Raw genomic sequence first — 144,179 nt, 5'->3', positions numbered from 1 at the left:
AAGAACACTGGCTTTTCACTTAATGACAAGTGAAGTTCTCTCCTTACCTCATACCATTCACAAAAATACATTCGGCATAATTTTTTAAAATTATAATTTGAAGAGGACTTCCCTGATGGTTCAGAGGTTAAGACTCTGATGCAGGGGGTATGGGTTTGATCCCTGGTTGGGGAATTAAGATTCTTTATGCTGTGCAGTGCTGCCCAAAATAACTAACTAAACAAACAAACTTAAAAGAAAAAATGCAGGTTAAATTCTAAAAAATTATGATTCATATTAAATAGAAATATGAAAGAGTTTGTTCTTATTTTGTGGGTGAGGGAGGCCTCCAGAAAAAGGCATAGGTCAACATCCCAACTACAAAGGTCAACATCCACAAATCTAACAGCATCCAAATTAAAACCTCTGTGTTATGGGACGTAACGTGTAGACTGGCGGATGGTATTTGCGTGTATGGAATAGGCAGAGATTGTATCTGAAGTATGTGAGTGTGTTAATATGTACAAATCCATTTATATTGTAGAGCTTACCTCATCGATGCATTCCTTCAGTGATCACAGTTTGGCCCTTCATATTTCTCAAAGTCTGAAAGCGGTTATAATTCTATCAAGGCTGGAAATCGACGTTTTCTCAGGTTAACAAAACCTCAGTTTCCTTAAGTGTAGAAAAGTGGGTAAAATATATGTCAGTTCTCAAAAGAGGAAATAAACACAGCTAGTAAGCATCTGTGGAGAAGGAAATGGTAACCCACTCCAGTATTCTTGTCTGGGAAATCCCATGGACAGAGGAAGCTAGGGAGCTATAGTCCATGGAGTCACAAAGAGTCAGACACAAGTTAGCGACTGAACAACAACTGCAGCAAGCATATGAAATATGCTCCAATCATTCCTATCCAGGAAACCTGAGGTCAAAACTAGCATCACACGAACATAATCTGGTGGTGAATTTAAAGAGAAATGAGAATAAACACCACGCAACTTGTATTGGTTGTATCGTCACCTTGGAGGGCGATTTGTTAGTATCTAAAAATTAAAATCTTCCTATGCATCTTTTTCTATAGCACTTTGCTTTTTCTATGACCCCAAATGCATGGATTTAGATGAACAATAGTCTTGGCCTGTGACTCATTTTCAGATTTGGTTCCATGTGCATCCTCATTCATTTATTCACGTTTACCAGGTGCCTTGAACTCCTCAAGCAGTCTAAAACCAGGACCTTGACAAAGGCTTTTACTTCATCATCACCCCCAGGATAGCACATCTCCTTTTTTGGCCCAAGGAAAGAATATCCATACTCCTGTTCCCAATTTTGTTCTCTCCAAGTTTATAGAGTTTCACCTCACCTCTATGGATTGCAAAAAGACAATGTTTTAAAATTTTCATGTTCTAAAACTTTATATAAAAAGGCACAAAATATTTTTAAGAGGATAAAAAGAAAAGAAAGAGCCTTTTCCAGGAAGTATTAACTCACAACCAAGACCAGGTCAAGTCCGAAGAGAATCTGGTTTCATAGCTACATATTTAAAGAATTGTTCTCATTTAAAAATTATTTTCCAAATATTTTAGGAACCCACTGTGGGAGACTTTTAAATTAGTGGAAAAGAATGGAACTCATGCCTCAGTGAAATTTTTATTAATTGAGAATTACTGTTGAGAATTTGGAAGAGCTTGTGTGAGATTTCAAATGGAAGAAAATTTTGAAACATTCACAAGAGTTCCATTAGAAAGTTTGAAAAGGTTTGAAAAGATGTGTTAAAAATAATTCTGAAAAAAAAATTAGGGGAAAGGGAGAGAGAATAATTAGGAGAGAAGGAAGCTTTTTATGTGGCGTGGTGATGAAACAAGCTGGTGATTAACCTGGCAGGTAGAGAGAAGACCCGCAGATGGTAATTGGGGTTGTGAGTGCTCAGGATGGTAATTCTTTCCCTTCTTCCATTCTTCTGAGGAAATAAATGCTTTATTGAAGTGGTTTCCATGAAAATCTTTACAATTTCTTGGAAGAGCTGTTGATTCAAGAGGCTTTTGTGACTACAGACAGTTTTAAAATAATTTCCGGAGGAAAGAAGTTTTTAAAGAATTAATGCCAGTTTGGTTATTTGTGTGGAAATAGGTGTTTAGCATCCCCACAGGGCATTCTGTAGCTTTAATGGCAGTGTCACGTCTTGGCCCATTGGAGGGCTGAGTTGCATCATCACAAAATAGGAACCATCTCCCTTCCAGATTGAACATCACAATGTAATTCTAGTAAGGCTACAAAAGATATAATACTGTGTGTCAGGGCTTAATAGTAAGGGGCGGGGGAAGCAAGGAAAGTCAAGCTCAATGTCCTATACTTAACATCCTAAAGGACTTGTATTTGAAGAGAGACAGACTTATTTTGGGCTTTCCAGGTGGCTCAGACGATAGAGAGTCCACCTGCCAATAGGGAAGACTTGGGTTCGATCCCTGGGTTGGGAAGATCCATTGGAGGAGGGCGTGGCAACCCACTCCACTATTCTTGCCTGGAGAATCCATGGATAGAGGAGTCTGGCAGGCTACAGTCCATGGGTCACATAAAGTCGGACACGACTGAGCAACTAACACTTTAGACTTGTTTTACTAATAGTTCACTGGAAAATGCTTCAAGTCTAACAACTCTGTGCTTCAGCCGCCTACATCAGGAGAGAATCAGCACTCATGTTAATGAAGAACATAAAGTATTTTCCATACAGGACCTTTTAGAGTGAATATACAGTATGTATAGAATAGACCAAACACATCTGGGAAAGAGTAACATAAACCATTAAAGGACTGGATTTATGTGGTTTCATTAGCATTAGATATGTTAATAAATAATTGTAATATCACAAGATCATTGAATTAAGTCGAGTATTTTCACTTAGGAGACAGAAAGTGGATTATCATGAATTTGATTACAAATGCTACCTGAATTATGGGCACTTGGCTTACCTTTTTAGGAGCCTTATCCTAATGTCTTTTTTTTAAAAAATGTGTTTATTTATTTTTGGCTGTGCTGGGTCTTGGTTGCTGTGGACGGGGCCTGCTCTCTACTTGCGGTGTGCTGGCTTCTCACTAAAGGGGCTTCTCTTGTTGCAGAGCATGGGTTCTAGGGCATCCGGCTTCAGTTGTTGCCCCAGGCTCTGGGGCACAGGGCACAGGGGCTTAGTTGTTCTATATCAGGTGGGATCTTCCCGGATCAGAGATCGAATCCGTGTCTTCTTCATTGGCAGGCAAATTCTTTACCACTGAGCCACCAGGGAGCCCCTAATTTCCCTTTATAAAAAAAAGCAACTATGTGGTTATTCAGCTTTTCTTTTAATATTAAGTGCACACTGTCAGATTCTTTTAGGATTAAAAGCCATGGGTAGATGCCTCTCCTTTTCTTCTTTTTTAAACAATTATAGTTGCTGTAGAATGTTATATAATCGATGCCTTTCTTTTTTGTATCAGACTTCCCTCTCTTAATTCTTTAAAGAAAAAGTGAAAGTGAGTCACTCGGTCATGTCCAACTTTTTGCGACCCCATGAACTGTAGCCCAGTAGGCTCCTCTGTCTGTGGAATTTTTCAAGCAAGAATACTGGAGTGGGTTGCCATTTCCTACTCCATAATTCTTTAAGGGGCATAATATTCTTGTGTAATATCATGCCCACTTGGAGAGTGATGAATCGGGTGTCACTTTGAAGCACTCACAATGTATCATGTTAGTAGTTTGCATTAAGTTGCCAGTTAATTAAATAACCTCTGTCTTTTACTGCAAAAATCTTGAGCTTTATTAAGTTAGAAAATTTACAACCAATAGCATAATCAATAAAACATTAACAAACATGTCGCCCTGACAAACCTTTCGTATTGATTTTCACATTCTTATAAAGCCTGCCCGTAGCCTGAAATGAAACCACCACCACTGGAATGGGTGTAACAACATTAGCCAAAGAAACCATTCCACGGGGCAGTCGTGAAGCTTTTCAAATTGCTGTTGGTTCTAATTATTTGCAAGTCCCCACTCATAGATGCTTTGGGACGGCTTCACGACTGAATGAATTTTAACTCCAGGGCTCACCAGTGAAAGAACTCGTAGCAGAGATGACATTCGAATCTTGAAGGTGACTGCAGACCGAAGGAAGAACTCAAGCAATTTTCTTGCCAAGGCGAATGGCAACTTCAGGTTTGCTTTAGTTGTCTGAATTTTTCAGGAACCTATCATTATTCTTAGTCTGAAATATCCAGATGACAGCTTTCTTTCTCTATGTGCGCGTGGGGAGAAGGCTGTTTTATGGGCTAGGTGTCAGGGAGTTGGGTCTGAATAGACACTAGATTTGGGTGATGACTAAGTTGCTTCTCTTGCATGGTCTCCACGCCAGCCAGCAGGAGCCACAAACGTATTCCCAGATCTGAGCAAAGGAAGTCTGTATCATGCTGTGAAAAGGGGACTTGTAACCTGGATTCACAATTCTGAGAGTGGAAGTTGCCTGAGTTGGCTTAGGAAAGGATTCTGTCCTGTGGCTCTCCTGTATGGTATTTCAAGTAAATGGGGTGCCAAGTGGTGGGGAAGGGGGCTTCCCTGGAAGGAGAAGGACCCTCAGGTCGGGGAGGCAGCCAGTGGGTGATTAGGTGCCTCCCATGTATGCATGAGAAGCTATATTGTAAGTTTGTCTCATTAGTGCTGATTCTATAGATGCATTCCACCCTGGCAAGTAGCGGAAATGATGTACCCACCAAGCTATTTAATTTCCCATTAGGAGAAAACCCCCTTGGGAGGAGGGGAAAGAACTCATGTAGAAAAATGTGTGTATTTTGTCAGATGAATTTTACAGTTGAATTCTAAAGTGCAACTCTACTCTCTCAAAGTCACAAACATTTATTCATTCATTTATTCATTCAATAAATCATGTGCTGCACTTCAACCACAGGCCAAACCCAGCCTTACATTTTTTTTTTTTTTAAATTGCCATTTAGGTGTTCGACAATGTTGTGTTAGTTTGTGCGGTACAGTGAAGTGAATCAGATATATATATATATATATATATATGTATTTCTCCTCTTTGTCACCACAGAGTATTGAACAGAGTTCCTTGTGCTATACAGTAGGTTCTCACTGGTTATCTATTTTACACATTTTATACATAGTAGCCAATAGATGTCAATTCCAATCTCCCAATTCATCCCACCCCTCTTCCCTCCTTGGTATCCATATGTTTGTGTTCCTATTTCTGCTTTTCCTGCCTTGCAATAGGTTCATCTGTACCATTTTTCTAGATTCCACAATCCATTTGAACACCTTCAACAGTTACAGGGAAATATTGTTATCTCAGCTTCTTGAAGCCCATGACTATATAGCCCACCACTCCTCCATGGAATTCTCCAGGCAAGAATGTGAGAGTGGGTAGCCACTCCCTTCTCCAGGGGATCTTCCCAACCTGGGGATCGAACCTGGGTCTCCTGCACTGCAGGCAGATTCTTTGCCATCTGAGCCACCATCTGACCTTTTGAAGCCCAGGTCAGGAATCTGGAGGTGATGATTAGCAACCTGCTCAGCTGATCTGGAGAAGCAGTGCTGGAGGCCCACTCCATCCTAACCGCTTGACCGCTAGGGAATTTCCTGGTTGCTTTTTATTAAAACTCCCTCCTGTGGCCCTTGGAGGGTTGGCCTGCGAACATAACTGTCCTACACCCCCAGTCAGTGTCCTTCCCATGTCCTGTGGGCAGTAGTCATTTGTCATAGATGAATGTAAGGAGACTATTGGAAGAAAAAAAACAAAACGGAGCTCTGTGGCGTAAAATGACTCAGTGGGCTCCCTTTTGTGTAAGCGTCAGTCTAGAGGGGATTCCCTTTAGGGCTTCACGCTACTTTCCTCAACCTCTCCCCCCATTTCCAGTGGTAACTGTGGTGAACAGAAATGCTGAGCCCAGGAACAGCAATGGTTTTTGAAATGGATATCTTTAGTAATAGAAATAATTCTTGGTTGGGAAATTAGAAATCAAGAGACTTCGATCCAAACAAGAGCCTTTAGAGAAAATTCTGAAACACAAGTTTCCCAGAGATTAGAAAGGAGACAGAAACTTCAATGTGTCACTTGTTATTCAAAGTTGGATTATATTTTCAGCTTAGCCTTGGGATGAATGGTTCCCACCCCACCTGCCCACCGTGGCAGAGATATCTCTGTGGCCCAGTTTTATTATCTGGAAATGTGACTTTATTTGAAATAAGGGGCTTTGCAGATGTAACTAAATCAAGGATCTGAATGGTATCATCCTAGATTACCCAGGCCTGCCCTAAACCCAACCACGGGTGTCTTTATAAGAGACAGAAGCAGAGAGAAGACCCTGTGAATACGGAGACAGACTGGAAAGATGCAGACACAAGCCAAGGAACACACGGAGCCACCAGAAGCTGTAAGAGGCGAGGATGGAATCTCCTATAGAGACTTCAGAGGGAGCAGGGCTCGCTGATGCTGTGATCTGGGACTTCTGGCCTCCAGAGGTGTGAAAGACTGCATTTCTCTCGTTTTAAACCACCTGTCTGGTAATAGTTTGTTTCATTAGAGCTCAATCATTCAGTCGTGTCCGCCTCTCTGTGGCCCCGTGGACTGTAGCCCGCCAGGCTCCTCTGTCCATGAGATTCTCCAGGCAAGAATACTGGAGTGGGTTGCCATTCCTTTCTCCAGGGAATTTTCCCAACCCAGGGATCAAACTCGTGTCTCTGGCATCTCTTGCATTGGCAGGCAGATTCTTTACCACTAGTGCCACCTGGGAAGCCCCTGTTTCAATAGCCCTGGTACTGAAAAATGGCTACATTTGCTTAGTCACTTAGTCTCTGAACCACCCCAGAATCAGGTACTATTGTTATTATAACCCATCTTATAAATAAGGATCCTGAGGCTCAAGGACACTAAGTCCTTGGCCTTCGACCCGACCGACTAGGTCCACAGTCTACGTATTGATACCTCATCATTGCATCAGGGTCCCCAAACAGACACAGGTTCCTGAGACTTGAGACCAAATGCTGCTTTCTGTAGGCTCCTCTAGTTTCTACTTCAATCCATTTTTTTCAAGTGTTAAATGTGGAAAACTTGGACAACTCAGAAAAAAAGCAAAAAAGCATTGAAAATGTCCACAGTTCTACCTCCCAAAGGGACCCAGTGTTTACATAGAATTCACACACACCCAGACCACACACCCACACATAATATTTCACTTGAAAGCAATGTGTGTTAGCATTCATCATGATTCCCAGATTTCCTAGTAAAATTTCAAAAACAACACATAGGATTACCATACCAACTGTTTATTTTGCTAACTAAGGCCACCGAAACAGCAGCAAAACAAACAAAGCCTACCATCCAAAAATCACCAGCATCATACAAAACAAAGGAAGTTTAACCCCACAAAAGCGAGATTATAATCTCAGAATAAAGAGTATTACTATTAATTAAATATATTTAACTTTGCGAAAAACTCAACATATTGCCCATTTTCCACACAATGCCACGGACCAGAGGAAACTCACTTGCCAACAAAGAGCAGTCTGTCATCCAGACCAGTGCATCTCAAACTTTAAAGTGAATTCTGAACATTTAAGTCTTCTTTGTGGCTCAGACAGTAAAGAATCTGCCTGCAGTGAAGGAGACCTAGGTTGGGAAGATCCCCTGGAGGAGGGCATGGCAACCCACTCCAATATTCTTGCCTGGAGAATCCCCATGGACAGAGGAGCCTGGAGGGCTACAGTCCATCGGCTTGAAAAGAGTCAGACATGACTGAGTGACTAAGCACAGTACACACGGCTTCTTTAAAATGCAGATTTTGATTGAATAGGTCTGAACAGGGCCTGAGATCTGATATTTTTACATGCCCCTAGGAACTTCACTGTAGATCATAAGGTAAAGAAGTAAAGAATCTGCTTGCAATGCTGGAGACCTGGGTTCGATTCCTAGGTCAGGAAGATCCTCTGGAGAAGGGAATGACAACCAACTCCAGTTTTCTTGCCTGGAGAGCCCCCGTGGACAGAGGAGCCTGGTGGGCTACACAGTCCATGGGGTCAAAAAGAGTCGGATACGACTGAGTGACTAAGCACACACACAGGGAATGCTGATACTGCTGATCCAGGGACCATCTCTCTCTCTCTTTTTAAATCCAGTGTTTATTTTTTAATGAATTTTATTTATTTTTTTAAAATATTTATTTATTTATTTTTGGCTGCACTGGGCCTTCGTTGCTGTGTGAGGGCTTTCTCTATGGGGGCTACTCACTGCAGTGTGCAGGCTTCTCAATGCGATGGCTTCTCTTGTTGCAGAGCACAGACTCTAGGCACGTGGGCTTCAATAACTGCAGCTCACAGGCTCTAGAGAGGGGTTCAGTAGTTGGGGTGCATAGGCATATAGTTGGGGTCCCCACAGCATGTGGAATTTTCCCAGAGCAGGGATCAAACCTGTGTTCCCTGCATTGGCAGGTGGATTCTCAACCACTGGACCCCCAGGGAAGTCACAGGGACCATCTTTTGAGCCACCGGTAGCTCAGCTGGTAAAGAATACACCTGCAATGTGGGAGACCTGGGTGTGATCCCTGGGTTGGGAAGATCCCCTGGAGAAAGAAACAGCAGCCCACTCTGGTGTTCTGGCCTGGAGAATTCCGTGGATGATATAGTCCATGGGGTTGCAAGGAGTTGGACACAACTGAGTGACTTTCACTTCACTTGCTCAGAACCTGTTGTGAACATTTTGGCTTATCAAGAAACATTGTTCTACAAAATGACTTTTAATGGTTCCATTTATACCTAGCGACCTGAATGTATTTCAGTATAATCAGCCGATCTCTTATGGATTATCTGTGTTGCTTTTTCATTTTCTTCTCTCTCTCCCTCCTGTCACAAATGGTCTGTGATGGACATTCTTTATCTGCATATCTGTGCACTTGTCTGATTAGTTCTTTAGGAAATGTTCTAGAAATGGAGCTGCTGGTTCAAAGGAAAAGCACATTTGACATGTCTATTTTTTAGGGTGTTTAGCATGTTTTCCTTTCATCCTAACCCAGCTCCCGAAGACCAGAAATTATTCTTCCAGTCTCAATGGCATGTTGCACTCTGTAGGAAGCCCTTCCTGACACCTAAATCAGGGTGTAGGGCCTCCCCTTGCCTGCTCTGCCCCCTGGACCTCTCCCATCCTGGCAACTACCTCGAGGCCCTGGGATCGCCCTGGACAATCCGGGAGTGCTAAGCTTCCTGAGGCTGGTGGCTGAGTCTGTCCTGGCCTCAAAAATGAATGTCAGGACTTCCCTGGTGGTAGAGTGGATAAGAATCTGCCTGCAAGTGTAGGGGACATAGGTTCGATCCCTGGTCTGGGAAGTTTCCGCATGCAACTAAACCCATGGACCACAGCTACTGAGCCTGCTCTCTGGGTTCTGTTCTCCTCAACAAGAGAAGCCACGGCAATAGAAGCCCACGCACCACTCCGAAGAGTAGCCCCGCTCACCACAACGAGAGAAAGCCCACGCACAGCAACGGAGACCAGCCCAACCAAAAAACCAAATTGGTTAATTTAAAAGAATAGCCTAGGATGAAAGCAGGCATTAAATATGTATTTTTACAATGCATGTTGAATGAATGAATAAAAAAGAGTTTCTAATAGCCCTATAGCTAAATGGCTATTGCATGACTAATTAGCATCAATCATCAACTTGAATGACCCAGTTATATATAAAAAAGGCAAAATAAGAGAATTTCTAATAATTTGTTAGGTCTCTTCATATCGAGAACTTTAACACTGGCCTAGAAAAAAAGCCGAGGAAATTATAGTATCTGAAGCAATTAATGGACTTGGGCTGTGAGACCATCAAGTTTAATTCATATGTTCCTTCCTTAAAGCAAGCATTACATATACTAACCTCTAGAAGGTTTGGGAGAAGGATGGAGTATTCTAGTATACATGGTCTTAACCCTCTCTCATATATGGCCCAGCTTTGACCTCTAGAGGAAGTTCCCTAAAATACTGTGGAGAACAGAAAGGCCTGGGGATCACAGGCCCTTCAGCTGGAATTCTGTCAGGGGAGAAACAGACCCTCGTTCTCTCTGGGATGAGACTCTGCCAAAGGTGGCAGAGTGGCCCCCAAAGGTGGCTGGGGGTTCCTTCCACTCTGGTATTCCATGGGCATCAGCGGACGCTCCTGTCATAATAGTCAGAGGACATCTAAGTGAATAGGTCTTTGGAAGAGGAAAGAAAAAACTGAAATTCAGAAGTCAAGGAATTTCAGTATGTCCTGGTCTTTAATAAAAGTGAAACAAGACATTTGGGAGCAGCAAGATGACCCTCTCCTCCTCCCAGGGCATTAAAGGCGGGCGGCCCTTTCGCTTATCGTTGTGTTTTGCGTTGCCCTGTCCCAACTGTAAACACGTCCGTAACTCAATGCTGGGTTGTCCAGATGCACAACGCATGCCAGTTGGTAGCAAGGAAGGGTGAGTGTATTTCTGATGGCTTGTCACCAGGGATGACAAATACATGATATGAACACTGCAGCCTACCCCGCCCCACCCCCCACTGCTGCCCTCCCAGGCCGGCCCAGTCCTTGTGGACATCGCCAACTGGTCACCATGCTTTCTAAACCTACCCCAGATCCTGGCCTTGCACTCCAGGCAGCTGGGGAGTACCACTCCAGGAGGGACCAGGTGTATTGAAATCTGTGGGAATGTCTCCCCATCCCCTCTCCACCCACCCAAACGATAAAACGTAGCCTTGAGCATGGGATGTATTAGGCAAGAACTGTTGACTGAACGTAGGTATAACAACACAGGCACAACCTCTGACTCCTTCTCAACATGGCCCTTCAAACAGTCACTGCATTTTGATTGGATTTGGCATGCGAGACAAACCCATTTGCTATTCCTGCTTTAAGGAAACACGGTAAGAGGCTGCCAACACAGAACATATTTAATCGTCTTTGCACAAGTGTGTGTTGGGTACATGCATAATGTGTATGCAAATACAGTTTGCTTAGAACATGTAATTCTCTCCCCTCCCTCCCTAAATACACAATTCCATGAGAACCGCACCTGCGACTGCTTATTGGAACGGGAAGGGGTCCAACTTATGTTCTCAAATTTGTAACACTTGCCTGTGAGTTTCTAAAACGTGGTTCCTGTAATAAACTATACTGCCTGGCAGAAAGGTACAAAATATTTGTATCTGGGCCCCAAAACGTTTTCGTTGGCTTCCGCAACCTGAGCTGATTAGAGCCGTGTTTCTTTTCTTTCTCCACGTCCCAGGTTACTGTCTTACCTGTCTCTCCCCATGGGCCCCATTTCATTAGACTGAAAAGAATGAGACGCAATCTGTAGTAAAATAGACGTTGGCAAATTTCATGATCTGTTAATATTTCCAGGAAAATCAATGGGAAAAGTAGAACAGGAAAGAAAGGCAGAATTCGTACATTTTGTTTTGTCTTCCAGGGTCTCTCAGTGCTGCTCAGCTTCATGGCAGGTTAGGGGATGCACTATTTACTTACCATGAAACATTTGGAAAAGATGTTGAACTCCTGGTATAAGGACCATTTCAGGGAAATTCCTGGTGGTCCAGCAGTTAAGACTCTGTGCTTCTACTACAGGGGGGCATGGGTTCCAACCCTGGTCGGGGAATTGAGATGCCCTCTACATTTGGTGATATGGCCAAAAAAATTTAAAAAAAAAGATAATTTCACAATGGACCTCCCTCCAATCCCATTCCCCATTTCTTTTTCTAAAAAAAAAAAATAAGCATTAATTTAGAAATGTTCAGTGCCTAATCAATCAAGTGGAAAACTGTTTTGTTGTTGTTTAGTCTCTAAGTTGTTATCTGACCTTTTGTGAGCTCAGGGACTGTAGCCTGCCAGGCGCCTCTGTCCAAGGGATTTCCCAGGCAAGAATACTGGAGCTAGTTGCCATTTCCTCCTCCAGCGGATCTTCCTGACTCAGGGATGGAACCCACGTCTCCTTCACTGGCAGGCGGATTCTTTACCACTGAGCCACCAGGGAAGCCCAAAGTCTCTGACCTTCACTTTATCCTTTCCCTTACACACCCCTCAGAAATCCTGGGCTCAGGGGAAGAGGTCCTAAAATGAATTCATTCCATTATTTTCCGAAGCTTTTATTGAGCTTACAAATCCCTGAATTTGTGGCCTCTTTTGCTCAGGAATGGAAGGCAAACTTCTTTCCTTGGCCAAAAAGGAAACGTAGCAGGCAATATATTTGGGATAGATAAATTACGGTTTGATTCAGTTAGGACTGTGACACTGGAGTATTAAAAGAGCCTTGACTAGGTAAAATTTGGACCCCAAAATTGTGGTGAGGTTAAGACTACCCTATGCAAAATGCAAAACACTCAATTGATTACAGTTTTGGAAAATATCATAGGAAACAAAATTTAAATGTTCTTTAAACACTATTGGAGTTGATAGCATTTCTTCTGGTGAAATTTTCTCAGTTCAACCTTTGGTAGCGTTTGATGATGAGTTCAATTGATCAAAATGGAGAAAAAGCTAATGACCCACTCGGGAACAAAAATAGCTCCTTAATGAAAGAAATGGAGTTAAGAAATTAGAATGTTGGCTGATGTGCCTTTTGGAAATTATAAATTTGCAAAATCCCCTGATATAGTTTTTACATGCATTATGCTCAGTCACGTCTGACTCCTTGCAGTCCCATGGACTGTAGCCTGCCAGGCTCCTCTGTCCATAGAATTTCCTGGGCTGCTGCTGCTAAGTGCTTCAGTCGTGTCTGACTCTGTGCGATCCCATAGACGGCAGCCCACCAGGCTCCCCTGTCCCTGGGATTCTCAAGGCAAGAACACTGGAGTGGGTTGCCATTTTCTTCTCCAATGCATGAAAGTGAAAAGTGAAAGTGAAGTTGCTCAGTCGTGTCCGACTCTGAGCGACCCCATGGACTGCAGCCTACCAGGCTCCTCCATCCATGGGATTTTCTAGGCAGGAGTAGTGGAGTGGGTTGCCATTGCCTTCTCTGATTTCCTGGGCAGGAATACTGGAATGGGTTGCTATGCCTTCCTCCAGGGACTCTTCCTGATCCACGGATCGAATCTGCATCTCCTGCATTGGCAGGTGGATTTTTTTTTTTTTTTTTTTAACCACTGAGCAATCTGGGAAGCCCTGATGTAGTCATTATCTGGAGTAAAATTATCGCTCAATCTGACCCTGGAGACGTGATCAGGAGGCACCAGTAGAAGAGCTGAAATTCTGCTTATTCTTCAAAGGGTAGATTTGGTTGCTGTGAACAGTATGAACTGGTGGCTGGATAGTGTCTGAGTCAACTTTGGGGTGGTCTCCTCACAGTTTGTTGACTGTTGGCTTCCCTTCTCTCCAGTTTTCAGACATGGGGCTCCTGGGAGCAGTCATCCTCAGGTCAGACATTTGGAGAAGGTTCACATCCAAGGAAAACATGAATTTTCTGAGCCAGTTTGATAGATGATCAGTCTGGAAAGAGCTCTTGTGTTACCAATGGGTAGAGATGAAGCTGAGAGGGTCATGGTGCCCAGAGCAGGGAGAGGATTCAAGCTGGGACCAAGAGACTTAGAGACAGGCTGAGTTTGCACAAGCTGAGGACCAGCCAACTGTATTCAAGGTGGGTGATGGGCAACTGAGCACGGTTCTCTCATTTCATCCCTCCAACTACACGGTCACCAGCCAATGAAAGATTTGGGAGTTATGGCGAGTGGCACAACCAGTCTTCAGGGATCAAGGCCTTCTTATCTGGTCTTGCCTAAATCCCCAGTGACCAGAAAGCATAGTAGGTTCCCAATGCTGGATGCTGTTGTTTGCTGGAAAGAGCACAGTTCTGGTGAGCACAGACCCTGCTTCCCTGTTTAAAAGTGGAGAGTCCCTGGGTCCACTACTTAAATTTGCAAAACTTCAATTTTTTTTCCTTCCAAACAATGAAAAGATAAGAACTCCCCTCTAGGAGTTATTCTGAGGACGAAACAACACCAAGTGAATAAAATACCTATCACAGTCTGTCAATAAATGTTCATTACTTTTATTATGCATTAACTGAAGGATTCACAATCATAAAAATGAATCTGTACTATGTCCTAGGCATTGTCCTAAGGAGGTAGATATAATGTGTTATTCTCTCAGTCATGTCCAACTCTTTGAGACCCCATGGGGTTGCCAAGTTCCTCTGTGCACAAAATTCTCCAGGCAAGAACACTGGAGTGGGTTGATATGATGACTCCTCATTTAATAAATAGAGGAATGGAGTCTCAGCGACACAGAGGAATTTAGAGGGGTATAACGGTTGAGAAGAGAAACTGCATATTCTGTAATAGCCCGAGGAGACTGAGAAGACGCTGGCCTTCAACTTTCTTCTTGACGAGACCCAGGTCCTCTTTTCCCCTCGGCTCGCCAGCCAGCATTCACCTAGGGACTGGGTGGAGGATCCAATGAGCTGCCTGAAGCTGGTGCTAACCAAGGATTTATGAAAGATTTTACTGCTATTTCCAACTGAGAACTTTTCTTCAATCATTTATGGAAAACATAAAAGCCAGTGGGAATCAAATAGTATGAAACAAGGTCGGAACCACTCTTGCAGATGCTGCGCACAGCTGTTTTTTGCTTAAGCAGTGGGAGGAAGAAAGAAGGATCTTCGTTTGCTATTTGGGTCAGAAACAGGACCGTAAAATCTCTCCTCCATTATTCATCTTGTCCCAAACAGAAGGTCAAATTTCAGACCCTCAATCTTTCTCGTTAGTCTTCTTCTTTTATTTTATATCTCGTGGGACTAGTCTGGTAAAATACTAAAGATTCTATTCCATAAAGGGAAAAAAAAAATCTCTCTGGGGTAGTGGATATGGAAATTCCAGAAACACAATGGGATGCATGGAGGTCTTCCTTACGTGCCAAAATGCAGACAGTTCTTTCTTCCAACTTTGTTTTGTAGAGCCAGTGAGTCTTAGCCCTGGGAACAAAGAGAAAAGGGGGAATGATCCTGATCTTGATTTTCCTAACTCATGTGCAGGCTGAAAGCTTTCTTAAAAAAAAAAAAAAAATTTGATGGCCCTTTCACCCAAGGGACTTTGGAGGGGGTTGAGACAATTCAGCCAGCCTGCTCGCTCTTCCCTCCTCGTGACCTGTGGATAGAACTCCCCTGGGGACTCAGCGCAGAGAAAGCATCTGTCCATCCACATTGAGTCTCCGAGTGTCCAGGAGAGCCTGACGCCCTCTGCCAGCACCAGAACTTTCTTAGGCTGTCTGCAATCTGCGTGTGAGCGCAGAAAAGACCACATGCAGGGTTGATATCAGATTGGCGCCTGTTTTGGTGTGCTCATGTGCTGGTCCTTACACGAATCCCATCCCTCCTTTGGGGGATACGTGTACCCTGGAGCAGGAGATAGGGAGAGCTGAGGCTGGCTGCCTGAAGCAGGTGTGGGGGCAGTGGGGTGAAGTGGGAAGGCATGGTAGGCATCGCCTGCTGAGAGGAGGCTGTGCTGGCTGATCCCAGGGATCCAGCCTCCTGGAAGCAGAGGGGAAGCCTGGGTTTCTATTCTGATTGGCATCCTGCTGAAGGGTCTGGGAGAGAGGCCCTTGAGACAGAAGAGTGATTGTCTAAAAAGGATGCAAGCATTTGCTTTTAAAGTGAGAGAGAAAGGGAGGAACTTAAAATGCCCTCGGTTCTGCTCATGGGAAAGCATTCTGGGAGGGAGTGATGCTGATCAGAAAGCAAGCTTGCAGGGGAGGACTGTATTAGAGGCTTCCTCTTGGGTTTTTGGGAATGTTTGTGAGTAATCAAAAAAGAGATGCTGGAAAGAAAAAGCAAGAGAGGAAGAGATAGGTAAATGAGTCCTTTGATTAAGTATATATGCTCCGTTGCGTCTGACTCTTTGCGACCCCATGGACTGTAGCCCACCAAGCTCCTCTGTTCATGGAATTTCCCAGGCAAGAACACTGGAGTGGGTTGCCATTTCCTACTCCAGGGGATCTTCGCGACCCAGGGATCAAACCTGTGTCTCTTGCATCTCCTGCACTGGCAGGCGGATTCTTTACCACTGTGTCACCTGGGAAGCCCTTTGATTAGTCTGGCGATTCTCAGACTCCAGCGGCCTTAGAATGGGGGGGATGTGGGGGAAGGCAGGAAGGTCACCATTTAAGTGCATTTTCCCAGGACCTCTAAGACTGCAGTGCCACCAGTCCAGGGGAGGGTTTGAGACATTCACCCTTGTGATCATGATGTGAGTACTCGGCAGATTGCACTCTGAGATCAGAGTGGGGGTAGTTTAGGAGACAGGGGCATGGAATCAAGAATCTCTGGAAAATTCCTCGAAGGCTCCCAGAATGCCTGAGGTGGGGTGGGGCTGAAAGCGCAGCAGCTGCCGAGGAGGCAGCGCCGTGTCTCGCGAGACCAGACCGTGGAGCTTGTGAAGATCTGCACAGCCCAGGGTGGGCCCGAGGACAGTGCACGGAGGGTGGGGAGCGGCATGCGTGAGAAAGCTGCTCTGGTCGCCCCTGTGATGTGCGGATCATTTAACGGTTTGCAAATAATTTAACATCCCTCTCCAGTCAGGGTTCCCAGGGTAACCTGTCTCCGTTCCCACCACGGAGAAGCTGTGCTGTCCAATTGCTCATGGGCCGGGAGCCCACTGCACTTGTATCCTCCGGCCAGAGGTTTGCTGGAAGTGACATCGAAGTAATTACAGCTTAAGAACTAACTGTAATTATTAATTATAATCCTAACAACAATTAAGGCCATGCATAATTCTTTCTGTGGACTGCCTTTTGCCTGTGGAGCTCATTTCTCAAACGTCTCATTAGTCTTACGATAGTCTTTTTTGCTATATATTTTTCTTCCAAAGTCAGTTTTCTGTTAAAATCAAAAAAGAACTGTAGTAAGAAATATACTTCTTTTTAGTCAAGAGGCAGCAATGCTCAAATTTTCTTTCTGGATACTGTGCTTATTTCCCTTTTTCTACTAAGATATTTCAATCTTTTATTGTATTGAATTGAGATTTGACTTTTTTTTTTTTTCAGATAAAATTAGTGGGTTTCCCTGATGGCTCGGATGATAAAGAATCTGCCTGCAATGCAAGAGATGAGGGTTTGATCCCTGGCTCAGAAAGATCCCGTGGAGAAGGAAATCGCAACCTACTCCAGTATTCTTGCCTGGGAAGTCCCATGAGCAGAGGAGTCTCGTGGGCTACATACAGTCCATGGGGTCACAAAAGAGTCGGACATGACTTAACAACTAAACAACCAAAAGTAGTGAAATAAAAACACAGAAACTCATCATATGTTTAAGTGCTAGAATAAAGCATAAGTTAAAATGGAATTCTTTTACCATGGATAGAATTCAGAATACTATCAAAGTTAAAAAGAGGCCCAACATACTACATCCAGGAGAAAATGAATAACAATAGGTTATGCTTATGATTTTATTCAACAGTTTAATCTTTACACACAAACACAAAACTACCTGAGAGGAAGCTGGTTTCTTAAAAGCAAAAGAGGTGAATATTATAATAAGCTCCCTTAACACGTCCCTGCTCATCACACGGAATCTTTCCCCCGTCTCATTTAGCCTCCCCTAACATCAAGCAAGGGGCTTGAAGTCACATTGCAGCTCCCAACCGCTGTGCTTAAATTGCTTCTAGAAACACAGAACCCCTCCGTGGCTGTTGCAGATTTAGCTCTGGGCTGGGGAGAAAGTGGGGAGAAGTCATTTGCATCAAAAAACTCTAGCTGTCTATTCCCATTAGAAGAAACACTTGGTGTTTTAGTGCAAATTATTTTAAAAGGGCAGATAACTTATGGATGCAGAAAGGGCAATCCACAAAGATGTATGCAGTTTTGTTCAGTTGAATGTCCTCAGGGCAAAAATATCAAGGATAACAAGTGTTCTAAATACAAACAGACACAATCATCAAATATGACACCCATGATTAAAATACCCTTTTCAAGGGTCTTCTGCACGTAGGGGAGAAGCTGCCTTGTTAATATCAAGGCCCATCATTTCCTAGACTCAGAGGTAGGTGAAAGTAATGGTATCTCATCTTCCTTGACTGTATTCTGGGAAGGTTGTGAAATTCTGGGGCTTTAATTAGACTAGCCGAGAATCGAGAATCACCGAGCTGGTTAGTGAGGGTTGTGGCTCTGGCTTTGTTTGTAGCAGGGCAGATTGGGTTTTGAATCCAGGTCTGAGGCTTACACACTATCTTCTCTGAAGTCTCAGAGGTTTCATCTGAAAATGAGAAATTAAGTTGTTGAAAGGTTTAAACACAACAAAACAACTAGAAACCCAGAGGTAAAGTGCTTAGTGTAGTACCTGACGCAGAAAGGAAAAAAAGTGTGTTATCATGTTTTCCTTCCCCTAGTGCCTGATTATAGAAAACATTGAAGCTTCCCTGGTAGCAGGAGACACGGGTTTGATTCCTGGGTTGGGAAGATCCCTTGGAGGAGATGGCAACCAGCTTATTATTATTATCCAGTATTATTGCCTGGGAAATCCCATGGACAGAGGAGCCTGGCAGGCTACAGTTCATGGGGTCGCAAAGAATCAAACATGACTGAGCTACTAACACATTCTTAGCAGAGACTGAGAGTGGAAAATACCTTGTATGTGATAGGAAGAGATTTTTATGGTTTCAAAGAAACTGCACCAAAATATGGGTAGCTTTAGATAGTAAGAGGGATGTGGAATCTCAGAACTGTCTGTTTGTGAATGGCACTGATATAATAATTGTTCATTGACAGGGTTTAGGTACACCTCCTTTATCCGAGTATAAGAGTTGACAGCTTTTGAGCACTTACTTGGTGTCAGATGTCATTCTAAGTGTTTTATAGGTATTGTTTCATTTAATTATCATGACATCTTCATAAGTAGGCTTATGAAGATTTCCTGACCCAGATGCCGCAGGTCAGGAAACATAGGAACAGAGAAGTTAAGTAACTTGTCCAAGGTCACACCATTAGCAAATAGTGGACTCAGAATTTTAATTCATGCACGGATTACGGAGTCTACACTCTTGGCCACTATGCTGTGGGTTTTGTTTATTTATTTTTAAAGACCCTGATGCTGGGAACAATTGAGGGCAAGAGGAGAAGGGGGCAACAGAGGATGAGATGGTTGGATGGCATCACCGACTCAATGGATGTGAGTTTGAGCAAACTCCAGGAGGTTGTGAAGGACAGGGAAGCCAGGCGTTCTGCAGTTCACGGGGTTACAGAGAGTCAGACACAACTTAGTGACTGAATAACAACAACAAAATCCCTCAGAGCATCATATCTGGTGCTTTGTATCTAGTGAGCACTGAATATTAAAATAAATATATAGAGAGAAATAATATCTAAATATTTATTTAAAATATGTGGTATTTATATTTAAATATTTAAATAAGATATTTGCTTGTAGAGTGGGGGAGAATGAAAGGATTGACTTGTTTTTATTGACATTTAGAAAAATGAAGTTCAGGAGGCTGCCTAGCTAGAAGGCAGATGGCATCTTACCAAAGACCAACGGGATAACAATATTTATGCAGCCCTATGGGCCGTGAGCAAGTGACTGCATGCAAGGTTTAATTCTTCAATTCAGATCCAGAAAAATACCAGCAGCAAAGCATGCTGATAAAGAATCTCTCTCAAACACTACGTGCAAAATGACCTAGAAAGTTAAGATCAGCGTCATCACTTAAATCTTGTGAAATTATCGCGTTTTAGTGGAAAGACCACAAGGTCTGGGTCTGACTACACCTAAATCAGATACCTAATTCCATCTCTGTTAACAGCTTCATGGCTTTGGCTACATTACATGGTCTCTCTGAGCCTTCTTTTGTCGAATTTGAAAAAGTGGTGAAAACTGCTCAGTCGTGTCCAACTCTTTGCCATCCCACGGACTGTAGCCCACCAGGCTCCTCTGTCCAGGGGGTTCTCCAGGCAAAACTCCTAGAGTGGGTTGCCATTCCCTACTCCAGGGGATCTTCCAAACCCAGGGGTCAAAACCAGGTCTTCTGTATTGCAGGCAGATTCTTTACCATCTGAGGCACCAAGGGACAGACATGAGGAGGTAATAAAAATAATACTTGCTCCAAGCTTTCTCAGATGAGATAAAATAAATGAAAGTGATAGTTTCTCAGTCATGTCTGACTCTTTGCGACTCCATGGACTGTAGCCCACCAGGCTCTTCTATCTATGGAATTCTCCAGGCAAGAATATTGGAGGGAAGCTATTGCTTAATGATGAACACTGGAGAAATGTAGATTATTAAAGTAACATTAGCTATAGACACCCCCCACATACCTAGGATATAATGCAATAAATTTTTTTTTTCAAAATGAGTCTTTCCTACTCCTCAGGTAATTCCACTCTATGTGGAAATTTAGAGACCCAAGCTCCATCCTGTGTCTCCTCCATCTCCGTAAGTTGGCTGTGGACAAGAAAGAGTATGGTGAAACTCCTGCAGGAGATTTCTACGGAGTCTATGACCACAGCCAAATGCAGGGGACACGGAAATGGAGTCTATCGGCGTGTCCAGGGACCAGTGGAAACGGTTCTGGTAATCAGCTAGCAATCCCAGCCCCCATCTTTTCACAAGGGTGTTGTTAAGAGCGAATGAGTGAAAGCATAGGAGAGGGCTTTGTCCATCATAAAACACCACAGAAATCATTCTATAGCCTGATGTCTATGTGATAGATGTCGAAACATAGGAAAATTCCAAATGATGGAAATTTAAAGCCCTCATCTAATTTTTTGTTTTTTTTTTTCTAAATACCTAAATAGTTCACTGAAGCACATGGCATGTGATGATGGTTCCACCAGGTAAGTAACCTCATGGTGATTCAGCATGGGCAGGTAGTGTGGGTAGTAATGGGAAGATAATTGTACTGGAGGCCGTTAATCTTATGAGAAGCTCACACACCTCGGAGAACAACAGCCAGTGACTGCTGTGCAGCAGACTCAGCAGATAGAGTGAGAGAGAAATTTGGGAAGAAAAATAAAGCAAGAGTCAACCAGTGATACAGATAGCTCTTTGCAAAAGAGTTGTTGCCTCAACACTGTCTGAAGGCAAGAGACGTTGCCATTCCTCCGTGGACAAACAGCATAGATTTCTCACTGAGAAAAATTTCATATGTTTTTCATTATAACATGTTTCTTTTTTATTTGTTTAGGATATTTTAAGGTAGCAAGTATGCATTGACCAGTCTAATTTTCCAGGAAAGGATTGGAAAATGACACATATTCATTTTGTTTCCATCTTTAAATATTTTTTTAGCATATTATTCTTGTTTCAAGGAAACCCAGATGCATTCAATGGATGCCAAAGGATGACAGGTTTTTAATATATTCTTTGGTGGAGTCAAATGATATGTATATATTATATAGTTTTCTAGGGTATATTCTTTTAAACTCTTTTTTCTTACCTTTATGTTTGTTTTATGTGCCATTCTTTACTTAGTAAAACATTTTTTTTCAACTATTGTACTCTTTGGAGCTAATAGGTCTAAATTCTGGGAATAAAGCTAATATTAGAATGTATTATCTTAAGGGCCTTCTGTGACTACTTGATCTAACATAGTACACCATCTTCACTCTCCTTTGTTGCTTTATTTTTCTTCTTAGCCTAGTGTATATTTATATGTTTATTGCTAGTCTACACCTGGGCTTCCCTGGTGGCTCAGTGGTAAAGAATCTGCCTGCCAATGCAGAAGGTAAGGGTTCGAGCTCTAGGTTGGGAAGATCCCTTGGAGAAAGAAATAACCCCCTCCAGTATTCTTGCCTGGAAAATTCCATGGGCAGAGGCGACTGGCCGGCTATAGCCCCTGGGGTGGCAAAAGAGTCAGATTCAACTAAACAGTAAGCTTATTCCTATCATACCTATAATATATACATGTAAATGTGAGGGAAGACTTGGATGTCTTGCTCCCTGTATCCTTGGCCCCTGGTCCCTGGAATAGTGTCTGGTACCTCCAAGGTGCTCAATAATATTGGTTAAATAAATGTATGTACATAAGAAAATTAGATCTTGGGCTTTCCAGATCAACGATCTTTTTTTCTCTTAACATAGGCATTTTGTGGTTTAAAAAACCAAGGTATTCCTCAGAAAATCTAGACCAAGATATTGGTAATGTTTGGGAGTGAGAGGAGAATGGGAGCGAATAACTAAGTTTGTGGATGGCATTGATATAATAATTGTTCACACCCAAAGCTTCTGGACCTCCCTTTCATTTGTCTAATTGAGCTAACTGAGTTCACGGCTATTGAGCACTGACAGTGACAGGTGCCATTCCAGTCCTTTATGTGTTGTTTCATTTAATCCTCACGAAATCTTAGTGAGAAAACATCTGAGAAGAATGACTTGGCCCTGCCCAACCGCCTCTGTTTATGTTAGCCCCGCTAAAACACACAATTCAGCTGAGTAAACTGGAAGATCCCACTGGCTTCACGAGGAGATTCACAGTCAGGTGCTGCCTGCCTCCCGCGTGCCTGTGCTTTCTCGCGGTATATCATTTACTTTGCACAACAGTCCTTTGAAGTATTGTTGTTCCCGTCTCTCAGATGAAGAAACTGGGCCTCTAGGGAACTGGCAGGGACTAGAGGAGCTCGGTCTGAAGGCCGCAGAGCAGAACTCTCTCTGGGACCCCCTGCAGCTTTCCCCAGGGGAGTGCCAGGTTGGAATTTTCAAGTATTTTGGAAATATATGAAAGGCCCCCCTCAGCTCAGAGCATTTCTCAGTCTTGTTCCTTGCTTTGTAAGCCCTTGTCACCCTGTTCCCCTGCATGCACACACAGACACACTCAGAGACCCAGACACACACACACACACACACGCAGACTCAGACACACAGAGACACACATAGACCCAGACACACAGAAGCAGAGACACATAGAGACTCGGACACACAGAGACACACAAACACACACACACAGTCACACACACAGACACACAGATACAGATATACATACACAGAAACATGCAAACCCAGAGACAGATAGACAGACACACACACACTGCTCCTCCTCTCCGTCTCTGGCACTAGCCTCCCCAGCCCTTGCTGACTCCCACCTCTGACTTCTTCCTTGGTTTGTCTTCTCCCACTTGAACACCTTTTGCAGTGCATCCGCTGGCCTCCAGTCCCAGAAATGAGCACTCGTCCTTCTAAACATTTTCCAAGCACTTGGCTGTTAGTAATCAGAAGACATGTCACAGAAAGCCCCTGGTTCACAAAGATAGCCTAGAGTAAGGCCAGCACTTCAGAAGACCCTCCTAGCTCAGGAAGTCTCCCAATTTTCCCCTGAGGAGGAAGCTGGTCTCTGATGGGGCTGGACTTTCCAAAGAGGAGCAGGACCTGGAATGCTGTAGGAAACTCTTGCCACTGTTAGCGGGGCTGGAATCTTCTGGGATGGAGTTGGTGTAGCCTCCCCTTTCTTCCGTCTTACAGGACATCACTATTAGGGCCTTTTCAGGCCCCCAGCTGCTCTATGAATGAGGGAGGCAGCTCTGGTCGAGACGCCAGAGAGCAGGGACGCAGCTGCCAGATGAGATAGACAGGAAGTCCACGGCCGTGCCCAGAAGGGACTTCTCAAGAATCAGTTCTATTTATACATAATTTAAATATATATATATACTTCCCTGATAGCTCAGTTGGTAAAGAATCCACATGCAGTGCAGGAGACCCCAGTTCAATTCCTGGGTTGGGAAGATCTGCTGGAGAAGGGAACAGCTACTCACTCCAGTATTCTTGGGCTTCCCTGGTAGCTCAGCTGGTAAAGAATCTGCCTGCAATGCGGAGATCTGGGTTTGATCCCTAGGTTGGGAAGATCCCCTGGAGAAGGGAACAGCTACTGGCTCCAGTATTCTGGCCTGAAGAATTCCATGGACTGTATAGTTCATGGGATCCCGAAGAGTCGGACACAACTGAGTGACTTTTACACTCACACACTATGTATATAAGGATTTTAGATTTTTTTTTATATTGACCATTTAAAAAATCTTTATTGAATTTGCTACAATATTGCTACTGTTTTATGTTTTGGACTTTGGGCCTTGAGGCATGTGAGGTCTTAGCTCCCCAGCCGGGGATCAAACCTGTACCCTCTTCACTGGAAGGCAAAGTCTTAACCACTGGATCACCAGGGAAGCACCCCCGTCCCCATTAATATTTAGCTATAAAGTCTGCTTAGAAAGAACATCCTTATTTAAGCCTGTTTGTCCACGTAGAAAAGCCTTATACACCACCGTTTAACATTTTGACACTGGTATAAACCACACCGGCACTTGCCTCCTCTGTCTCTGGCTCCAGTTTCATGAGACGTGGCCCGTTGTGAGCTGTGGTATAAGAGGAGCTCACAGGCCCTGGGATCAGATAAACATGCTGTAGGTTTCAGCTCTCCAGCTTAAGTCACTTTATCTCCATAAGCCCCAGTTTCCACCTTTGTACAACTAAGGTAAAGGCATCTTCACCAGGTTGTTCAAGATTAAAGAGGGTGACTTGTATAAAAGTACAAAGAATATATATTCCTGACCCCTTGCCACGGTTGTTGTTACAATCACGTGCATGCTAAGTCGCTTCAGTCGTGCCTGACTCTTTGTGACCCTATGGATTATAGCCCCCCAGGCTCCTTTGTCCATGGGATTCTCCAGGCAGGTATACTGGAGTGGGTTGCCATTTCCTTCTCCAGGGGATCTTCCCAATCCAGGGATCAAACCCTTGTCTCTTACGTCTTCTGTTTACTGGCAGGCGGGTTCTTTACCAGTAGCGCCATCTGGAACATGCATTACAAACATACAGGGCAATATTAAAGTAACCAGCAGTTTTCCAGTAATCATGTATGGATGTGACAGTTGGACTATAAAGAAAGCTGAGCGCCGAAGAATTGATGCTTTGGAACTGTGGTGTTGGAGAAGACTCTTGCAAGTCCCTTGGACTGCAAGGAAGTCCAACCAGTCCATACTAAAGGAAATCAGTCCTGAATATTCATTGGAAGGACTGATGCTAAAGCTGAAACTCCAATACTTTGGCCACCTGATGTGAAGAACTGACTCATTTGAAAAAAACCTGATGCAGGGAAAGATTGAAGGTGGGAGGAGAAGGATTGGATGGCATCACCGATGCAATGGACATGAGTCTGAGTAAGCTCTGGGAGTTGGTGATGTACAGGGAGGCCTGGCGTGCTGCAGTCCATGGGGTCACAAAGAGTCAGACATGACTGAGCGACTGAACTGAACTGAGCAGTCACAAGCAGAGAGACGCAGCTAAACAACAATCCTGCAAGTCCGCATGAACGCAGAGTCGCTGATGTTCCTCTTTCCCTTTGCATTTCCACTGAGGACCATTTTCGGCATAGACCAAAAATGGAGGAAGACCACAAATTCTGGTACTTTTTACGGGGCAGACACAAAATTCACTCTAGTCATCCTGATTCCAGTATTCAAACAGGGAGAAGAACTTCTCTCTCTTGAATAGTTGAATCAGAGGCAAGTTCTAAAAGATGAAATAGTGTCCTGGCCAGGCTGGTACAGCAACATAGAGAAGATGACAAAGTCCAGCTGAAGGATGGCTTCTATGTAAAAATTCCTCCTCTTCCAGGCTAGGAATCCAGGGAGTCATGAAGATTAACTGTAGTGAAGATAAGGACAAGCATCGTGTGTGAATCATCCACCTGCAGGCTCATGCCTCCCCCGAAGGCTCCCCTTTCCCAGTGCCTGGGATCTGGGAGGGGCTCCAATGTTCCCTTTGAAATAATGAACACTTTCTCAGGTCAGCCCTTTTGGTTATGGTCACTTCCACTGCTCTCTTGCATTTCATCGTGGGCTTTTCCTGGGGGGTCTGGCTTTGCTATGGGTACACTTCTTGACCTAGACTCCTATCATGACAAACGGAAGCATAAGAGCACTGTCCGTACATGCTAAGTTGCTTCAGTCGTGTCCAACTCTGTAATCCTATGGGCTGAAGCCTACCAGGCTCCTCTGTCCATGGGATTCCCCAGGCAAGAATACTGGGGTGGGTTTCCAAGCCCTCCTCCAGGGGATCTTCCCAACCCAGGGATTGAACCTGCATCTCTTATGTCTCCTGCATTGGCAGGTGGGTTCTTTACCACTGGCACCACCTGGGAAACCCTGTAAGAGCTCTGTAAGCAGCCTCTTTTGTAACTGGGCTGGAAAATGGGTCTCTTCTCCCTGGAGGTACCGTTCTTTATTAAACTCCTCACTCTTGCTGAATTTTTTTAGCTGTCCTTTCTTTTGAGGAAAATACTCGTGACTGATTCAGAGGACAATAAATAGGTCTACTCAATGTCACATCTCATAGAATTCCAGTGCACCAATCTTCAATGTGCGCTCCAGGCTGGAACCTGGAATCCACCCAGGGAATTTCTTGGGAACCAGGCAGCAGCCTTTGCCGCTTTTCACGTGCTTGCTTCCAGGGTCCCTGGCTCAGCCTCCAGTCCCTAGAGTCCCCTTTACCACTCCTCCTGGTGGATCCAATGTTTTCATATGACAAAGACTCCTGGCTTTTGTTTGTGAGACTTGAGCAAAGACATAATTTTAAAGCTGGAAGGAGTCTTGGAAAGACATCATTTAATTGTGCTCCCTTACTATACACAGAACTAGAGAGGTGAAGTAATTTGTTTGAGAGTTCACATCCAGTTAGGGGCAGAGCTAGAATCAATGCTCGGTCTCCTCACATGGAAATCGGAGTTCTTTCCACAGGAGTATTCTCTCATCCCTCAAGTGGGATTCCCCAAATGGTAATTATCACCTCAGGGAGCTGGTAGGGGGTTTGCATAATACCTATGTGGTCAGCAAAAATGTGGGCCAGTCTTCAAGCCACTAAAAATAGATCGGGAAAGAAGTACATCTTTGTCTGCGAAATTGAATTTATAGGAGGAAGTGTAATTTACATCCACGATACAGATCAAGATTAATCTAATAAAAACAAGTAAAGGAGAATTAGCTCTTCCACTGTTATTCTTGAGCATATGCATAGCTGCTCCCTTATTCTTGGTAATGAATGAGATTATTTTTTATTGTGTCTGACAGCCTCAGTATTTCAAAACAAAACGTGCAGTTTCTGGAGGCTGACATTTCTCAACTGATTATTTTCTCCTTAATTCATTAAATACATGCTAAAAATTTGTGTATTAAAAAATTGTACTTATCTTGTATGAAGCTTTTTTTTTTTTTTTTAGACTTGGGATAAGTGGATTAACCCAAGGGATCCTAAGGGAAAGGAAGCCTTGGTGAACCCCACCCAACAGTGAGTTTTTAAGAGCAGGGGCTGTGTTTCGTCATCTATGGAGCATCACTGCCCCTTCTTGTATGAATTGCTATTTTTCATTTTTAACATCATGGAAACCCCAACATTCCCCCGAGGTCGGTGGAGAAGCCATGGGATCCTTTTATTCCAAGGACTCTAAGCCTTTGGTCACGAGGCAAGTGGGGGCTGATGCTTTGTCTGATGGAGCATATGTATGTTTGGCAGGGTGTCCATGCAGGAGCCCAAGGGCAACCAAACTGGGCAGCCCTGTCCCCCATCCTGGACGCCCAGCTTCCTGAGAAGGAGGCTTCCACTGCTATTTCTTAGCTCTACTTGGCTCCATCATGGCATTGTGTTCCTTAAACACCCAACGGGGGATGTAGGCACCAGGCTTAGTCTAAGGGGCATGTGAAGGGAGATGACAGGAAGGTCCTCGTCAGGCATCATGGGGCTCCTCTTGTCCCTCCCAACTCAGCCATTTCTGGGCAGCTGTGGCCTCCTGGATTCTGAGTGCTGGGGCAAGTTCACCAGACAGAAGTCTACTCTCAACCTCAGAGGCCTGGGCGTGCCGACCCCCAGCTCTTCCCTCTCCCCCGGTTGTCTCCAGCACCCACTTATGGGTGCCTCTCTGAAATTAAGATGGCATTAACCAGTGTAGAGCTGATCGCTACTGGCAGCTCCGAGAAAGTCAAAGTGAAAATCTGATATACATTAAAGATCAGGTGCCCCCCTTTCCGAATGAACTCTAAGGCAGTTCTGTGCCATGAAACTGTGGCCGCATCTTGGGATCTGGGGCCAAAGTAGGTTCCGATGCTGGATCTGTCACTCACTGTGTGACCTTGGACAAGTTTCAAAACCTCTCTCAGTCCAGTTTCCTTATCTGGAATATGGGGAAAATAATAATACACACATCACAGGGTTGTTATAAGGGATATCTGATAAAGAAGGCAAAGTGCTTGTCTCAGGAAACATTAATGATGATTATAGTTGAGCTTTGTGATACGGAATATGACTCAACTCAGCCTCCCTCATCTTTCAGATAAACAAACGGGAGCTCAGAGATATGGGTTATGTTCTGATTGCCACACAGCTAGAGATAAGGAGAGTTAAGATGGGCTCTTTGGCCTTGAGAAAACTCAGTTCAGTGCTTTTGTAACATGTTTCCCTCAAACTTTGAAACAAGAAAAAAATCAAGTGAAAAAAATAATCCATGTTTTTTGAAATATTTCTGGCACAATCTTATTTTATTTGTTGCTTAGAGCGGTGGGTGGTCTTCTCTCTGACACCTGATGATGTGAAAGTCTGTGCTTAATACATAATTAAGTTGACTAGCTGGAGGAGGCTAAAGTTGGATGGCTGGGGAAAAGTTAACATGAAACATAATGTACTGTTTCCTCCAGAACAGACAGTTAAGGATAGTAAGTCTCTAAGGCTGATGCTTTTATTTATTTTTACCTGAAATGTGTTGCTGTCCTGAGATAAACAAGGAAAATTAAAAATATATATATATAAAGCCTTTACAGTGAAAGTGAAACTATTTGTGTGGACTGTGAGATTAACCTAAAAGAGCTGCCTGCAGACAGCATCATGGGATTAGGGGTCACAAGGAAGGTGGCCCATGCGCATCAGTTGGGTACCATATTGTTTACCGCTTGGAACAAAATCCCCTCTGCTCCCACTCTTTAAGCACAGCTTCAAACCAATTACTCAGGTCCAAAGTTTACTTCCGATTCCAGCCTGAACAAACCAGGGCTGAGCCCATCAAGTTTTATTGCAGTCAATACGTCTCCCTTCCAGAAGCAACTGGTCACAGCCATTCCCAACACAAAGCTGCTTGGGCCACCCTTTCTTCTTTTTTATGGTCTGTTTCCAGACACTCGGTGACCCATAAAGTTAACTTATAACCAAGTCACAGCCATGACCAGAGCTGTTGTTCTTCTGTCTAGCCCTAAAGTTCCCTGGCTTCCCAGGCAGGGCCTGTTGCTTTTTCCCAGGACGTGCACTCTTGGAGGCAATGAATCAAACTGTATGTCCTGGGTCCTTAGCCCAGACTGTTTGCTTGAAACCTTCCCCAAGCCCTGGGATTTTCTGGTTTGCCTTCATCAATGCCCATGCTGCGTTCAGCGCCTAGCAGGACACTTATTAATGGAGCTGTGGATCCTGCTTGGTGAGCCGAGGTCAAGGCACGCTGTGAGCTCCAACCACCTGCACAAACACAGCAGTCATCCAGTGGATACTTCTAGCTCGATGTCCTGATGGTGTCATTTACAACCCAATTTGTCTTCTTCCCCACCCTCCTCCCCTTCCTCTCCAAATAGGGTGAGTATATGTACCGAGGAGAGTGTGATGGAGCGACCTGGCTTGTAGGCAGGGTGGAATTTGAAACTTACTGAATTTAGAGAAACTTATTAGGGCATGGAGCCCAGAAACGATCATGTGCAACCCTGTGATTACGAGGCCACCGCACTTCTTAACTTTATTGATTTGGAGAGGTAAGTTTCCTTGACTTGATCAAGGCTGGGGAGCTACCCAGGATCGGGTTCGAACATCTATCTTCTCACCCCCAGTGAGAAGCTTTTTTCTCATTACAGGATACTGTATTCCATTAAAATCTAATTTCATTTTGTGACAGAAAGATTGGATTCACAAATAGGAAGACTGTAATGAAATGTATTCTGTGAAGCTTGTGTCTATCTCCTGTATTAATTAATGAAGGAAGAAAACTGGAGTTTTCTTTTCCAATATTGGAACATTTTGATTTATAGAATTTTAGGACTGGAAGGTACTTTAAACATAATCATCTAGTTCAGTGGGTTTCACACTATGCTCAGTGGGGTCACACACAGGTGGCTCAAGGGTCTTCTAAGGATGGGGGAAGAGGTATATAGGATTCTTAGCTTTCTCCCTCAAGGCCACCGGAGCAAGCCTAGTCTTTGTCTGTTTTACATGTTGGGGTTTTAGGTTAGATTTTATCTCAAAAGCAGAATTCACTTCTAAAGAAAGTATGTAAAATTTAAATCGAGTTCAAACCTCTCAAATTGCAGATGAGAAAACCAAGGCCTTGAATCTTGACCCCATGGAGTTGCAAAGCAAGAATGACCCCACTCTCAGGATGAGGGACGTAAGATTCAAAGTTTAAGAGATTTGTAGAAAGGAATGGATTTCATCAAGTGGTAGAACCAGGCTGGAACTAGGTATATGGTATATATTTTTATTCCTAGTCCATGACTTTTCCTATCACGTCACATTGTTTAATAATACTGACATGTGGGTGACCTTATTGATTCATGATTTAAGAGGTCCCCCAAAGAATATGGGGCTGACATAGAGGAGTTTTAGGGAGCAGCAATCAGTCAGCATGGGCCTACTCCTGGACCGTGGAAACAGGCACATCCCTCCTCACTTCTTTTCCTCCTGAGTCTATTTCCTTATGCAAGTTCCCTGCTGCAGTGCCGTATCCCCAGTACCTAAACAAAGGCTTGGCACTTAGTTCGAGCTCCATTAATGTTTGTCAAATCTTCTTGACATCTTCAAAACCCTTTCCTGGTCAAGGACTTGAGAATATGATGGATTAAAAAAATCAAATACTGTATCAAATTTATATACACCTAATCATCAAATATAGTAGGTTTATTTCCACACACAGAAAAGTGCACAAGCCCTGTTCACTGAGTGAATCAACAAACTCAGCTGGCAGCATTATAGAAGAAAATATGACTCAGAGTGGATGTCCTTCTCAGAGCCGCCCAGGAACTGCCCCACAGAGTCTGGGCATCAGGCAAAGTTCCTGGTGGCAGCTGGCCTCACGGGCCTCTGTTCCTGGCAGAGGGAAGTGCACCGTCCTGTCCATAAGCTTCTAGGCAGGTGTTCAACTGCCCTCTGGGGTAGCCTGACCCTGAATGAGCTTAAATAGAAACCAATAAAACCTGGGATCAGAAAGTTCTTATACCTTACCCAAAGTGGTTAGCATTTGTAGTAGGTTATTAAAGAGTGCTCTTTGATATCTTTGCCTAGGTTACTTTAAGAATAGGAATGGCTAGATCCTGCTGGTTTCAAGATATTCTCCTCTCTCTAATACCACCTCACAACAGTATCACAGTCTGTTGTCTTTCTTTCAAAGTGCCTTGAGGCAGGGCAAAGGATTAGATGCCCTTCTGAGGCCATCTACACCCTGGATTCATTTCAGAGAAATAAAACACCAGGTGAACTCCCAAACAACAATAAAGTAAAAGATCTTCCAGGAGAACATTACAAAGCAACAAGAGACACACACACAGAGAAAGAGATGCCCTATTAGAGAAATCAAGCGTGTGCCTGACCATGAAACCAGAAAAGCAAGAATCTGATGGAAACCATGCTTGTCTCTGTTCGTCCTGGGTTCGCCCATGCCCTGGAATAGACCTCTGACATTCTGTGTTGTGGTCTTCTCTGTATGCAGGGGTGGGCTGGTTTATGTCAGCATGGTGGGATTACCATAAAAGTCATTAGATGTACTTCTGGATGTGGCTTTTCCACTTACAGTAATTAAAACCAACTACTAAGTTGACTTTTTGTTTTGACCTAATTCGTGACTTTCCTCTGCTTCTGTCTCTTAAGGGGCTAAGTCTTCGGCTCCGTGAGGGCCTAAGGGCCGTGCCTGTCTTCTCTACCTGATACAAGGTTGCCAGCACGGACAGGCCAAGGCCAGGAACTTCATTATTCTTTTTGTCTTAATCTCCTTCTGTGGATCCAAGTGGCCGTTTCAGCCCCAAGGGTTTGGCAAGGCAACAAGTAGGTGGGGCGGGGAGAGGGAACCCGAACCCAGGCTCGGGGCGGGGCTCCTGCCGCCGGCTTCCCACCCCGCCGCCGCCCACTGCCCCCTCCGGGGTCACTACTTCGGGTCCAGAGAGTGGGAAAGTCCTATTTTAAAGCTCTCTGCTATTTTTCCGTCTTTCGCCCGCCCCTCCGCCGCCAGGGGCTCCCTGCACGAGAGGCGCACCCATTTAGGGAGCCTTTTCGCGTCCCGATCCGGCTCCGGAGCGCAAGGACGCCTCTACTCCCGCCCGGCCCCTGCCGCGGGCGCCGAGCACACGCAGCACCTGACTCGCGCTCCCATTGGCTGCTGCCTGTTGCTAACCCACGTGATCGGCGCCGGCGCGCCCCGCCCTCGGCCCCGCCCCCGCCCCCGCCCCCGCGGGCTCCCGCGGCTCGGCTCCGCGGCGCGTTCCTGCGGGGGTGGCGTGGGCCGCGCCGGGCTCCGAGCTCTCGGCCGCCCGCCCCTGCAGACTGCAAGTCTCCGCGCGGCGCCCGGGCGGGCGGCCGGTGTCCACAAGGTGGCAGTGCCGCGCTGCTGGTGTCCTGACCGGGGGTCCGCACGCGCCGCGCCGGGCGGCCGGAGTCCGCACTTCCCTCCTGCCAAAGTTTTAATGAACCTATAGACACACCCGGACCTGGGTCACCCCCAGGGCTGGCTGGCCGCGCCCCTCAGATCTGGGGGCTCCCCTGGGAGAGATGCATGCCCCGATGGCGTCTTTGTCCCAACTCAGGGAATCAGAACTTGGGGTCTGTCAGTGCAGCAGGTATGTTGATGTTTTCAGCAGTTTTTTTTTTTTTCTTTCTTTCTTTCTTTCTTTCTTTCTTTCCTTTGAGGGCCATTCTGAGAATCCATTCGGAAAGAAACAAACACTTGGACAATTACTGTCTGTCTTCTTGAGAATACCTCCTTTCCCCCTCCTCCCCCGAAGCAATCTGCAGCTTCCTTTTTTTTTTTCTTTTGGTAAAAGGTCTACACCACCACAGTTTCGGAGGATCTCTCCAAGCACCAGCGTCCTGGAATCCTAACCCGCTCAAGTGGAGAACATCCCGGGAACGTCCTGGTCCCGAGGCTTGTCCCGGGCTGCCCTTAATTCCAGACTCAGAGAGAGATAAGCTCCTCCGACCTCGTTTGACCCCGCTGCAGGCGCCGGGTGTCCTCTTTCAGCGTGTGCGGGTTGGAGGGTCGACTTTTCTCCCTGCTCACTGGAATTTTATTTTTCCCCCTCTGTTCACTTTCCTCCTTGGCTTGTGGCTGTGCTCACGCCCCCTACCATAGTCTAACCCCGCCCTCCCCCCCACCTGCACACACACCCACAAACACACACACATACACACGGACATGCTTCCCGCTCTTTTTTTTTTTTTTTTTTATTCTGAGGGCTGTCTGGGAAAGAGAGAGGCCAGAGGAGGTGAAGGCAAGAAAGGGACTGGGTTGCACATTCCCACTTATGGAGAAAGGACGGAGAAACCCCCTTGGCTTCCCATTGTCTACACCACCCAGCCCAGTTCCATGCCCCAGTAGTCAAGCCCTTCCCTTGGGCTCCCTAAGCTGTCCTCCAGGGAATTTCCCACAATGCTCCTAGTCTGCTCCAGCCTAGCAACGGTCCACCTGTGACAGGACTCCAGAGGGGGAACTCCTGTTCACAGATGTTGGGGTTTCTACCCATGCTCAAACACGGAACAACATATGTGCTGACTGAATGCCGCCTGCGGTCTCCAGTGAGGCGCAGGTCATCTCTGCAGGAGTGCTGGACAGACAAGGCCATCTCTCACCTCCAGGCTGTGTGACAGGAGGCTAAGGACTCAGGAAAGGCCAGTAGGGAGCATTTTTTAGAAAAATGCTCACCTGTTATGCTTTCCCACCTCTCTTAAAATAGGGGAGCAGGGCTTCAGAGAACTACCTGGAGAGCTTCGCAGATGTCTCCTGGAGTCGGGGGCGGGGGGCCACAGGGCCCAAGGTGGCTTCAGAGTAGAGAGACTGTTTACAGTGGCGAGAGAAAGAGCTGGCAAGGCACACATACAGGCCAGTCTTCCTGTTGGCAAAGTGGGCCTACCTCCCCAGGCTTGGGAGGGGCACAGTCAACAGTGGGAACAAGGATCTGTGGGGGAAGGGTGGCCCGCCAGCAGAACCCTTGGGAGGGGAACTCCAACCATCAGAAGAACCCATGGAAGGACCCCACCAGGGAAAGAGCCAACATCTGTACGCCTGCCTGAACTCCAGTTATCCCCAAGCCCTCCTTGAAGAACTTTGGCCCCGAGAGACCTGAGCCACCAGCCAGTGATTGGAGGGTCTGAGAGGAAGAGATAAACTCTGATCAAATCGTTTTCCTAAGCATAAATCCCCAGCTTCCAATTGGTAGAAGGAGAAAAAGTGCTGATTTAAATGAAAGAGACAGGTTTTTAATTTTGATTGGGCTAAACTTTTTAATATTGGGGACTGATAATACTGACGTCAGAAAACATTTGCATCACTTTACTGTTTTACGTGTATTCACTCATTTAATCCTCAACAACAGCCTTGAGGGATAGTCTTACTGTCCCTGTTTCATAGAAGAGGAGCCTGAGGTCTGGAGAAGTTAAGGAAATGGTGCAAGGTCCACAGTTAGTAAACGGCAGAACCAGGATTTGAATCTGGACTTCAGAGTCTAGGTGTAGAACCCAAGTGCCTCCCCATCTCTGAATCTTTATTCCTATTCTTGACCAAACCTCACTCGACTTCAAGGCTCAGCTCTGCCTGTTCTGGTCTAAGAACCCTCCTTGGCTGGGCCAGCTGAAGGGGCCTCTCTGCTCTCAGGAGTCTGGTCATGGCTGTGGAGATGCCAGTGCCCTAAGAAAAGATGGGGCATCGTCTGAGGAATCGCCTTCAGAACCCAAGGCACATCTGTTCAGACCTCGATGCTGACAGCTGTTTTTGAAGGTGAATATGATGCTTGGAACCATCCAGAAGTCACCTGGAGTCCAGTGAAAAAGCCAACCATCAAGGTAAGAGAAACCATTTTTGCTAAAGGGAAATAGGATACACTCCGGACTTCAGTGTCTGGATCAGTCTGGTTTGCTTCTGTGACTTGAATACTGGATCTAAACGTAATTCCAGAAGAGAAAATTCTCCAAAGAGGTGAGACCTGGCAGCCTTACTGAAGAGCATATGCTCTGAGGAATATGGGCAGAGTACAACTCATTGGGAAGTACAGGTTGTTTTTCTAAATATATATATATATATATATATTCTAATCATGCTCATCACCTTATCCCCAACTTTTATTATATTCTTTCTGTACAACTGGATTATGAAATGTGAGGACAGAGACTGCATCTTTTACTTCTTTCTGTTTCCTGTCACACCAAGTGTGTAAGGTGCAAAATGAGTATGTTAGGCTCATAAGGAGCCTTGTATGTTGGGGAAATTTTCTTTTTTAAAAAAAGTTTTAATTAATTTCTTTTTGGCTGTGTTGGGTCTTCGTTGCTGCGAGTGGGCTTTTCTCTGGTTGGGCGAGCAGGGGCTGCCCTGTAGTCGTGCTGCGCAGGCTTCTCATCGTGGCGGCTTCTCTTGCTGCAGAGCACAGGCCCCAGGGTGCACAGGCTTCAGTGCTTGTGGCTCCTGGGCTCTCGAGCACAGGCTCAATATTTGTGGTGCACAGGCTTAGTTGCCTCACAGCATTGGGAATCTTCCCAGATCAGGAAGATCAATGCAGGAAATCCATGTTTCCTGCATTGGTGGCGGATTCCTTGTCACCCAACCACCAGGGAGGCCCTGGGAAATTTTCTGTTTGAGTAGAATTAAAAAGGGTGTCCCAGTTGCAGATGAGCTGGTGTGCAAGGTTGCAGGAAATGGACACAATAGAAAAGTTTGAGACTTACTTGGCCTCCTTGAGTAGAGTATCTCTTGGGGGCAGAGTTTATTTAGTAGAACCACAGGAGATATAACTATCTATCTATTTATCTATCTATCTATAGATATACCTGTATCTCTAGATATAACTAGAGAGGAATGTCTAATGGGCAGATAGGTCTTTATCTTTTAGGCCAGTGTTTTTTTTAGTTAGAAAGGGTAGGGGAGCCAGAACTAGGAAACTCCCTGCTCACCACCGCACCTTGTGTTTGACCATGGACTTGCAACCTTATGGTCAGCTGTGACCTGACAGCATATTGTAGCCCGCTGTCCTGTCTCAGGGTGCTTTGAGAAATTGTAAGGAACTAAACAGTTAGTCAAAGCTATGGTTTTTCCAGTGGTCATGTATGGATGTGAGAGTTGGACTATAAAGAAATCTGAGCGCCGAAGAATTGATGCTTTTGAAGTGTGGTGTTGGAGAGGACTCTTGAGATTCCCTTGGACTGCAAGGAGGTCCAACCAGTCCATCCTAAAGGAAGTCAGTCCTGAATATTCATTGGAAGGACTGATGTTGAAGCTGAAACTCCAATACTTTGGCCACCTGATGCGAAGAACTGGCTTATTAGAAAGACCCTGCTGCTAGGAAAGATTGAAGGCAAGAGGAGAAGGGGACGACAGAGGATGAGATGGTTGGATGGCATCACCGATTCAATGGATATGAGTTTGAGTAAGCTCCAGGAGTTGGTGACGGACAGGGAAGTCTGGAGTGCTGCAGTCCATTGGATCGCAAAGGGGATACAACTGAGCGACTGAATTGAACTGAACTGAACTGAACTAAACGAGAAGAAATTCCCTGAGTTGTTGGTATCATTCCCCCTTGCATAAAACTGAGCCACTGTGCAGAAAGCCAGTTTCTTCAGCATGGAGGTCGTTGGCATCTATGACTGTTGGCACGTTGCTATCTTCCTTACTGTCCTGAGCCATTTGTCTGTGAGGAATGGACATCTGAAGTCGCTGAGGAAAGATCAGAAGTTACCTCGTGGTAACCTCTGATTTATTTTAGAGGTTTCCGCTGTAGGTATTACTGTGTGGGTTTTTAATGGAAAAGAATAATCAAGACCAGTCTGCTCAAAGAGCTTATGGAAAATATATGAAATTTAGAGTGTAAAAACCAGATTTAATTGTTAAACCTATTTTTAAAAAGCCAGCAAAGGAAAGCAAGAAAAACGACCCCAATGGCTCATTATGTAACATCCAGATGTTTGGCTTGGAACAGGCCAGATGAGGAGGTGATTTTTTCTCTCTTCATCTGCTTGCTTTGGCCTCACTGGAGAGGCAGTGCGAGACATTGTATAAGAAGCTTGCTTGAGTGGACTTGTCCCCACTCTCCACTTGCCCTTCGAGAGACCCGTGAGCCTTCAGCTGCGTTTTTAAGCTCTGACGTGGCACATTCTTAATGAACACATTCCTTAGACCCAGCGTGGGCTTGAGACGCTTCTGGAAATCATCTCATGATGACTCCAGGTGGACCAGGCAGCGAGTGGAAAATATTTTTCCTTCTCATTCAGGTGTTGTGGACTCAAGGAGACCTGAGGTTTTTTGATCTTAAACATGTGGCTCTAACAAAATATTTAAATGTGCCCGTGGGCTTGGAAAAAGTGACAGCTGCTCTTCAGCATTATAGAGAGATGTCCATGTTTCCGCTGGCTTTGTTTGTCAGCATGGATGTTTGCTTTTGCCAGAAATGCCAGCGAAGGGCAACAAGCACCGTTCTGCTCGAATGAGAAAAGCAGGACCTGATTAGCAGACAGGTTTGTTGAAAAAGCATTTCTGCTGCGCACTAATCTCTACATATCCTGTCGGGAAATCCTCTCAATCCCATACCTGATAAATAAATCTGGCAAGTGAGTAAACACTCTGAAAGTCTCTTACTGATAGATAATTCCACCTGTGATGTGGGTTCTGCCGGCCTCCGAGCCGGGGCAGCGTTGTGTACCTTTCAGGCTGACCTGGAACAAAGCTTGTCCAGGAAAAGATGTCTGTGTGTCCTCCCTGCCCAGCACTGAGCCCTTGGCTTCAGCCTTTCACAGGAACCAAGAGGGTGTTTGGGGCTCACGTTGACGTCCTGGATTACGGATGCTATTATCTGGTGCTTTTGTTGAACTTGAGTGCTCCGCCAGGCGTCGTGTAATTCTCCAGATCAGAAATACCATGCTCTGTGTTCTTCTGGTTTTCCACTCAGGGCCAGGGTAGGGGGTCCTGAAGCTGTTACAGAACTCCTTTTCAGAAGTTTACATTCAGTCTGCACAAACACCCTCCCTTCTTGAAAGCCCGCACGGTCTCCCCACCCTCCTGCAGGGGTCTCGGAATGCTGTTCCACAGCACTGCTCCATGATGACGTGATGTGATTTTCCTGAAGGTTCTTGAGGGCACAGGCCATGTCTTTTCATCAGTGAAGGTCGGTGCCTGGTATGCTCATTATTAATTAGTTATTAGTAATTAATTAATGCTGAATGAGTGAACGGCAGTCCTTGGTTAAGTTTGAGGGCACGTGTGTGTGAGACATTGCCAGAGAATGACACTTAGGTCTTTTAAGTTAGTGGGTGTGTGCTTAGTCACCCAGTTGTGTCTGACTCTTTGGTACCCCATGGACTGCAGCATTCTAGGTGCCCCTGTCCTCTGCAATCTCCTGGAGTTTGCTCCAGTTCATCTCCAGTGAGTCGGTGATGCTATCTAACTATCTCATCCTCTGCTGTCCCCTTCTCCTGCCCTCAATCTTTCCCAGCATCAGGGTCTTTTCCAGTGAGTCAGTTCTTTGTATCAGATGGCCAAAGTATTGGAGCTTCACCTTCAGCAACAGTCCTTTCAGTGAATATTCTGGGTTGATATCCTTTAGGATTAGCTGGTTTGAGCTCTTTGTATTCAGTTCAGTTCAGTTCAATCTCTCAGTTGTATCTGACTCTTTCTGACCCCAAGGACTGCAGCACACCAGGCTTCCCAGTCCATCACCAACTCCCAGAGTTTACTCAAACTCACATCCATTGAGTTGGTGATGCCATCCAACCATCTCATCTTCTGTTGTCCCCTTCTCCTCCTGCCTTCAATCTTTCCCAGCATCAGGGTCTTTTCGAATGAGTCAGCTCTTCCCATAAGGTGGCCAAAGTATTGGAGTTTGAGCTTCAACATCAGTCCTTCCAATGAACACCCAGGACTAATCTCCTTTAGGATGGACTGGTTGGATCTCCTTGCAGTCCAAGGGGCTCTCAAGAGTCTTCTCCAACACCACAGTTCAAAAGCATCAATTCTTTGATGCTCAGCTTTCTTTATAGTCCAACTCTCACATCCATACATGACTACTAGAAAAACCATAGCCTCAACTAGACAGACCTTTGTTGGCAAAGTAATGTCTCTGTTTTTTAATATGCTGTCTAGGTTGATCATAACTTTTCTTCCAAGGAGTAAGCGTCTTTTAATTTCATGGCTGCAGTCACCTTCTGCCCTGATTTTGGAGCCCCCAAAAAATACAGTCTGACACTGTTTCCACTGTTTCCCCATCTATTTGCCATGAAGTGATGGGACCAGATGCCACGATCTTAGTTTTCTGAATGTTGAGCTTTAAGCCAACTTTTTCACTCTCCTCTTTCACTTTCATCAATAGACTCTTTAGCTCTTCACTTTCTGCCATAAGGGTGGTGTTATCTGCATATCTGAGGTTATTGATATTTCTCTTGGCAATCTTGATTCCAGCTTGTGCCCAGTGTTTCTCATGATGTACTCTGCATATAAGTTAAATAAGCAGGGTGACAATATACAGCCTTGACGTAATCCTTTTCCTATTTGGATTCTGTTGTTCCATGTCCAGTTCTAACTGTTGCTTCCTGACCTGCATACCGGTTTCTCAAGAGGCAGGTCAGGTGGTCTGGTATTCCCATCTCTTTCAGAATTTTCCACAGTTTATTGTGATCCACACAGTCAAAAGCTTTAGCATAGTCAATAAAGCAGAAATAGATGTTTTTCTGGAACTCTCTTGCTTTTTCTATGATCCAGCAGATGTTGGCAATTTGATCTGTGGTTCCTCTGCCTTTTCTAAAACCAGCTTAAACATCTGGAAGCTCTTGGTTCACATATTGCTGAAGCCTGGCTTGGAGAATTTTGAGCATTACTAGCGTGTGAGATGAGTGCAATTGTGCGGTAGTTTGAGCATTCTTTGGCATTGCCTTTCTTTGGGCCATCCAAGGGACTCTCAAAAATCTTCTCCAGCACCACAGTTTTAAAGCATCAATTCTTCTGCACTCAGCCCTCTTTATGGACCAACTATCACATCTGTACATGACTACTGGAAAAACATAGCTTTGTCGGCAAAGTGATGTCTCTGCTTTTTAATGCACTCTCTAGGTTTGTCATAGCTTTCCTTCCAAGGAACAACAGTCTTTCAGTTTCATGGCTGCAGTTGCCATCTACGATGATTTTGGTGCCCAAGAAAAAAAAAATCTGTCCACGGAGAACCCCATGGACAGTATTCAGTACATTAGAAAGTCTATAAATCCAGTCAATACTGAAGAGGAAGAGAAGCAGCCTTCACTTCTTGGAGGAGAACTTTCTAAACATATTTTAAATCCATCGCAGAGCTGTTGCTTTAATTCAACAGGTATACTTTGAGCACTAGCTGGCTTTTCCATGTGTGCGTGTGAAATATGTAAATCCTGCTTGCTCTGCACCCTGGAAGAAGTCCTCATCGAGTTGCGCAATGTGAGAAGCAGGTTGTCTGAAAAGCAGGACCTGGGGTTCTGAATGCTTGACCTCGTACCTTCACTTTGAAACCACTTTTGTTTTCTCTGTCTGTAGCATGGTGAGGCTTCTCACAGAAATCCATTTGCAGCCTCTTCAACAAGAATAACAGTAGCACTCACTATGAGCCATGCCAAGAGTTCCACAAATAATGTCTTAACAGATTCTCACAACCACCCTGTGAGCTTGGTGTTCTCATCATCATGGCTGTTTGACTGATGGGGACGCAGAGGGCTGACGTGGTTTGCCTGAAGTCACCTAGTCAGTAAATGGTAACACTGGGATTTGAACCCAGGCAGTCTGGCTCCCGAGTCTGGGCTCTTTCTTTCCTACTCTGTTAGAGGGTCATTTCTTTCCACGCAGTGGGCTTTTCTCTCTACCCAAGACCCCTACAGTTAAGTTTGTATGTATACTATACAGCTTCTATTTTATATGAGACCATTTCAAAAGCATTCTGCCAAGTAGGAAGGGATTATTTATCACCACCATGGTGTTTATCACCACCACAGAGCCCCCATTGAGACCTCCTCACCAGCATACCAGGCGGCTCAGTGATAAAGAATCTACCTGCCAATGCAGGAGATGCAGCAGATGCAGATTCGATCCCTGGGTTGGGAAGATACCCTGGAGTAGGAAATGGCAACCCGCTCCAATATTCTTTCCTGGAAAATTCCAAGGACAGAGGAGGACAAGGACTTTGTTCCAAGGACAAAACCGTCCATGGGATTGCAGAGAGTCGGACACGACTGAGCATGCATGCAGTGCCATACCTCGTTCTTGGTTTGGGAACTCATCCCTTTTTCTTCCTCTTCAGGTCTGGGAGTAATAATAGCTCCTCCACTACGGTAGGCAGAATAATGACCCTCCCTTCTCCCAGAGATGTCTGTCCTAATGCCTGGGACCTGTGAATATGACAGAAGGGGCTTTGCGGATGTAATTAAGGATTTGAAATGGGGAGATTATCCTAGATTATCCAGGTGTGGCCCATATACATGGATCCTTATACATGAGTCAGATCCGATAGAGATTTGAGAAAGCTGTGCTGCTGGCTTGGAAGATGGAGAAAGTGACTGTAAGCAAAGGGAAGGGGGCAGCCTCAAGAGCTGGAAAGGACTGGGAACCAGATTCTCCCCTAGAGATTCCAGGAGCACAGCCCTTCCCGCGCCTTGGTTTTAGCCCAATAAGAACCACTCTGCCTTCCAGAACTCTGTAATAATAATACAATTGTGTTGTTTCAAGCTCCCCACCTCTCCCCCCCAAATTCCACAGAGTTGCTGAAAATCCACCCTGCTGTTTTACATAATACAATAACGGAGAAAGATACTACAAAACTATGTCTTATTAGAGGTTATATAATTGAGCATATGTGCAAGTTCCAGGCTGTGGGATACAAGAAATTCATTGTGAGAACTTAGAACCTCATTGGGAAGCAACGGTGCACACATATACAACGAGCAGCAAGTCTTTATTTAAGGGCAAATATGAGCAGGACCTTCCCTGGTGGCTCAGACGGTGGATCCAGGAGATGCAGGAGATGCAGATTTGATCCCTGGGTCGGGAAGATACCCTGGAGTAGGAAATGGCAACCCGTTCCTGTATTCTTGCCTGGAGAATCCCCACAGACAGAGGAGCCTGGTGGGCTGCAGTCCATGGGGTCACAAAGAGTCAGACACGACTGAGCGACTCAGCACAGGACCAAGAGTGAACCCTGGGAAGGTGTGCAACCAGGTTGGGTCAGGGGCGCTGGTGTAGCTGAGCATGTTCTGGAACTCTGCCGTTATCTTACCATGTCTCAAAGACCACACATGTGCGTGGGCTAAGTCGATTCAATTGTGTCAGACTCTTTGTGACCCTATGAACCTTAGCCCTCCAGGCTCCTCTGTCCATGGAATTCTCCAGGCAAGAATACTGGAGTGAGTTCCCGTGCCCTCCTCCAAGGGATCTTCCTGACCCAGGGCTCTAACCCATGTCTTTTAACATCTCCTGCATTGGCAGGCAGGTTCTTTACCACTAGCACCACTTGGGAAGCCCAGAAGAGCATATAGGAAGCAAGAAAATAATCTTGCTGATACACAGACTCAGACACACAGCTTTCTAGAAGGTGTCAAACAGTTCTCTGTTTTCCCCATTGGAAGTGGAAGTGAAGTGAAAGTCACTCAGTCCTGTCCGACTCTTTGTGACTCCACGGATTATATGGTCCATGGAATTCTCCAGGCCAGAATACTGGAGTGGGTAGCCTTTCCCTTCTCCAGTGGATCTTCCTGCCCCAGGAATTGAACCAGGGTCTCCTGCATTGCAGGTGGATTCTTTACCAACTGAGCTCTCAGAGAAGCCTTTTCCCATTGGTAGCCCTTTAATTGACTTAGAGCAGCCTCTGCTGAGTTCCCACTTTATCTGCTCTCCCCACCTTTCTGTGTTATGCCTGCACCCTCTCCTCAGGGTCTGTGTCATCCTACCAGTCCCTGGAATGGTCCAGAGGTGGAGAGCCTCCAAGATCTATCTGGACAGATGGTGGGGATTCTTACAGACCTTGGTCCCTCACCAAGCATCCTTGCATTCAACGGAAGTTCGCCAGTCTTCAAGACAAACATCCAGAAGATGACCGAGCTCCCTCTCATCCTAATTACAGTTCATCTCCCACAGCCCAGCTCTCACCCACCTGAGTGTGAAGGACGAGGACAATCAAGCAGATTCCAGGGTCTGATGGACTCTGAAGAAGGGCTGGGAATGTGAAGGTGGGGATGGGTATTAAGAGCATTCCAGGCTGGGAGAAAGCATTTCCAGAGGCCAGGAGGGAGGGACAGGCAGCCCTGTGCTAGAGGAAAAACAGCAAAGAGGTGGACTCACCTGGGGTGGAAGAAAATGAAAAAAACTGCCTGGGGCAAGAGGGATGACGTTTTGGTGCTGGGAGAACTGTGGTGAGGAATGTATGTTTGGGGAACCCTTCAAGGGAATGACAGGATTCCTCCTTTTTCAGCCCGGTTTTGGACATCATTTACTTCTGCCTGCAATAATGAGGTTTTTTAGTCACTTGGTTGTGTCTGACTCTTCTGCGACCCATGGACTGTAGCCCACCAGTCTCCCCTTTCCATCAATTTCCCAGGCAAGAATACTAGAGTGGGTTGCCATTTCCTTCTCCAGGTGATCGAACCTACGTCTCCTGCATTGGCAGGCGGGTTCTTTACCCCTGAGTCACCAGGGAAGCTGAAGCTCCACTACTCTGGCCACCTGGTTTGAAGAACTGACTCATTGAAAAAGAGCCTGCTGCTGGGAAAGATTGAAGGCAAAAGGAGAAGGGGACGACAGAGGATGAGATGGTTGGATGGCATCACCCACTCAGTGGGCATGAATCTGAGCAAACTCTGGGAGATGGTGAAGGACAGGGAAGCCTGACGTGCTGCAGTCCATGGAGTCGCAAAGAGTTGGACACAACTGAGCGACTTCACTTTCCTTTAGCAACTGAAAACAACAACAACAAGCCGTGAGGGGTGGCTGCTGGAGGGAAAATTCCCTCTGCTCCCATTCTGCTTCCTGCAGAGCTCAGAGCACTGACCTGGACACTGTGCTACAGAAACCCCAAGAGTGATTGGCCAGGCCTTGGAAATAATTAATACGCTTACTAGTCAGAGTCACGTCCTCTTACCAGGTATGTCCCAGGGTGGGCGGCCCGGCTATTTGTCACATTTTCCGGGAGGTTGGCTGGAGCCTCCACCTGCTGGGAAGCTCGAGACTGATCATGCACGTGTCTGACCGAGTTAGCATTGATCCCCAGCCCGGCTGTTGCATTGCACTCCGCGCAAGCAACGCGTTTCTGTTTCTCTAGTATATTAGAGCTGAGTCCTGTGTTCCCTGCTCTGTGCATATCACACAGAAATGATTTCAAGCCTGTTCTTTGCATGTGTAGAGACTGCCTTTTTGCAGGCGAGTATTTCATGAGGTCTTTTCCGACATGCTGTTTCCGCGCTGTTACTCTCCGATATATCACGGCATTTCTGTGGTTCCCGGCACCGAGGGGGAGAAGATGTTGTCTTGGTGGCGATATCTCATCCAGAATTCCTATCACTTTTGTAAGTGGGAAGGGGGATAATCACACCTACTATAAATATTCTAGGTCCTTACTAAAATATTTTTTCATTGAGAGTGGTATTTGATATACGACGTTTCCTTCTTGGATTCCTGCCAGTGAGTTTTAGGGGATTACCCAAAGGATTTTGTTATGAGCTGAGCCACTTACAGACTGCTCCTATGGATAGGGGCTCAAGGGATGGAATGTGGCTGCGGGGAAACCCAGAAATGAGCAAAGAACTTTGGGAAATTGTCCTGGTCGGTATTGCAATGAGAGGAGAGAGCCTGCCAGGTACGATTGGCTTTATTAGGGAAAACGGTTTACTGCTTAAATGGTGAATTTCTGCTCTTTTGCTTTCTGTTCTGCCACATGGTTTGCATAGCGAGGCGACGCTAGTTTCCATCTACAAGCTTGGGTCCTGGGGTCAGATGGCTGGGATTCGAAACCCAAGCACCAAGTTATTTAAATCCCAAAGCCTTCGCTTTATAATCTGGAAATGATAATAATAATAACAGCAACAGCAGCAATTGTATCTAACTCAGAGGACTATTTTAAAAATTAAATAATAACGAGTCACGTGACACATTTAGTGTCTGGCTTATAGCATAACAAGGAGGTCAGAATGCCATTGTCTTCCGTTGTCAGTAACAGTATTATTTTTATATTGTTTTAATGAACTGGAAGGTTCAGAGTACATAAAAGATAATACTGATGATGGGAAAATTTTAGAAAAAAAGTACGAGTTTTGGATAATAATCAGGAATGAAGTATTTACATAGACCCTTACAGGCATCATCACTGTGTTTCTCTCTGTAGAGATTTGCTGCCAGCTCACAGAAGAAGCCCTTCCACATTCTTTGGGCTTGCACACATGTGGGAGTGTGTGTGTGTGCATGTGCGTGTCTGTACATATGTATATTGCTTCATGGAATACTCCTTTGCAAAATGTAGAGGGAAGCATTGTGGGCTGTGAAGGAGACCGTCACAGAAAAAAAGAGATTTCTCTTGTGTCCTTTCAAATGGACCACTGCCCGCTGAAGCACCTTTTTCTTCTCTCTGAAGCCAAGTAAAGGCATCGGGGCCTATCGTCTTTCAACAGCACTCTTTCTTCTTCTTCTGTTTGGATTTCTCTAAGCACGCTTCCCCAGGCGTCTGGAAAATTAAATGAAAGAAATAAAATAATTCATCTTTTTTTCCCCCTTGGAGTGAGGACCTGCAGAAATAAAGGAAGCCAAGATACTTACAATAGGATCCATGTAGGTTTCAGGGAACAAAGAGAGACAACAATCACATGGATGGCTTAAAAGAGCTACACCTCAGGGTAGACCCGTTATGCAAGAGAAATGAAGCTGGTGGTAACTCCAGCCACTTAAAGAAGGAGTCCATCGTCTTACAAAGGAAGATGCGCGTGTGCTCTTGTGTGTGTGCTCAGTTGTGTCTGAGTCTTTTCGCCCCCATGGACTGTAGCCAGCCCGCCAGGCTCCTCTGCCCATGGAATTTTCCAGGCACAAATACTGGAGTGGGTTGCCATTTCCTATTCGAGGGTATTTTCCTGACCCAGGGATTGAAACTTGGCGTCTCTTGCATCTTCTTCACTGGCAGGTGGATCCTTTACCACTGAGCTGCCTGGGAAGCTCCTGCAAAGGGAGATACTCACTGTCATAAAAAGGTTTGCCTTCTGGTTAGGGATCTCTCACTTGGGTGATATAGACAGTACTAGACAGCACCCTGGGGGAAATGAATTGGGAAGGGACAGTAAAGAAACAAAGAGGAAACAAATTGGGAAACAAAGAGTATTCCTGATGTTAATTGGGGCTAGCACCTCTGACTCAGGAGGTGGTTTGTAGGGGCCCCGGTCAGGCCTCTTCAGAGCGGGCATGGCGGTGAGCTGCAGGCAGGGTTTTGAGAAAATCTGAGCAATGGTGGAGAGGGCTTCCCCGACCCTGTTCTCTGCTTTGCTGTCAATCCTGAGAGGTGATAAGCACGTGGGCTGCTGGGCGCGTGATGCTTAGAAACACCCTTCCTCAGGGGAGCCCCAGCTATTCAGGCGGCGTCTCTTATGCTTTGGAAAATCAAAACAAGTGAAGAATCAGGAATGTTCTGGGAAGAAGAAACAGCGATTGCATAGTCTGTAACCTAGGAAAGATTTTTATGTGTTTGGGGAACTGAAAGACCAGTAGGGAGAGAGAAGAGAGAGCAAAGGAGGGGGAGCGGCTGGTCGTGGGGGAGAGAGCTGGGCTGCGGGCTGGTGGATGCGGGTCGTGGGAGGGAGCTTAGATTTTTATTGTCAGTGTGTAGGTAACCCAGGGCCTTTAAGCTGGGGAAGTGCAAAGGATGTGATATGTACTCACTCAACCTTTAGGAAGATGGCTAAGAAACTTCCGGACACTCTCTGAAATGATAAGCTATTGAAAGTCCTTATCGAAGTTTAGCCCAGGATCTGCGGGGTAGGCTGGGGTACAAGAGACCCGTCCATCTGCTTGTAGTATCCCGTCCGCTGGCCGCACAGCATCCCAGATGTCTCTCTTCAGCACCTTCTGGTGTCTACAGGTCTTTATTCAAAATTGAGCTTCTCACTGTTTTCAAGAGGACGAGGCAATAGTCTATATTCCTGGCCCCTGGATATTGAAGAGGAAGGTCACAAAATGAAATTTCACCTTGGAGATTTTCCTAAATTAGAAAGCTCTCCCAAATGTAACTAAACTGGAGAGACTGGAGTGATCTCTTTAAGAAATCTTCAAAATGCCAGTAAAGTTTTCTCCAGGTTGTGTTTCTCCAAATCAAGCTGTAACAATTTGTAGGACTTCTGGTGGCTCAGGGGTGAAGAATCCACCTGCAATGCAGGAGATGTGGGTTCGATCCCTGGGTTGGGAAGATCCGCTGCAGAAGGAAGAAACGGCAACCCACTCCAGTATTCTTGCCTGGGAAATCCCCTGGACAGAGGTGCCTGGTGGGCTACAGTCCATGGGTTTGCAAGAGTCAGACACGACTTAGCAACTAAACCACGACCACCAATGATGTGTAAGAAAATGACAGACCCTACTCTAAGGCTTCAGCTATTTGAAATGGGTAAAATACAGGTATATATATCAGTCAGCTGAAGTTTAGTTATGCTGCAGGAACAAAGAACCCCAACTCTATGTTCACAAAGACAAGGTCCTTTCCTCCCTAAGTTACAGTTTGCAGGCCACCTGGACTCTGTTCTGTGCCGTTTTTATCCCAGAACCTCGGCTGAAGGAGCAGGCCTGCCTGGAACACAACAGCTTCACTGTGGAGGGAAGAGCGGTGGCGAGACGACCCATCAGCTCTGAAGGCTCCTGGCCGAGATGGCACAGGCTGTGCCATCTCTCACATTTCATTGCCCAAAGGGAATCAAATGGTCAAGCCCAATGTTAGCAGGAACGGAAGAATAATTGTTCTGTAGAAACTGGTCTGCAGAGAAGGGCAGTGAATATTATGAACAAATAACACGGCATGTAACAATGCAATATTTTGCTCTCTCCATTTCTTTGAACCAAATTTCAAGGGGAAAATTCAGTGACAGTCTTTTATTAATAGAACTGAAAACTTTCAGATACTGCAATTCAGAATGTGATCCAGTCCCTGAAAATTAGCATCACACGCATTCCTTTTGAAGGATAACTTGTGAAAGTCTGAAACGTGCAGTTTGGAAGTGATTAGCCCAATTTTACTAGAAGAAAAGAGCATTTAATAAAGCAGAGTTCTCAGTTTCTAATCTCATCTTGTACCAATTCCTCAAACATTTGAGACCAACTGCTAGGAGCACTTTTATACAGAGAAAAGAAAAAAGGAATCTTGTATTTCTTTCTTCAAGTTAGGGTGAATGGGATGAAAAGACTATATTGTTCACATAATTTTGGTCAGTGTTATGTCCACTTAAGAAAATCTGTATTGTGTGGTTAGGAGTAGGAAACTATATTCATCAAGGAGGAAGAGAAATGCCAGCCTAGGTAAGTCAAGGAGAAAACTGAAAGTAGCTCAGTCGTGTCTGACTCGTTGCGACCCCATGGACTGTAGCCCTCCAGGCTCCTCTGTCCCTGGGATTCTCCAGGCAAGAATCCTGGAGTGGGTTGCCATTTCCTTCTCTAGGGGATCTTCCTGATCCAGGGATCGAACCCAGGTCTCCTGCATTGCTGGGGGATTCTTTACTGTCTGAGCCACCAGGGCTGTAAGGACAGTATAAGCCAAACATCAAATATGTCAGTTCTAATAGAGGATTCACCCGTTCTTGCCTGGACTATTGCAGTGGCCCCAACTGGCCTCTTTGTTTCTGCCCTGGCCACACTGACGTCTGTTTATTCTCCACACAGCTGTCAGAGTGGGTCTTCTGGAACTTAGAGTATATCATGTTATGCTCAGAATCTGCACAGAACCTTTGAAGGAGGCTTCCAGCTCGCTCTGAACCATATCCAGAGTTCTCTCCATGGTTGGTGGGACCCTGAGTAATATGCCGTCCGGACAAGCTTTCTGACCTCATCTCCCAGCACTCGCCCCTCCCCGACTCTGCTGCAGTCACACTGACCTCCTCCACCTTCCTCTCACCTGACAAAGCTCTGTGTCTCAGGACCTTTGCACTGACTGTTCTATTAGTTAGGACACTCTTGACTTCAAAAACCCACATTCCCAATACGTTTGCTTTATCAGGGGGCCTTCCCTGACCATGCTACCTAATACAGCACCCAGACCTTCTCTGCCTACTTCTGCTTTAGTTTTCCTCCTTTGCATGTGTCACTCCCTGACGTCGTATCCACGGTCATTCTCCACCTCCTTTTACTAGATTATAATCTCCAAGAGATGGGGTTCTTCATTTCACTCACTGTTATATCCCTGATGTTAAGAACAGTGATTGGCACATAGTAGGTGTGTAATAAAATTTGTTGGATGAATGAAATAAACCATTGTTATTATTCCTGATTTCATGAGATGCATGTAAATACTAACATGCTGTTAATACAGAGACTAGTATTAACAGAAATGTGTTTCTGTACATAAATTCATTCCATAAAACTCTGATGAAAAACCCTACACATTAAATGTTTCACAAGAGAATTGGTCTCTTTTAAAACATCCCATAATTTTCTCTGCTTCTGTTAATTTTCTTTCTTTCTTTTATTTTTTGGCTGCATGGTGTGACATGTGGGATCTTAGTTCCCTGACCAGGGATCAGACCTGTACCCACGGTGTTGGAAGCACAGACCACAGTGGTCTAACCATTGGCCAACCAGGGAAGTCCCTAGAAATTCTCAGTGTTTACAGTACTGTGAAGCATAGCAGGTGATCACAGAACCCTTAGTAACAGGCCAGCTGAAAAACTCATCAGATATGTTCGCACATGAAGGATGAACTGTCCTTTGTAAGCTGGACATAGTGGATTATAGTTATAGCAGCAATGATGAGAGTGAGAAGAATAGCAAGAGTAGGGGTGATGAGAAAACAGAAGTAAGCCTGGAGCCTAATCAGGCTGAGGAGACAACTGTCAAGATGACTAAATGGAAGTAATAAACAGACCGCCAGGCTCAGAGCCGTCTGGTTACGAGTCAGCCCACACGCTAGTGATCAGGACTTCCATAATCTTGGAAGATTGCCTTCCGAATTCTCCTGTTCTTCTGTCTCCATGAAGACAGCTGCAACCAAAATGATGACACATGGTGAGTCCTTACTGTGTCCTCACTGAAAGAAGGCGTAATGGAAAGAGTGAGCTGGATTTCCTCTGGAGGTTGGATGGACCCTCCACAATGATGATGAGTGATTAAGACACTTTAATGGTTCGGAGTGGGGATGGCTGATTATGACCCCAGAGCTTGAAGCTTATTGAAATACCACCCCCAAAAGGAGAGCCTCACCCAGCGAGATGAGTGTTGTTGTTATTTTTATTCAGTTGCTAAGTCGTGTCTGACTCTTTGCAACCCCATAGACTGTCGCATGCCAGGCTCTTGTGTCCTCTCCTGTCACCTAGGGTTTTTTGCTCAGATTCATGTCTATTGAATCTGTGATACTATCTAACCATCTCATCTTCTGTCATTCCCTTCTCTTCCTGCCTTCAGTCTTTCCCAGCATCAGGGTCTTTTCCAGTGAGTTGGCTCTTCGCATCAGGTGGCCAAAGTATTGGAGCTTCAGCATCAACTCTTCCAATGAATATTCAGGGTTGATTTCCTTTAGGATTGACTGGTTTTATCTCCTTGTTGTTTAGGGGACTCTCAAGAGTCTTCTCCAACACCGCAGTTGGAAAGCATCAATTCTTTGGCACTCAGCCTTCTTTATGGTCCAACTCTCACATCCATACATGAATACTGGAAAAACTATAGCTTTGACTATATGCACCTTTGTCAGCAAAGTGATGTCTCTGCTTTTTCATATACTGTCTAGGTCGTCATAGCTTTCCTTCCCAGGAACACAGGTTCTTTAATTTTATGGCTGTGTCACCATTTGCAGTGACTTTGGATCCCAAGAAAATAAAATCTGTCACTGCTTCCATAATTTGGCCTCGAAGAAGGGGGTCCAGCAGGCATTTGTGGCCTTTTCTCCTAAGTTAGAGCGCAGGCTTTATCTTTGGCTGGAGATGGTTGCCCAAGCCTGTATCATATCCATGCTTCTTCCCCAGCTGTGAGCTGACAAAGCCATGTCTACACAGGCCAGCTAGGCTGCCGGGTTGGGTAGCTCGGGGCTGCTGGACCCTGGCCATAGGGGGCAAGTCCATCACCGCCCTCATCCTTCTTAGAAAGCGTGGCAGCAAGGTGCTTGTTGTAAAAGTCAGAGGAAGGGAATTCACGCCTGTAGAATTTGTAATCTAACTCCAGGCGCATAGCGGGTGCCCCATAGACATCATACCTACTGTTGCCTAGAAACAAACTTTCTCGCTTAGTATCAGCATCCTTGTTTTAGAGGCAAAGGAGTCACCTCTCAGACAAAGTAAGTAGCTGCCCCACCACTCAGGACCTGGGCAGGAAACTCACGACCCACTCAAAAAGCTTAACCAGAAGAGGATTTCAGGAGGGCTGCTATTTACTGAGGTGTGGGCAGGGGGCAAGAGATGGCGCCTCTGGGGCTGAGTGGGAAGCGGTGACTGGCCCCAAGCCTGCAGGGGGCCGGGTGTCATCAGAGGCTGTGAGTGTGGGGCGGAGGGCAGTGGATGGGAGCTGGTCCTGTCCAGGGATGCAGCGTGGCCCCATCAAACCGTGTCCTCAGCGTCGAAGCAGGGAGAAGCGAGGGGAATGAATACTTCTGCTTCTCTGTGTTCCTGTCCTGTCACCGCCCTTCACCCCCTCCCTCCCTTCTGCTCTCTGGTGCTCCTTTCTCCATCCCTCCTCCCCGCCTTCTCCTCTCTCTCCCCCCTTCTGTTTCTCTTTCCCCTTCTCCTTTCCCTCCACCCTACTTTCCTTCTATCCTTCCCTCCTTCCCTTCCTCTGCTGGAACCCACCAGGCCTTGAGACATCACTGAATAAGATCCAACTCCCTCTGCACGGTATTCACTGCAGCATCAGGCCATTAGGGAGCTTGTTCCATTAAGGACACTCTGTGTTTTCAAGCCCCAAGCGCAATTTACTTTAGAATTTTATTTTTCAAAAGGGGCTCCCATCTGCGAACGCCTTAAAGATCCCTCAGGCAGGAAGGCAACCCGAGTTTGCAGCTCCTTCTCTGAGGGCCACGTGTATCCACAGCTGCCCCTACTCAGCTGCCTGAGCCCCAGGCCTTTGCTGCTGTTGTTCCTTTATTTAGTTTTAAATATGTTTTCCACCGTGCCTCTGACCCAACAGGACCTGTGTCTTTCTGCTCTCTCATTTTGGAGATCTCCAACACCCATGAGTTTTCTTGGGGAAAGTGGGGTGTGTGGGACCAAGCCCAGTGACCAGGTGCCCCCTGTCTGGGCCAGGAAAGACCTCCCCAGGTGGGATCTGGGGAGGGCTCAGGCTTTCCTGCTATGGACCAGGGCAAAGCGCTGGTGCCTTTCTCTGCACCCCCGTTTATAAAACGGAGATAATGACCCCTTTTCCTTTTAACCGGAGTGCGGGGAGGCTTTGGTGCATTTCTAAAGGACTTGGGGCCCCCCATTTGGCAAGTGGAGAGTGCTGGGCATGCCGTGGTTCTCAGCATTCACAGAGAAACGCCTTCACTTAAGTTTGCTCTGCGCCCTCGCCATCTCCCCGGTGTTATTGACTAAAGTACTCTCCAAGAAGAATTTCTCCGAGACTCCCATGTTGACATCCTTCCTACTAGTGTTTCGAGAGCCAGGCTTGCTAGCTGTTTGTTCCTTTGGATGAAAGCCTGCGATCACTCTGTTAAGCACTTTCCCTTCAGTGGGAAGAAAGAAGAGAGGGTAGGGAGTGGGGGAAGGGAGCAGGAATCCAATAACTGCTCCCCAAAGTAGACAGTAGGCCTTTGCTTCTCAGGGTTCCCCCTGCTTCAGCCCTCGTGTGCTTTGAGAAATTAAATCTGGAGCAGGTATACCTACTGCAACGGGGACTGGGCTTTTCCATAGGATGGGTTGGTGTGAGAAGCCTTCCGGTGCTGGGGAGGCATGATAGTACATTGGCCGGGGTGGATTCGAGTTGCAGTGACTCAGTCTCTCTCTGTCTGTGTCTCTACCTCTGTCCTCTTTCCAGCAAAAGCATCTGGCCCTCAGACTTTCCTTCTGTAATCCTCTGACCCTGTTTCCCCACATCAATTGCCTTGTTGCCGGAGAAACCAGCAAACGAAGGAAATTTGAGGACCACGAACACATCTTATATGCTCTATAGGGAGGAGGAACCAGTGGCAGGGGAGCCTAGACTTCTGGGCACATCAGACAAAGCAACAGCACCTTCTTCTGGCATCTCTGGGGCATCCTTGGCAGGCAGCCTGGGGAGGTGGAGCGAGTACCACCCTCTGATTCAAGAATCAGAACTCACAGGTTCTTTCATCCGGGCCTCATCTTGAGCAGCCTTGTGACTTTGGACTAGTCCCTAAACATCTCTAGCCTCAAATACCAATATGTCACAGGATTTTTGTAAACATCATTCATTGATTTAGCAAGTATATGTTGAGTGCTTGTGTGCCAGGCACTGAGCAAATGTTAGGGCTGTCAGTCTTTGCTTCCAATATGTTTCTGGTCTACAGGAGAAAGTGAAAGTGAAAGTTGGTCAGTCGTGTCCAACTCTTTGTGACCCCATGGACCGTAGCCTGCCAGTCTCCTCTGTCCATTGGATTCTCCAGGCCAGAATACTGGAGTGGGTAGCCATTCCCTTCTCCAGGGGATCCTCCCAACTCAGGGATCAAACCCAGGTGTCCTGCATTGCAGGCAGATTCTTTACCATCTGAGCCACCAGGGAAGCCCAAGAATACTGGAGTGGGTAGCCTATCCCTTGTCCAGTGGATCTTCCTAAGCCAGGAATTGAACCAGGGTCTCCTGCATTTCAGGTGGATTCTTTACCAGCTGAGGTTTATGGGAAAAGTGGATGTGAAATAGATCAAGACAATCGTGTCTGATGAGCAAGCACAGTGGGCTACCATAGGGAAGAGAGACGAGTCAGGGGAGGGGCACCCCGCCCCGTCTTGGATGGTGATGGAAGGCTGCCTGGAGGAGGCCACAACCGAAGTGAGAACTGATTGGTGGAATAAGTTGGCAAGGAAGGGGGTGCAAAGACCCAAGAGGGCATTGCCCATCATTTTGGAATGGCTGCAGTGGAGAGAGAGAGGAAGAGCAGCCAGGTTAAGGGGAACCATCGGCAGTGGGGGTGTTGATGGGTGACTGCCCAGAGACTTTGGCAGCAATAATGCAGGGATGGTGTTAAGAGGTTCAAGCATCATCTGGGGCAGTAAAGAGCCATTGAAGACCTTTAAGTGAAGGGATGGCATAATCAGATCTGTACTATAGGAAAGGTGCTTTCACTGCAGTGTGGAGCTGAAACAGAGAGGGTGTGTGGGATATTCTCCATTTGTTGCTCCAAACCTGCCTGCTGCCTCTCTCCATCCTTCTCTGTGTTCCAGTAGGCTGACAGTTTTGGGACTGCAACAGAGGGCTTCTCTGCCCGCTGATTTGCAGATGAGTCCAGACCACAGAGGGCAGGAGCAGGGGACGGGAAGGGGGACGGAGTTGGAAACTGGGGCGTCTGTTCCCCAGCTCCCTCCCTGCTGTGGCCTCATATGGGCTGAGGCTCTGCTCCCTCCTGCAGTCTCTGCTCCCCTCCTGCAGCCCCAGTCCTGCCTGGCTGCCCTTTCCCCTCTTCGTGTTCTCTCTCTCTGGCTTATACATAGTGACAGCTCCCTTCAGGTCCAGGTGCCTAAGGCTCCCCTTGTTGCTAGCCCCAGGGGACATCACCATCCCTTGTGGGTTTCCATCAACCCTGCCAAGACCCTTTGTAAATAGGGATTCTTCAAGGACCCGTGGCAGGATGCCATCTGCTGGGCTCTGGCCCTGGCACAAGGGATTGTGGCTGGAACAGTGCAACGTGAAGCTGTTAACATCTGCCCAGGCAAAAATGAGAGTGGGGAAGAGTCAGGAGGGAGTCAGTGGAGTCCAAGGTTAATTTTGAGATAAAAGCAACAGGACTTAGATGTAGGAATGAGGGTGGGAAGCTGTGATTGACCTCTAGGTCCTGGCTTTTAACTGGGAGGATGGTGGTGATGTTCACTGAAATGCCAGGAGAGTTGGAGTAGATTGGTTTGGGGTAGAAAGAGATACTGAGAGTCCTTAAAATGGAAATTCTCCATAGGCACTTGGTTGTAAAAATCTATGTTTCAGAAGAGGAATCTGGGCTGGAGATTCATTAGCATAGACACAGTAGATGCCATAAAAGAAAGTCTAATGACCCAGGCAGAATGCAGAGAGTGGGAAGAGAAGGAAAACCAGGCAGCTGCCCTGAGGAAGGGACACTCGGAAGGCTGACGCACTGGAGGCTGAGAATCCACCGTCTGGGGCAACAGGAGTGGAATTAGAAAGCTATAGAGACGAGCAACCTTCATCAGTCATTCTTCCATGTGTATGAAAGATGATGTGATTGACAGCCTCCTCATCCAATCAAAGCTTTCCTCTCTGGTTAGAAACCTTTTCCTTTATTGAGCCCCTTGATGAGAAAGGGGAGTTCAAGATAGTCTTGTGTGTGAAGTGTGAAAGTCTCAGTCATGTCTGACTCTTTGCAACCCCATGGACTATACAGTCCATGGAATTCTCTAGGCCAGAATACTGGAGTGGGTAGCCTTTCCCTTCCCCATGGGATCTTCCCAACCCAGGGATTGAACCCAGGTCTCCCACATTGCAGGCACAGCTGAGCCACAAGGAAAGCCCAAGAATACTGGAGTGGGTAGCCTATCCCTTCTCCAGAAGATCTTCCCAACCCAGGAATTGAACCGGGATCTCCTGCATTGTAGGTGGATTCTTTACCAACTGAGGTATTATGGAAGCACCCAAGGTAGCCTTTCAACTCCATAAACATCGATTGACTGTTTACTATATGTGAATCTCAGAAACTCCTCTAAAACCAAGTGACCCCTGGGAACACCTGATGCTCAGGGCTCATGTCTCCTATTAAAGATGTGGTAGGGACTTCCCTGGCTATCCAGTCGATAAGAATCTGCCTTGCAATGCAGGGGATGTGGGTTCAATCCCTGGTCAGGGAGCTGGGATCCCAGATGCCACGGAGCAACTAAGCCTGAACACCATAGCTACTGAGCCCATGTGCTCCAGAGTCCAAGTGCCACAATGAGAGAGCCCTGAGCTGCAACTACTGAGACCAGGCACCACAGCTAGAGTCTGAGCATAGCAACGGAACATCTGTATGACATAACGAAGATTCCACAGCTAAGTGGAAGTGCCACAGCTAAGAGCCAACACAGAGGGAAATAAAGTTGTGGCAAAATGAACATAATATAAAATTATATAAATATAAAATTTGCCACCTTTATCATGTTTAAGATTCAGTAGTGTTAAGTATCCAAAATCACTGCAGATGGTGACTGCAGCCATGCAATTAAAAGAAGCTTACTCCTTGGAAGGAAAGTTACCACCAACCTAGACAGCATATTAAAAAGCAGAGACATTATTTTGTCAACAAAGGTCTGTCTAGTCAAGGCTATGGTTTTTCCACTAGTCATGTATGGATGTGAGAGGTGGATTATAAAGAAAGCTGAGTGCTGAAGAATTGATGCTTTTGAACTGTGGTGTTGGAGAAGACTCTTGAGAGTCCCTTGGACTGCAAGGAGATCCAACCAGTCCATCCTAAAGGAGATCAGTCCTGGGTGTTCATTGGTAGGACTGATGTTGAAGCTGAAACTCCAGTACTTTGGCCACCTGATGGAAAGAGCTGACTCATTTGAAAAGACCCTGATGCTGGGTAAGATTGAAGGCAGGAGGAGAAGGGGATGACAGCGGATGAGATGGTTGGATGGCATCACCGACTCAATGGACATGGGTTTGGGTGGACTCCAGGAGTTAGTGATGGACAGGGAGGCCCGGCGTGCTGCGGTTTATGGGGTTGCAAAGCCTCGGACACGACTGAGTGACTGAACTGAACTGAGTGTTAAGTATTGAACTTCCTGGTAGCTCAGCTGATAAAGAATCTGCCTGCAGTGCAGAAGACCCCAGTTCGATTCCTGGGTCGTGAAGATACCTTGGAGAAGGGATAGGCTATGCACTCCAGTATTCTTGGGCTTCCCTGGTGGCTCAGTCAGTAAAGAATCTGCATACAATGCAGGAGACCTGGGTTCGATCCCTGGGCTGGGAAGATCCCCTGGAGGAAGGCATGGCAACCAACTCCAGTATTCTTGCCTAGAGAATCCCCATGGACAGAGCCTTGCGGATGAGGTACTGTCCATAGGGTTGCAAAGAGACAGACATGACTAAGCAACTCAGAACAGCACAGTGTGAAGTATTAATATGTTCACATTGTTGTATAATGGAGAAGGCAATGGCAACCCACTCCAGTACTCTCGCCTGGAAAATCCCATGGACAGGGGAGCCTGGTAGGCTGCAGTCTATGGGGTCTCTAACAGTCGGACACAACTGAGCAACTTCACTTTCAACTTTCACTTTCATGCATTGGAGAAGGAAATGGCAACCCATTCTAGTGTTCTTGCCTGGAGAATCCCTGGGTCGGGGAGCCTGGTGGGCTGCTGTCTATGGGGTTGCACAGAGTTGGATACGACTGAAGTGACTTAGCAGCAGCAGCAGCATTGTTGTTTAATCAATCTCCAGAACCCCTTTAACCTGCAAAGCAGAAACTCTACCCATTAAACAATAGCTTCCTCCCCCGCAGCCCCTGGAAAGTACCATTCTACCTTCTGTCTCTATGAATTTGACTGCAGGCAGACTGCAGAGATATTGTGGGTTTGGTTACAGACCTCTGTGATAAAGCAAGTCACATGAATGTTTTGCTTTCCCAATGCATATAAAAGCTATGTTTATGTTGTACTGTAGTCTATTAAGTGTGCAATAGCATTATATCTAAAAAAAAAACTATGTATACAATTTACTTTAAAAATACTTTATTGCTAGTCCCTTCACTGTTCACCTGAAACCATCACAACATTGTTAATTGGCTATACACCAATACAAAATTAAAAGTTTAAAGTTTGAGATAACAAAGAAAAATACTTCATTGCTAAAAAAAAAGTGTTAACTACCATCTGAGCCTTCAGTGAGTGATAATGTTAATATCACAGATCACTGATGACTGATCATAGAACAAATATAATAATAATGAAAAAGTTTGAAATAGTAGGAGAATTACCAGAATGTGACGCAGAGACAGGAACTAAGCAAATGCTGTTGGAAAAATGGAACCAGTAGACTTGCTGGATGCAGGGTGGCCACAAACCTTCAGTTTGCAAAAAAAAAAAAGAGAGAGAGAAATGCAATAAAGAGCAATAAAACAAGGTATGCCTATATTCTAGATTCCTCCTAGAGTACAGTATTTGTACAGTAAGGGGTTTCCTACTTACGAACATTCAAGTTGAGAAGTTTCAAAGATGTGACCATGGGTTTGCAAGTCCAGTCAGGTAAGTTATTAATCATTCATGTGTCTGGCATACACTGTCAAATTCGGGCATGCTCTACGAGTGGCTGTGCTTTGCGGCACTTACTGCACAGCGCTGTATAGAGTACAGTAGTGCAGTGCCTTTATTTCAAGCCCAGGATATCCAGAAGCAAGGGAAAAAGCAGCAGTGTATAGCCGACTGTGCTAGGCTAACTTTGTTTAACTTACGAACAAATTGATGAGCTCTCAGAACAGAACTCGTTTGTATGCACTGTAAGTTGTGGCTTATTTCACATAGTATAATGTTCTTAAGAGCTTCCCAGGTGGCTCAGTGGGTAAAGAATCCACCTGCAATGCAGGGAGGGGGAATCCCCTGGAGGAGGGCTTGGCAACCCACTCCAGTATTCTTGCCTGGAGAATCCCACGGATAGAGGAACCTAGTGGGCTATAGTCCATAGGGTCTAAAAGAGTCAGACACGACTGAGTGACTAACACGCACGCACAGTGTCCTCAGAGTTCATCCCTGATGTAGTCTATGTCAAAATGTCCTCTTTTTTTTTAAGCTGAATAATATCCCTTCGTATGGACAGACAACATTTTGGCTTTTCATTCATCTGTCAGTGGACACTGGGTTTGCTTCCATATTTCTGTTGTTGTGAGCAATGCTTTATGAACATGAGTGTAAATATCTGTTAGAGTTCCTGTTTTCAGTTCTTTGGGGTTTATCCCTGGAAGTGAAATGCCTTAGGATTTTTTTTTTTTTTGCATTTAACAAAATACTAATTTGTCTTAATGAACGTTTAAATCTCAGTGATTGAAGAATAGTGAAGAATGGAGGGTTTTAGTCTATTTTTGACTTATGCAACGTGCATTACTTTTCCATCCTGTGTTACTTGGCATCTCTGAAACCTCCCAGAGGCTTCCAGGAGAGATTTCTGGAGCACTGGGATATTCCTCTGGAACACTCGTCTCCTCCTCCAGGCTTGTACTTCCTTATTCATTGCCTGAGTCGGTGGCCCCAGGGAGCTACTACTTGTGTGACTGTCGTGTTTCCTTAGCATAGTGTCAGGGTTTGTGCCCGCTGTGGTGTGCATCAGGATTTCCTTGCTTTTTAAGATGGTATGTCCATCTCCTCTGTTACATCGTGGGGCGTTTCTCAGTTCACTAAGGCCTTTTATACCCAGCAGGGGAGGGGGTAGTTATTATTCCTGGATTGCAGCTGAGGAAACAAGCCCCGTGGCTTCGGGACCACACAGAGACCAGCACACAGGCTCTCGGTGTCTGGTCCATGGTGCTTTCCCTGGAGCACAGCTGTCATGGGCAGAGCCCGCTGGGCGTGCACTTGGCAAAGTGGACGCTGGAGGTGGAGAGGGGACAGGAGGCCCCCAGATAGAGAGAACAGGTCCAGGGACAAGTCGGTGACAAGACAGGAGTGGAGAAAAGGCCGGGGGTGGCGGAGGGCCTGGCAGCAGGCCTCCTGTCTGTGGGGCAGGGGCTCATTTTGCTCTGGGACACAGGAAAGGGGGTGAGCCAGGTGGCCCTGGGAGCAGGGGGACTGGTCAGCCCTAAGGTGACTCCCCAAAGTTAACATCAGTGATGAGAGCAGCCAGGCAGGAGACAGGGTGATGAGGGCAGGTGTGACCATGCAGTGCCTACTGTGGGCACATCGCCTCGAGGTGCCATCACTGTTTAGTCGCTCAGTCGTATCCAACTCTTGTGACCCCATGAACCACAGCCTGCCAGGCTCCTCTGTCCATGGGATTCTCCAGGCAAGAATACTGGAATTCCTTCTCCAGGGGATCTTCCTGACCCAGGGATCGAACCTACGTCTCTTGCATCTCCTGCATTGGCAGGAGGATTCTTTATCACTGATGTTACTGCTAAGTCACTTCAGTCGTGTCCGACTCTGTGTGACCCCATAGACGGCAGCCCATCAGGCTCCCCCGTCCCTGGGATTCTCCAGGCAAAAACACTGGAGTGGGTTGCCATTTCCTTCTCCAATGCATGAAAGTGAAAAGTGAAAGTGAAGTTGCTCAGTCGTGTCCGACTCTGTGCGAGCCCATGGACTGCCGCCTACCAGGCTCCTCTGTCCATGGGATTTTCCAGGCAAGAGTACTGGAGTGGGGTGCCATTGTCTTCTCAGTATCACTGGTGTTAGAAGCTCCCTAAATAAACTGAGTGAACTGCGGCCTTCTGGGAGAGTTCTCCTTGGAGCATCTTGCAGCTTGGGGGGAGAGTAATCGCCTCTCCCTTAGGGTTCACGTCCAGACCATCAGACAGTCCTGTGTAAGAACAGACCTTTTGTGCTTGGAGAACACACACGTCGTGAACATTGGCCGCCTTTTTGGATGCCCCTGGCCATCAAGCCTACGAGCAGTAGCTCTTCTGTCCCCGAAACAGCTGAATAAACCCTGTGGCCGACACTAAATCATAACCTCCGGGACCTGGGCTTGGCCAGTGGAGGAAATGAGCAGAGGGTTGCTGCCTCTGGGTTCCCAGTAGGAAACGGCTTCATATACTTTGCTGCTCAGTTTCCCGTTCGGAGACTGTTCCAGAATGTTTGCTATTTGTCATGGCGTGCAGGTGGGTTATCCTGGTTAATCATATCTTCTGGTTAAAGGTGACCTATTAGTTCTCATTCGTGGAGCATGACTTTTCAAGAGCATTAGTATGCAACAAAATACTCTGAACTGTAAATTACAAGGAACATAATCCAATCTATTTTATAAGCTACTGACGCCACTTGTATTTCCTTAGGAACCTGATTATGAACCTCGTGCACCAAAGATTTGGTAAAACAGGCAAAAGAATGCTGGATAAACAGCTTCTAATGAACTTCCCAAGTCTTGATTCTGTCATATGTTAATTTCCATAAAAGGAACGGAGCTTGTTGGAAGGTGATTAAGATTCAATTAGCTCATAGAAGAGAGTGACCTTAGAGGCAACTTAAGCCAGCTCTGCATCCAGCATGGAATGCCCCTCTCCAAACTTTCTGACGGTTATTTTTTTCCTGCCTTTTCTCAGAAAAACCTTGCTACCGAGGGGTTCACAATGCCATTCCATTTGTGAGTGTACTACTGGAAAATCCCTGTTGATTCTCCCCTCTGAAGCCATAGAGAATCAGTCCCATCTCTCTGTTTGACAGTTCTTCCTTTGCCCATGACTGGGACATTTGCATGCCCCTTTCCCAGTTTCCTTTTAGCTAAGCCTGTCACCCCCATTTCCTGCAGTCTTCCTCAGTATTTGCAGAGCATCCTCTGAATACTCGTTTGTCTTGGAGGCTCCGGAGAAAGCTATGAGAGTAGACGTGCCAAATGCCGTGGGACCGTCCCCTCCCTCCTCCTGCGTTGTGTGCTTCTGTGACCATGCCCAGGAGCTCTGCCGCTCTCCAAGGTCACTCTCTCTGGGCTCAAATCCTGGGTCTGCTACTTTCTACTTTGTGACCCTGGGCAAGCAGATAATCTCTGTAATGCTATCGAAGGGGAGAAATTGTAGTATCAACCTCACAACCTCACAGATCTATGGCAGTTGAGAATCACATGTACAGAATAAATACCTCGACCTGCAACTTGTTGTTTGGTCGCCAAGTCGTGTCTCACTCTTTGTGACTTCATGGATTGCAGCACGCCAAGCTCCTCTGTCCTCGACTATCTCCTGGAGTTTGCTCAAATTCATGTCCATTGAGTCCACGTGCAACTTATTTACTGAGACTTAGTAAATACTCAATAACTATATCTGCTTGGAAGACACTGATCTGGATGGCTGGACTCACATCCCAGTTCAGATTCAAATTCTGACACTATCACCTCTGAAACAAAGAGCCTTCAGTAAGTGGCTAAAACTCTCTGTCCCTCAATTTCCTTACCTGCCAAAGGGAAGTAGAAGACTTTTATGAATGTTAACTGAGCTGTTATATGTAAGATGCTTGGAACAGAGCCTGGAAAGTACGAAGGGCCATATAAGTGAGATACCAGACCACCTTACCTGCCTCCTGAGAAATCTGTATGCAGATCAAGACGCAACAGTTAGAACCGGACATGGAACAACAGACTGGTTCCAAATTGGGGAAGGAGTATCTCAAGGCTATTTATTGTCACGCTGCTTATTTAACTTATATGCAGAGTACATCATGAGAAACGCTGGACTGGATGAAGCACAAGCTGGAATCAAGATTGCCGGGAGAAATATCAATAACCTCAGATATGCAGATGACACCACCCTTATGGCAGAAAGTGAAGAGGAACTAAAGAGCCTCTTGATGAAAGTGAAAGAGGAGAGTGAAAAAGCTGGCTTTAAACTCAGCATTCAAAAAACAAAGATCATGGCATCTGGTTCCATCCCTTCATGGCAAATAGATGGGGAAACAATGGAAACAATGACAGGCTTTATTTTGGGGGGCTCCAGAAATCACTGCAGATGGTGACTGCAGCCATGAAATAAAAGACACTTACTCCTTGGAAGAAAAGCTATTACCAAACTAGACAGCATATTAAAAAGCAGAGATGGGACTTCCCTGGTAGTCCAGTGGTTGAAGGGGCATGGGTTCGAACCCTGGTTGGAGAACTAAGATCTCACATGCTGCATGTCCAATAAATAAATAAAATAAAACAAACAAACACAAAAAGCAGAGTTAAGTTTGCTGATAAAGGTCCATCTAGTCAAAGCTGTGGTTTTTCCAGTAGTCATGTATGGATGTGAGAGTTGGACTATAAAGAAAGCTGAGTGCCAAAGAATTGATGCCTTTGAACTGTGGTGTTGGAGAAGACTCTTGAGAGTCCCTTGGACTGCAAGGAGATCCAACCAGTCAGTCCTAAAGGAAATCAGTCCTGAATACTCATTGGAAGGACTGATGCTGAAGCTGAAACTCCAGTACTTTGGCCACTTGATTAGAAGCACTGACTCACTGGAAAAGACCCTGATGCTGGGAAAGATTGAAGGCAGGAGGAGAAGGGGACAACAGAGGGTGAGATGGTTGGATGGCATCACCAACTCAATGGACATGAGTTTGAGCAAGCTCCAGGAGTTGGTGATGGACAGGGAGGCCTGGCGTGCCACGGTTCATGGGGTCACAGGGAGTCGGACACAACTGAGCAACTGAACTGAACTGAACTGAGTATTATTACTATAGATTGAAAAGGCATCTTATCTTTTAAAAGAGTCACATCAGAAGCTGGCCCATGTTGGAGCCCTGGGTACCGACATGCCAGGTCCCACAGTTCTCACCGTCTGATGGTCTGTGTATCCACAGTGATCACTACTTATACTTTTGTATCTCGGAGTACTCCTTTAGCAGATCATCCTGAGGATGACAAGTGCTTCAAAAATCCCTGGTGACACTTTTGTATCTCAGAGTACTCCTTTAGCAGATCATCCTGAGGATGACAAGTGCTTCAAAAATCCCTGGTGTTTGCAATCACGTCTGTCTTTCCTCTGAATATCTGGAATCTGCTTTCTTAGTTTCCAGATCACTTAACTACATACTCTGTCTCTAAACACTGCTTGAGGATTGCCTCTTCTGAAAACTCCTTGGATCCTTCTAGGTGGAATCCCATCCCCTCCCAGCACGCTACACCTCCAGCATTCCGCAGGCAGCGCACTGCCCATGTGTGTTCAATAACCTTATTCCCTGTGAGACCATAAGGCCTTCAAGACTGGGCTGTACTAATTGATTTTTCTGTATTTATTGGGTTCAGGCACATTTAGAGTAAAGCCTGATTTCTTCATGCTTTTGTCCTACTGCCAGTTGGCAAGAAATTCTTCCCTTTTTAGAGGCACTTAGCATAGGGTAGGGGCTTAAAAAATGTTTCTGGAGTAAATGCTATGCTTAACCTGGCCCAGAAGCCCCATCTGTGAGAAAAGGGATAACGTGGAGAAACTTGTTTAAACTGCAAAGAATTTCCAAATGGTTATTACCCTTACTTCTAAAGCAGCAAAATTACTTTTCCAAGAGCTTTTTTTCCCCCTATATCCCAACTGACCTTTCTCTGAAGAAAAATCAGAATAAAGTCTGGAAGGGAAAGCATCCTTCTTTATTTTTCATTCTTATTACAGTTTAGAGACTCAATTGTTTATTAAATAAAATACAAACTTCTACTTTGTTTTTAATAAAATGAGGCTTACCCCAGATGTCCAGATGGTTGAGAGATTTCCACCGCTTCTGTGTATTGCCTTTAGGCCAGTTTTATCACTGAGGGAAAGCAGTAGATTATTTCTTCCCACTGTTGCCCTTCTGCTGGTTCCCAACTCCAGCTTCTCCACATGATGATTTTAGCCTGATTTTACCTGTAATGGAAATATTAGGCAAAGGCACCACAAACAAAATAAAAAACAAACAATTGGGGGAGATACCTGCAGGATATATTACATATAAAATGTCAGTGTCATTTTGTTAGTAAGAGAAAAACAAAATCCCAATCTAGAAATGGGCAAAAAATAGGAACAGGCAATCTACAGAATTGGGCTTCCCTTGTGGCTCAGCTGGTAAAGAATCCGCCTGCAATGCAGGAGACCTGGGTTCGATCCCTGGGTTAGGAAGATCCCCTGGAGAAGGGAAAGGCCACCCACTCCAGTATTCTGGCCTGGAGAAGTCCATGGGGTCACAAAGAGTCGGACACGACTGAGTGACTTTCACTTTCAATCTACAGAAGAAATATGAATGTTTCATACATATTTAAAGACTGCTTTACTTCACTAGTGATCAAAGAAGTTAAAATGTAAACTGTAATATATTTTTCACCAATTAGATGGACAAGATTGAAAAGAATGAAAATAACCAGTATTAGCACGGAGTCGTGGGAACAGAATCCTCAAGAAGTATTAAAGGGAAGCTTTATGAAGCAACTTAGCAGTATTCATTGAGAACTTTAAAATATTCATACTGATAATGATAATCACTTTCAAAATGTATTCCTAAGGAATAAAACCAACCATTGTACAGAGATATATATGAAAGGACAGCCATTGTAGTATTTTATAATAGCAAAAATATTTGAAACAACATAAATTTCCATCAAGTAAAGACCAGATAAATGAATGGTGAAACACATCGGTACAATATAGTAGTGCACATCCGGTTCAAAGGATGAGGTGGAGGTTCACAATACTCATTTAAGGGGAAGTGAGGAACTTTCCTGAGGGCCCAGTGGTTAAGACTCCATGCTTCCAATGCAGGGGACATGGGTTTGATCCCTGGCCAGGGAACTAACAGCCTGTATGCCATTGCAGCCAGTCAAAAAACAAAACAAAGAACTTTAAAGAAAATGATATAGTACAGTATAGCATCCTTATTTTATAAGAAACAAAAAGAAAGCTGAAAATACAGTTATTTTCTATTTTATACACTTCTGTACTTGGATATTTTAACATACGTGAATTTAACAAAAAGCACTTGTACCTGAATCCTTGATGTATATTGGGAGTGATTTGGAGGTTGGTGGATAGGCATTAATATCCCCAAATACTTCAAGCTTGAGAGCTTTAGGGGAAGCCTAAGCTCACTACTTCACTGGTGCCTCAGACAGTAAAGAATCTGCCTGCAGTGCGGGAGATCTGGGTTCAATCCCTGGGTTGGGAAGATCCCTGGGAGAAGGGAGTGGAAATGCACTCCAGTATTCTGGCCTGAAGAATCCCGTGGACGGGGAACAGGTTATGGTCTACAGGGGCACAAAGAGTTGGACTTGACTGATGCTTTCACTCTTTCAGGCCCACTACAGATGGTCCTAGCCCTTTACCGTTATGGGCACATGTGTCAATGGGCTAAATCTTAATACAGAGCAGTGTCTGGGCATTCATGAAACAAGTGTTGTCGAATATAGTAAGGGGATTTTTATTTCCTCAAATCTGCCTTGACCAATCAATCTTCTCTGCCTCCCCTTCCCAGCAATCAGTCCTGTATCTTTAATTCCTTCCGACCATCTCGGGCATCCCACAAAACACAGCGTGGCAACAGCTTATCAGGCTCCTCTCCAAACAAAGGATCCTTTCCTACTCATTTCTTCTTAGATCCTTCCAATCCCTTTGGATTTTTCTGGGGGTCCCCGCCATGTGTGGCCACAGAACACTTGCAGTGTGGCTGATCTGTGATGTGGTCTGCTAACACATGCTGAATTTGAAAAGACTTAGTCTGAAAAAAACCCAGAAGGTAAAATATTAACGATATTGGGACATAGTGGGTTAAATTTTAAAATTATCAAAATAGTAACATTATATATCTGTTTATTTTTTACTTTCTTAATGTGGCTCCTATATATAGAATGCATTGCATTTTAATTGTATGAAAGTACTTTAGACTTTGCTTTCAAATTATGATGCTGGAAAGGACTCTTACAAGTCCCTTGGGCTGCATGGAGATCAAACCAGTCAGTCCTAAAGGAAATCAACTCCGAGTATTCATTGGAAGGACTGTTGCTGAATCTGAAGCTCCAATAGTTTGGCCACCTGGTGCGAAGAGCCAACTCATTGGAAGAGACCTGATGCTGGGAAAGATTGAGAGGGTAGGAGGAGAAGGGGGCAACAGAGGATGAGATGGTTAGATAGCATCACCGACTCAATGGACATGAATTTGAGCAAACTCCAGGAGCTAGCGTGTTGCAGTCCTTGGAGTTGCAGAGTCAAACACGACATAGTGATTGAACAACAACAACTCTAGAATTTGCAATCCTGGAGTTATTCTTTGTGTTTTGCTCTGTGGTTCCATACCAAATCTGTCAACAAGCCCTGGTACCCAGTCTCTTGTCCTTTCATCCTTCCCCTTCCTTTCCTGAGTCCTAAATCCAGATGAGCCCTCTCCCTGTAACAGCACCCCTGCATCCGCTTGCTTCCAGAGACTGTACCCCAGGCCCCACTCAGCCACCGGCAAACAAACTAGATAACCTGAATAACTGGGAGTTAACCTTGTTAACATCCCCCACCCCGGGATTTAAAAGAAAACAAATAACAGAATAAACTCTGTGAATAACTGCTTTGTATAAGAAGAACTCTAATGTACTAGAAATGAAATAACCAGCCACTCACTTAATTTTATACGTTGCCATCAACATAAACCAGCGTTCGCAGCCACACAAATGAAAGGCTCCTTGAGAGCGTAGCAGGGAGCCCTTTTCAAGCTCCAGAGGAAGGAAATGAAGTCCCTGACCTTCTAAACCACAAAAAGATACACAAATTCTCTTCTCAGTTTGGTTTTAGCTCAGTCTTTGAGACACGGCCTTCAAGGGCCAGGCTTTCTTTCAAGAAGGCGTTATGTGTAACGCACACATTTCTGATCTAGGACTCTGCGCTTTGGAGATCATGAATTGAAGAAACACAATTTCAGGGAAAATCTAATAACCCCTTCTCCACCCAGGGAAAGAATCAGCAGTGAGAAGGTAAGAGTGGAAATGGCCATTAGATAAGTTAGATCCTGGCAGTGCCTCGGAATGACTGAGGCGAGGACTGCTGTTGTTTTAATCACTAAGTCGTGTCTGCCTCTTGTGACCGCATGGACTATTCCCACCAGGCTCCTCTGTCCATGGGATTCTCCAGGCAAGAATACTGGAGTTGGGGTTGCTATTCCCTTCTCCAGGGGATCTTCCCAACCCAGGGATTGAATCCTCATCTCTTGCATCTCCTGCGTTGGCAGGCAAATTCCTTACCACTGAGCCACCAGGGAAGCCCGAGACTTTTACTCTCTTCATCCATTTCCTGCCTTTCCAGGGCAATCACCAGCACACGTGAGGGGCGCCGACAAGAAGTGAACGCATCTGGGTTTGGGCAGAGCCTGGAGACCCCAGCCCGGGTCAGAGCGCCTGCCCTCCCACCAGCCATGCTCCTCTTCTGAGCAGCTGTCCACTTCTGAGCCCCTGGGCCTGCCCCTCAGGCAAGGCCAAAGGCCACTCAGGACCTGTGCAAAGAGCATTCTACCCAGGTCCCAAAGCTCCTGGCTAAACCCCCCAGTCTACGGCCACTTCAGAAAGAAAGGCAAGCCTCCCAGCTGCCGGGCACGGTTCTCTGTGGGATTCCCAACAGACGACACAGAGGAACTAGATGGATTCCACAGGTTATGAACCCAAACTGATCTCTTCCCCATTTTCAAGCTCACACCTCATCAAAGTGTCCCTCTGACTGGTCCAGCTGACTGGGCTTGGAGAGCAAGGCTGTTGTCAGGACCTTAGCTCTTCTTTCCAACAGTGAACACCAAGGGCAGCAAGGACCTCGTGGAACTCTGGAGGAGAAAGCACAGGGGTTCCCTTTGCTGCATCACAAACGTGGATATCCCCCCCGCCACCCCCCACACACATGCACACAGACATATACAGACACACAATACAAACACACACACACAACACACACAGATGCACACACGCATACAGACACACAACACACACATATACACACAACACACACACACACACACACACACGCTCAACGTTGACAGGGACCCGTGAGACTTGCACCGGTGGGAAGTTACACAGAAGCTGAGGCACAGTGAGCCCGATGGGCGTGTGGTGATGAGGGATGTCCAATGCCAGCCTTGGTGCTGCTAGCTGATTTCTGGAAGCCTTGTATTTTCCTTCTTTTTCTCTTAGGCACCAACTGGTGGAGCCAATTCCTCTGTCTCAGGGACTGGCTCTGTGAGTCACTGCCCATCTGCCAGCAGCAAGAAGAAGGAAGGGAGCCTCTCCCAGAACCCGGGGTACCTGCCCTGATTTGCTGTGAGGATGCAGGAGTTTTCAGTGGCCCCCGGGAGGACAAGGCATCCCAGGCCTGCCCTACACTTGTCCCCTCCTGCTGCCCTGATAAAGGACAGTGTATTCTCTGTGACTGGTCCCTATTGAGACCGGCTCGAGCTCCTTAGGCTGAGGCAAATGCATTTCAGATGCCATTGCATTGGCACTGATTCTATCATACTGACTGTGGTACTTGGGAGGTTTTTACACTGTACTAAAATCAATCCGGGGCTTCCCTGGTGGCTCAGTGGTAAAGAACCTGCCTGCCAATGCAGGAGATGCAGGAGATGTGGGTTCGATCCCTAGGTCGGGAAGGTCCCCTGGAGAAGTAAATGGCACTCCACTCCAGTATTCCTGCCTGGAGAATCGCGTGGACAGAGGAGCCTGGCGGGCTATAGTCCATGGTGTTGCAAAGAGTCACTCAAAACTTAGCCACTAAACAACAACAACAAGAATCAACCAGACCTGGAGCTCTCGCTGCTGAAGAACAAAGAAAGGCTTCTTCTAACAGAACAGTCTTAGCTCCATTTCACAGATGAGCAAACGGAGGCTCAGAGAGAATGTTAGCCAGAAGAAGCCAAGTTATGCTTTCATAACCACCTCACAATCGCGGTGGTTCGAGACACCAGCATGCAGGCCCGGGTGGTTCTCCAGGGCGCTTGTCCTCCACGTGGTGACTCAGAGACCCAGCTGCTTGGATCTCTGGACTATTGGATCTGTCTCATCGTGAGGCTCCTAAATGCACCCCAGCAGGGCAGTGAGAGCCTGGGGCGACTCAGAGAGGAATTTCGCTGCCTCAGGCCACATGTTACTGCAAGTCTGATGGCCCTGCGAAAGTGCTGGGGAGGGCAACTTCTTGTTGTCAGCGGAGGAGAGGCATTGGTGGGCAAGCACTGATGCCCATCAGAGGGAGGTCTAGGAGCCCTCCCCATCCCTGTTCATCTAGTGTCTGTACCCCGCTTCTGCCTGCCTGTGTCATTCTTGTCTCTCTTGTACACTGGCTCCTTTGAATTTTGTAATCTGGGTATTGAAAATGAGGAGACCAGCAGTACTCAATGTTGGTGTGTGGATCCAACCAATGAAGCATCCGATCTCTCTCTCTCCCTCTAATCTCCCAAATTCCCAGGGAGAGAATGGCCCACTTTGGGTTACCTGTCCTCTCTAGATACCTGTACCTGGTGCCGAGGGCTATATGATAGGAATTTGATAGTTGCTGCTGCAACTTTGTAGATGGAACGTGGGTAAGGGGTCATTAGAGATTGTTGGGATGAGGGTTCTGACCCAAGTCTGTCTGCCTTCGGAGCCCTTTTACATGTATTTACACACACAGCCTCCTGGATATGTGAAGTCAAATAATCGGGAGAACGAGTCCCTGTATGTACAAAACCATGGATACTGCCGAAAACTGTATCTCCAGATGTCCTGTGGTACGCATGCGCTAGCCTAAAACTAAAGCACACAGTAATGGATTTAACAGATTCCCCAGGGTGCCAGGTGTGGTGTAGCCATCCCAGTGCAATGTGATAAAAGCACATTTCTTTTCTTCTCAGGGTCTAGGCATCTGAATCTGCTCTCCAATGCAGTAGCCACTGGTCATGTGTGTTTATTTGACTTTATTATTTTTAAAATTATCTATGTGTTTGTTTGGCTGCATCAGGTCTTAGCCACAGCCCTCAGGATCCTTCCTGGCAGCTCGGGGGCTTCTCTCTAGTTGTGGCACAGACTCCAGAGTGTGCGGGCTCAGGAGTTGTAGTGCATGGGCTTAGTTGCCGCAAGGCACGTAGGATCTTAGTTCCTCTACCAGGGATCGAGCCCACATCCCCTGCACTGGAAGGCAGAGTCTTAACCAGTGGACCACCTGGGAAGTCCCCACTTATCTGACTTTAAATTCTTTAAAATTAACATTTCAGCCCCTCAGTCACACGAGCCACATTTCAGGCACTCAGTCGCCTCGTGTGGCCGGCCAGTGGGGACCACAGGAACGCTCAGATGTAGAGCATCTCCATTGCCCAGTACATCCTATGGGACAGCAGTGACCTAGACCTCAAACTCAAGAGTCTCTATGCAGAAGAAGGATATTCTGAGATATGGGGGGGAAAATTAAAACATATTAGAATGAATTAAGAAGTTTCACACTAAAAGAAAATGAGTTGGCTTAATAATGAAAACTAAACCAAACTAGGATACCAAATGAAGAGATGGCAGGAGAGGCGAAAGAAGAGGATGTCATTGCCCACGAGAGGAATGTTTTGAACATAACAAAGTGGGGGTTGAACCACATTAATTCTGCTCCTAAAAAACCACATTAATAATGCTCCACATTAATTCTGGCCTCGCATGGGTAGAGTCCCACCGCATCCCTCAGGAGTGAACCACACAGGTGGGCTGCACTCTCCCACAAAGGCAGCTTACCCTCTCCGTAGCTCTCGCATGTCTTCACCCTCTTCTCCTCTCTCCTTTCTCTGCCAGCGCTTTCACCCTGTCTGTACTTTGGGCTGCAAAACCTTTACCCTCCTTCCGCCCTCAACTTCCTTCAATGTTTAAGCCAAGTCGGAGAGCTAACTGTGATCCTTTTCCAAAGGGGGCATTGCCATCCAAATAGCTGTGAAGGCAAGGCCAGATCGAAGGGTCTTGATTATCTACTGTGGAGTGTTGCTCTAAAAGATGCTTTTTTCCCTTTCATAGGATGCAGAGCTGAGTGTTTATAGGGTGCCAATGAACACAGAAAGTAGAGGGACAGTGTCAAAGTGTGGAATGAGAGTTAAAAGGTGTTAGTCAACCAAACCAAAGCAGTATGTCTATGGTCAAAAAGAGTGAAAACCATAGTAAGTTAAAGAATATATCAAAGAGCTTTTGATACACAAATGTATCTTGTGAATTTCCAGGAGGATGTAAGAATGTCACACTTGTAAACTTATTTCCTCCAACTCCCTTCAGTTTGGCAGGGTTTTCTCACTAGATGCAACATTCAGGCCAAAAGTACAAAGGTTGGTTTTCATGAGTGACTTGACCCTGAGCGTAGTTTCAAAGGAATGCTTGTTCCAGAAGAGTTTGAGATTTGAGAATATCACTGTAATAAGACCATCCCCACGTTGACCATGAAGAGAAAGTCTTGGTTGAGCATCTGTTCTTTTGTAGTCGGAGACAAAAGTTGCTTTCTAGACACTTGGTATGTTTGGCTGACAGAACCGTTTAGAAGTAAAGAAAACAAGGAAAAGGAAAAGAGAGATATAAAGTATGAAACCACAGAGGGGGGAAAAAAACCTAACTCTTAATTTGGCCTAGGCTTGGCTTCAAGCATTTAAATTGTCATGTCTAATGATATGATGGATAACTCCTTTAGAGACTGGGTGGCAGTTGTTAAGGAAATAGTATAAGCAGTGTGTAGCAATCCTTGGGGATGAGGTAGTTATTTTTCCTAGCCACATCTAGGCTGGCAGGGTCATAGCCTGTCTTTTTCCCCAAACTGCTCCCTAATGCACGTAGTTTGGTCAGGTTGATCCACAGATGACATGGTATTTGGCTGCTGGACGGCACATCTCAGTGCTTCATTTTCTTTCCAATCTGTCTTGACTGCATGGTTTTTGATACAAAGGGAAGACATGCAATATTTCTGCATTTCTTTTTCAGATTGTGAATTGATGAACAAGCCAAGTTCTGAGGCTTTTGACTACATTTGTCTCAAGAAATGTAGTAGGTGGAAAAAAAAAACTCTGTAATGACTATTTCTAATAGTTAAATATGTAATTCTAGTATGATTTGGCTCAAAATTAAAAACATTCCTACAATGAACAGTATTTGAGTGAAAACAGAAGCTACCACACAAAAGTACAGCTGTCAGGAAATACCAGATTTCAGTCACGTATGAATCCGGCTTCATGCTGTGTTGGCGTCAGCAAAATTGCCTAGGAGACCACACATATCAGAAAATAAGGAGATAAACAGCAAATAGCTGAAAGAAATAATTGGAGCTCAGTTTTAAATAAAAATACAAATAGGTAATGAGATGGGAAAAAAAAGCATTTGACAAAATTCAACAACCATTTATAGATTAAAAATTCTCAGTAAAAAAACAAAAACAAAAAGCCTCTTAAATCTGAAAAAGGGCAGAGATAAAAATCCTTCTGCTAACTTAATACTTAATGAAGAACTATTGAACACATTCTATTTAAGATAAGAAATAGGACAAAAGCATCTGCTTTCATCTCCTATATTCAACAGGTACTGAAGGTCCTAGCCACGGTAATAAGGCAAGAAAAAGAAAAGACATAAAGATTGGAAAAGAAGAAGTGACTGGTTCTTAGATACAAATGATTGTACACATGGAAAATCCTAAGGGATCTACAAAATAATGCTAGAAATAGCAAATAATTATCAAATTTGCAAGGTACAAGTCAATGTATAAAAATTGATTTTATTTTTATATACTAATAGCAAATAAATTAAAATGAAATAAAAATAATTCACAGTAGTACCAACACATAAAATACTTGGCAATAGATTAAACAAAATTATAAAAGATATATGCTAAGAGATATTTAAGAAGACAGATTATTAAGAGGTACATCATATTCAAGGACTTTCTTTCTTGAATCAAGAATTAAATGTTGTTAAGATGTCAGCTGTCTATACATAGATTCAGTGCATTCCCAATCAAAATCTCAGGCTTTTTTTTTTTTTTAATAAAAAGTGACAAACTGGTCCTCAAATTTTTGTGTCACTGCAAGTGACCTAGAATATAAAAAGAAACTTTAAAAAAAGAGCAAAGTTGGAGGACTAAAATCATCTGATTTCACAATATATTGTAAAGTTACAGTAATTAATATATTGGCATTATAGTAGACAAATAGATCAATGGAAAATAGAATAGAGTACAGAAACTGACCCACACATATACAGCAAATAAATCTGTGGTGTTAGAAATTACAATGGTGATTGCTCGCAAGGTAGGAAAATGGAAATTTCTTGTGTGATAGAAATATTCTTATCTTCACTGGGTGGTAATTATGCAGGTGTATAGGTTTGCCAAAACTCACTGATGCACACTTATGATCTATACCTTTTACTGTGTATAAAATGTACCTTTAAAAAATTAGCTATTGACTCTGAACACCTGCTTTCTAACCCTTGCTTAAAAATATTGGATTTTCGTTGGTGGTGCTGCTCATGATCTTGTGGCTTGAAAAGGAAACTATGAAGAATAAACATCAGGTTGTGTGTAAAACTGAACTTCCCATTATGCAGAGGAGTCCCTTGTGCAAATGAGTCTTGGTTCATTGTAGACATATCACATTATGCGTAGAGAGAGGAAAGTGACTTGATAATTACTCTGCCATTGGAGCCAGTCAAGAGCTAAGACTTTGGGTTCAGGCAGATTGGGGTTTGAACCCACGCTCCAGTGTCCCCTGGCCATTTGACTTTAAATTACTGAAATTGGGTAAGTTACTGAAAAAACCATATTAAAAAGCAGAGACATCACTTTGCCAGCAAAGGTCCGTATAGCCAAAGCCATGGTTTTTCCAGTAGTCATGTCCGGATGTGAGAGTTGAAATATAAAGAAGAGTGAGCACTGAAGAACTTATGCTTTCAAATCATGGTGCTGGAGAAGATTCTTGAGAGTCCCTTGGATAGCAAGGAGATCAAACCAGTAAGTCCTAAAGGAAATCAACTCTGAATATTCATTGGAAGAACTGATGCTGAAGCTCCAGTACTTTGGCCACCTGATATGAAGAGCTGACTTGTTGGAAAAGACCCTGATACTGGAAAAGATTGAAGGCAAAAAGAGAAGGGGGCAGCAGAGGAAGAGATGGTTAGACAGCATCTCTGATTCAACAGACATGAATTTGAGCAAACTTCAGGAGGTAGTGGAGGACAGGAGCCTGGTGTGCTGCAGTCCCTAAGGTCACAAAGAGTCAGGCACGACTTAGTGACTGAACAGCAACAACAAATTACTGGACTTCTTATCCCTTAGTTCTTCACCTCATTAAGCAAGGAGCATAATGCTTACCTCATAGAGTTATTAAGAGACTGGATAGGAAAATACATGCATGTTATTAGCACACGTACTGTACACTCTTAACTATATTAAGAATAAAATGAGAGTTGCTTTTATTAGACATTAATACATTAGACAATAATGTGTTAGATCATACTCCAGAGAATTTTGGAATTTTACTTAGAAATGTGTGTGAAAGCTCCCAGAAACATTTCCTTGGATGTTTTTCCCACTAAATAAAAACGTTAGCTTATGATGAAGAAAAAGAAATGGGTCCCCTGGACTCACATCTCTCACCCTTCCAAAAGATTATTTTCACTTCCCACTCCCATCTTTGTCTCCCATTCTCACCTCATTCTTACCTCCCAAAGAGAGGAGAGGTTCTCAGATTCCAATTTCACACAATCAAGATGCAGCACTCTATCTTACGTATCATTGACATCTGGTTACTTCACGATGGCTTCAGGCCTTACATGGGAAAGCTGGGAACCTTAGTACCCGTTCACAGAGCAGGTGAAACGTGCCCGTCTCAGGTGGTTTTGGGTGTCAGGGCCAGTGCCAATCTGATGACACTCAAGGTGCATGAACACAGCCAATCAAAGAAGTTCCTACGAAGGAGGTACGCTTCCAGGATTCGAGCTGTGTCCTGAGCTATCCTGTGTCCTCCTCTGACCCTCTCCCCAAGACAGGAGTTGGACAGCAGCTTGTTTAATTACCACCTTTCATAGCTCAGGGATCTGTGTGACGCTGCAGAGATTGCTTACTTTTCCAGATTGCAGTCAGACGGACCTGGGAGTGGAGCTGCCCAGCGCTCACAGCTCTCCCACATGACCGAGACCAGCCCAGCTGCCAGACTGGCCTTTTTACTTGGGTCCCAATTCAGGCCAGGTTTGGTGCACTGCTGACATAGCAGGCATTGCCCTGTGGTCTTCTTTGTCTTCTCCTAATGACCCCAGCACGTCCTGTCTGGGCTACTCACTGACGCATGCACAGAACAGACCTCAGTGCTTGAGCTCTCTGAGGTCAAGCAGACCTGAGTTCAAGTCCTGCCTTTCTGACCACATGACCTTGGGCCAGTGCAGACCTCTCGGTCTCTGTTTCAATGGAATCAGTCTAATAACAGCGCTTGTCTTTGTCTTCCTAAAGTTTTGATGAGATAATGTATGTCAAATGCTTACCAAAGGCCTAGGACTTATTGCGTATCAACCACTGTTCTTACTGTATTCACTAATTACAAGAATTCTTTGTATTGTTCTCCAGTTGTTCCCTATAGGTAAAACCTTGAGTCCCCGTTTATGTGAGGGTGAAGCAGTTTGCATGTTCTTTTTATTGGTATATACCCTGCTGTACCTTGGGTGGTTTGGGAGTTAGGAGCACCATCAGTAACAGCTGAATCAGTGACTATCGGTGATTTGATCCACCTCCTGACAGGATATGCCTTCTGGGCTTTTCCACATATAATTTGTGTATATACAATGAGCAGGTGATCTGACCTCATTGCCCTTATACTGCAGTGCTCTTCCCCAAAAACTTTTTTGGAGACATGTTCTCTACAAGCAGGTGAAATATTGAGATGTGTGGCTGGTTCATATTACACTTGTATTTTTAAAAAGTTATGGTACATGGAACTCTGCTCAATGTTATGTGGTAGCCTGGGTGAGAGAGGAGCTTGAGAGAGTACAGACACATGTATATGTATGGCCAAGTCCCTTCACCGTTTGCCTGAAACTATCACAACATTATTAATTGACTATATCCCAATACAAAATAAGAAGTAAGAAAAATAAATAAAAATAAAAATACGGCTTTTCAGTAAGCCCAGCTAAAACCTGGTGGGGTATCAGTTGCTGTCTTCCTTTTTGAAAGAGGACAAGGGCTCAAGGCGTTACTTAGCAGATTGCAAAGACTTGTTTTTTAATCCTTGTAACTAGTTCAGTTACAGTGTATTCATCACAGTGAAAACGATGCTCAGCGCCCCTGGAGGGAACACAGGGAATTGGTGACAGGAAGGTGCAGGCCAGCTGGATCCATGCAAGAAGCGTCCTCAGGTGACCCAGGCTTTTTCATGAGGAAACAAGAGTGTCATCAGTGCTGAAAACCCCGGAAGGTGACACGATTCTTGCCAGGTTATGAAATGACTGGAGTGGAGGCCTCAGGGAGAGTTCCCAGGGCTGCTGGTGAATAGTAATGCTTGTCCTGTCCAAGACCCGCCGTGAACCTGCTCCTGCACACAGAGAAGGGCTCCCGTGAGCAGGGTCAAGGCAAGCCAGTGTGCCCGAGCAGAGCTTCCTGTTTCACTGCTGTCAAATGAGAACAAAGCCGTGACCCCACAGCCTGCCAGCCCTGCCAGTGCTGCTTGTAACCCTGCGGAGACGTGCTTGGGGCCATTTCTGCAGGCTTTTCACATCGTTTTGTAAGGGGCTGGCGTGAGGGTGAAGGGACAGAGTGTACAGCCACTTCTCTGCCATCTCTTCCACATCACGGGCCCCCGGGGACATGCCAGAGACCAAGACAGAGAACCCCAAGTGACAAACAGAATGCCAGGCGATTCCCAGAACCTGTTTTCTTCTGTCCAACCTTCACCCGGGTCTTGAAGACAGAACGGTTCCTGAGCACCCTTGTCTATTCGAATTCTCTAGGATTTCAGTTGTCACTTTTCACTAGAGCCTCTTGTATTACGTATGAGGCTAAATTAAAAAGTGAGATAGGCAAGAGTGTATAGTGTTTTAATGTCTTTTTTTGCATTCAGTAACAATTTCATTTCTATTCTGAGCCCCCATTCAGCCAAGTGGTAAAAACCTACCCTTGGTCCAGTCAGGGTCCTCCACCTCAAGGCTGCATCTGTTCTCTGGGAGGCATGCGGTGCTGAAATGGGGGGTCTGGGAGCAGGAGGGCTGGCTTAGCCTGGGTCTTATCTCTCGCCTCTGCTGAGAGGCCCTTCTTCCTCCTGTGGTCTCTTTTGGGACTCCTTTGCTTCTGATACCGAAACCTCTTAGGGTTCTCTCTCTGTCTCTCTCCCCTTCCTTTCCCCTCCCTCCTTCCCCTCCTGCTCCCTCCCTCCCTTTCTCCTCCCTTCCCCTCTCCCCTTCCTTTCTCCTCTCCCCTTCCTTTCTCCTCCCCTTCCCCTCCCCTTCCCCTCCCCCCTTCTTCCCTCTCCCCCACCCCACCCCATTTCTGCCCTCTCCACCACTCTTAGGAGCACTGAAAACATATCACCTGTGTGATCCACACTCAAGGAGGACTTCTGAGCTGCCTCAGGCCCACCCACGAAGACACACTTCACAGACACTTTTTCCACTCCTCACCCTGCCGGGCCTGGTGGAATCGGGCGGAAGAGGAGGTGGGAGCTGCAGGTCGTGGGGCTTGGCCCAGGGGCACCGTCATCTCAGGAACTCAGGGGTTTCTGTCACTCCTTACTCTTCCTTTCTGACTTGGCTGGGTGAAACTCAACAGCATCTCAGCTTTCTTTCCTTCCCTTTCAGCTTTTTTCTTCCTCATTCTTCCAGCCCAGAGAATCTTTGTTTCGCCCCAGGGTGGAGAACATTTGCTTCTATATCAAGTATTTTTAGTGCCCCCGCGTCCAAGCTTGTACTGACTTTCCCTCCCTCTGTGGTCTGGTGCAGTACTGTTATTAACTCGGACAAATGGGACCCCTGCCCAGGCCCTGTGCCTCAAGGAACCCCATGCTTTGCAGTGTCTTCTCTGAACTTTTCTAAATCTTCCTCTGGCCCCTGAAAGGCACATAGGCCCATCTCCGTTTCTCTCCTTTGGACCACTGTCTGACCCTTTCCTCCAGATGCCAGATGTCTACCAGATGCCCAAGGGGCCCTAGACCTTGTACCTATAAGATCAGCCAAGGGCCCCAGGGTTTGGCTCTTTATAGAAGAGTAGGTTGGTGATGAGATCACTTCCACTGGATGGAGCAGTGATTCTTTGTCAGAATTGTATGAGGTTGGACCCTTATTCCAGTGCTGCTGCTGCTGCTGCTGCTAAGTCGCTTCAGTCGTGTCCGACTCTGTGTGACCCCATAGACAGCAGCCCACCAGGCTCCCCCGTCCCTGGGATTCTCCAGGCAAGAACATTGGAGTGGGGTGCCATTTCCTTCTCCAATGCATGAAAGTGAAAAGTGAAAGTGAAGTCGCTCAGTCTCGTCCAACGCTTAGCGACCCCATGGACTGCAGCCCACCAGGCTCCTCCGTCCATGGGACTTTCCAGGCAAGAGTACTGGAGTGGGGTGCCATTGCCTTCTCCGATTCCAGTGCTACTGACAGGATAATTTAGGGTAGCTCCAACTGTTTTTACAGACAGTTCCCTATCCCCTGCAAAAATATCTGCCTGGCACCCTTCATACCATAGGGGAACTTTGTTCTTATATCTCTTTCCTTCACTCAGGCTGTAAGCATAAAATATCAGGCTAATTCTAGAATAAAGGGAATAGTCACAGGGTAACAGAAAACATAGGGAAGAATTACCTCAGCAAATCTACTCTAATATTATGCTGCCATTCTCATGAAAAGTAGCATGCTAATAGTAGATACTTTTTTGAGATTCAGAAGTTGAGTTCTATATTTAGTTCTAGTCCTGACTCTGCTACTAACTACCTATGTGATCTTGGGCAAGGCACTTCAGTTCTCTAGGCCTGTTTCTGTCATTGAAATGAAGTGAATGGATGAGTGGATGGATGGGTGAGTGGGTGGATGGGTGGATGGATAGATGGATGAGTACATGAATGGATGAATGGGTGTGTGGGACCAAGGATGGGTGGATGGATAGACAGTTGAGTACCTGGATGCATGAATGGATGAATGGGTGGGTGGGTAAGTGGGTGGGAAGATGGATAGATGGATTGAGAACCTGAATGAATGGATGAATGAATGGGTGGGTCCAAAGATGGGTGGATGCATGAACAGATGGATGGGTCTGTGAGAATACCTGCCAGACAGACTGAGAAGAGGAAGGAGGAGAGCCGGTGGCTGTCCAGACACTCGGTCTCTATCCAACTCCTGCAGATTTACCGTTTTCCTGGCCATCGTCCTTGCTCCTGCTTTGTTTCAAGAGCAGTTTGAGGTAGTTGAAAAGATTTCACCAAGAGTCAGAAAACCTGAATTTTTCTTCTACACACTTGTGGTGCACTCGGTGACCCTTGGGCAATTCAGAAAGTCTGCACCAATTTCCTAATCAGTAATACAAAGTTAATGCCGCCTCTCCTGTCTGTCCTCTATAGTTTTCTGGGGATCAGATATGATAATGGCTGTGGAAGATGCTCTGCCGTCAGGAAGCCCTCATACAGGGTCATATTCTGTGAGATGTTTACTGAGATTGCTCTCCTCTCCTTACTCCCCTTTACAGCCGCCCAAGGCTGGGCTTCAGTAACCCATACACGGCTTACTGAAAACAGGGTTCCAGGGGATTTCACAGCCCCGGAAAGAAACAGAGTAAGAGAAATCACAAGCTGAGGCTGTGTTACCCTGTGTCCGGGAAAAGGACTTTTTTTTGTCCTTTTATTTTTGTTAAAAATGCTGCAGCCAGAAGGTGTACAGTTATTCCAGGGAGAGTAAAAACCAGGGGTTTATCTTTTTGTGTATGTGCGCGTATCCACCTCAACTAAATGAGGCAGTGGAAAATTTCCAGTGATAGGCTGGACCGGCATCTAAGCATTTGTGGGATGAATCAGCTTATCTATGGAGACACGACAGTGCTGAAAGGTGAAGGGTGAAGTTGTCCTCTTGTTAAACGTGCATATTAAGTTTGTAAGAGAACTGTCACACCTCATCCCTTTACCCAGAGCCAGGCACTCTTGGTGACTTCTTAAATAATCCTTATTTTGTAACATCATAAAATCTTAGCCTCCAGAGAGAGTTAAGTGATCTAGCCTTCTCCTTAGTTTAATGGTTTCGAAGCATGTCCTTGGACCAGCTGCCTCAGAGCATCATCTGGGAGCTCATTAGACATGCAGTTTCTCGGGACTTGCCTGGTGGCCCAGTGCTCCCAGTGCTCCCAGTGCTCCCAGTGCAGGGGACTGGAGTTCAACCCCTGGTCAGGGGACTAGATCCCACATGCCGCGACTGAGTTCCAATTTGATGTTGTTGTTGTTATTTAGTCACTAAGTCATGTTTGACTCTTTGCTACCCCGTGGACTACTGGAAAAACCATAGCTTTAACTATATGAACATTGGTCGGCAAAGTGTTGTCTCTGCTTTTTAATGTGTTATCTAGGTTTGTCATAGCTTTCCTTCCAAGGGGCAAGTGTCTTTTAAAGCTTTCCTTCCAAGGGGCAAGTGTCTTTTAATTTCACCCTATGACTAAAGATCCCAAGTGCCACATCTAAGACCTGGCACAGCCAAATAAATATTAAATAAATATTAAAAAAAGAAGAAGAATGCAATTTCTTGGACTCCTCCTCAGACTTAGTGAATTAGCAACTATTGCTGGGAAGGATCCTAGAGATCTGTGAACAAACCTTCCAAGTGATTCCGATGGACCTGAAATCTGAGACCCAAGGTCCTAATTCATTACCTCCCTAAATGGCATACCTGAAGGATAACAGTGAGAGACTATTTTTTTGGGCTCCAAAATCACTGCAGATGGTGACTGCAGCCAGGAAATTAAAAGATGCTTGCTCCTTGGATGAAAAGGAGACCAACTTAGACAGCATATTAAAAAGCAAGACATTACTTTGCCAACAAAAGTCCATCTAGTCAAGGCTATGGTTTTTCCAGTAGTCATGTACAGATATGACAGTTGGACTATAAAGAAAGCTGAGTGCTGAAGAATTGATGCTTTTGAACTGTGGTATTGAAGAAGACTCTTGAGAGTCCCTTGGACTGCAAGGAGATCAAACCAGTCAATCCTAAAGGAAACCAGTCCTGAATATTCATTGGAAGGACTGATGCTGAAGCTGAAACTCCAATCCTTTGGCCACCTGATGCAAAGAACTGACTCATTTGAAAAGACCCTGATGCTGGGAAAGATTGAAGGCGGGAGGAGAAGGGGACGACAGAGGATGAGATGGTTGGATGGCATCACCGACTAGATGGACATGAGTTTGAGTTAGCTCTGGGAGTTGGTGACGGACAGGGAATCCTGGCGTATTGCAGTCCATGGGGTTGCAAAGAATCGGAAACGACTGAGCGACTGAACTGAACTGAACTGAAGGATAATCTCTGTGGCCTCTACCTGTATATTTCTGGCTATAGAGAGCTCACTGGTTCGCGAAGCATTTGGTGAGAAGCCCTGACAATTAGATATTTCCTCAGTTGTAGTGAGATATTTCTGACTATTTGACTCTTCCACCTGCTGGCATTGTCTCTATGCCCTGAATGCAATTCAGAGTTAGAGCTGACGAGTTCACTGGTAACCGGGCTGATTATTCGCATGGTAGGAGTCGGGGAAGGTGAATACAAGAGGATCAACTGGGAGGGGGGCCAGTGGTTTCCATTTTCCTTTCAACCAAATAAAACAGCAAGATTAAGGGCTGTCCCAGCATTTGTGAGATTATGATAAATATCAGTATTAATAACAATAGTGACAGTAATAATTACCCACGGCTGGATTTGGATGCAGGTCAAGAAACCATCCAAATCAAATTACATTTAAGAAAAATGTGCGTGTTTGGTGCTGGGAACGTTTTCAAAGAGGAAGAAAAATTGATGCTATGAAAAAACATTTCACCTTCTAGTGGGGATAACTGCTCCTTCCCATTCTGAGGAAGTTGTAAAAGAAAGGAATGTCCCAGCAGGATAGAAATATTTAATGGTGAGTTCCCAACCCCCTCTGACTACAGAGAGAGGTGTGTACAGTCATTGAGGCTGGAGGGGGAAATGAACCTTTGCTTGCTTGCTCTTCCATCTCGAATGCTTTGAGTTTTTTGTTTTTGCCTGGTTGCCCATCAATCTCAAATGCTTTGAGTTGGATACCCTTGTTTGGCCAGATTTTGTGAGAGATTTTTTTCTGTTTGTTTCTGATGGGCGCTTGGCACCCAGAGAGGCCAGAGAGAAAGAAAAGAAAGAAAGTGAAGTTACTCAGTCGTGTCAGACTCTTTTCAACCCCATGGACTAGAGCCGACCAGGCTCCTCCATCCTGGAATTTTCCAGGCAAGAATACTGGGGTGGGTTGCCATTTCCTTTTCCAGGGGATCTTCCCAACCCAGGGATCAAACCTAGGTCTCCAGCATTGCAGGCAGATGCTTTACCATCTGAGCCACCAGGGAGGCCCCAGGGCCAGAAAGAGTATGATAGTTTTGGAATCCTCTGGGAGGCAGGGAGGCTGGTAGGGTGGAGGCTCTTTGCCTGAGGGTGAGGCCATGCCCAACAGCTGGGCCTTCCTCCATCTATTGTTGGTCTCTTCTCACTCCAGCGTCTCCCCTCTTAGGACAGACAACAGCGCAGCTTTAAGCCCTGCCAGGACGCTCTCACAAATGATTTTTCCTCCCCCCAATTTGAGCCTGGAGAGTGTTTACTTCCTGTCAACCCCCAGGGACCTGCTGATTTTTCCCATTACTGCAAATTGCTGCTCTCGGGTGCTTTGCATTTGTTATTAAGATGCAATCAGGGTTTTCTAACTGATTAACAGCCTCACCCCGCGGGCCCCCCTGACCCTCACACCTGACTTGGAGGCAATGACAGTGGAAAACAGAGTCCCTGGGCTGCTGGGTTGTCTGTTCTGTCTGGGGCTAATGGGTTGGGGGCAGGCAGCTGGTGGGCGCTCACGGAGGGCAGCGGGGAGGAGAGAAGAGGCGCCTCCGTGGATGCTGTGCTTGCTCGGAAGGGGCCTGGTGCCTTTCAAGTGCCCGGGAATTGCGGCGGGTGTTGGGCTGTGTGACAGGCCTCTGGAATGATGACGGCTGATGGCTGCGACGGCCTGCCCAATGAGGCAGAGGCCGGCCTGAGCCGGGCCTTCCGGACGGGTAAACACAGAGCATCTCTTAAGGCTGAGTGGCAGGATGATGAGCACATGGGTGACGGCCTGCCGGGAATCGTATGTCAGTCAGCAGCTCCGAGACTGCACCCACGGCTGCCACCCAGACACCCCAGCCTCCGTCGCCCCACCTGAGGACCCCCTCTCCTTCCCCACCCACGGCCTCAAAGCTGCCCCGCCCCTTCCTTGGTCCTGTCCGTGCTCAGAGCCAATGAAATGCACATAAGACACGTATCCACACACATGCAGTGGCTTCTGAGCGCACACACAAAGCCACATCCTGGTGCAAAGCTCGCTCTCATGACCCTTTCTCTACCTGCCTGCCTGGTGCTTTTTTTTTTTAAGTGTCTTCCTGGTGGCTCAGACGGTAAAGAATCCACCTGCAATGCAGCAGACCTGGGTTCCATCCCTGGGTTGGGGAGATCCCCTGGAGGAGGGCCTGGCAACCCACTACTCCGATATTCTTGTCTGGAGAATCCCCATGGACAGAGGAGCCAGGCGGGCTACAGTCCGTGCGGTCGCAGAGTTGGACACGACTGAGCAACTAAGCATAGCACAGCCTTTTCATTAAACAGGTGTCTTCGCCCTTGCCCTCACTGAAGGTTCATTGTCGCCTAAGGAAAAAAAAAAGCCTCGAAGATTGTGGACGCAGAAATCTTACTGAAGTCTTACTGAATTGCTGAGAAGTGAAAGGGTGAGAGGCCTGGGGGAGAAGCCCAGCGGGTGTCATGGGGCCAAGCAAAACCTTCCCAACTTGATTACAGGTGAGCAGAGCTGAAGGTCCTTACATGCTGCTCCACACGGGGCAGAGCCGAGCGGGGAGTCTTGTAGCCAGTGGGGTCCTGGTCCTACGTCACCTGGTTTTTCATTAGATCTATTGATTGCGTTGCAGAGAGCAAGAGGGTGTAGGGGGCTAAAGGAGAATGAGAGGGAGGCTGGATCTTCATATCACTGCACGTGCCCAGGCTTCCTAGGTGGTGCAGTGATGAAGAATCCGCCGCCAAGGCAGGAGATGCGGGAGACGATCCCTGGGTCAGGAAGATCCTCTGGAGGAGGAAATGGACACCTACTCCAGTATTCTTGCCTAAATAATCCCACGGGCAGAGAAGCCTGGAGGGCTACAGTCCATGGGGTTGCAGAGTTGGATGCCTGCACACACGTGCCCAGACTCGAAAACAGATGGACAAGACCAAGTTCCATCCCTTGTTATATAAGCTCTAAAGTGACAATAATAAATCTTCATCAGGTTGTTCTGAGGCGAACACAAGGGGTTATATACCAAGTCCACTTTTTTCTTTCTTTTTCTTTTGTTTGGGGAAGTGGGTAGTTAAGGCAACATTTAAAAACATAAAATTATTATTTGTTGTTGTTCAGTCACTCAGTCGTGTCCGACTCTTTGCAGCCCCGTGGACTGCAGCATGCCAGGCTTCCTTGTCCTTCACCATCTCCCGAAGCTTGCTCAAACTCATGTCCATTGAACCGGTGATGACATCCAACCATAAAGACTAAGATGAAACCTTTTTAAAGACCAGGAGGGATTATGGCTGTCTTATCCTCCCGTGGATAAAAGGTTCTGGTATTAAATTCCAGAGTTACATTATCTCATCCTCCTGACTAATTATATTAGTTTTTCCTGCACTCTGCATAGACAGCCAAAAGCTGATAGAAAGGCACAGATGTGGGGGCTTTCCCGGTGGCCCAGTGGTTAAGAATCTGCCTGCCAATGCAGGGCACATGAGTTCAGTCCCTGGTCTGTGAAGATTCCACATGCTGTGGGGCATCTAAGTCCATGTGCCATATCTACCAATCCCCTGCTCTAGAGCCGAAGCTCTGCAATGTGAGAAGCCACCACAGTCAGAAGCCTGTGCACCACAATGAGAGAAGCCCATAGCAGCAACGAAGACCCAAAGCAGCCAAAAATAAATTTTAAAAAAGTCAAAGACTTGATCCAAGATCCTCCCTGAGTGTTCAGGAAACCCTCCTGGATATAGCTTTCAAAGCAGGTTGTAGGAGCAAGGAAAGAGTGATCGGAACGGGCACTGCATCCGGGACTAGGAGGCAGCTCAGAATACGTTTAAGGAGAAGGACAGAGGGTGAGAATTGGGTGATGCAGAGAGAAACTCTATAAGGAAGAGCTCTCTAAGGAGGGTACATGGTTAAATAGTCTACAAATAGGCCACAGACACTGTTCACTTAGGGCAGCTGCATCTCTCAAGTCTTTTCCAGGCTGTGGAGCAGAGGGAAAAGCCCTAGCATGCATGGAAGTAGAGTCCCAATTTATAATTAGAATCCCACAAGAAGATGATGAAACTGAAGCAAAATTTGATGAGATGACAGCTAAGAATTTTCCTAAACTGAAAAAGAGACCAGCCATAGATTCTAGAAGCATATAAACCCCAATGGGATAAATACAAGATATAGATATATTATCTAGATATATTATGATCTGAAACGTGACTGTGAAAACTAAAGGTAGAAATCGTAAAAGTAGCCAGATTTTTAAAAAAAAATTTATTATTTTAAAACATGCAACACTAACCCCAGACTTCTCAACAGCAGGAATGGAAAAAAGGGACATCATTACATATTCTCCTTACATTAAAGGAAAATCAATGATATGATGAATTTTTTTATTCCAATACATTTGATAGATTATAAAAACACATCTTATCAAAATAAATGCAGAGAGAAATAGGAATTCCAGTATCTATTAAAATTGAATCCATTATTAAAAACCTTGCCCTCAGGACAACTCCAGGTCCAGTTTGGAAAATTTTTCTAAACTTTAATAAATAAATGATCTTGGATGACTCTTCCAGAGAATAAGAAAACAAAAGACATTTTAAAACTTGTTTTATAAAGTCAGATGTAAGGAAATGGCTACCCACTCCATTACTCTTGCCTGCAGAATTCCATGGACAGAGGAACCTTGCAGGCTACATCCATGGAGTCTCAAAGAGTCAGACGCAACTGAGCTACTAACGCTTTCACTATAATTTGAAATAATACAAGGACATCACAAGTCAGAAAAATTAAAGATGAATCTCTTTCATGACTGTAGATTTAAAATTCTTAATTAAAATATTTGCAAGTCAAATCCAGTGATGTATAAAAAGTACAAATCAGAACCAATTTGGGTTAATTCCAGAGATATAGGAATGGTTTAATAATCGAAAGACTGCAATTATAATTGAACACATTAATAGTATAAAGGAGAATGATAAATTAGACCTAGGATAATATAGGCAATTTAGAATAATAAAAACAGAATAAAGGAGATGTGGCCATCTCTGTAAATGTAGAAGCATTGGATACAATTCAGTATGCATTCTGAATAAAATTCTTCCTTCTCAAAATAAATACAGAAGTCATTCTCTTAATCTGATAAAGGGCATCTTCAAAAAAATCTACTGCAAACATCATACTTAAAGGTAAAATAATGAAAGCCATCCCTTGAGATTAGGAATGAGAAAAGATACCAGAGTCACCTTCTTTAGTGTTTTATTTGAATTACTAGCAAGAAAAAAGAGATAAAAGCAATGAGGTTTCAAAAGGAAGATACAATATTATTGCTATTGTAGATGACATGATGGTGCATTTAGAAAAATACAAAAGAATTTATAGAAAAATAATTAGAATTATTAAGTAAGTTCAGCCACGCCACTAAATACAATACCAATATACAATAATCAGTTTATTCCTACATACAGTATTTCCTCTTTATCTGCAGCAGATATGTTCCAAGACTTCCAGTGGATGTCAGAACCTTAGACAGTACCAAGCCCTATATGGACTATATTTTTTTCTGATACAGGCAGCATATACGGCATGGATACACTAGAAAAAATGATGATTCTAGGTCCTCAGCAGGATGGATAGGAACAGTGAAAGATTCCATCATGCTACTCAGAATAGTACACAATTTAAAACTTAGGAATTATTTCTAGAATTTACCATTTAATATTTTCAGAATATGGTTGACTGCAGGTTACTGAAACTACAGAAGTTAAACTTTGGGTATGATGGTACAGCAACAATTGTAAAGGAAATAACATCCATACTATTTATAATAGCATCCCCAAATCATCAAGTTCTAAAATAAATACAATGAAAAATGTGCAAGAAAACATTATGAGAGAAATCAAATAAGATCTAAATAAAAGAAGAATAGGCTACATTCATAGATTAGAAGATTCAGTGTTATAAAGACACCAACAGATCAAGATACTCAAGAAATTAAATATCTAGGATATTTAAGATGTATGTTTTGCTTTTTCTCTTTTTTGGGAAAGCAACAGGTTGATTGTAAAATTTGTATGAAAATTCAAAGGATAATAGTCAACTACTCTTTTAATACAAAAATAAAAGTGGAGAGTTTATTATATAAAGAAGTATTGTAAAGCTGCAGACAGTTAAGGGAGCTTACTGTTCATACAAAATAGAAATATCAAGTAGTATATCAGAAGAAAATATTAAAAGTGTACTCATTTATATAAAGTCATACTTGATGACAAAGTTAACACAGTAGTGCATTGGTTAAAAGATTTTTTTTTTCATAATGGTCTGAGTCAATTAGATAGCCATATGTCAAAAGTCTTGATTCTTCTCTTACATGGTATAAAAGATATCAGTTCCAGGAAAATTACAGATCTAAAGGTGAAAGCTAAAGTAATTCGACTTCTAAAAGTGCAAACAGATGACTTCAGGCAATTTGCAACACTAGTTCATCAGACACCCAGATTCTAGCTCCTGCTTTGGGCCTATGTGGATCCCTGGTACATGATGAGTCACTTAGAAATGCTTTGGGCTGCAGGTAATAGAAATCCAAAATGGTACCTTAGGCCCATAGGTATTTGCTTTTTCACTTAAGACATCTGGCGGGAGCTGGAGGCTGGTGTTGGTTCAACCACTCAACTGAATCTTTGGGGAGCCACGTGTTTCCTCTGTTCACTCTGACGTCCTGAGGCGTTGAGTTTTGTCCCTTGTCCTTGCCATCCTGAAGCTGTAAGATGACTTTTGCAGCTCATAGCATCAAAACCACGTACAGGGCAGAAACAACGGGAAGAGATAGCTTGCTTGCTTACTAAGTTGCTTCTGTCGTGTCTGACTCTGTGCGACCCTATGGGCTGTAGCCCACCAGACTCCTGTGTCCATGGGGGTCTCCAGCAAGAATACTGGAATGGGTTGTCATGCCCTCCTCCAGGGGATCATCCCAACCCAGGGATCGAACCCACATCTCTTATGTCTCTGGCTTGGCAGGTGAATTCTTTACCACTGGCGCCACCTGGGAAGCCCATAAGACAGCTTACCTGTCTCATGCAAGCCTTCCCATAACCCAGCTTCGTTCTCATCCTCAGCAAACTTCCTTGGCCAAGACAAGTCACACTGACACCCTTAGATACAAAGGACACTGGAAAGTAAGTAGTAGTTGGTAGTTCAGGATAGCGCTTGCATAGCCAGCCAACAACGGCAGGAGGCAATCGCTCAGAGTAAGAAACAATACCAAAGCTGTTGTATGACCCACCTACAAGTCTGCATAACCAAGAGTGGGTTTACCTGTTCAACTTGTCTATCTTTGGGGACAGATGTGTACTTGACTAATCTTTCTTATGCAGCCTTTGAAACTGCTTGATTTTCCTGTGTTTGCTGTGAAAATTAGGTTTTTCCTTTGGTAAATATAATGATTTCCTAATAAAAGTGCTAAATTATTTCATTGAGTGGTGACTCCAGACACTCCTCCCTGCTACTCGTTTGAACATCAGAGTCAATTCCCCCAGTGTCATCCTAGACAGTTTGACGGAGGAAAGGAATGAGAAACCTCTGTTCAATCAAGTATCTGATTAATACAGGTGCGGTATGCAAATTGCTGACTTTCTAAAGATTCTAGTAAGATAAAAAACATGCTTACAACCATTCTTACAGTGTCATTCTCTTTTTTCTGAATCTCTTAACATCTTCTCTGAACACTACCTGTTTTGCGTGTTAGGATGATATATTTTCAAGACTGTTTTTATTTTTTCCTTCTTTTTCCCCTACCCTAATTGCTTCCCCCCCTGTCTTCTGTGCTTCTCTGGCACTCTTTGCTGACTGTCTAATGTGGGTGAAGCACAAATCCAGCTGAGAAAATGACAGGTTGGGAAATGTTTACATGAGTGTTAAATCTAATCACAATATATGCCCTGATCTGGACATGGCACCTCCCCGTGAACAATAGATATTTATATACAAGATGTTTTTACGACCTAGTTCTTCTATCATTGCTGGTTGAATATTTCCAATCCTCTTGCAGCAAATGCAGTGTCAGGGATTCCAGATTACCCTTCCCAATGTAGTGAGAGGAGATACACTGACAAGCTGTTTCTGTCTTTGTGTCTACCTGTATTTTGTGTGTGCATATATACAGCGTGTATTGTAAATTATTGCTATTTTAATGATTCCTTCAGTCAAAACAGTCCATGACCCTGCTTGCAGCTCTCAGCAAGTTAAAGGTGTGATGTAGTGAAATGCTAAAGGTTTAAGGGAAAACCAAGGATAGAAGAGATGGTTTAAAAAAGTGTAGGATGTGCTAAGTAAGGGAGGAAAGGCAAAGAGCCTGCATACAGGGTTTTAGGGCACAGCTAAGAGAGAAAATTACAGAGAAGGCAATGGCAACCCACTCCAGTACTCTTGCCTGGAAAATCCCATGGACAGAGGAGCCTGGTAGGCTGCAGTCCATGGGGTCACTAGGAGTCAGATGCGACTGACCAACTTCACTTTCACTGTTCACTTTCATGCATTGGAGAAGGAAATGACAACCCACTGCAGTGTTCTTGCCTGGAGAATCCCAGGGATGGGGGAGCCTGGTGGGCTGCCGTCTATGGGGTCGCACAGAGTCGGACACGACTGAAGCGACTTAGCAGCAGCAGCAAGAGAGAAAATTAGACTTTTAAGGTCAGGGTCTGAGAGGTGGGCAGCCTGACTGATGAATCAGGTGGCTGAGGAATCAGAACTCCCCAAACCAAGGGGTTCTGCCTGCAGCCAAGCACCATCTCCTGCATGAAACACCCACCTGAAGCTGAGCTCAAATCTCAGTGGTGACATACAAGAAACAGCCAAGAATGGGGAGCAGGGAGGCAGTTAAAGACAGTGCAAGGCTGCTGGCAAGAAACTCTGCTAGTACACACAGCATCTTTTAAAAAAGTTTTCACAGACACAGTTTAATTGGAGCTTTAGGTTTTTTGCTTTTGTTTTTTGCAAAATGTGTCTTTTTACTTGTTTGCATTTTTAACAATGGCTTTATTGAGATACAGTTCCTATATCATATAATTTATCTGTTTGAAGTGTACAAATCAATGATTTTTGGTGTATTACATTATTAATCTTTTCAAATCATGATGAAATGTATCATGGGCCTACATTCAAACTTGACTCTGCTTTGCTCAAGACCGGTTCACCCAACAAACATCTTCTGCAGGTCAGTTCTTGGCAGGACACTGTTTGTCTCCGCACAGAGCAGGAAGCGGCCTGCCTTTCCAGCCTGTTGTTTTCCTTTCCCTGCCCCTGCGGTGGGTGTGGCCGAGTGGATAGGCACCTGGGTTTTTTCCCCAGACCGCAGGCTTCGGAAGATTCCACTCTTCCACTCCGGCGGATGGTGACTCCACTGTCTTTGGAGCTTGTCACCACTTGTGGCTTTTCCTCCTGCCCCTCGGGGGCGGCAAGCCGCCTTTGATCAAAAGCAGCTCCTCGTGTGGGGAGAGCTGCAGGCAGGGGCGGTGTGTGCGGACGGACGCACCCACGCACCCACGTCGGCGAGCTGGGTGCTGGGCCCTTTGGAGCTCAGGTTCTCGGTGTGTTCTGTCTGCCCTCTACTCGGCTGGCAGCGGCTGTCTGCGGATCTGGCTCAGCCTGCCTGCTGGGCTCTTGCGCAGAAGAAGGGGGAGGCAGTCATCCCCTCGGGGCCCCCTGCCCCTCTGCTCTCCTTGCCCAGCAAATGTGGAGCAAGGTCTTTTAGGACACCTTATGGACAATCCTGCCAACCACCCATTCCTGAGACCAGAGTATAGCGTTAGATCACAGTGGGCTTCCCAGCTGGCACCAGTGATGGAGAATCCACTTGCCAATGTGCCACGGGGCTTCCCAGGTGGCACTGATGATAACCTGCCTGCCAGTGCAGGAGACGTAAGAGATGCGGGTTTGATTCCTAAATAGGGAAGATCCCCTGGAGGAGGAAATGGCAACCCGCTCCAGTATTCTTGCCTGGAAAATTCCATGGACAGAGGAGCCTGGCCGCATCCATGGGGCTGCAAAAGAGTCAGGCACGGTTGAGCCTCACTTACTAGGTCACAGTGTGATAACACAATGATTAGGATAAGGAAGATCCTAGAGCAGGAGTCGGGCTAGGAAACAGATTCTACAGGGGATCTGTGGACCTTTTAAACTTTTGGATTCAACAGCTACTGAACTGGTTGAAGAGCCTCACTCCTTCCTGTTGGCATAATGAGGTGTTTAAAGACCAATGCCTCAGCCCCTTTATCACAAGGGATATTGGATAATACAGCAGGTCCTCTACATGTGAATGAGTTCCATTATGAGAGAGTGTCCATACATCCAATTTGTTCCCAAGTTAGCCTAGGTGCCCAGCTAACACAGTCGGCTACACAATACTGTACTGTAACAGGTTTACAATACTTTTCACACAAATAATACATTTAAAAAACATTGAAAAAATACAGAAAACATTTTTAAAAATTAAAAAATAACATTTTAATCTTACAATACAGTACCTTGAAAAGTACAGCAGTCAGTACAACAGCTGGCCTACAGGGACACGTTGACATCTTTGAAAGCTCGAAACTTGAAGGTTCGTACGTAGGGGACTTACCGTAGGTCAAATTTTCTAATTATTCCGTGCCGCCTCAATTGTGAAGTTCAAGCAAAGCTAGAAACTGGCAGTGAACTGGATTTCTAGTTCTTACACATTTTTTTTTTCACCTCCTTAGTAGGTTGGAAGTGTGAAAGTGTTAGTCAGTCAGTCGTGTCTCACTCTTTGCGACCCTATGGACTGCAGCCTGCCAAGCTCCTCTGTCCATGGAATTCTCCAGGCAAGAATACTGGAGTGGGTTACCGTTCCTTTCTTCAGGGGATCTTCCCAACCCAGGGATCCAACCCAGGTCTCCTGCACTGGAGGCAGATTCTTCACCATCTGAGCCATCAGGGAAGCCTAGTAGGTTGGAAGGATCATTCAAAATCTTTGATAGGATCATCCCATTTAGCCAATTTGTGATAAAGAGGGCAAAAGTTGGAGACAGGGAAATTATTGCCACCAGTAAGATTTGGGTGCTACATGCCTGACCTTGCTCATCTGGACGCAGTGGGGACCACACTTCCTTCTCAGGGAGGTGACATCAGGTGCAAGCACAGCCCATAGGACTCTAACCTCCTGGAGGATGGGACTCCCTTGCGCTGGCCGCAGATCCTTCTAGACGGCCCACCTTCCTCCCTTCCATTCCTCCCTCAAACCACAGGTGGGGCCCTTATCTCCTGGATCAGGACCTGGAGTTTGCTGGGATCCTTCTAATCTCTTCCACATTTCCCCCACTTGGTGGAAGTAGCCGGTTCCAAGAATAAATGACTTCCACACAAAGCCACACCCGGGTGAGGAACCAAAATGAAAGGGGCAAGAAAATGAAAAGATGCAAAGGGTGGGAGGGGAGAGTGAGGGGGTTGCAGGAACAGGATGGACACCCGCCCTCGAAGGGATTAGTGCTCAAGCAGCCCGACTCCTGCGTGCCAAATACCTCTTGCTGTGCCTCTGAGTGGAAAATGCGAAGAACACTATGCTGCAACTCACAGGGCCTTTGAGAAGCTATGCATGACACTCAGAATAGGCCAAGTTTTGCTTTCCGACCAGAGGAGCCTTTTCTGGCCCACAGGGCCATGATAGCCGGCAGAGACGGCAAACCCTCCATGGCCGTGACCTCTAGCTCTGCCCCTCTGTCCCTGTCGAGTGCATTCTGTGTGCTTAAAAAGGCCACGCCTGTTTCTACAAGGAAGGTGAATACAAGGTGTGCGGATAATGAATTATCTATCAATAGGATCTTACATCCGACAGCCTGTTAGCAAAAACGTACCTTTAGGTCTCCATCAAACCACTCAGCTGGATGACTGAGATGTTCTGACTTGACATTGACGGAGTCAGGCTGAGACTTGAATGAAGCATCCGGTGCACTCCCATCTGTTCTTAACTCATTTCTAATTTGGGTTAATCATGCCGTCCTCCAGTCTCGAGCCAGAGAAACCTGGAAGAATCCATAGCTCTCTTCTCTTTCTCACCCCCACCTCCACCCAGGTGGCCACCCCGGCCCACCTCCCTTCCTCCATTCAGGTCCCATCTGTCCACCTTCTTCACTGCTCTCCTCACCTTGATGAAGGAAGCCACATTTCCTGGCTTCTAATCTTTCCTTGCTTTGGTTTAACCTCAAATAGGAAAAGGAGTACATCAAGGCTGTATATTGACACCCTGGTTATTTAACTTATATGCAAAGTACATCATGAGAAACACTGGGCTGGAAGAAGCACAAGCTGGAATCAAGATTGCCGGGAGAAATATCAATAACCAGACCACCTGATCTGCCTCTTGAGAAATTTGTATGCAGGTCAGGAAGCAACAGTTAGAACTGGACATGGAACAACAGACTGGCTCCAAATAGGAAAAGGAGTACGTCAAGGCTGTATATTGTCACCCTGCTTATTTAACTTATATGCAGAGTACATCATGAGAAACGCTGGACTGGAAGAAGCACAAGCTGGAATCAAGATTGCCGGGAGAAATATCAATCACCTCAGATATGCAGATGACACCACCCTTATGGCAGAAAGTGAAGAGGAACTAAAAAGCCTCTTGATGAAAGTGAAAGAGGAGAGTGAAAAAGTTGGCTTAAAGCTCAACATTCAGAAAACGAAGATCATGGCATGCTGTCCCATCACTTCATGGCAAATAGACGGGGAAACAGTGGAAACAGTGTCAGACTTTATTTTGGGGGGCTCCAAAATCACTGCAGATGATGACTGCAGCCATGAAATTAAAAGACACTTATTCCTTGGAAGGAAAGTTATGACCAACCTAGATAGCATGTTCAAAAGCAGAGACATTACTTTGCCAACAAAGGTCCATCTAGTCAAGGCTATGGTTTTTCCTGTGGTCGTGTATGGATGTGAGATTTGGACTGTGAAGAAGGCTGAGCGCCAAAGAATTGATGCTTCTGAACTGTGGTGTTGGAGAAGACTCTTGAGAGTCCCTTGGACTGCAAGGAGATCCAACCAGTCCATTCTGAAGGAGATCAGCCCTGGGATTTCTTTGGGAGGAATGATGCTGAAGATGAAACTCCAGTACTTTGGCCACCTCATGCGAAGAGTTGATTCATTGGAAAAGATTCTGATGCTGGGAGGGATTGGGGGCAGGAGGAGAAGGGGACGACAGAGGATGAGATGGCTGGATGGCATCACTGACTCGATGGATGTGAGTCTGAGTGAACTCCGGGAGTTGGTGATGGACAGGGAGGCCTGGCGTGCTGCGATTCATGGGGTTGCAAAGAGTCGGACACGACTGAGCGACTGAACTGACTGACTGACTCCTTGGAAGGAAAGTTATGACCAACCTAGACAGCATATTAAAAAGCAGAGACATTACTTTGCCAACAACGGTCCATCTAGTCAAGGCTATGGTTTTTCCAGTGGTCATGTATGGATGTGAGAGTTGGACTGTGAGGAAAGCTGAGCAACAAAGAACTGATGCTTTTGAACTGTGGTGTTGGAGAAGACTCTTGAGAGTCCCTTGGACTGCAAGGAGATCCAACCAGTCCATCCTAAAGGAGATCAGTCCTGGGTGTTCATTGGAAGGACTGATGCTAAAGCTGAAACTCCAATCCTTTGGCCACCTCATGCGAAGAGTTGACTCATTGGAAAAGACCCTGATGCTGGGAGGGATTAGGGGCAGGAGGAGAAGGGGATGACAGAGGATGAGATGGCTGGATGGCATCACTGACTCAATGGACATGAGTTTGAGTAAACTCCGGGAGCTGGTGATGGACAGGGAGGCCTGGCATGCTGCAGTTCTTGGGGTCGCAAAGAGTCAGACAAGACTGAGTAACTGAACTGAACTGATCTTGGATTCTGCCAAATCTGGCTTCCTTTCCCCAGATCCAATCACATCGCTCCCATCTCCCCACCTCTACTGGATCCTCCTTGACACCAGAGAAAACTGCCAAGATGGAGGTGAGGGGGTGGGAGGTGGGGGGGTTGTGGTGGGTGTTAGCCTGTCCTGGGGGTGCCCTGGGGCCTGAATGGGCTGTTGCTTTGAGCCTTGATGAGTCCCTTTATTCAACCAAGCGGCAACTTTGATTAAGCTCGTATTATGCTCAGGCAGCGTTCCAGGCCCTTTAGATAACCTTGCTGGACGCAAAGCTCACCCTGGCCCTCCTGGACTTAGTTCACTGTGGACCCGCTTCCATGACTGTCAAGCACGTGGGCAGAGGGATTGGGGCCAGGGTCCTCCTGGGAAAGGCCGCAAAGAGCTGAGCAGGCCCTCGTGGTGTCAGCGATGGGGTGAAGAAGTACAGCTGAGCACGTCTTACACGTGTCGACCCAGTGCTCACTGAACAGAACGCAAGCTTTCAGTATCTAAGGAGTTACTGTAATTAACAAGCAATAGAGAAAATGATATTCTTTATCCCTGACCCTGTGTTCATTTATCCTGTGTCATAGTCCTTCTTCCACTCCTGATTCAGTGCACAGTTTTGCCTTTGGAAGAGCTGGGGCAGAAGTACTAAGTCACAGGCTTTCTCTTCAGATTTAGAAACAACAGAAGACGTGTCAGTTAGCTGTATTACTTATAAAATAATTCTTGTTCACCTTTTATGCTCACAACATTTAAAAGATGCAGAGATATCCCATTAACACATACAGGTTAGCCATCCTATATCCCCTACCCTTAAATGTCTTCAGAATGTAAAAAGCATACTTCCCTCCCATCTTCCCACCCCTCATGCTAAACAGTTTTGATTTCAAACCTAAACCTTGAGACATAAAGTCCTCAAATTATGAGCAACATGAGTTTCTGTAATTGATTTCTTCTCTCAGGTTATTCAATGCATCCACTAGAAATACGATTAATTAGATCTGCATGCATAATGACACATACCCATTTGACAAAATCTAATACTGTGTTAAGCTGCTTGGACCTTTGGTTCGGTTTTGAAAAGAAGTTATCATTTCCCACTGCTCAGCCCATCGTGTTTCCCACAGTAGAAGCTGAAAATGGATGTACCGATTAATTGTTGGGTCACTGTTTATGTGTAGGTGAGAGAGATTCCAGCCCATCAGTCAGTGAGTTTGCTTTCACCTCTTATGTAAGAATCATGGCTCTAGGCTCTCTGAGTCAGCTCAGGCTGCTATAATAAATTACCATAGACCCGATGGTTTAAACAACAGACATTTCTTTCTTGCAGTTATGGAGGCTGGGAAGTCTTATATCAGGGTGCCAGCCGATTTGGTTCCTGGTGAGAATCTTCTTCTTGGTTATGGTCCCAAATGACCTTTCCTTGGTGAGAGTGTAGGTACAGAGAGAGGGTGAGACCTCTTGTCTCATCCTCTTTTTAATAAGCCACTAAACCCCATCACGGGGGACCCATCCTCATGACCTCATCTAAGCCTAGTGATCTCCCAAAGACCTCACCTCCAGATACTGTCACATTGTGGGTTAGAGCTTCAACATATGAATTTTGCAGGGTTGACACAGGCCAAAGGTAAATGAAGCAGTGAGATCCTCTGGGACTCATGGTTCATAGATAAACATACAAGCAAATGCAGCATTTAGGAAACAAAAAGAACCGTAAGCAAAGTGCCCTGGAGAATTGGAAGGGAATAACGGCTCTTTATGAGCAGAGGAGCTAGAAGGATCTGTCACGTTCAGAGAAGGGCTCCAGCTGATGATGACAATGGTGGCTTGTCTCCTCTGACCACCTTCTCCAAGGCTGTTGGACAGCTGCTGCTCCCATTTTTGCTGTCACACCTGGCTTCACTGACCACTCCTCTTGGGATGTGGTTCTGCCCAGTGAATCCAGCCTCTGCAAGCTACATTTTTCCTGTTGCCTTCTTTGAGAAGCCAAAACCAGCTTCCCAGAGACAGTAAAGGAAGCTCCACTGAGGTACCCGACCTAATATGGCAGCCAAGTTTGCTCTTCCTGGCTGTATTCCAACTGGTGTCTATGGGAGGGGCTCTCTCTGGCCCCCTTCAGGTTGCTGGGCAGTCCTCTGGGTGTGCCAGAGATGTGCTGGGGTACAGGGGGAGCAGCAGGGTATGGCCAGGTCTCGGGTAGAAGCGGGACCCCTACCTCTGCTGGGTGGAAGCCACAGCTCAGCACAGAGAAGCCCTAGGGATGGTGGCTCTCCTGCAGCCCAAGTTCTAGGCGCACACCAGGGGCCAATCTAAAGGGCTAAGCAAGTAAATGAACATGGGAGTCTGTGGGAGCCAGAATGCTCCATTTCAGATCCTCAAATGGAAACCATGTCTCTATGTGAAATGCAAAAAGTGAACAACAGAAACACCACTCTGAAAATCCATCTTGCTGAAAACTCAAGTTCACGGAATAGAGCAAGGATGATTACCCACACGTCTCTCCTTTTTATCCTTGGCAATGGCAGGGCCTGCTTATCCATCTTCTTGCCCCCGTTTCTTCACAAAGCCTTGGAATCCTTCATTGAACAGGACACCTGCTGGCACCTCCTGGTGTCCCAGGGTTCCCTGGGGCTCACACGTAAGTTAGGTCCTCACCATCATCATCCCTTTGCTGTGAGACAACCTTGTTTCCTTCTGCTGAGTTTTGGTGCACACCAACCCCAAGTGCTAAGTACCTTCACCATTCTAATTGACGTGAGGACCGTCAGTGCTTCCAGAAGTTTCCTGCCACCTTCACTTAAAGGACTTTTGTCAATAACTATGGCTCTTTGAGCAAATCACTTAGTCCCAGAATTCACATCTTGGGATGAAGGGGTAGAATTAGATAATTTCTAAACATCTCACCAAGTGAAGAGAAGAATACAAGCACCAACTTGGACTCCTCCTATACACATCGAATCTGGTGGAAAGTAAATTGAAAGGAAATGGGAAAAAGAGACAGCACGTATTGGATTTCTCATTAGCCCCACTGCCTGGTTCTCATTAGTGAGCCTTCTGGGTTATGGGCACAAGGGCCAGGACTTATTTTCATGGCTGAGTAGCACATGTGAAATGTAGGCTATTTCTAATCCATATTATATGAGCTCCACACTTTGCTATCTCCTAAAGTAATGGGCAGTGCTCAAGAAAAACCCCACCAGAATGACGGGCTAATCCTTGAGGGGGAAAATATTGCTGTTCTGCATAAGCTTTTGCTCTCTGCTTAATTAATCCCTAAAACTTTCAGGCCTTAATGAGAATAATTAGACTTGACAGTACTGAGCTTAATGCCCAACTACAGACAACAAAAAGCGTGTTCAGTCTGTAAGCTTCCCAGAGCTCACTGAAAGACAGGTTAATGTTATTTACAGCAGCCCCAGTGAGAGGCCGGATGAGGGTTCAGACTTGAAATGTGGCTGGAGCTCCCTGGGGACCATTTCTCTGAGGAGCAGGGTACTGGAGCCCCCTCCTTTGTGGTTTTCACTCCCTAACAAAACCGTGGTCTAGACACGACCTGGCTAGAAATTCCCATATTACCACCCCGGCCAGACCACATTTATCATCACCTTGAGTGTGATGCTAGTGCAAGCCTCCAGGCCTCTCCTGTTCAAATAATGAATCGAGGGAGCCAGACCACTGCACTCCAGTGTCTGCCAGCTTCTGGAAATACCTCATCTTCCAGAAAAGTATTCATTTGTCAGCAGAGGGATAATGTTAAAACCTTAAAGACAAATCAGACGGAAGGCAGGGATGGGAGAAGCAGGCAGGGGATGGCCTGGGAGAGACAGCTGCTTCAGTTCAGAGCAGCTTCTCTGATTTCTTAGCCTCACGCCAGCCTCTCTGGCTTCTCCAAGTTTAAAAGGTTTAGGTCTCTGTTTGAAAGAGTTTGGGTTCGCCCTTCCCAGAGGGAGCGTCTAGAAGCATTCCTCGGGCATCACAGGATTGACCAGGTTTATTTGTCTGTGTCTGTGGGGGGCTCCCCAGAGACGGATGGAACGACCAGGCAGGTTCTCGGGTTTTTCGGTGGTGATGCTGTCGGAACTGAGTGCACAGACTCAGAGAAGGGATGGCGGGCCCTTCCCACCTAGTGGGGGTGACATCTGGGTCCCCAGGAGTGGGGGTGGATTTCTGCACGTTCAGTTGGCGGTAATTCCTGCAGGAGGCAGGAGGGTGGTGAGCAAAGCTTCCTAAGCCATTCTCTAGGTTTACACCAAGAGTTATAACGTCCATTTGGAGAAAGATCGTTCTCGGAATCAAAAAACAACAGCTAAGCAAAACGCCTGGTGCTTCTCAGTTTCAAAATAATAGGAACTTCAGGGTTCTTGTAGATCTAAAGAGATGAAAGCAAAGAGATGCAGCATGTTATTAGAAAACCAACATGTGACCCTTTTAACAACAGGCATTAACACAATACACACACACACACACACCCCCCAACATGAGGACAGGAACTTTGACCCTGTAAGTGGCACTGGGCTAGTGACTTTGTTTTTAATTTTCAATCAAGGATCTAAAACAGACTTCAAAGGGCATTTAAGCTGACAGTTTTATTTTCTCCTTGAGGAAGAGGAAAGATGAATAAGCGTAAAGCCAGATCATTCTCAAAATAATTGCAGCCCTGACATATCTAAATGAGTTTGTAAAAGAAAATACAGTGGCAATTGATCTTATTAATTAGAGATGTACCAGGATCGTAATACCCACTTATCCACAGACTGCCTGCAGCTACAAAAATAAAATAAAATTAACCACTTTCTCCTGGGGAACACAATTTCTTTCCCTCCCTGTCATAGAAAGTCAGTTGGAAAAACCCCCTTGTTCCTGCCTTTCTCCCTCCGCAGTGGGGAACAGCCGTGAACAGTTGGGATTGGTTTCTTCTCTGTCTGCAGAGCCTGGGGTTTACATTGGATTCGCGATGCCTTGCATAGCCCAGTGGCTTGTCACAATTGATTGAATGTGTAATCTGACACACAAACAAACAAAATGTGCTACAAGAAAATGAGAGAGTTGTTTTTTTCTCAGATTGTACATGTCATTTACCTGTGAGAGATGGCAGCAGGAGCCCAGGGCAGGCGGGTCCACCTCTATCAATTGCTCATTCTGTCTCTGCAACAGCCCCCGCCCCTCGTGGCCCTATGTCTACTATCAATCGCTTAACATATGGAATAGACTCAATGGAACAGCGCAAGGATAAACTGTTGAGTGACAGTTACCTCCGAGAGTGGCCCAGCCCTGAAATACAGGAGACGAATCTTCAGGTTGACTGCATGGAACGCTTATATAAACGAAATATTCACTGGATTGTTGCAGAAGAGAGAGAGGAAGGAGAAAGGTAGATGAGCAATGAATTCCCCGGGAGGAGCACCTGATGCTCCCCTGGGGATTTCAGTGTGTGTGTGTGTGTGTGTGTGTGTGTGTGTGTGTGTGTACTTGCGTGTGTGTGTCTGGAGCAGACATGGATACAACTAGGAAGGCAGGCACTCAGTTCCTACAGTTGTAAGATGGGTGGGAGCTAAGACCTAGCCTTCAAGGAGATGGGCACCCTGGTGGGACTCAAGCCTGTCCTTTCTTGAACTTATGCTAAGACACAGCAGGGGGCCAGAGGTGGTCCTGTAGGGAGAAGTGTGGTGTCCTTTGAAAACAAAGCACAGTGAGAGTTTTGATACTGAGAGTGGCTACATCATCCTTTATCTTCCTACCCCTCTAGAATTGACAAATGCATGGCCCACAGGCTCTGTGCCCATATTGGCATCACCTCCGCAAAGCCAAACAAATACACAAACAAAAAGGTAAAAATCTTTCAAAAGCAAAATACACTCTTAATGTCACGACAGCTGTGATTCGACTTTATAGGACTAATAGGATTAAATTGGTTATGAAATTCTGAATGATTTAAAGGAAGGCCTGGCAGCATCTACTGGACCTAGGGATGTCAAGACTATTTATTTTTACCTTTGCCTTATGTCCTGGAAACTGGGTTCTGATTTAGGTGTGACAAAAACATGAGACCACATGTCCCCTGGGTAGGGACTCACCAATGCTGACTTCCAGATTGACCGGGGTGAATGCCGATTTGAGAGATGCTGTCTGGATGCCTGGGAAGTCCGTGGAAAAATACAGACCCTGAGAGCAAGGCTCCAGTTCTGCCTGGAGGAGTCGACAGGTCCCACTCAGGGAAAGAAAAAGAATGCTCCCAACAGATCAAAGCCCTCCGTCTCTTAAAATGGAAATGAACATTTTAAAAAGGCCTCTCTCAAGGGAGAAATATCCAGTAAATCAGAGCTTTTGAAAGACAACTGGGGCCTGTGCTGGTTTTTGAATAACTTGCCATTTAATAAATGTTCTATTTTTGACCCTTTAGGGAAATACACAACCCCATCTGAAACTCACAGGCCAAAATAATTTAACTTTTTTTTTTTTTAAAAAAAAACCTCATTTTTATAAATTTTCGTGATGGAGACAAATGATCTGAAAGCTTTCTTTTTATGGTTCCATGATGAGGCGAGGTCATTTAACAAGAGGGAAGTGCTTTCTTGTGCATACCAAGTCCGACTTGGGGAGTTTTTGGCAAGTTAAGTCCAGCGCCCTGGGTCTCAGGATCCCTGAAGAGAAGCCAGGGCGTGGAGCATTGAGGATCTGTTTTTGGGTTTCCTTTGCAAGATCCTAATGATCATGTAAAGTACCAATAGACCCATTATATTTTGTCTCTTCGAAGACGTGTGTGTACAAACACAGAGAATTTGAAACTCAAGGCTATATTTCATGCATCTCCAGTCCTGGTGAAAACGAAGTACTCCGTGTGTGTTTGGAGTGCTGCTGGGTGTTTTTCTCTTCTTTCCTGATCCCTACAGCACCGGATACACAGTGCACGCAATATGCTCTTGCTGTCTCGTCAACTCTTACCTGTCCTTGCCCATCTTTGGATTGGGGCATAGAGGACCCGGGAAAGTAGCATCTTACTTACTACAGCCTTAATTTGTTAAAAATCACAGAGGCAGGCTCACTTCACCTTTGTTTCAGGCATAGAGTCTCATTTTCATGAGTGGGTGCAGCTAACATATTTATTCACATCCCTTCACCGCCATCCTTCTCTGCTGACTCTTGAGAGCAACCGTCCCCACGGCATCCAGCTGGCATTCCCACTAATCCAACTCAGATTCAGGGGTTGAGAGAATTCAGGATCTCAGGAATGACTCAAAGACCACATGCAGTTCGGTTTTGCATGTTTTGTTTGAGTACCGGCCAGCAAAGACCGTGGCCTCACATCATTTTTCTGCCGGGTGTGGAAGAGTGCCATAGAAAGATGATTCATGAGAAGAAATTGTCGAGTTTCTGCCTGGAACGGAGTGGAAAAAACTTGGTTGAAAAAAATCCCAGACATGCACACAAAAGACACATAGAACCAAATTTATGTCTTGAGCTTTGGGAATCTACATTCATTATTTTCTCACTTGATTTGAAAAAGGGTGAAAATTGGGCCACAAAGCTCTTGTTGGGTTATAAATAAGATTTTTGATTATACATTAGAGTCTGGGCCACAATAGTAGCCAATATTTGCTTTGTGTTCCTCAGTTCATAAAGTGCTTTTCCAATATAGTTAACTCTCACGTTAGCCCTGAATATGACCATTGTTGTTTTACCAACATTACCTGATGAGAAAAATGGAATCTTTAAAAGAAGTTACGTGAACAGTAACAATATGAGCATTTTAACCCAAGCCTTCTGCATCCTGGGACCTTTTGTTTTAGCCTCAGGGTGACATACTGGAATCTGATGCCAATTCTGCAACACCAGCTGGGTGTCCACAGTTTAGTTCAGTCGCTCAGTCACGTCCAACTCTTTGTGACCCCATATCCTGCAGCACGCCAGTCTTTCCTGTCCATCACCAACTCCTGGAGCTTATTCAAACTCATGTCCATCGAGTTGATGATGCCATCCAACCATCTCATCCTCTGTTGTCCTCTTCTCCTTCTTCTTCAATCTTTACCAGCATCAGGGTCTTTTCCAAGGAGTCAGTTCTTCACATCAGGTGACCAAAGTTTTGAAGTTTCAGCTTCAGCATCAGTCCTTCCAATGAATATTCAGGACTGATTTCCTTTAGGACTGAGGCTGGATCTCCTTGCAGTCGAAGGGACTCTCAAGAGTCTTCTCTAACACCACAGTTCAAAAGCATCAATTCTTCAGCACTCAGCTTTCTTTATAGTCCAACTCTCACATCCATAAATGACTACTGGAAAAATCATAGCCCTCAACTAGACAGACCTTTGTTGGCAAAGTAATGTCTCTGCTTTTTAATATGCTGTCTAGGTTGGTCATAGCTTTTCTTCCAGTGAGCAAGCATCTTTTAATTTCATGGCTGCAGTCACCATCTGCAGTGATTTTGGAGCCCAAGAAAATAAAGTCTGTCACTGTTTCCATTGTTTCCCCATCTATTTGCCATGAAGTGATGGGACCAGATGCCATGATCTTAGTTTGCTGGATGTTGAGTTTTAAGTCAGCTTTTTCACTCTCCTCTTTCACTTTCATCAAGAGGGTCTTTAGTTTTTCACTTTCTTCCATAAAGGTGGTATCATCTGCGTATCTGAGGTTATTGATATTTCACCCTGCTCAGCTGGGTGTCCACAATTTAGTTCAACTCTGATGTTAACTAACCAGAGTTTGCATCAGATCCCATAAGTGAAAGGGCAAGATCTCTAACAAGACCACCCTTATACACACACCAGCCACAAGTGAGGTCCCCAGGCTACCCACATTTCTACCATCTTGGGTATAAATTCAGTGGTTTCTATGATTCCTTCTGATTCAGCAGTTCAGTAGAATGACTCACCAAACTCAGGGAAGCACTATACTTACAATTACCGTTTTATTACAAAACAGGCAAATGAACATCCAAGATGAACACACACATAGGCCCAAGGCCTGGGGAGTGAGAGGGTGTGACTCAGCTCCTATGCCTTCTCCTCCTGGAATCCAGGTGTGTTCGCCAACCAGGAAGCTCTCATGGCCTCCTTGCTTCATTTGTTAGTATTATTATTATTATTTGTAATCAAGGTTTCATCATGTGGACATGGTTGATTCAATCACTGACCAGTGACTGAACTCAATCCCCAGTCCCTCTCCCATTCCCAGAGGTCAGAGGAGGGGGCTGAAATCCCAACCTTGTAATCTTGTGGTTGGTTTTTCTGACCTTAGTCTGGATGCTGAAATTGTCACCCGGCCCTACCCTGAGTCATCTCGTTAGCATAAACTCAGGTGTGGCTTCCTAGGTGGGGCTAGTGGTAAGAATCCACCTGCCAGTGCAGGAGATGAAAGAGATGAGGGTTCGATCCCTGGGTCAGGAAGATCCCCTGGAGAAGGGAATGGCAACCCACTCCAGTATTCTTGCCTGAAAAATTCCATGGACGGAGGAGCCTGGTGGGATAGTCCATGGGATTGGGGTTGCAAAGAGTGAGACACAACTGAGTACACAAACACATACACACACAGGTGTGGTTAAAAAAAAAAAGGTCTCATTATGAATTTAAAGGGATACGCCTAAAGTTTATACTTTAAAAGGATAACTCAGGATAGCCCAAGATCTTCTGAAGCTCTGTGCCAGACCAGAGACAAAGACCACCTACGTTCTTTATTATATCACAGCGGTCTGGAGTAGGAAGGTTCCAACTAGGACCACCGATGATACCTACCTCCCACCCCTGGAGCTGCAGGTGGCCCCCAACCATCAGAGATGGGTCTGGTTCTGGGAATGGGAGAGGAAGTGGAGATTGAGTTCAGTCACTGGTCAGTACTTCAAAGTGAGCAGTCTTCTTTTGTATGTAGAGTCTGAGCTGTTTGGTTTCTGTGTATCTGTAACTTGATTAATTTATTTTTGACCCTTCTGCATCTTCACTCTGTGAGGGCGGCAAGTGGGAGCTCCTCTCTAGTCGCGGTGGGTGGGCTTCTCACTGCGGTGACTTCTCTTGTGGACTGCGGCTCTAGAGGACAGGCTCAGTAGTTGTGGTGCTCGGGCTTAGTTGCTCCTTGGTTCGTGGGATCTTCCCGGATCAGGGATTGAACCTGTGTCTCCTGCCCTGGTAGGTGGATTCCTTACCACTGAGCCACCAGGGAAGCCCTGAGCTATTTCTTTAAAAAGCCCATTACACTATTTTTAGTCCTATCTGATATCCTCCCCTTTGCAGTCCCCCTCTTTTCTCCCGAGAGCCAGACTAACAGGGGCTACATCTCAACAGCAGCAGGTCCCAAGGAGATGAGGAATGATCGCCAGACAGCAACTCCCATTCTGCCCACTACTTCCTTCAGCATGACTTCTGGAATAAGTATGCAGAGCCATTTCCTTATTCTCCTGACTTCTAACAGCCCTTTCTCAACCTCGTATTTTCGCCAGTGTTAACTTGTGAGGGAAAGCTTGCACCTCATTTTGTGTGACTTACGAATTGCCACACGTCAAATGGACATGTTTGATTCAGTAGCATACATTTCAATGTTTAAAATATGAGGCGTGTTCGAGAGATGCCATTTCACTTAGCAGTCAGTGCTAACATCATTTTTTGAAATGCTCCCCATTTCCGTGATGTAGCCAAAGCTTTATTTATCATCAGATTTGCATTTTGTGATGTATTCTTGAGCCAGCCAAACTCATCTAAAAGCGAGCTCATTTAATGCAAAGTAGATTTAAATGTGACTGCTTTAAAACGGACCACCCTGTTTAAATGCTCCTCCGGATGTAATTAGAAGAAACTTGAGTTCCATAGGCAGAAAAAAAAAAAAAAAAGGCAAGCTAAATGAGCTCCTTCTCCCTGGGTAATTTCTGACCACGCACCAATAAAACTGCTTATCAAGAAATGATTTATTTTAAATGTAACTTTCCCACAAACAGTGTAATAGGAGGTAGTTTAGGAATGACAACTGTGTTCGAATAGACATCCAAAATGAAAAAAATCCCGATTTTTCCCACTTTCAGTATCCCTTGTCTCTTCAGACAGAGAGAAAAGGAGAGAAGGGGAAAGGAGGAAAGAGGGAAAGAGAGAAAAAATAAACACATGATGCAAAAAAAAGAGAAAAAAGGAGAAGAAAAAATAGTAGGGTTATGAGACAGTCTAAACTCCAAATATTCAGGAACATCTTATTATCTCATGAGTGAACTAAGATTGTGTTTCTTAACTCCACTTACATCCCAGCCGCAATGACTGATGGAAATATTATTTGGGAGCTCTTCACATAATACATCACCATCCAAGTAGGATCTGGTAGTATGAGCATGCTTGTCAAATCTCCCATCCCATACACTGAACCTCAGAACAGTACTGCCGTCTCCTGAGTCCTGGTGGATCCAAGCTGGGTGCCAGCCATTAAAAATAAAAGCCCGTTAAACTTTCAGGACATACTTGCACATTTTTGGGAGCCGCCAAGCTTTCAAGAGTTGAGCCAGTTCAGTGGTGATATCACCAGACCAGCGTCGCCTAGGCAATGAAAGTAGTTGCCATGGAAACCCCAGTGCTGCGCCCATCAACAGCTTTACAATTTTGACAGTTCAGAAAGTGACTATTTAGGAATTTCAATTAGAGCAGAAATATACACATTTAAGTGAACAAAATGCTTTAAAAGTCTATAGAAAATAATTTAGATTTATTTTTTTCAAATCAGAAAGCAGACCCTGAAATACATTCTGTGTGTGGAAGTGAATTTCGGGAATAATGTAAAAGGCACTCTGTAAAGAAGAAAAGATGTTAAAGTTCTTTTATCCCCCTTCCTTCCTTGGAAAGGAAATAGGCACCAAGAATAAATAAGTTGTGAAAAATGATCAGCGGATTTTTTTTTTAACAGGGTAGCCACAATATGCCGTGCTTGTTAAGTCAGAACTCGTGCATACTATTAAGAAATATTTTAGAATTTTATATCTGCCAGTTCCTTATATTTGTTCAGTTCTGGCAGGGTATTCTTTTTCACAACTCTGCTGTGAGAGTTAGAACTCTTCTTTCCCTTTTATGTTAAGGGAAATTGAGGCTCGCCAGGGTGGGAGATGGTTTGCAAGCAGGGGAGTGCTTGAGATTCCAAATCAGGATGAAGCTCCAAGTGCTTTGGGCTCTGGTTGCTCTTTAATTCATGGGCAATGAAAACTGCCCAAATGTAAACAGTGATGTCGACACATCCTTCAAACAGGAAGCCATTTAAGAATAACACTCAAACCATAACGAAAGAAACAGGTCCTGTAATGAATAATAGCATTCATAGTTAATAGTTAACTATTAATAGTATTAATTTGCACTGGTTAATACTAATATACCAGGATCATTGCTAAGGACAGCTATGCTAATTATTCTTGGTTTGCCCCCTCCATTAGATGGGGGCCCCAGAGGCTGACCCCATGGGCAGCATCACCTGGTCCTGTCTGTCCTCCGCTTCTGATTGGTTCAGGTGATGGAGACACAGGCAGGAGATCAGAGGTGGAAGGAGAGAAAGGTTGGTGTGTCTCCTCCCATTCCTGTGTCTTTGACAACTCCCGCCTTGGACCCTCGCTCTCCGTAGTCATGTTGCCATCCCTCATTGACTCCTGAAACCACCACCTCTGTAAATAGTACCGACATTCAGTAACTCTAGTTAAACGTTTTTACCATCTGCGTCCTGCCCAGATCTGACTTTTAAAATAGCAAACATTTATATAAACGCTTACTCTGTCTTTACCACTATTCTAAATGCTTTGTGTGCGTTAACTCTAATCTTTGCAATAACCCTGTAAGGTAGGTGCTATTACTATGCCCCTTTTACAGATGAAAGGTTAAGGTGGGAGCTATTGCAGTGCTTTTCAAATGTATTATTTCCTTGGTCCTCATGTGTCACTTGTTGGGTGGGAGTTTGAAGTTAGAAGGGGAACTCGAGGGCACTCCTGCCTCCTTGCCCAGTGGATTTTCTTTCTTCTCCCCATTGTGTCGTGTATCTCTGGTTTTTTCCAAAGGGAGGCGTGGGATTCCATGATATTATTTTAATCCTCAGCTCTGGCTTTCTGCCAGATGCCCTCACTTGGTGAACAGGGCTTCAGATAGAAGAGAGAGGAAGAGCCTCGTGGCCTCCTTTGGTTCCTAGGTGCTTGCTCAGGGTTGTAGTTGGAGTAGAATATGTGAATACAGGTTTGCTTAGCCCTGGTAAACTGATTGTCAGGTCCCCTGTGATGTTTTTAATCAGACAACCAGAACTACTTTAGGGTGAGGAGAATAGGGAAGAGGGAGGGGGAGGTTCCACATGAAAACTTATTCAAAGGTTTTAAAAAGTTCCCCTACTGAGGACTTACCCAGGGAGCCCACCAATAACATCGTCTCCTCGCCCCACCCCCACCCCACGTTCTCTCCATCTCCACCACAGGCTGCAGGTTACCCTTCTGGGACATTTCTTTCTGTTTCTTTCCCAAGGGTTTCTTGTTGTTCCTTTAAATTAGATGTTACCTTTTGGAAGAAGCCAGGGGGCAGAGCTGTCCTTCTGTAGGTTGTGATTTGTCCTGGGTCCATTGCTCCATGTGGGTGGCCCTGGCCACTTTTGTCAGTAATGAGAGGGACGCTCTGCACAGCTCCTCAGGGTCAGTTACCATCCTGGACGTTGAAACAAACAATCAAAATTCCTGGCCTTAGAAGATCTTGACGGACAGGAGGCATCTCACGCACTGCGGTTCTTCCAGAATGTAGCCAGATACACCTGTCATATAGACGTGCTTAACAGATACTTGATGTATTAATGAGTGAAAAAGTGGATCAATCTTCTATTTATAAATACATGCTTGTGGACAGAAATGAGCCACAACGTACTGAAGAGGAAGACGTTGAGACAGGGGTCAGTTGCCTACTTCAGAGCAGGGCTTCCTGACTGCGGAGGAAGGGCTGGACTGGGCAAGGGCTTCCTTCTGCCTCTGCAGGACATCCAGGGACTTGGAGGTGGGGGCTTGCAGGTCAAGCTGGGAGGTGAAGGTGGGAAAAGCTCATTCACAGCCCTCTGCTTTTCTTTCCAAATGGCTTGGAGCTGCCAGCCTGGATCAGGATTCCAGAATCAATGATATAGGATTGAAACGGGGAGACGTGCTCAGTCTCTCAGTCATGTTCAACTCTTTGTGACCCCATGGACTGCATCCCACCAGACTCTTCTGTCCATGGAATTTCCCAAGCAAGAATATTGGAGTGGGTTGCCATTTCCTTCTCCAGGGGTTCTTCCTGACCCAGGGATTGAACCCGTGTCTCCTGCGTCTCCCACATAGGCCAACAGGTTCTTTACCACCGCGTGCATGCTCAGTTGCTTCAGTCACGTCTGACTCTTTGTGATCCCAAGGACTGTAGCCTGCCAGGCTCCTCTGTCCAGGCAAGAATACTGGAGTGGGTTGCCATGCCCTGCTCCAGGGGATCTTCCAGATCCAAGGATCAAGCCCCTGTCTCCTGTGTCTCCTGCACTGCAGGCAGATTCTTTACTGCTGAGCCACCGGGAAGCCTGAAAGAAGGATAGGCCACTTCTAAGACAGAGGGGTACCGCCTGAGGCATGTGGCAGCTTCGGGTTACAATCGTTGAGATGTGTCCAAGGTCAAGCCACAAGTTACAGCTCTGAGATCAGCCCTCCACTTCTTTTCACACTCTCATTTCTCCAGTGAAGAAGTCACATTAGGTGACCTTACTTCGTGACCAGCGTCACCCCAGACCTGTCTCATTCATTTTGATGATGGTAACAGGAAGCTAGAGGCTCAGTCTCTCTGAGGCTTGTTATGCACGGTGATGACTTCACAGAATGCGATAGGCCCCCTCCAGCCTCAGCCATGGCTGGTTAATGACCAGGACGTCTTAGAGTGGGGATGGACCAGGCTCATGGCTTCAAAGCTCAGCCCCATCTGAAGGGCTGGAGGATCTCTTCCCATCATGGAGAGAGGTTATGTTGACCCTAAGGAATCCTGGTGAGGGAGTAGAATAGGGGGTCAACCCTGCTTTATTTTTTCTTCCTTCAGCAAAAGCTTTCCCTTAGAATCAGAAATTTGGAGAAAAAAAAAAATATATATATACACATCAAGAAAAGGAGAGAATAAATACAGCATTACTTTGGTATTCATGATGGTCATACAGAGCTCAGCACTGCCTGTATCTCTGCCATCAGACTCCAGACAATCTTCATGTTCTTCTCCAGTGCGTCTTTCCAATATAGACTCTATCCTTTCTGTTTTCAACTGAGATGAGAATAAATTATCAGTTAATCTTTACTTTTAAGCAGTTTTGAGGCTTTGGGACTTAAACAGCTTTAGGACTTTTGGTTTAAAATAAGACCTTAGGACATTTTCTGCTTTTAAACAACTTGCTTCTTGGGTGGCTCAGACTGTAAAGAATATGCCTGCAATGTGAGAGACCCTGGTTTGATCCCTGGGTCAGGAAGATCCCCTAGAGAAGGGAATGGCTACCTACTCCAGTATTCTTGCCTGGAAAATTCCAAGCACACAGGCACGTGGTGGGCTACAGCCTAGGGGGTCACAAAGAGGCTGGAAAGACTGAGTGATTAATACTTTCACTTTACGTTATTTAAAGCATCTTCACCTTCTTATGTTTATCGTCTTAAATGTTTACAATTCTGTAATGCATTTAAATGTTCCTTTATTCCCAAAGCACCTTCCGATTCTGGTTCAAGCTCACACCAGAGTCCCTGGGATGTGAGTCAGCTGAGGTACCAATCTCATCACTGTGATGCAGAGACCAAACCACAGACCCGGTGCCACCAGCCTCCCTAGTGGTGGAGCAGGATTTGAACATCAGTATAGAGAAGGAAATGGAAACCCATTCCAGTACTCTTGCCTGGAAAATTCCATGGACTGAGGAGCCTGGTAGGCTACAGTCCATGGGGCCACAAGCAGTTGGACATGACTGAGTGACTTCACTTGCTTGTTATGTGTGACTCCAAAGTGTGTGCTCTTTAATTCACCGTGCTGCGCTGAAAATTTAAATCTCCTTTTGGAGCATCTGGTAGACCGTATTTGTTAGTGTCACTGCAACCCTAGTCAACCAGCATTCCTTCTGTCATTACCAGGGAACGGGCTCTATGTTAGGTCAGGGAACATGGAACTGGGTAACTGAAGTCTACTCAAGGAAACAGACACTCCAAGGAGTAGTTAGCAATAAGTCGTCTTCATTCTTCACCTAATTTAATTGTGCTAAGAGCTTTCAGAGCCCATATTAGAAATATCCATGGGATCTAGACTATCTATCGCCCAGTGGGAGGTCAAGGAAATGTTTATGAAACAGAAGCAAAGAATTTCCTTGGCCTTGGCTCATTTCATCAAGGTTTATAGCCCACCTTCAGATAGGATGTGACAGTGATTACAGATCTCTCTGGAGGAGCAGTGACATTAGTAAAATCATTGTGGGATTTTTCTTCTCTTGTGGGTGGCTTTGGGGACTTCTGCCAGATGAGTTTCCAGAACCTTCCACCCTTCTTTCTGCAACCTCTTTGTTCTAGAGTAAGACCTGCCTCAGAGCTGAATTTCTTTTTAATTTTTATATTGGAAAAGTTTTTAATATACTTGTAAATAAACAAAGAGAATAATGTTACCCTATGTCCTCGTCCTCCATTCCCCAGTTTCAATCTGGTACCGATGTGGTACCACTCTTGTTTCGTTTCTCTCTCCCCCTCCACTTCAGTGCTTTTGTTCACTTAACATGATCTCATTTTGCTCCTAAATACTTAGAGGAGGTTAACATTTCAGGCAGTAGTTAGACTCCAGACAGAGCCCTTACCCTGCCTGCACAAGGTTCTTGAGTCCGCAGTCTCATTCTGCCTGAGCTTGAAGGAACTTTGTTTCTAGGGAACTTTCATTATGGTCCCAACTGTTTAGTTAAATGACGTCTATTAACAAGTGTTGATTTTCACAATTCTTTCTCAATAGTTCTTACTATTTTTGCTTTGAGTATCTAGTGTTTTACACCTCCGCTTAAGGACAAGCCTGAATAGTTTCATTTGCTTTGAGATAAAAGCAAAAGGAACCAGTCAACATCATGAATGAGTGGAAGGAAAAAACAGTCAGAAATGCGTAACTGAAAGTCATTGAGTAAAGATGGGCACAATTTAAAAAACAGAGGGAACTTTCCCAAACATTGAGATAAACAGATACTGTTCACTGAACAGTGTGTACAGAGTTGCCTGCCAACCATTGTTAGTGTTGAATCACCAGTTTTTAGTACCAAAAATAACTTTGAGAGACTGAACTAACACTCTTACCATTTCATGGATCCAGAGATATTGAGTCATTTTCTTAAGGTCACACAGCTTGCTTTCTGAAGCTAACAACCTGAGCACCTAACCACTGTCCCACACCACCTCCAAATTCTGATGATAATGTCATGGGATGAAGACCTTTAGAGAACTTGGCAAGAGGGGAGCCTGACCCTAACACCTTTTCTGCTGATGCTTTCTTCAAGGAAAACAGTTGCTTTCTTTGTAACCAATGCATCCCAGGTCAGCACTACATCATAGCACAGAACCACCTGTGGTATAAGGAAGTCATCATTTTCAAGGAAAAAGACCTCTCCGTGGCATGGTTAGCTCAGATGTGAGAGTGGGGCTGTGATGATGTTGAAAAGCTCTCTCTACCTCAAGAAGGCAGGGCTTGTTGTTCAGTGGCTCCGTCATGTCCAACTCTTTGTGACCCCGTGGACTACAGCATATCAGATTTCCTGTCCTTCACTATCTCCTGGAGTTTGCTCAAACTTGTGTCCATTGAGTCAGCTGATAAACTGCGACTCCTCTTCCACTGGTGGTAGAAAAATAATACCAGGCATGTGTCTACCTGATGGTAGGTAAGGTGTAGCATCCAGAAAGGTAAAAGAAAAAAAGACTCACTTAGCGTAAAAAAATCCAAGGATACGAGTGTGTGAACACCCTCAGCTATAAGAAATCATCTTTGCGAGCTCTGCAGCCCTGACTCATTTCTTATGCTTTCATGTTTGAACAGCGCTCATGTTGATGACAGGAACGAGTGGTTATTGTCAAGAAGTAACTTTCATTTATCCGTATAGGTATAGGGGGCCCTGGATAGTCCCTGAAGCAGATACAAGAGAGGGAACCACTCTCTGCTCTTCCACGCGTGGGGTACTAGATGCCACAATTGGAGAAGAGAGGAAAATCGCTCCCTATAATATGGGTTGTTGAACATTATGGGCTACCTCAGAATGAGTTAAGTTCTCTTCTGTGACTGACCATAATTCACTCCTGCAACTCCTCTCCAAGGTCTCTATTTTTGAAATGACTAGAAGTGCAGAGATGGGCCCTCCTGGAACCTGTCACGGAGCCCCTCCCTGAGTGAACTCACGTCCCCAAGGGCCAAAGGTGCTGCCTGTGACCTGTTCCAGGCAACACGCTTTATCCTAGAATAAAAAAAGGAAGGCCTCGAATATTCTTGGCTTGCCATCTCCTGGGTAATTAAAGGGAGAGAGTAAATCACACGCTGGAAACCAGCCCTGAGTGCTTAAGTGCATGTCAGTCACCAAGACTGGCGTGTGCACAGTGGAGGGGACCTGGGGTTTGCATTACACACAACACCCCGTGAGATCATTAGGACTCCTTCAAGTCCATGGCTTTCTGGGCAGCCACAGCCCCTCCCGGCTGCCCAAGTAAAATGCAATCAGATTCGACTGGGAGCAAATTAGGGAGGCAAAATAAAGCACGTTACTGAAAACCAGCAAGGAACTCTACTGTCTGCTATTAGAAAAATTAGAGACCATTTAACAACACGAGACCATTTTGTGTTGGAAATAAAAGAGGCCCTGAATGGAGGGGCCAGGCCAGAGCTGAGGGCCGGCGTCCAGGTGAGATCAAACAGGGATCAAGCGGCTGGCTCCGGACTGAGCTGGGTTCACGTAAGTCCTTATTAGCTGATGAGCAGAGACTGCCCGGCAAACCAGATGTGTCAAAGTTGGCCAGGCACCAACTTTCCAAATCCATGACATGTTTTCTCAGTAGACTTCCTTGTATAATTTCCCATGTAAGAGGAAAAATAGCCCTGGCAGCAGGTTCCAAAAGACTGGCACTACATCAATTTCAGTCCTTTAAAACTTGGGCTTCTAACAGGGCATCCAGAACTGAAGTCCTGGCCAGCCTTTTTTCTTTTTTTTTCATATGTTTTTCTTCCCCACTTCCCTTTAGACCTCATAGTCACACCTCATATATTAAGATGCTAATTTGTTTAACATCTAGGTGCTGAGCATGAAGGCAGCAGTGAACACTGAGGGATTGGGGAGCTACTGGGGAGCGCTAAGTGCGGGTGGGGCCCCCCTGCAAAGAGAGAAAAGTACACAGATGATTCTCATTTCCTAATAGGCATTCTGCCTGAGAACCTGTACAAAGACCTGAAATATGTATTGCTCTAAAGACTGCGAATGTTTAAAATGTCATCTTAAATTAGTAAGTGTCTTTAAATCTTCACTCTTTTGTCACGTTTTAGTAATGTTTATTACACACCATAAATCTTATTCATATCCACATAAATCGAGCCCCCCAGCCACAAGGGAGACACGTGCTTCTACTGGCTGATTCTGAAATCCTACAGCGGTGGATGACATCAAATATTATGACTGAAAGAAAGGAGTTCTCCAGAGCAAACTGGCTTGGGGAGAAGGAATAACTACCTTCTGCCTCCACTGGGGAGAAAAACTGTCATATCTCTAAAAGTCTGTTTAGTGATTTTAGAAGTTTGAATAAATGGTCACATTGCTAACTCGAGTTTAAGTTGTTTTAAATAAGCCTGCATTCAGGTTGATTTCAGGAAGGACAATATAGTGAATTAAGTTGAACAGGGAAAAAAAAAACAAAACCAACTTGATAAGATAGTAACCCCCTCCCTCCGAAAGAGCAGATTTAAAAGGTTGAATGTTGTCTGCCGTGTAACTTGAGTGTGTGTAAGGGTGGTGCTAGTGGTCAAGAACCCACCTGGCAATGCAGGAAACTGGAAGAGATGCAGTTTCGATTCCTGGGTCAGGAAGATCCACTGGAAGAGGGCATGGCAACCGACCCCAGGATTTTTGCCTGGAGAATCTTGTGGCCAGAGGAGCCTGGTGGGCTATAGCCCATAGGGTTGCAAAGAGTCGGACACGACTCAGTGAAATACTAAACCCTGAAGGAGAAAGGGAAGCCCTTCATCACCAGGGAGGAGATGAAGGACAGGGAATCCTGGCGAGCTGCAGTCGATGGGGTCATCAGGAGTCGGACACAATTTAGTGACTGAACAACGGCAAGGGGAAAGGGTGGAGGAGGGAAAGGCTTCTGTTTAGAAGACATAGATTTGTGGGTTTCAGAGACCAGTAAAACCTTTGTAAATTCCAGGGACTGACATAAGATTGACAACTTTTTTTTTTTCCATATAAGAAAATTTAAAATATTACTATTATGTTGTATACTGTAGATAGTAGGGATCCTTTTTTTTACTAAGAGTTTTTAAAATTGAGTAAGTTTAGCTTTAGTTTTATTTTCTCATTTTATCATGAATTAGCAGTGAAATGCGAACAATTGTTCTGGAATTGCTGCCGGTTCCAGGGAGACCTGTTTTCCATCCCAGTGAGATCTCAGTCTTGGAGGAAGACGCTGCCCACCCTGCACCTTGGTCTCCTGAGCCTGCTGACTGCTCGGTCCCCCAGTCAGAGGAATGTGCAGCTTGAAGGCCTGGGTGCAGGATGCATGCATGCTCAGTCACTAAGTCGTGTCCGACTCTTTGCGCGACCCTGTGGACTGTAGCCTACCAGGCTCCTCTGTCCATGGGATTTCCCAGGCAAGGACACTGGAATGGGTTGCCATTTCCTCCTCCAGAGGATCTTCCCCACCAACCCAGGGATTGAACCCACATCTCTTGCATCTCCTGAATTGGCAGTCAGATTCTTTACCGCTGATGGGTGTAGGGTACACTGACCTACAGCTTTTGTTTCACCAGGGAGGTCAGAAGTGGCCTGGTGGGAAATAATGGTCAGCTGAGGCACTCTGGACTAATCCAAGTCCCCCGTGTGTGGGCACGTGTGCTAAGTCGCTTTGGTCGTGCCAGCTCTTTATCATCCTACGAGCTGTAGCCTGCCAGACGCCTCTGTCCAAGGGATTCTCCAGGCAAGAATAGTGGAGTGGGTTGCCATGCCCTCCTCCAGTGATCATCCCGACCCAGGGATTGAACCCACGTCTCTTACATCTCCTGTGTGGGCAGGGTGCTTTACCACTAGTGCCACCCGGGAAGCCCTCTTCTAGAAATGCGGTATCTTAAATCTTACCCCCCTGACCAGGAAGTGAATCAGCAATCCCTGCTTTGGAAGACGAAGTCTTAACCACTGAACCACCAGGGAGGTCTTGGGAACCTGTAGTTTTTAAAAATAAGACTCCCTGCATGCTTCTGAAGCCCAGTTTGCAGACCATAGGTGGAGGGCTGACTCCGTCCTGGGCTGTCTCCCATCCCAGACAGACTTGGTATCTTGTCCCTTATAACACAGAGCAAGTACGAGATGGCATTTCTCCCCTAATAACTGTCCCTTCCAACCCCCATGTCCACCCTGGCACCAGCACCAACACACACACACGTACACACGAACACACATGCACACATATGCCATTCCCTCCCACCCCATTATGAATGCTTCGGGCAGGGAAGTGACTTACTTCTGTTAGCTTCCACAACATCTAATGTCATGCCAGGCACATAACAGGGGCTAGCTACATAAATATTTATGTGATGTCTATCAGTCAATAAGCCTTTCCAACTCTAAAATTCTGCATTTCTCTCTTTCCCACTGATAAGCAGTCAGATAAGGTAACAGAAAGTTTAGACGCACAGAGAATGATAAATGGGGAGGTAGGAGGCCTGGTGTCACGGAAGGATCTGAGTGTGTGTACAGCCTGTACCACTGCAGTGACGGGACCACGAGCCACACGCTTAATTCCTGAGCCTCGGAAGGCTCGGTTGTCAAGCGTTCTGTCAAGGCCACGTGCTTTCTGTGATCCCTTTTCAGCCCTAGAATTCAATGATAAATAGATGAACGTACTTTTCTTTTGAAAATGAGAAACTGGCTTACATGTTACTTAATACTTTTAAGTATGAAAGATAACTCTTAAGTATCTTAAGTATTAAAATACATCTCAATATGGAAATTCTACAACGTTAGGGAATGCACCATTCTAGCCCAAAGAGCTGGCCCCAAATTTAACTCTTTATGATTATTGTGAGTCTGCGTGCTTAGTCACTCAGTCGTGTTCGACTCTCTGCAACCCCGTGGGCTGTAGCCCACCAGGCTCCTCTGTCCATGGAATTCTCCAGGCCAGAATACTGGCGTATGTTGCCATTTCCTACTCCAGGTGATCATCCTGACCCAGGGATCGAACTCAGGTCTCCCCCATTGCAGGCGAGTTCTTTACTGTCTGAGCCGCCAGGAAAGCCCCTATTTTAAAGGTTTAGGGGTTTTCTTCCCCTCTCTTTCCACTAGCACAGTCCGGTCCCCCACTGATGAGGTAGTTAACAGAGAAATCCTACCTAAGACTTTACCTGAGTTCTTATTAAAAGTCTTTTTAAAAAAAAATAGATTTTGTCACCCATATTGCCAGCTGTCACTAAGTCAGCTGACAACCTAAAAAAAAGACAAAGGAAATAGTAAAAACACAAGTCAAAAAATTAAAAGCCTAAACACCCATCATTTTAAAATAAGAAATTTTAAGTCTCCCTAGCATGCAACATCTACCCACACATTGCCTTCACTTAGTGGGATATTTTCAGCATAAACTGAAGTTAACGTAGATTGGTGTCAACTACTACCTGTCAGAAGATGCTGGAAAGCCATGTCACCATGAGAAATGGACCAGGAGAAATAAATGACCTCCAAAATGATCATCTACAAATATTGACACACATCGCCAGGGTTCTATTAATACATAAACACAGCACAGATCTAAACCTCAGGGCCCGCACATTTATGTATCCTGGTTGATCTGCTTTTCATAAATCTGCTTAGCACTAATGACTAGGATGCATTTTTAATAAATTAATTTTGAATAGATGGTGCTCTAGAGGGAAGCTGGGACGTGCCTGCATGTCATTAATAGTTAAAAATGGAAGCATCCATTTAGGAGGAGATCTGCAGCTGTTGAAGTAAGAGTCCAACCACACTGACCTCCTGACAGATGACCCTGATCACACTGTGAGCTCTGGAGCCCTTCAGACCGTGCGGTGTGTGTTCACGGATGTGGCCATTTTGGACAAATGACCTGCTGTGTTTAGAGTATATGTTTTAAGCTGTTGCTCCTGTAGTCGCGCCAACCACAACGGTCTTATCCAGGCACCTTGTTCGTGTGTGTTTCCTGTTGCCAGCGTGCAAAGCAGCCAGTGGAGTGTGAGAACGTGATAGGAAGCTTTAACGGGCAGAAAGAGGATCGGGTCCACGTGCCTGCTTTATCCGACTGACCTAGAAAGAACCACGTCTGCGTCAGGGCCCATGGGTTAATCCCTACAATCCCAAATGCTCAAATATAACGATTACATGAAAGTCGGCCTTTTTCTAGGTCACCAGTGGCTAAAACTGGGTGATCCAAGAGCCAGAAGTAGTTAAAAGACTTGGTGGGTGCCTGCGATGGCTCTGTGACAGGGTGTCCTGAGTGCAAGACCTCACAGGGTCTCATTGTGACCAAAGGAAGATAAACTCCCAGGAACTTCCCTGGCTGTTCCATGGTGAGAACTCCACACTTCCACTGCAGGGGGCACGGGTTCAATCCCTGGTCCAGGGAACTAAGATCCCGCAGGGCACCTGATCATCACTGGGCCAGGACTGAGCACCCCTTTACTCACATACTGTCCTCTAAGTACAACCCTGAGTGAGGACCCAGGAGCCCAAAGAGGTCACGAAGCCCTTCTTCTCTCTGCCCCCAGAAGCCTGTTCTCCAAGTGAGGGCATCTGGCAGAAGGCCAGAGCTGAGGATCAAAATAATATCGTGGATCCCAGATAAACTGCCAGTAGGCAGAGCAGTTTCTACTTTCTGGGCTTCTGAACACGCAGTGCCAATCGGAGTGACTGGCACTTAACAGGTATATACTGGATACAGTTGTGTTCAAGAAGTGATCGAAGGCATGGATTCTAGGGTTTCTGCAATGAGCAGATTATCTTCCTTCTCTGCATTTTCTTTATCACCCAGCGTCTTACTGTCTGTCCCCTTCTTTGCAGTGATCTATCTATCTTCTTAGATAAGGGGCTTCCCCAGTGGGAACCCACCTACAATATAGGAGCCTCAGGAGATACAGTGTTGACCACTGGGTTGGGAAGATTCCCCTGGAGGAGGGCACGGCAATCCACTCCAGTATTCTTGCCTGGAGAATCCCATGGACAGAAGAGCCTGGCGGGTTCCAGTTCATAGGGTCACAAAGAGTCAGGCACGACTGAAGTGACTTAGCACACATGCACGCATCTTCTTGGATAACTTGAGCTGGTGAGATGATTCCCATCTCCCTTCCATAAATCAGAGAGTATTGTTTCCCCTACATTCACCAAACTCTAAGGGATATCCAGGGAACATTTTCTGCATAAAGATGCAGGCCTTGTAGTATCACCATCCTCCCTGTATTGAAAATTAATGACTATTTCATAAAATATTGAGACCTAAGACCGGCACTTAAAACACGACCATCCATTTCCCTTCCCGTAAAACCGCTCCCACTTAAGATAACTGCCAGACTTCGGTAATATTGTGAAATAAACCTGCAAACACTCTGCGATCAGAGTGACACTGCGTGAGCGGCTTTCACGTGGCGTGCTGGTGGCTGGGTGGTTACAGTGCCATTAGCATGAGTTAATGACTAAGGCTTCCCTTCACTGTCACATTCCTCTCCTGTTATTAGCCGAAACCTGAACTTTAGCTTAATTGCAGAGACCAACCCGCCCCTGGCAGAGGAGGGCACACTCTCCAATGTTGTGATTGCGTTCAAAGTGCTAATTGAGGGGGACCCTGACAGATAACATGCCCGGCAAAGGCATGGCAGAGAGCAGTAGGTGAGGCTCTGGGAATACGGATTCCAAGATGAAAAACCGTATCTTCAAAAGCCCCGAGGATTTGCTTTTCCTCTCCTCGGCTCAGCCCAGCACACGGAACCAGATTTGCCAAGTACAAGAGGATCTGACACATCTGGCTTCTCGAATTTAACTTTAGTTTCTCACCAACTTTTCTGATTTTGGAATTGATCATTTCACTGACTCTGGGTAACCCCCCTTCCCTGTAAATTCCAAACAGCTCTCCTGAAGCCTCTGTTTCTCTCTCCAGAGATTTTACTTTCTTTAGCACTGAAATGATTGGAGAATCAGAAATATGTGAAAAGAGAAAGACACAGGTTTTTGTATCTGTGATTTTAAACTTCTGATTTTTGAATTTTGTTAAAATCCTTTCGTACTTGCAAAAGGTCCTTTGGCTCTGGAATATTTAGGATCTGTTTACCCTTCTGTATTTAATTTATACAACTTCATTACTGACTGGGAATTATTTCCTTATACGCCCATTTCTTCATTTTCGAAATGTTTCTAATCCTACCCAATGTCCATCTGCTGCCTGTATCAATTAGGATTACTTTGGCTGCAAGTGATAGTCAACAGCCCAACTGGATTAAGCTGAAAAGGGATTCTTGACTCGCATAATTGAAAAGTCCAGGGAAAGGGCTGGTTTCAGACAAACAATGATTCAGGAGCTTAAATGTGACGGGCACTTGTTTCTCTCCTACTCTTGGTTATTAGCTTCATTTTTACTCAGCATTCCTCATGGGGTCAGCAAATTGAGGCTGTAACCCCCAGCGCAGTTCTCTATTCCTCTTACCCGAGGGAGAAAAGAAATTGGGCTTCCTACGCTTGACTCTTATTGACCTGCACTGGCCAGACGTGGGTCATGTGCTCCCAACCCGGAACCAATCACTGTGGACAGAGTGTGGGCAGAATACGCTGATTGGATGGTCCTAGGTCATCACGTGCTTCGCTCTTGGAGCGGGAGGTAGAGCCTTCTTTACAAAAGCAGTATGAACTAAGAGTCTTGGGGAACCGGAGTACTCTAAGCAAACTCTGGGTGATGTTGCCTCAAGATGGGAACAGTATTCGATAAATACTGGGTGGCATAAACAAACATTCACTGAACTGTCACCAGAAAAGGACCACTAGTTGAAATTAGCAAAGCACTTCAGATCTCTTGAATTCAAAAAGCAGTACGAATTCACAAGCTGCAGCCAATTTTCTGTTTTATATCCTGACACGGGGAGATAGAATTAGCGCGCTGTATGAACTGTTATTTGGCATTTATCTGAGTGAGAGCATCTTGATTCAGTTGATACAATGTGACCTAAACTAAGTTCAAAACTGAGACCATGCTCCTGCCAGATTGAGGTCCCCCTTTGCAATCTCATATTAACAGCATGGGCTATTGTAAGAAACGAGTTTGCGGTAATGAATTGATCCACATTGCCTAGTCTTCTGTTTTTTCTTGCCTACTATGGACTTTGGGAAGGAGTCAATTAGAGAAGTCCTTTAGCCAGTATTGTAATGAGTAATGGGGGCATTTACGTGATTGCTAATGGCGGAGTTTACATGAAGCCTCAAAGCATGAGTGGTGGTGTCTGGCAGCCGCACATTATGGCTGTGATTATCACTATAAATTAAGTTTATGTTGATATAATTAGCAGTTAAAAGCTAAAGTAATATTTATACTGATACAAGTTCTATCGAAGCCATACTAGTGCAAACAGACTGGGAATGTTGATACGGCGGGACTACGTTGATCTTGGAAGGCAGGGTGTTTTTGCAAGTGAGGTATCCTGTTGGTTTATAGTTGACCAAACCGCTTTGCAGTTTTAGAGGCCATAACTCTCTCGGCCAAATGATCCCAGTTGAGGGGAAACACAGCTCACCTTGGTAGCTCTGGCCTTGAACCACCCAAGCCAGAAAGAGAGAGAGAGGAAGCCCGCTGAGAGGGGAGGTGATATCCAGGCATGAGGTCAGTAATGACGACAGGGTCTCGCCAGTATCCTTGGGATCAGATGTTCCAAGGGCCACCAGCGAGAAGGAGGAGGGGTTGTTTCATCATAAGAATATGGTCTTCCTTGAGAAAGTCTGGTTGGGGCCAAGGGCTGTGGTCACGTCGACTCCCTGTTCTGCCTTGGCGGATCCGAGGAGTGCAGTATCTCAAGGTCACCAGCATCAGGATAAGGCCAGGTGCTCCTGACTCCAGGTCCTCAGGTGCACTACCTAAGGGCTCCAGACCACTCTGGTTTCTTCTCCGCACATATTTGGCATGTACTGTCCCTAATCCATCAGACTCTCCCCAATATCGATGGGGTTGTCTCTACTTTAGAAGTAAGGCTACAGAGTGAAGAGTCAGTGACTTTCAAATGCTCACTGCTAGTAAGTGGTGAGCGGAGAAGGCAATGGCACCCCACTCCAGTACTCTTGCCTGGAAAATCCCATGGACTGAGGAGCCTGGTAGGCTGCGGTCCATGGGATTGCTAAGAGTTGGACACGCCTGAGCGACTTCACTTTCACTTTTCACTTTCATGCATTGGAGAAGGAAATGGCAACCTGCTCCAGTGTTCTTGCCTGGAGAATCCCAGGGACTGGGAATCCTGGTGGGCTGCTGTCTACGGGGTTTCACAGAGTCGGACACGACTGAAGCGACTTAGCAGCAGCAGTAAGACGGAAAGCAATCTGAGGCCGGCTACCTTTGAAGCCCCTGAAGTATTCATCTGCTCAGCAACTATTTGTTCATTTAACACATATTTTTGAGGACTTTCATCTGCTGGGCACTTTTCTGGGAGCTGTATATACATCAGTGACCTGACCAGGTAAAGCCCTCTGACCCATGGAAGCCTGTCTTTCAGATCTCCCTTGGGAAGTGCGTGGTCTATGAGGAGTCCTGGAAAATCCAGCACCAGCTTGCTCAGAGCCTTCACCCATCAGTCTGCTGGGGTGGCATACCCTCTCAAGGTGGTCATGGTGGTCTCCTGTCTCTCTTTGCCTGAAAACGCTAGATGGAGGTGTTGGTTACTCAGCACTTTGAGTCCTAAAAGGGAGGCAGGCAGTTGGTGGCTCTTGCAAATTGAGGAAAGCAAGAAACGGTGGTGGCAACTAGTTTCGATCTCCTCTCCAGGCAATAACAGTTGTTGTGCCTCTGGTGGGGGAGAGAGAGAGGTGCCAGGTGGCCTCACACCTGAATGCAGTCTTGTCCCCTCTGTCTGCTTAGGTGACCCCTAGAACCAGCATCCCGTGACAACCTCCCGGGTGCGAGGTGACTTTTATACAGCATCTTATTTGATCCTCACAGCAGCCCCTGTGTGGACATTATGTTTCTAGTTTTCTCAGCGAGGGAGCTGAGGGGCAGCTGTGAACCTGTCCATGCAGGTTCTAGTTGCTGGGCTGGGATCCAGACCCCGGCCTGTCTCACACGCAGGCAGGCTGCCTTCTGACCCTCCTTGCTCTCGCGGGCACCCAGGGGAAGAGGGGAGGGCAGCTGCCTGGCCTCCTCCTCCTCTGAGCACCCTCCCCACGGAGCTCCCTCCCCACGGAGCTCCCTCCCCACCGAGCTCCCTCCCCACTGAGCTCCCTCCCCACTGAGCTCCCCCCATGGAGCTCCCTCTCCACCAAGCTCCCTCCCTACAGAGCCCCCTCCCTACAGAGCTCCCTCCCCACCAAGCTCCCTCCCCACCAAGCTCCCTCCCCATGGAGCACCCTCCCCACCGAGCTCCCTCCCCACGGAGCACCATCCCGATGGAACACACTCCCCACTGAGCTCCCTCCCCATGGAGCTCCCTCCCCACGGAGCACCCTCCCCACAGAGCTTCCTCTCCACCGAGCTCCCTCTCTACAGAGCTCCCTCCCCACCGAGCTCCCTCCACCACGGAGCACCCTCCCCACCGAGCACCCTCCCCACCGAGCACCTTCCCCACAGAGCTCCCTCCCCACAGAGCTTCCTCCCCACAGAGCACCCTCCACTATGGAGCACCCTCCCCACTGAGCACCCTCCCCACAGAGCTCCCTCCCCACTGAGCTCCCTCCCACTGAGCACCCTCCCCACGGAGCATCCTCCCCACAGAGCTCCCTCTCCACTGAGCTCCCTCCCCACTGAGCTCCCTCCCCACTGAGCTCCCTCCCCATGGAGCACCCTCCCCATGGAGCACCCTCCCCATGGAGCTCCCTCTCTACCAAGCTTCCTCCCTACAGAGCTCCCTCCCTTCAGAGCTCCCTCCCTACCGAGCTCCCTCCACCACGGAGCACCCTCCCCACCGAGCACCTTCCCCACGGAGCTCCCTCCCCATGGAGCACCCTCCACCACGGAGCACCCTCCCCACTGAGCACCTTCCCCACGGGGCTCCCTCCCCACTGAGCTCCCTCCCCACTGAGCTCCCTCCCCATGGAGCACCCTCCCCATGGAGCACCCTCCCCACGGGGCTCCCTCTCTACTGAGCTCCCTCCCTACAGAGCTCCCTCCCCACAGAGCTCCCTCCCCACAGAGCTCCCTCTCCACCGAGCTCCCTCCCCACTGAGCTCCCTCCCCTCCAAGCTCCCTCCCTACTGAGTTCCCTTGGGATACAAGAGGGAACTCCTGCCATTGAGGCAGCTTCTCTCAAAGGGACACGGGTGGCAGACTTTCCACAGGAAGCAGAGATTGGAGAGATGAAACCTGCAAGAAGGTTTCCCTTTTTTGCTTTTAAAAAGCTGTGTGGAGACTTGTTTTTGTTGTTTAGTCACTACATCATGCCCAACTCTTTGGGACCCCATGGACTATAGCCTGTCAGGCTCCTCTGTCCATGGGATTCTCCAGGCAAGAATACTGGAGTGGGTTGCCATGCCCTCCTGCAGGGGATCTTCCTGACCCAGGGATCGAACCCACATCTCCTGCATTGTAGGTAGATTCTTTACCACTGAGCCACCAGGGAAGTCCTATAGGGGAACTGGTGGTCTCTAAAATTATATGGAAAAGGTCCACCCACCAAGACAGAGGGAGTTAAAAAGAGCCATCTCGGGTGTTCAAGAATAACTAAGAAAATTAACTGGGGGGAGGTGTTTACTTTTCATGTTTTGAGGTTTGGCCAAACCAGCGATGTCTGCAGGAGGGCTTCGATGTTGGAGGTTTTGGTGTTGAGACCGAGAAACTTCTCTGCTCCCTCTCCAGGGCGATCCCTGGGGCTGGAGTGGGAGGGTCTGTTCATTCATGGCCTCCATGAATCTGGGAAGAAGGAGGTCTTCCAGGCCCCACTGGAACACTGCCCAGGCAATATTTGTTGATGTCATTTTCTCCTAATTAGACTTCTTTTAAAAACAAGACTGTTTGTAAGTGAATAACAAGGACCTCTCTAGGAGAGTGGGTGGTCGTCCTGGGGAATGATGGTGAGGGGAGGGGGGCTCAAGTCCAGTGAGGCATGCCACCCGCTTTGTGTCCCTCCATCTGCCAAGAGTAACACCTGCGTTTCCTACAGGAGGATTAGAAACTCCTGGAAGACTGTGGATACCCCAACTCCCGAGACTGTCAGCTACTGCTAATTCCCTCCTGGGCTGGTCTCGTCTGGTCCTCCTGAACACGTTGACAACCTCTGTCTCTTTGATCAAAGAGAGATGTGCTCCTGTGTGGTCGGAAGAGCTTGGGTTGAAAGGGGCCACCGGGTCCCAGGCCCTGCTGTGCCACCATTGGGGTGGTGGGGTGGGCTGTGGACAGGCCACCTCGTGCTTCTGGAAACCAGCTGAGTTCTCTCCAAAGTCCTTTCTCTGCAGTTCTAACAGCCACAATGTTTTGTTTGTTGGCTGTTGGTTGGTTTGGGTTGGTTTTGTTTTGCTGACGACTGTCGTGCTGGGTCTTCGTTGTGGCATGAGGGCTTAGTTGCTCTGCTGCACCTGGGATCTTAGTTCCTCAACCAGGGATCAAACCGGTGTCCCCTGTGTTGGAAGCTGGATTCTTAACCACTGGACCACCAGGGACGTCTCAGCTGCAATGTTAAGTACCAGGTGCAAGCAGGCACACGGGTCTGCCCTGTGCCATCACACTCACACACACCAACATGCACACGCTTCTTTTTAGTGCCCAAGTCAGTGACAGTTTTCTTTTCAAGGTAAAAAGCAAAAGGTCAGCCTATCCTTCCCTTGAGATCTGCTCGGGCCACCCTTAGCCGTCTCTGGGGCAGTGAAAGGGGCGGAGGCTGGGGCTTGCTGGCCTGGAGTGTGGTGTCGGGGCCACCCCTGCTGTTTGTGTTTGGGGCCCAGCCGCTCCACCTCTCGGGGCTTCGGGCTCCTTCTCAGTGAAAGTAGGGCTGGCCGTGCTTCCTGGCTCATGGGCTTCGGTTGGGAGTCACCGCGTTACTATAGATGAAGCCCCTAGAGCGGGGCTTGGCATCTGCCCCTAGAAAGAAAGCACTGTTAGCCCCTCACCAAGCTGTCTTCAGGTAAACCTCTGGCTTCACTTCTGCTGGGATTTCTTTCCTTCTTGTCTCAGCTCTTGGTCCTGCCAACTTAGGCTTAGAAATGTACTGACAACCATCTCTGGAAGTTCCTAGCCAAAGTTCCTTCCCAGAAGTCATATTTTTCAGTTTCAGATCAGATCAGATCAGATCAGTCGCTCAGTTGTGTCCGACTGTTTGCAACCCCATGAATTGCAGCATGCCAGGCCTCCCTGTCCATCACCAACTCCCGGAGTTCACTCAGACTCACGTCCATCAAGTCAGTGATGCCATCCAGCCATCTCATCCTCTGTCGTCCCCTTCTCCTCCTGCCCCCGATCCCTCCCAGCATCAGGGTCTTTTCCAATGAATCAACTCTTCGCATAAGGTGGCCAAAGTACTGGAGTTTCAGCTTTAGCATCATTCCTTCCAAAGAAATCCCAGGGCTGATCTCCTTCAGAATGGACTGGTTGGATCTCCTTTTCAGTTTCGACCACAGACAAAAACAGGTCAGTCCAAACCTCACCCCACTGAAAACACGGGGAAAACACAGACATCCGAAGCACATCCTCTGGTGTTGGGGTGATTTATCATTGTGATCTGGGCCCTCCTCCCTCCAATAATAATACAGAAGGAAAGGGATGATGGCTGGCTGGAGTGTCAGAGGAAGAAGTTTCTACTAACGGTGGCCTTGAGATGAGAGTGCTACCCTGTTAGCAAAGCTGGGGGACACTAGCCCACCTCCAGAAATCTCCCAGAGGAAGTGCTGGGACAGGCCCTATCTGCCTGCAGCTTTGTCCTTTAGCTCATCACTGGTCAGTTCATTAGGGCTGAGCCGCAGAGAGAGCTCGGCTTTAATATCCTGAAAGAGGAAGGGTGCCTAGCAGTTTCTTTCCAGGTTAGATTTGTGCTCCTTGACTGTCGTTTGCAGTTGTTTCAGTCTGGTGGGCTGCAGTCCATGGGGTCGCTGAGGGTCGGACACGACTGAGTGACATCACTTTCACTTTTCACTTTCATGCATTGGAGAAGGAAATGGCAGCCCACTCCAGTGTTCTTGCCTGGAGAATCCCAGGGATGGGGGAGCCTGGTGGGCTGCCATCTATGGGGTCACGCAGAGTCAGACACGACTGAAGCGACTTAGCAGCAACAGCAGCAGCTAGGGGGAAAAATTATACTAATCGTGAAATATTTGACAGAATTTTCTGTTAGCTTACAAACAAATTGGAATAAATTTGAACCTCTTTTTATATTTTATACACACTCCAAAATAAAATCCCTCCCACAAATTGCTTATATGCTGAGGTCCTGGATTCCAGTAAGGCTTAATTTATTTTAACGCACAAATAGTAAATCCTTCCAAAGGGGGGTGTTGGAAATGGAAATACTAATGGGTCCTTTCACAGTGATGCACTGCCAGGCGCCAATCCCTGGGGGAGCCGGTGCCCCGTGTGAGTATGACGGGGTGGGAAGGGGTTGCTGAGCTCAGATGCAGTGCTTGGGCCCAGGGGTGTCACGTGAGTGCAGGAATCAGCAGCATGAAGCTGGGCATCCCGGGCTCATCGCAAACAATGTGTTGTGAAAATGTGGACGGACGTTGTCATGGTGTTTATGGCATGTGCTCACACTGCGTGCCTCCCAGGGGGGTTCTTACTCTCTGCTTAGTCCGTGGAGCACTGTTAATATCACTTAGAGTCATAGGAGGTTAGATGTGGGTCAGATATGAAAGACCATCTCATTTCTAAAAGCTTGGCCACAGTGGGGCCTGGGGGTCCAAGGGGACAGCACAGCATCTCTGAGCTCTCTGGCTCTCACACCTGCTCACACTCACTCTTGCTCGCACTCACGAAAGGGCATGTAGTCTCACCCCTGTCACATCCGAAGGCCCCGTCTGTCAGCTGCTCCCCAACCAGGAACTGCCGTTTTCTTCCTCTCTGGGGACCCCCATTGGTGACGGTCTCTGCCCGGAGGGCTCCACCCCACTGCCATTGCCAAGCCTCCCAGGCAATGCCCCCATCGCCCAATGCCCCCAGGGGGGTGGGAGCTGAGCTGCTGCAGGGGGGGCCTCACAACCCTCCCCCTCCTGTCATCTAGGAACGTGTGTGCAGGGCCTGTACCCGCTGCCACTTCTGCAGGGCGGCCCCTTCTGCTTAATTCCCGCTGCACTGGCATCGCAACCACACCCCTAATGCCTCTCCAGCCCATGGGCACCTGCTAACCTCCTTCCTCCTCCTTAGCTCCAAACAAAATCTAAGCAAGTCAGATTCTGCAAATCAGATCATTTTGTAGTTAGACTTGTTAAACTCTTCATTCAGGTTAAAAAAGGCCTTCCTGGGAATATCAGTAAGGAGTCCAATGTTCAGAGAGATTGAATTGTGATCTTAAGAGATCTTTGGTATCAGGAACATTAGCATTTTTTGGATTTGTTTCTGGCTGGATCTCCCTACCCCTTTCCCCAAGGGCGTGCGGTGCAGTGGATGGGAATTCAGAACCTATGGCTCCTCCAGGGTCTGCTCTCTCCTCCGGATCTCAGGTTGACTGACACGTGGCTTGGAGAGTGGAATCTCTCAACCCCCTGTGGTGATGCCTCTCCATGTACCCACGCACACCTCCTATATCCCCTGACTGCTCCATTCCTCCCTGCATGCGAAGGAAGGGGCATCTGAAATGCCTGCTCTCTGAGTATCTATGACTGGATTCTCACCAGGTTCCGATCAACCCACGGATAGGAAAACATGTCACAAGTGATGATGAAGAAGAGAGATTGTCCTGAAGGACAGTTGCTGGCCTAACAGAAGTCTGATGCTGGGTGGACCCTACACACGGGTTGAACTGAACCCGAGGATGGAGGTGGGGAGGATGACAGATACAGCTTCACATTGCAGCATCGCGGCTCAGGCAGGTCACTTCTCTGAGCATCAGTTTTACCATCTGTAAAGTGGGGCCTCTGCTCCAGCATCATCACAGGCATCAGAAGATAGAGGGCCCATACCGGCACATCCACGTTCACAGCAGCATATTTGCAATAGTCAAAAGGTAAAGGCAACCCAAATATCCATCAGTGGGTGAATGGATAACAAAACGTGGTGTGTCCATACAATGGAATAGCATTCAGCCTTAGTAGAGAAGGCCATTCTTACCCACGGTACAGCATGCAGGAAACTTGAGGACATTATGCCGAGTGCAGCAAGCTAGTTGCCAAAGAACACATGCTGTGTGATTCCAGTTACATGAAGCCCTTAGAGTAGTCAGATTATAGAGACAGAAAGTGAAATGGTGCTTGCCAGGGCTGAGTAGGGGAGAAAGGGGACTTATTATTCAATGAGTATGAAGTTTCAGTTTTGCAAGATGAAAAGAGTTCTGGAGATGGATGGTGAGGGATGCACAGTGGGAATATAGTAAGTGCCACAGAAAAATGTACATACAATGAAAATTTGGGGGCATCTATATTTGACCACAATTAAAAAAAAAAAAAGACATGTAGCGCTCTTAGCATGTTGCTTGGCACACGGGCTGATGCTCAGCAGATGGCCATCATCTTCAGGGGAGTGGACGCTTACATCTGGCTCCACCGGGAACCAGCTGGGATAATTTATGTTCCTTCTTTGTGTGGCATTTGCTCCATTTGTAAAAGATCGCTTCCATGTCTCCCTTCTTTTCCTCTGTGAGACCCAAAGGAAATTTAGGGGATATTCAGGAAATATTTAGTGTAATAGAAACAAGAATGGAAATGGGGCTAAAATACATTAAGCACTTTCTCAATTTGCTTTCTGGAAAGAGTGCTGTGTGTGCCCCCCGCCTTACCCCCAGCCAGAGATCTTCTCTTTACCCAGAAACCAAAAACGACAGGTAACATCTGGACCACCTGTTCATTCTTGGCTCGGAATCTGCAGACACCCCTCTGCCCACAGAGGCCACTTTCCCCCAGAACGTCCACTGAAAGCAAGAAAACATTTTCTTCTGCCTGAAAAAACGTAGCCCTGGCCTGATCCTCCTTCCAAACGGTCACTAAGAAAGCAGAATACGTGGATCACTAACAGAGCCTCAATTCATCACTCCCAGAGCCTGAAGCGTTTTATGCTCACTCTGCGGGCATAATCAGGGGAGTGATTCTGAACCTTGTTAATCAGAAAGGGCCCTTTAAAAATGTCATGCTGTCAATATAAAACTTGGCTAAATTGCATTATAAATGCCAGATTCAGTCAACTAACACGTTTAACACCATTTCTTAAGTACAGTTTAGATTTTATCCGTGCCAGGGAGAATGAGAAAAATACCTCAGGAGAGCCAACGCCCGTGGATTCCTTGGGCTAAGCTCAGTGCCCCCAGAGAGGGATTATAAATATTTCATTCCAAATCTGAGCTGCCCTTCTCCTGCGCTATTGTCAATAAGGTGTCCCCCGCCCCCTGAAAGTTGCTGGTTTTACAATTGAATGATTCTCACAGCTAAGAAGGTTACCAGGGGTGAGAGCCTTAGAACCGTTTTTTCCATCAGAGGAGAATTCCCATAGAGAATTCCCATAGCTGTTGTTTTATGCAGAGGAAGGGTTTCTTGTGAGTCTAAGAATTGTATGCACACCTCCATGGGAAGAAAGTGAAAGTCACTCAGTCGTGTCTGACTCTTTGTGACCCCGTGGACTATACAGTCCATGGAATTCTCCAGGCCAGAATACTGGAGTGGGTAGCCTTTCCCTTCTCCAGGGAATCTTCCCAACCCAGGGATCGAACCCAGGTCTCTCGCATTGCAGGCGGATTCTTTACCAGCTGAGCCACCAAGGAAGCATGGGAGGAAGAGTCTTCCTTATTGATATCTGTGGAGTCCAAGATAGCTCTCCAAGCAGAAACTAGCTTGTTTGGGGGAAGAGCCATCATCACATAGAAATGAGATCTAACCCCTGCTCTCCCCCCAGCCTCCTACCAAATATAGCTGAGTTGGGAGGCAGACTCTGTGAGGGCTTCAGTTGACCCCAGAAAGGGCTTGGAGGTGGAGGGACCCTTCAGCCTTGTCCCAGGTTGTGGCAAGGCGTGTGTGTGTGTACGCCTGCATCAGCTGATCCTTGGATGACGGCTGCCCTGAGCTCTAGCGAGGGCTTCTGGCCGGGGCTGTCAGGGACAGTACTCCCGGTGCTGGGGGTAAGTCCTTCAGTCCTGGGGGGGGTCTGGGCGGCACGCTACAGTGTCCACTACGGAAAGAAAGATGGCCAGAGAGAGCATGATTGACGACCTCTGCCTGATCCCATGGCATAAAGTATGCCTCAGAGTTTGTGTCAACTCAAGATCAGAGAGCTGGGCTTCCATATTTCCTCCTCTGTCCATCTTTGGCTGAAGGCTCCCCCGGGAAGGGGAGGTTTGGATTTAAACTCTTGGACCCTTCAGGCTCTCTGCATGTGTATGAGCCTGGGCTCATGGAAAGCAGTTCCAGTAGCCCCCCGGAGGACTCAGAAGAGAGTCACAGGTGCAGGACATTAAAAGAAAATGGACCCGGAGCCAGGAGATGGGCCCCAAGGGACCTTGAAGGGTCCCTGTGGTCTGGCCGAGACACCCACTCTGTCCGCTGCAGCTTCTGTAGGTCTGAAGGGATTTCTCAGGCTGGATAAAGGCAGGAAGTCAGAAGAGAGATGGGGTCACGAGGTAGAGGCCCTGCATCTGCCAGGAGAGTCCTGAGGCTCAGGGGCCTGAAGGTTGGGAGATGGAATCTGTTTCACCATCTGGGGAGCCTGGTGGGGAAGGCAGCCTCTGAAGTAGAGACGGCTGAGTATGGAGATCTAGGTGGGGTCTGCACCCTCTGGAGTGGCAGCAAAGAACCTCATGGACCTGGGAGAGGCAGGGAGGTGGCTGGAGTTTCCTCGAGTTTTCAGCATCCCTGCGTGAGTAGGAGTGAAATAGCCAGTGAATGAGAGAAGACAGAAAAATGGAGTAACGTGGAGGCTGTGGCCAAATGTGTGGATGGGTATCTGGGGACCAGGCCGGCACTGGGCATCTCAGTTGATGCCAGTGTGAAGACAGGGCAACAGGGAACCCATGCCCTGCCTGGTATCCTGGTAGAACATTGTCACTCTAGAGTTAACATGGGGAAAGGGAAACCCTGAACTGATCGAGACTATGTCCCAAGTATATTTAGAGATTTAGACATTTAGAGATTTGCAATAGAAATAGATTTAAAGAAAATGAAAAAAAAATTAAATATCTACATGCCTAGTTTGTTGCTGCCACATGTAACGATGAACAAGATCTCTTAGAAGCCTCTAAATGATATAGTGTGCGGATGCTTCAGACGACAGGTGTGTGTAACGCCCGTTTTAGCTCAACGTAATTACTGTTTTGTTGACGGGTTTCTCTCCTTACATGAAGAAGGAATTATGCTGTCAGTGAGGACTGAATCAACTGACCGAGGGACAGAAGATGACGCAAGTGAAACCCAGGGCCCCAAGGGAGAGAGCACAACTTTGTGGACAATGCTGTATTTGTCTGCAGTTTTGATATCATAACCCATGTGCCCAACGCAGCACTGCGTGGTCATGCACACATGCACACGCTTCTTCTGAGCCTGTTATTTCTTTCTCTTTCTTCCTTCTTCATGCTACAGTGAGTTGGAAGAACAAAAAAGCTGAAGGATACATGTTAGCTTAGAGCTGCGCACGTGTGTGTGTGTGCGCGCGCGCGCTCCTTTTTTCACCAGGGGTCTCAGAGCTGGTTTCCTGCTTGGAGCTTTTCTTGTCTGTTTCAAAGCCCCCTTCACAAGCTTAACGCTGACAAGGCGAACAATAGAAAGTGAGCCGGAGCTTGGAAATGAACAGAAAGAAAGGACTGACTTTGGGCTACTCTGGTGGGGTAAATGGACTATAAAATGCAATTTTAAATTAAATAGGTGCTTTATGGGCAACACAATATTGATTTTGCTTCCACAGGCAGAGGCTGAAGAATTGCGTGCAATCTGTATGTGTGTGCGACAATTTAGGAAGTATGTAAGTAGGCGTTTTAATTTAACTTAACTGCCCAGGAAGGACTTAATGATTAATATCTTTGGTTTTCAACTCTTGTTGGCGTGGAGGTAATGACTCTTCCCCCTTTTGACCTGTATGCTTGTAGAACCTTTGTCAACTCTTTAAAAAAAAAGTCCCTCCCCTCTCCCCACGCTGGTGAGGGTAACTTCACCCACCGTTTAGAACCAGGAAGATATTGGTATCCTTCTATCATCTTGCCACCAGCATCCCTTCCATGTTTCCAGAAAACAAAAATAAAAGGTACAGGATAACATAGAGGGGACCCTAGGGGTCTTCTTCCAAAATGCTGTTTGAAAAGTATCTTCAGTAACAATATAAAAAGAGAGTTTGGACTCTGACGTACTGAGCAGAGCTGAGAGAGGAGGGGTGTTTGACTTCACTGCCCTGGGTGTTACTGCCTGTCTATACCTTTTGAGAGCTCCTTTCAAATCAGTCAGTCCTAAAGGAAGTCAACCCTGAATATTAATTGGGAAGACTGATGCTAAAGCTGCAGTTCCAATACTTTGGCCACCTGATGAAGAGCCAACTCATTGGGAAAGACCCTGATGGTGGGAAAGATTGAAGGCAGAATAAGGGGGAAGCAGAAGATGAGATGGTTAGATAGCATCCCTGACTCAGTGGACATGAATTTGAGCAAACTCTGGGAGACAGTGGAGGACAGAGGAGCCTGGCGTGCTGCAGTCCGTGGGTTCACAAAGAGTCAGACACGACTTAATGATTCAACTATTATAGCAGCGTACCTTTTAAACCCTTTTAGCAAGTCTTACATAGCTCCAAACTTAGGGTCTAATATTTCCTAGAATGTTCTGTGAAGCAGAAGAATGAATGAACTCATTTTCACCAAGAATTCAATACATTTGAAGTTAAAAGAAAAGAAAAATCCTTGGAAGATATCTTTTAATCACTGGCAGGGCGGGAGAAGGAAGAAGCGACGTCCTCGTTTTACGCTGCCTGTAAGGAAGAATTTTGTGTATTAAAGTCTTAATCTCTACACCCCTTGCTGTAGCCATTCCTTTTCTAGAACTTTATCTTAATGAACAAATTGGGGAAAAGCACAAAAAAAGGTATGCATTTGGATTCACTGCAGTGTAATTTATAATGGCCACAAACTGAAAGTAAGTTTTGAAAAAATAGAGTGCTTGTGGCACTGAGATTCTACTGAGGCAAGAGGCAGAAGCCAAGACCAGCCAGCCTAAGCAAAGGAGGAAGTTTGATGATATAAAGATAAAAGTGTCCCATGGAAGTGAGTTTAGGAACACATCTGGGCAGCCCTGCCTTTGACATCTGTAGCTGAGGGCAAGAGGACAAACGAGGTCCCCGTTCCAGTTCTCTCAGCATTTAAACGGTATAACCAAGCTGTGCATATAATGTTTACACTGTTAAATAGAATGTTCTGTTTTCCTACTTTGACAAATATACCTTCACAACAGTCTGGGGAACCAGACTTCTCAACCAGACTTCTCAGAGTTTTATGCCAGAAAATTCAGCACATGGAGAGCCAAACTCTCATCCCAGGCCCCCTTACCCCTGGCCCTGACCTCTGTTCACCTCCTGGTCTGCAGGATCCTGCTGACCATCACACGTGCGGACTCACCAGCCCACCCATTCAGGTCCACCCTCCTCCCCACAAAGAACTCCCCTAGCCTTGTCTTTTGATCTAGGAGTATGTGTGCCAGCAAGGTGAAATGGCTTTAAAGGATGGACCCAGGGTGGGGTCCACAGTCAGTGAATCAGTTCAGACACTCAGTCGTGTCTGACTCTTTGCAATCCCATAGACTTCAGCGTGCCAGGCCTCCCTGTCCATCACCAACTCCCAGAGTTTATTAAACTCATGTCCATTGAGTCGATGAAGCCATCCAACAATCTCATCTTCTGTCGTCCCCTTCTCCTCGCGCCTTCAATCTTTCCCAGCATCAGGGTCTTTTCAGATGAGTCAGTTCCTCGCATCAGGTGGCCAAAGTATTGGAATTTTAGCTTCACATCAGCCCACAAGTGGGCTTGGGCCATTTGGGCTGGAAGTTTAGGGACCTTGCTTTTCTGGAGTTTGGTTAAAAGAAGGAAGTTTGGGTTTCAAATGGACACATCCTTTAGCCCTCATGGGGAGAGCTTGACTCGAAGGAGGGCGCAGCAAGGACCCTCACATGGGGGCTCCAAGGCAAGGGGCTCAAGACAGGAGCTTCCTGGGCTTCCCTAGAAAGAAGCTAGGGGAGTTTCTAGCTAGCAGTGGCTCAGTGGTAAAGGATCCACATGCCAGTGCGGGAGACTCAGGTTCAGTCTCTGATCTGGGAATATCCCGCATGCTGCAACTCCAGGAGCCCACATGCTGTAGAGCCCGTGCTCTGCAACAGAAGTCACTGCAATGAGGTGCCCGTGCACTGCAATTAGAGAGGAGCGCCTGCTCGCCACAACTAGAGAAAAGCCCACACAGCAATGAAGACCCAGTGCAGCCAAAATAAATAAATAACTAAATAAAAATTTAAAAAGAGATTCAAGACGGGGACCCCCACTTGCCTGAGCCAAAGACCAGTAATTCAGTTGGTCCTCAGGAAAGTCTGGTATTAGTTTCTTCTGGCTTTCATAGCAAAGTACCCACAAACCATAAGGCTTAAAACTCTCACAGCTCTGGGACCCAAAGTCTGAAACCAAGGTGTAAGCAGGGCCTCACTCCCTTCAGAGGCTCTAGTGCAGAATCATTCTTGCCTTTCCAGCTTGGTGGCCCCAAGGGGTAGGTGCCCCTTGGCTTATGGCAGCGTAACTCTAATCTGCCCTCTGTCTTCACATGGCTTTCTCCTCTGTCCCTGGGCTCCACCTCCTCTTATAAGGACACCCCTTATTGGATTGAGTGCCCACCTTAAATCGAAAATATTTCATCTAGAGATCCTTAATTACATTCACAAAGACTTTCTTGTGAGGCTGTATTTTGAGGTTCCAAGTGGATATGAATTTTAAAGAGACAACACTAATCAACCCACTGTAGGAGCCCGGGAATGAAAAATCACAGAAAACCTGTGAAATCACTCTCCTTCTGCCTCCCGTCCCTGCTTTTTCATCTGTGTCTTAGTCAACTGTTTACTTCTGCCTCTCCTTCCTCATGGGAAGTTATGGCCACCCCTCAGCCATAAAAAATGTGCATAACAACACAAAAAACTGAGAAGCTATAGGTCCCGATTCCACGTTCCTCGGAGAGCGATTCTTCCTGGCTGAGGTTGGATCCTGGGTCCCCTCCAGGCTGACAAATGTTGACCTGAGGAATAGAGCCAAAGCCACATCAATGCTGTGGAGCAAAGGCCATTAATTTCTGGGTTGGCTTATGGACTGAAGGGACATTCAGTGTCTAATAAATAAAGAATTGATTAAATTATAGCCCAGCCATAGGAAGGAAGACCGTATGACTATCCAAAATTGTATTTTAGAATAAAGGCTAATGGCAAGATAATGCGCTGATAATTAGGTGAGAAAAACAAGTTATGAAACAGTACATGTATAATATTGTACCCATGTAGTTAATAAACATATACAGACACACACACATAGAAATGAGGACAGAAGAATGTAAACTGAGTATTTATAAAACTGTCACTAGGCGGTAGATTATACGTGGATTTTTTTCTTTTTTTCCCCCACAATTTACTGTTAAATTGTTTAATTACTAATATGTCTAAAGAAGGATTTCTAACAAAAAAAAAGGAAAGAATTATTAATAGTGGAACTTACAAAATAAGGGAAAGTTTGGAGTAATAAGCCTGGGGCTATCTATTGGGATATTTACCTAACACACAAAGATTCCTCTTTTTATGGACTTTAGCTGCCACCATTACTATAAACTCTGGCTCTAAAGGAGTAGCAGGATTCTCCAGCTTGGACCAGGAATGCAGGACAAGTCAGTCTGCAGAGAGGAGAGATGATAATGGGGCTGATGTCAGAACAGGGACAGAAATGAAAACAGGATCTGGGCCGCACTTCAGTCTGAATTAAACTCTCCCCAAGATCTGTTGACATTTCTGCTCTTGGGTTTGTTCTGATGCTTCTTTGTATTTATAGTAAATGTCTTTTTGTATTTAAACTAGATGCGTTGATTTCTGTTGCTGGCAAAGAGTTTTGACCAATACAAGATCTTTCTGAATCATAACCCACAAGTGACCATGGCCTTATACACTCAGTTCTCAGAAGAATTCAGTGAGTAAAGGCTTCAGATATGAGATCTGGTCTCTTGGATAAAGTTATGCCCTTGGGTGCTGAAGGTCCAAGCAGATGAGTAAGAGAAAAGTAATAAAATACAAGAGGTTGATGCGAAGGAAGGGACTGAGCAGGAGGCAGATCAAGGAGAGAGGCCGGGGAGGGTGAGAAGGAAGCCACGTGATGAGAGTTCTAGAGTCTAGGATGCAGAAGGCCCCCCATCGCTGACCTTTGGTGATCAATTCACAGTCAGCTTGCCTTTTATGAAAGGTGGATGAGTACCGAAATTAGTTGAGTTGAACTTTGTGGCTTTCAAGTCGGCCCGCATACCATCCAACTCCTGTGTATCCAAGTTCCTTCCACTGGTCACAGCAACCATCTGAACCATACTGGGTCTCTGGGAGAGATTGTTATTTCTTAACACCACTCTCAGTACAATGAAAAACTTCAGACTGGGCAGCTGTGGGCCACCTGATGCAAAGAGCTGACTCATTGGAAAAGACCCTGATGCTGGGAAAGATTGAAGGCAAGAGGAGAAAGGGAAGATGGAGGATGAGGGTTGGATGCCATCACTGACTCAGTGGACAAGAGTCTGAGCAAACTCTGGGAGATGGTGATGGACAGGGAAGCTGGTGTGCTGCAGTCCATGGGGTCGCAAAAAGTTGGACATTACTTAGCAGCTGAACAACGACAAATTCTAGTTTAAAGGATACAAAAGAGACAAGATAATTAAATATAGCACATGATCCTGGACTGAAACCTGAACCAGAAAAAAAATTATTTTGCTGCGAAGGACATTATTAGGGTAAAATTTATCAACTAGATAATGTTATCTGAATGATGGGGGCAAAAGGACACAATAACCACCTCTTAGTTCAGAAAGAAAATGATATGTGTATGCACACATATATCTGTATATCTGTACCTATACATCTGTGTATCCATCCGTGCAGAGAGAATGCCACAGCAAACGTGATCAAGGCAAACTATTAACATTTGGGGAATCTGGGTGAAGCTGTCATGGGAATTTTTTGTTCTATTTCAACTTTTTTCTAAGTCTGGAATTATTTAAAAATAAAAATAAATACCACTCAACTCCCTTAGGACCAAGCTGTTATGGCCCATTTTCCCAATAGCTGATAAAATGTCATTTTGTGCCAGCAAAGTGTCAGTTTTGACTTTCTCCTGAAGTTTACTCCATTCCTTTCCCAGGTTCCTCTTGCAGCTGCTTGGCATTTGTCAGCCCTGCCCTTGTCCCAGGCTGTGAATGACCCAGTGGGTCTCCCCTCGGTGCCCATCAGGAAGCCTGGTGTGGTCCCGGCATCTTCCAGGCCCCGTGGTGACCTGGGGCTGCCCTGGGCAGCTGGATGGGAGGAGGAACTCTGCTTCCAGCCACCTAGGACCTGAGTATAACAGTGAAGGGAGGAGATGAGAGAGAAGTGGGGGGAACAGCTTAGCTTTTCCTTCCTTTCCAGGAATGTCTTTAAGAGCTTTTCCTCCTCATCATTACTATCAGATACATATTCTCTTGGGTTTCCTGGCACTTCAAAATAATTCATCCTTCTCTACTAGAATTTACCATATCCCCTGCCCCTTACACAGGGCTTCCGTGGTGGTTCAATGATAAAGAATCTGCCTACAATGCAGGAGACACAGGAGACTCAGGTTCAACCCCTGGTCAGGAAAATCCCCTGAAGAAGGAAATGGCACCCCACTCCAGTATTCTTGCCTGGAAAATCCCATGAACAGAGGAGCCTGGTGGGATACAGTCCATAGGGTCACAAGAGTCAGACACAATTTAGCTACTAAACCATCACTTCCCCCATGCATGCGTATGTACACACACACACACACACACACACACACACAGAATGGCTCCCTACACACGACTTCTCTGGGAGCCCATCTCAGCCTTATGTGACTTAGCACCCAAATTTTGTATCTTTATTGTTGCTCCTCTGGGGAATCATGAAAAGTGAAAGAAAGCAAAAGTGTTAGTCACTCAATCATGTCTAACTCTTGTGACCCCCACCCCGCCAGACTCCTCTGTCCATGGAATTCTCCAGACAAGAATACTGGGGTGGGTTGACTCTTTCAGCAAATCCCTCACCTCCAGCAAGAGGGAAGGAAACTAACCAGCAACACTTCAATGTACATCTGGGTACAGTCACCAGTCAGGCCACTTAGCAGGGCTCCAGGTGTGAGCAGAACAATGGGGGTTTTCCTGGAAATTATGAGTACCCAGTGTAAGGAACCTGTGTCTGGTTCTGTCAGACACGTCGTAAAACCTTGGAACTTATGTGCTGATGGTAAATGTCTTCTACAGTGAGCTGCCTCTCCTTAGGATTTTCAATAGGGCATTCATTGAAGGCAAGAAAAATACATTGATGTCCCTGAAGGGAAATAAATGGAACACTTCAGACATGATGCCAGGTGGCATGGTCATCACGTTGCTGTTCTACATGGACTGATTTGGGCAGTGATGTGGAGCCACCAGGAGCCCGCCCTCAGATACCCATGATGGGAGGTTCAGCGAGTCACCGTCTGGACGAGGTTTGAGTGCAGATGGAATTGGGAGGCACCGAAGGTAACTGGAGGGCTGGTGGAGTTGGGGAACCAGCTAAGTCATGAGGCAAAGCCTATGGCTGGTGGTGGCTTGGTCAATAATAGCCGTGAGAGGCTCACATACCACGTGCGTCCGTCTACATTAGAAAGTAGACAGAGACACCAAGGGGCCAGAGATGACACAGGAAATTTATGAGGACTGTTGTTTTGAAGGGATCTTTCAAGAGAATGCTTTTCTTTGAGATGCTGAGCTCACTTAGAGCTGTGAGTGTATACCTAGCAGGGTCCTCTGCCCTGAGGTTGGGTGGGGGTTAGCAGTGGTGACGGACTTCCCACTTGGAGGAAGCTAACTGCAATGGACTTGGGTGAAGAAATGCCAGGAGAGAACTGGGTTCCTCCTAAGGAGTAGCAGGGTGTGATGGACGGACGATGAATGTGACATGACTTAGTGCGATGTGCTCTCAGATCATGGTCCAGATCGTTTCTTGATTTGTGTTGCTGTGGTTCTCCATCCTGGACATTCATCACAGGTTGTTTCAGAGCCTGACTCAGAAAACTCCTGGGGTGGGCCTCTTAACCACTAGACATCATAGAATCCTATCTCGTGGCGATGGAAGAAGATGCTTGCAGAGACTAGGATGAAGTCTCACTTTGAAACCTTGTTTTAAAATGCCTGGGGAATGACAGGTCATCTCATCTCGGCAAAACTGGAAAACTGCTAACGTATCTGGCTAGTGAACTTGATTTTGTTCTCAAAGTTTGGGACCAAGGTTTTCCTGGTAAGCATCTTGGTTATCGGCAAAGAGAAGTTAAACTTTTATCCAAACTGCAATAATATCAATATCAAAAGAATATCATGAAAGTAGGGGACAAAGTGAGTTTAACTTAAAAATACTTCACAGTGTTCAGATAATCTGTTGTGTGTCTTCTCATGTCACCCTCACAATGATCTTTAGCAAATGTGTACTGTCTTTCAGTGCGTATTTCTGAATGCCTCATAGGCTTTCTAACTTGGGAGAAGATGGGGGAACAGACAGATATGGTCTCTGCTCTCACAAATTTAGCCTGTCCTAAAGAAGAAGAGAGGCTTCCCAGGTGGCGCCAGTGGTAAAGAACCTGCCTGCCAGTGCAGGAGATATAAGAGACCTAGGCTCAGTCTCTGGGTCAGGAAGATCCCCTGGAGGAGGGCCTGGCAACCCACCCCAGTATTCTTGCGTGGAGAATCCCATGGACAGAGGAGCCTGGCGGGCTACAGTCCATAGGGTCACAGAGACGGACACAAATGAAGCAACTTAGCACAAAGAAAAGACAATAGTTATAAATGCTGATTAATTTCAAGGTAGAATAGCAATATCTTTCTTCAGTTTTACTGATGGAAAAATGGAGGCTTACATAACATTTCTTTGTCACACAAAAGTAAGTTCAGGAGAAAATTTGCAGTGTAAAAATAACTAATATTATAGGAATTTATTAAATCTAGGCAATGTTTTCCACCTCTAGTATTTTTGGTTTGTTTTTGTTGTATTACTAATTTCTGATAACATATCAAGAGTTCTTGCTTCCATTACATACAGTTGCAATGGCACTAAACCTACAGAAGGCATGACTAAATATAACATCACAGATCTGTATTTTTCTACAATATGTTGAACATCCCCAAAGCATCCTTATAAAGAAGATTCGCAGGAGTAAGACTGCTTTACTCCTTTCTGACTGGTAGGTGCCTAGAATGATGCCTGACACATTATTGTTCAATCACTGAGTCAAGTCTGAATCTTTATGACCCCATGGACTGCAGCACACCAGGCTCCTCTGTCCTCCACTATCTCCTAGAGTTTGCTCAAATTCATGTCCATTGAGTTGGTGATTCTATCTAACCATTTCAACCTCTGCCACCCGCTTCTCCTTTTGCCTTCAATCGTTCCCAGGATCAGGGTCTTTTCTAATGAGTCGGCTCCTCACATCAGGTGGCCAAAGTATTGGAGTGTCAGCTTCAGCATCAGTCCTTCCAGTGAATATTCAGGGTTGATTTCCTTTAGGATTGATTGACTGGTTTGATCTGTTACAGTCCAAGGAACTCTCATGAGTCTTTTCCAGCACAACAATTCAAAAGCATCAATTCTTCAGCACTCAGCCTTCTTTATGATCCACCTCTCACATTCATACATGACTACTGGAAAAACCATACCTTTGACTGTGCGGACCTTTGTTGGCAAAGTGATATCTCTGTCTGACACACAGTTGCTAGATAAAATGTTGAATAAATGAATGACTGATCTCACTCTCGTTTTAAGGAAAGAAAGCCCTGTGTTTTTCTTCTTTCTTCATATTGAACATGATCTTAAATTATGTGAACTGCCCTGATTATTCACTTGAACCCACACAATGTATAAAAACTAATGTCAAGGTGAAATAGTCTTAATCTTATATATAAAATTTTCAATTAGCCAAGCTAATTAAGAAGGGCTGATTTCCAAATAATTCCAGAAGTTAATAGGACCAGAACTGTTATAATAGAATATTCCCAAAGATCTTTCCCAGAAGGGATGGTCTAGTTGAGAATGAGTCCAATTGTGTATAAA

The 144,179-nt window shown here is 45.9% G+C and overlaps 3 long non-coding RNA genes across 5 annotated transcripts; 2 read left to right on the top strand and 1 right to left on the bottom strand.

Moving 5' to 3' along the window:
• Nucleotides 1-29,243: 29,243 nt before the first annotated feature.
• On the top strand, nt 29,244-31,771 carry LOC133236675 (uncharacterized). The gene is made up of 2 exons (XR_009732979.1): nt 29,244-30,401; nt 31,394-31,771. It is a non-coding gene; the product is annotated as an uncharacterized LOC133236675 (long non-coding RNA).
• A 640-nt stretch (nt 31,772-32,411) lies between these two features.
• Nucleotides 32,412-89,975, top strand: LOC133236674 (uncharacterized). Of its 3 annotated transcripts, XR_009732978.1 has the most exons (4): nt 32,412-32,765; nt 32,970-34,983; nt 84,841-85,029; nt 85,668-89,975. It is a non-coding gene; the product is annotated as an uncharacterized LOC133236674 (long non-coding RNA). The 3 variants fall into 3 exon arrangements; XR_009732977.1 differs by lacking the exons at nt 84,841-85,029; nt 85,668-89,975 and adding an exon at nt 49,016-49,777 and having other exon boundaries at nt 32,414-32,765; XR_009732976.1 differs by lacking the exons at nt 84,841-85,029; nt 85,668-89,975 and adding an exon at nt 40,676-40,921 and having other exon boundaries at nt 32,414-32,765.
• LOC133236673 (uncharacterized) lies at nt 64,682-72,023 on the bottom strand. Its single transcript, XR_009732975.1, has 3 exons — nt 71,767-72,023; nt 68,729-68,849; nt 64,682-64,933 (listed from the first exon to the last, which is right to left on the bottom strand). It is a non-coding gene; the product is annotated as an uncharacterized LOC133236673 (long non-coding RNA).
• Nucleotides 89,976-144,179: the final 54,204 nt, after the last annotated feature.

This window comes from Bos javanicus, chromosome 23 (genome assembly GCF_032452875.1).
Source record: "Bos javanicus breed banteng chromosome 23, ARS-OSU_banteng_1.0, whole genome shotgun sequence".
NCBI lineage: Eukaryota > Metazoa > Chordata > Mammalia > Artiodactyla > Bovidae > Bos > Bos javanicus.
Note: the sequence above shows the minus strand (reverse complement) of the source record. Positions and strands in the feature narration are given on the sequence as shown.